The sequence below is a fragment of the Corythoichthys intestinalis genome, chromosome 15, assembly GCF_030265065.1.
Source record: "Corythoichthys intestinalis isolate RoL2023-P3 chromosome 15, ASM3026506v1, whole genome shotgun sequence".
Classification (NCBI taxonomy): Eukaryota; Metazoa; Chordata; class Actinopteri; order Syngnathiformes; family Syngnathidae; genus Corythoichthys; species Corythoichthys intestinalis.
The window spans coordinates 48,960,814-49,104,992 of record NC_080409.1 but is presented as its reverse complement, the minus strand read 5'-3'; the positions used below and the strand labels follow the sequence as shown (position 1 = coordinate 49,104,992).

Sequence of the window (144,179 nt, the reverse complement as noted above, 5' to 3'; positions counted from 1 at the left end):
CTCGATTTTACCTAAAATGCCCCTTAGTAGTTTAGAACTCTGCCAAAGTTAAAGTGTCGTGTCACAGCAATATTTGTGGCACATTGTGTCACAAAAGCTTTATAAATTTCACATATCGTGACAAAGCTGAGCTATTGGGCTGTCAAACGATTAAAATTTTTAATCAAGTTAATCACAGCTTAAAAATTAATTAATCGTAATTAATCGCAATTCAAACCATCTCTAAAATATGCCGTATTTTTCTGTAAATTATTGTTGGAATGGAAAGATAAAGACACAAGACGGATATATACATTCAACATACTGTACATTAGGACAGTATTTGTTTATTATAACAATAAATCCACAAGATGGCATTAACATTATTAACATTCTTTCTGTTAAAGGGATCCACGGATAGAAAGACTTGTAGTTCTTAAAAGATAAATATGAGTACAAGTTATAGTAATTTTATATCAAAACTAGGGCTGTCAAACGATTAAAATTTTTAATCGAGTTAATTACAGCTTGAAAATTAATTAATCGCAATTCAAACCATCTATAAAATATGCCATATTTTTCTGTAAATTTTTGTTGTATCGGAAAGATAAGGCACAAGATAGATATATACGCGTACATTAAACATACGGTACATACGTACTGTTTTTGTTTATCATAACAATAAATCAACAAGATGGCATTAACATTATTAACATTCTGTTAAAGCGATCCATGGATAGAAAGACTTGTAGTTCTTAAAAGATAAATGTTAGTACAAGTTATACAAATTTTATATTAAAACCCCTCTTAATGTTTTCGTTTTAATAAAATTTGTAAAATTTTCAATCAAAAAAATATACTAATAGCTCGCCATTGTTGCCGAGCGGGACGTCGCATGGGCTCCCTGCCGTTCATCCACAGTGTCTTTAACTACGTAAGGTAGTGATTGAAATACACCACAAGGTGTCAGTGGCGAGTTTAAAATTAATTAGAGATCTAGCCAACGAGTGCTTTTGTACGATTAAAATACTTTTTATTTGACTTTTACCAAGTTAGGTTTTCAGCAAAAACTATATTAATTCAAGTAAAATTATATTATAATTATTGACAATTATATATTTGGGGATTTTTTAATTTACTGTCATGGTGTGGGGGGCAAGGTGGACCCAAAAGCAGGGAATTAAGACAGGGTGTCGGGGAACTCAAAAATGCTTCAATAACCAAAAGTTCAAAAACAAAGTACAAAAAAAGGCAAGGGGATCAAACAAAAACAGGTCATCAAAACTCACTTGGCAAAAGAACAGTTACGCTGGCGACGTAACCCAAATTTAAGAACCCCTAAACACCCCCTAAATCTCAAAATAACTATCCAAAAACATGTATTATACGTCATTGTAGTGTCCTCGCCAAGACGTTGGACCTAAATCGTAGTTAGACAGCGAGCTAAACTGTAATCTTTCCCTGCTCTCGCTCACTCGGTTGCGCGATTTCTTCGTGGGAGCAAATGCGCACTTCTTTCTTTCACATAAAAGATTTTTACATTAATTGATTGAATAAAAAAACTTCACTTCGATAACAGTGTAACGGTATAAAAACATTACAACAACTACAACAACTTTCAAATGCTGTGAGGAAAAAAAGCCTTTTTGTTTTTCCTGTTGTACTGAACCGAACCGTGACCCCCGTCCCGAGGTAGGTACTGAACTGTGACTTGTGTGTATCGTCACTCCCCTAATAAATATAGATAATAAATAATAATAAATATGGAATAAATATAGATCATAGATCATGCCACCCCCCCGGTCCCCAGGGGGTGCCGCATACAAGCAGTCAGGAGTGTCTCAAGAGTGATTTGGTCGACGATTCAAGGTAATTATTATATTAAATAGCACCATGCATGCACTTTGAAACATTGTGAAAAAAACCCGGAAATATCGAATATTGACTTGAATAATTTACGTAAATGAACAATAACTGTCCGTTTTTTTATTTGAACAAAGAATCTAGACTGTTGTACGTTTATATCTATAGAAATTCAGTAATTTAAGCATTTATTTACAAGAATTGTCAACTTAAAAAGCTCTGTTTCGTGACGGCCGCTATATTGGATTACACAGTACCTTAACTTTTGCTCAAGATATTTACGTAAAATCAACGATAACTGCCCATTTTTGCTTTTAACCAAGAGTCCAGACTGTTTTACGTTCATGCCCATAGAAATTGATTGATTGATTTAAAATTGATTTATTAAGCATTTATTTACAAGAATTTACACCTTAAAAAGCTTTGTTTCATGACGGCCGCCATATTGGATTACACAATACCGTAACTTTTGTTTGAGATATTTACGTAAAATGAACGATAACTTCCCGTTTTTTGCTTTTAACCAAGAGTCTAGGCTGTTTCACGTTCGTATCTATAGAAATTAATCGATTTTAGCGTTTATTTACAAGAATTTTCAAGTAAAATATATTATAATTATTGACAATTATATATTTGGGGCTTTTTTAATTTACTGTCATGGTGTGGGGGGCAAGGTGGACCCAAAAGCAGGGAATTAAGACAGGGTGTCGGGGAACTCAAAAATGCTTCAATAACCAAAAGTTAAAAAAACAAAGTACAAAAAAAGGCAAGGGGATCAAACAAAAACAGGTCATCAAAACTCACTTGGCAAAAGAACAGGAAAACAAGGGCTTGGACACTGACATCGACAATGACTCAACAAGAACAGACAGCACATGGGATCTTAGATATAGACATGGGGTAACGAGACAATGAGGCACAGGTGCGTGACACAAGAGGGAGCGGATTGGTCAACACACAAGGAGCAGGTCACAACAGGTGAAATCAATGGGTAATCACATGGACAAGACACACTCGGGCACAGAACCAAACTCAAACCATGACCAATGTACGTTTGATGTTATGTTAATGTGTGATTGAGATTAATCGTGATTCATCAAAATTCACGTGGGATTAAACCAATTAAAGTTTAAGTGATTGACAGCCTTAAAGGCAAAGTTCAGAATTTTTTGACATTAGATTTAATCTTAATTAGTTGGTGGAGTTGATTTCAACAAATTCCATGCAGTTTGTTAGTTATGTGTTAGTTTCAAGGCCCTGGAGTGGCTAAGCTAGCACGCGTCAATGGTGCCTGCTTAGCATGCCAATAGAAAACAACATATGCACAATTGAGATCCATTGATGACCAGTGCAATCAAAGTGTTGGCTACGTTTTCAGGATAAAGTTATTAAAACTTACCATTGCATGTCAAATATTATAGTATGAACAGCAACATTTGTAATCCAGCAGCTCTGCAGGGAACAGTTGCCACAGCAAATGTTTAACAAGCTAAATTAGGCACTTTGAAGTTTCGGCTTCCAAGCATCTCTGGCAAAGTTCAGAATTTTTTGACATTAGATTTAATCTTAATTAGTCGGTGGAGTTGATTTCAACAAATTCCGTGCCGTTTGTTAGTTAAGTGTTAGTTTCAGGGCACTGGAGTGGCTAAGCTAGCACGCGTCAATGGTGCCTGCTTAGCATGCCAATAGAAAACAACATATGCACAATTGAGAATGGCTGATAACCAGTGTCAAAGTGTTGGCTACGTTTTCAGGATAAAGTTATTAAAACTTACAATTGCATGTTAAATATTGTAGTATGAACAGCAACATTTGTAATCCAGCAGCATTGCAGGGAACAGTTGACACAGCAAATGTTTAACAAGCTAAATTAGGCACTTTGAAGTTTCGGCTTCCAAGCATCTCTGGCAAAGTTCAGAATTTTTTTATGTTAGATTTAATCTTAATTAGTCGGTGGAGCTGATTTCAACAAATTCCATGCAGTTTGTTAGTTATGTGTTAGTTTCAGGGAACTGGAGTGGCTAAGCTAGCACGCGTCAATGTTGCCTGCTTAGCATGCCCAAAGAAAACAACATATGCACAATTGAGAATCGTTGATGACCAGTGTGATCAACGTGTTGGCAATGTTTTCAGGATAAAGTTATTCAAACTTATCATTGCATGTCAAATATTGTAGTATGAACAGCAACATTTGTAATCCAGCAGCTCTGCAGGGAACAGTTGCCACAGCAAATGTTTAACAAGCTAAATTCGGCACTTTGAAGTTTCGGCTTCCAAGCATCTCTGGCAAAGTTCCGAATTTTTTGACATTAGTTTTAATCTTAATTAGTCGTTGGAGTTGATTTCAACAAATTCCGTGCAGTTTGTTAGTTAAGTGTTAGTTTCAGGGCCCTGGAGTGGCTAAGCTAGCACGCGTCAATGGTGCCTGCTTAGCATGCCAATAGAAAACAACATATGCACAATTGAGAATCGTTGATGACCAGTGCAATCAAAGTGTTGGCTACGTTTTCAGGGTAAAGTTATTAAAATTTATCATTGCATGTCAAATATTGTAGTATGAACAGCAACATTTGTAATCCAGCAGCACTGCAGGGAACAGTTGCCACAGCAAATGTTTAACAAGCTAAATTCGGCACTTTGAAGTTTTTGCTTCCAAGCATCTCTGGCAAGATCCAACTGTCAATCATCATTAACTTTAACAAGCAACTCCAGTGCACTTCCTGACCAAGAAAAGAAGCAGGAGGGAGAGGGAGACTCCGTGATCGGATCAGGACAGCTAATCTGTATTGATTTATTAAAAAAAAAAAAAAAAATTGGAAAAAAAAATCCACGATGGACTGAGGGCGCAAAGTTTAAGGCGCGAAGTAGTGAGGGATCACTGTAGACACATCTACCAATTCATTTAACATATTTTCATTTGTTTTGCTAAATCAATTGTTAATTACATAGTAGTAACTAATAAATAACAACCCTGACCTTGCCCATCTGTTTGTTTTGAGCATGAGCGAGTGACCCTTAAACACAGAGGATTGCTCTTTGTCACCATCTGTAATAAACAGACATGTTCGTGAATGTGCGTGTTTTGCTAGCCGCAGTATTAATGAATTTTCCGCTGGTGACTTAATAGCATGTTAGGTGCTAATCCATGCTAAAGATAAACAGGTCAATGGCAACACCAGAAACTGGGGTGCCAACTTGAACTCAGGCATACTCGGTCTGGTGAATTTACTTGGTTGAATTGAGAGGGAATAACTTCAGCCAGCGGCCACCTGCTCCAGGGACTCTTAATGCACACGCCGCATTACTCGTAGCATTGCCACATCTCCATCTGCGCGCCGGAGGAAAATGCGAGGCTCTCGGTGAAATGAGATTTCGAGCACATCTGAAACGACTTTGCTGCTTTTGCCTTCGTGACTTTTCTTTGACGGGCAGGCTAGTCATCCCCAAGAACAAAAGCTCAGATGGAGAGGATCACACGTGGTAATTATGAGTCCACAGCAGACTTGAAAGGCTTTCCGTGAAATGACCTTTCCGAGTAGGACGAGAATGCAAAATGAGTGCGAATGGCTCTGCTTGGTCTCTTAGGTTGTTAAATGTAAATGACATAACATCCCTGTGGCCGCCTGCCTGCACAGAAATGGGCTGACCCCTTAAAACTTATTGTTAATGAACTAACTCACATTCTCCTATCCCTGTGCACCAAGGCAGACAACGGACTTTATAAAAAGTACTGTGTACTGTCTCATTAGGAACTGACATTTCACTTCTACCTTTGATCTTTCAGCCTTTAAAATGAACACACAGCTCTTGTTTAATCCCTGATGATTGGGGAAAAATAACATAATTATTTTTTAACTTTGACATTTTTCCTCTTCTGTCATATATTGCTCTGGTTTTCATGGAGAGAACTGCATTCATTAGGTCCTAATGAGGGTTGCAGGTGAATTTCAGGTTTCGATCAAAACGGCGGCCCGTTAAGATAAGAAAATACAGATAGCCCCCGGGTTACAAACGATTTCCGTTCCTACACTGGCGACGTAACCCAAATTTAAGTACCCCTAAATACCCCCTAAATCTCCAAATAACTATCCAAAAACACATATTATACGTCATTGTAGTGTCCTCGCCAAGACGTTGGAGCTAAATCGTAGTTAGACAGCGAGCTAAACTGTAATATTTCCCTGCCCTGGCTCAATTGGTTGCGCGACTTCTTCGTGGGAGAAAATGCGCTCTTCTTTGTGTGCGCAAAGACATTCTTTGTGTGTAAATGCGCTCTTACTCTATACTTACTTTAGAAAAGAAATTAGTTACAGTTACAAATTCCTTCTCCTAAAAAGTAATTGAGTTAGTAACTCAGTTACCTGACTGTAAGAGTAATTAGTTAGCAAAGTAACTGGTGTTACCTTTCATGTTCTACACGTTATCACATTATAGATTCTATTACAGCTTTCGCAAAAGATGTTTATATTAACTGTTTGAATAAAAAAAAAACTTTACTTAGATAACAGTGTAACGGTATACAAACTAGTGCTGCAACGATTAATCGATTAACTCGAGTATTCGATTAGAAAAAAAAATATTCAAATTAAATTTTCCTGCCTCAAGTATTCATTTAATAAAGTGGCATTGTAATGGTTTGATTTTTGAAAGTTTTTGCCTTTAGTTTCATTGATTTGGTTGGATACACTGTCCTCTAGTCTGCCTCATTTCACATGGCTGAATCCAGCTGCTCCCTGTTAAGACCAATATAAGCTAAGTTTTTGTTTGAGCTAATGTATTTTTTTTTTAATGCATTCTTAATTTAAAGGTATATTTAGCCATTTTTGTGGGAATATGTGTTTTAACTATTTGTTAAGAGCATTGTAAAAAACAAAAATTAAAAAAAAAAAAAAACCTTGGCATTTTATAGCATTTAAACTAGCGGACTTTTGCTATGTAAGTTAGACAATTGTTCTTTTGTTGTACATATATCCTCATTCATTTATTTCTTTATACAATTTGAGGCTCAGGTCAGCTATTTTAATTTTTTATGTTCCTTATCCGATTACTCGATTATTCGAACTAACTAGTTCATCGATTAATCGACTACTAAAATAATCGATAGCTGCAGACCTAATACAAACATTAACTTTGAAATGCTTTGAGGAAAAAAAGACTTGTGGTTTTTCCTGTTGTACTGAACCGAACCGTGACCCCCGTCTTGAGGTTCGTACTGAACCGTGACTTGTGTGTATCATCGCACCCCTAATATATAGAGATAGACATTTCAATATGCAGATGAGGCTCTCAATCTCCTACCTCTCCCATCTTCGCTCTTGTTGTTTTGATTAAAGGTTCATGGATATGTCATTCAAGAAAAGTTTTGGCCAGGTGACTATTTTTGGTACCGTAATTTTCGAACTGTAAGGTGCACTTGAATATAAGCCGCCACCCACCAAATTTGACACGAAAACGGCATTTGTTGATAGATAAGCCGCAGCTGTGCTCACTGTATTATAAGATATTTACCCCAAAAGATATTAACCGGTAACACTATATTTTTCAGCAGCATCATAAGATGTCAGAAGACCAAATGGACCACCATGAAGCTTCGAACCAATTGTCTACAAAGCTACATTGCTTCAAAAAGCTTCATTTGGCCATCACTGCACCCTTGGAGAGGACAGTCATCCTCTGGTGACACCTGCTGTTAACACTGTTGTTATCCATTATGCCTCCTAGCACGCATTGCAGCACTACAGATGAAAATCACAATCCAAATTCATGTTCTATGCTAATTATTTCTTCAGTTACTAATACAATTGTTTCATTAATTGCTAGTTAGGGTATTTGGTAACGCTTTATTTGACAGTGGCACCATTAGACTGTCTTAAGACCATCTTAATCGTGACATGACACTTCCATTACCATTAATGAATGCTTTGCATAAAATGAACGATACTGCCCGTTTTTTTGCTTCGACCCAAGAGTGTAGACTGTTTAACGTTCATATCTATAGAAATTCCGTGATTTAAGCATTTATTTACAAGAATTTTCAACTTAAAAAGCTCTTTGTTTTGTGACGGCTGCCGTGTTGGCCTCTACACAATAGAGGATTTCAACCTAAATAAGTTGTGATTGTATATAGAAAAATGCAAATTTTTGAAAATATTTGAATTTGAAGTTTTTGAAAATAGGTCCCTTATTGATCGGCCCTGAGCCCCGTGTCCCGTCAACTGACAGTGAAGTCTATGCTGAGGCTTATTGGACCTTATAGTTTTCAAATGTGTATGTGTGTCATTGCGCCATGTAGCTGTGGAGTTTTGCATTATAATACACGGCCGCTTTTATTTCCAATACAAAACTCCAACACACACTGTAGGTGTAATAGAATATCTTGCTCGTGACGCACACGTTGGGCTTCTATGATAAGATGGCGTTTTATATCTTATTCTGCTTTTCATTAAACTCTGGTGTGCTATTTATTTTATATTAGGTGTGTTTAGAGTAGTTCAGTCCTACAGTAAATATGAGAAATTATACTATTCCCTGATTAAATATATTACGTGTGTTCGAGTAATACAAACAGTTAGACGGTGTCTACGAGAAACTGTACCATTTTTTTCCTTTCCCCCTCATGAGCTCCAATAAGGTGATTCACTTTACTGTGTCAAGGGCACGGAGTGAAGTCTGCCTAAACTATAGTTAGATGAATGTGTTAGACTAATGCAAACAATTGTATGGTGTGTGCGAGAACGGTACCTATTCCCTTCACTACAATGTGTGAGCGAGTATAGTAGTGTGTGAGAGAGACTATACTAGTGTGAATGAAAAACTATACGAGTGTGTGAGAAACTATACTAGTGAGTGTGAAAATATGTTACTATGTGTGAGACTATACTATTACATGTGAGAGTAGTGTGTGTGAGACTATATTGTGTGTGTGAGAGACTATACTAGTGTGAGTGACAGAGTATAGTAGTGTGTGTGAGAGACTATACTAGTGTGAATGAAAGACTACGAGTGTGTGAGAAACTATACTAGTGAGTGTGAAAATATATTACTGTGTGTGAGACTGTACTATTACATATGAGAGTAGTGGGTGTGAGACTATTGTGTGTGTGAGAGACTATACTAGTGTGAGTGAGCGACTATACTTGTGTGAAAGAATATGCAAGTGTGTGAGAAACTACACTAGTGTGTGTGAGAGACTATACCAGTATGAGTGTGAAAATATATTACTATGTGTGAGAGACTATACTATTACATGTGAGATTAGTGTGTGTGAGACACTATACTAGTGTGTGAGAGACTATACTAGTGCGAGTGAGAAACTATACTGCTATGTGTGAGAGAGTATACTAGTGCGAGTGAGAAACTATACTGCTATGTGTGAGAGACTATACTAGTGCGAGTGAGAAACTATATTACCAAATGTGAGACTTTACTATTACATGTGAGAGAGTAGTGTGTGTGAGAGACTATACTAATGTGCATGAGAGACTACTAGTGTGAGTGACAGAGTATAGTAGTGTGTGTGAGCGACTATACTAGTATGAGTGTCAGAGTATAGTAGTGTGTGTGAGAGACTACTAGTGTGAGTGAAAGATTATACAAGTGTGTGAGAAACTACACTAGTTTGTGTGAGAGACTATACTAGCGCGAGTGAGAAACTATACTGCTATGTGTGAGAGACTATACTAGTGCGAGTGAGAAACTATACTGCTATGTGTGAGAGACTTTACTATTACATGTTAGAGAGTAGTGTGTGAGAGACTATACTAGTGTGTGTGAGAGTATACTAGTGTCAGTGACAGTATAGTAGTGTATTTGACAGACTATACAAGTGTGAGTGAAAGACTACGAGTGTGTGAGAAACTATACTAGAGTGTGTGAGGAACTATACTTGTGTGAGTGAGAAACTATACTACTATGTGTGAGAGACTATACTATTATATTTGAGAGAGTAATGTGTGTGAGAGACGATACTAGTGTGTGTGAGAGTATACTACAGTGAGTGACAGAGTATAGTAGTGTATGTGAGAGACTATACTACTAAGTGTGAGAGAGAATAGTAGTGTAGGTGTAACGGTATAGCTGTGCATTTGTGAGAGTATAATATTACATGCGAAAGCAAGTATGATTTACTTCAAACGGACTCCCATACCATTGTGCATGGCTTGTATGGCGAAAAAGTGTGCGCATGACGAATTTAGACTAAAACGGCTGTTTTTGGATGGGAAAAACTAAATAAGACCCTCAGCACCCCCTTATGTGAGTGACTTGCAGGGCCCCTGATTGGAAGTTCTGACTTTGCAAGATGCGTGACGTCGAAGTTGCCCGATGGAGCGCTTGTATTGTGGAATCTTGAAAATAGGATGTACAAAAATCTCAATTCTACTGAATATACTTTCTGTGACATGTTTGTTTATTAGCATGGTCGAGGACAAGCGTTGCGGAAAAGACACCAATTATTTTCTGTTTTGTGTCATGCTGCAAATCTATTCAAATTCTGTTACGACTAACCTCGTACTCAGGAACTGGTTCGTCCTCCACATCATACGAGACCGTCTGTATCTTCACATCCTTCTCCCCTTGCGTGCTACCGTGCTGGTTCTCTGCACGGTCACCTCCTTGCGCCGCGTCCTTATTTTCGGTGAAGGTGGTCTCAAAGCTCTCACTTTTTGAGTCTTTGCTATTCAGGCTGACGTCATCTTTGCACGAGATAAAGTCGGGCTTGTAGAAGGCTTCCACCGCCAAATGCAACGAAGTGGCGTCCAGGAACTGTTGAGACTTGTGCTCGTCACGGCTCCCGCTGTAGACACAGTCCCCCAGGCTGTCTTGGTGCTGCTGTTGACTTGGGTAGTCATAGTGGTAAGCATGGACAATGTGCTTACTGCTTTTGTCCAGAAGAGGATTCTGGAGCTCACTGAGGCTCTCCATGTTGGTTCTGCTTACACTGTTACTGTCCAGGAGGAATTCAGTGTTCTGGAAGCTGAAACGTATAACAAACATATATTACGTATTACAATGAAGCATTGACAAAGATGAATTTCCATTCAAACAATGTTGCTTTTGTCCACGATGACGATAACAAAAATATTTAGTCAACGAACAATTGTTTTTTATGATGATGACGAGTACGATAACGAGCTAAAAAACGTGTCTTGGGAGATTAAAACATCATAAGACGGATGCCAGTTTATGTCTGACGAGACCAGAATAGGACCAATATGCGCCAGTTTCTGTCACACGTTCACAATGTGAAACATATTTAAAGCAATGCTATGTAACTTTTCAGTTTTGATCGATTTTAGCGACGCCGGACGCCAACGAGGACAAAAGTGTTTTGCCTTAAGGAAGACTGCGTTTCCCATATATATATATATATATATATATATATATATATATATATATATATATATATGAAATGTTTATTTTCCCACTGGAATAAAAAAAACACTGCAAACTCACTCTTTAACTCCTTCACTGCCATTGACAATGATAGAAATCTATTCCATTTGAACTGAGAGGTCAAAATGAATAGGACATTAGTTTGTGGCAGCCAGCGAGTTAAGAATGTGAAAATGTTACGTTTTGGCAAAATATTTTGTGGACTGATGAAACCAATTTGAATGGTTTGGGAGTAACACACGTCATGTGTAGAGGAAAAATGAAACATCTCACGAACATCAACACCTCATCCCCACTGTGAAGCACAGTGGAGAGAGCATCATGATTTGGAGCTGTTTTGCTGCCTCAGGGCCTGGACAACTCGCAATCATTAATGGAAGAGTGAATTCAAAAGTTGATCAGGATGTTTTGCAGGAAAACCTGAGGCCGTCTGTCAGACAGTTGAAGCTAAAAAGAGGATGGATGCTGCAATAAAACAATGATCCAAAACAGAAGTAAATCAACTTCAGATTGGCTTCAGAAGGACAAAATACACGTTCGAGAGTGGCCAAGTTGAAGTCCAGACTTGAACCCCATTGAGATGATGTGGCATGACCTCAAGACAGCGATTCATGTTCGACATCCCGGGAATCTGACTGAACTGCTGCAGTTTTGTGAAGAAGAATGGGTCAGGATTAGTCCTAATCGATGTGCCGTGACTGATCTGCAGCTACAAGAAGCGTCAGGTTGAAGTTATTGCTGCCAAAGAGGGCCACAAAATATTACATGTGATGGTTCACTTACTTATTTTTTCCCCCTTCTGTCATTGTTTGCATACTATCCTCATTAAAATATGAAAAGCTATAAATGTTTGGGTGGTTTTAGTTAAAGCAGACACTGTTTTTTCATCTATGTGATTTTGACAAAGATCAGATCGCATTTGATGGTGATTTTGAGCAGAAATGTGAGAAAGTCCAAAAGTTCAGATACTTTTTTGTGCATGTAAGAGTTAAAAAAAGAAAGAAAAATGCTGTCAGTGTTCAAAAACCCTGGATCGAGTTAATACGATGTTATGTGAACTAGAGATGTCCCGATCGATCGGGATGCCGATCGATCAGGTCCGATCACGTCATTTTCAAAGTATCGGAATCGTCAAAAAAATATCGGCCATGCCTTTTTTTAATATATGTATATTTTTTAATTAAATCGTTTTCTAATTGTATTTAACGTTACAGACATAATATGTTACACTCATCCAGAGTCTTTTGTTTAGGCTTAAGGTAGGGTTATCAAATTTATCCCGATGACGGCGGTAATTAATTTTTTAAAAAATGTATCACGTTAAAATATTTAACGCAATTAATGCATGCGTTGCACGACCCACTCACGCACGCGCTCAATCTGTAATAGCGCCGTTTTACCTATATAGCGAGATAAAAGGCAGTGTAAAATGAGTAGAGTGAATTTTGGCAGCCTTTGGAGCCTTTTTTTTATCGGCTAGAGCCTTACAATCCCTCTCCCTATGATTAGAAATATCATGGGAAGCAATGTGGGGAAGCAAGGTAGCAATTGATCTTTTTCTTAACGCCTTATTTCCCAACGCAGAGAAGATATGTCACTTGGTAGCACTACGCACAGTCATGGTTCCACTTCCCATCATGCATTTGGGCATGGCTACAGTATCATTTACTGAAAGCTCAACAAATACACTAGATGGCAATATTTAGTCACAATATACAAAATCACAAGTCTTTCTATCCGTGGATCCCTTTCACAGAAAGAATGTTAATAATGTAAATGCCATCTTGAGGATTTATTGTCATAATAAACAAATACAGTACTTATGTACTGTATGTTGAATGTATATATTCGTCCGAGTTTTATTCATTTTTTTCTTAATGCATTGCCAAAATGTATATGATCGGGAAAAATTATCGGGAATGATTGGAATTGAATCGGGAGCAAAAAAAAAAAATAAAAAAGCAATCGGATCGGGAATTATCGGGATCGGCTGATCCTCGAACTAACACAATCGGGATCGGATCGGGGGCAAAAAAACATGATCGGAACAACCCTAATGTAAACATTCAACATAATGAGCTGCATTTCAGCTTAAAAAAACAAAAAACAATTTTGACAGTTCAGACAATTTTGTTGCTGAAACATTTTAGACATTTTATTTTAAAAAACATTTCAATAAAATGGCATTTGTGGAAAAAAACGATAGAAGTTTTTTATGTTATATAAGGACTGTCCATTTTCCATTTAATTGATTTTGATTCCATAGTTGATTTATGTATTGATGCAGATGAGTGTAACGCATGTGATGGTATACGTTGATCAGGGGCCTGTGTTGAAGGGGCCCACATTCAAGCAGGCTTGTTGTCAAACTCAAGACAAAAAAAATGTGAGTGCAGTATTTTGTTTGTAATTCAATTGATTCAGTTATTATATAAAACATCTTTGAGTCTATCTTTTAATTGGCTTTTGTTTTGGAGAAGGTTCCTCCCTCAGCCATCGTACCTGTGGGCCCCCCTAAGAGTCAATAAACACCCCTGCCTACACAGCACTGGTTTAGCTGTAAAGTAAGGTCATAAATCCCTTAAGTAGCAGCATCACACTTTGGAATTGAGTTGCAAATTGCTTGCATTGTTGTTATGGCCGTGAGCCAATAAAATGAGCATAATGGGGATTCTTTCCTGTGGAATGGGAAAATACACCAATGGTAGAGCTTCATTTATGGTGAAAAAGCAGTAGCGACATTGAATGGGATGCATATTGAATGCCTTTCACACTTTTTGCATGTCTTTATGTGATGGCACGCTCGCTTCCCAATCCTGCATGTGGCCCGACGACGAGACACAAATGTTCCGCCTGGACAAGCGTGAATGATGTGGAAAAAGATGTGTGTGTGAATGTGAGCACACACATGAGACAGACTTGCTTATCTCGTACATAACACACACACTTCCATTACACACCACATTAGACAACAAAACCACATCCACATGGAGAAATAATTTATCAAAACAAGTGAGGATGTGCACTTCTCAGGTGTGGGTGCATGATCCTCATTTTTGCATGCTTTCTCTCCTCTTCTCACTTGTTTATTTACCTCCTATATTGAAAAATAATAGAACTCGATGACATCGCGCCTGTTAAATGGCAACAAACACAAAGTGTGAAAGTGTCTCACCTCGGCTTAAATGTCCTTCCGTGGCTTGGCTCAGCATCCTTCCTCCGCTTGTGACTTCACATCACCATTTCGGGGGAAGCCGCAGCTTTCACTCGCGAAAGCAAGTTTGTCCGACGCTGGCTGAGCGACGCGCCCGCACACGTCTCCATTTTACGCATGCACGCCGAGCGAGCGAGGGGCTCAGAGGACCCCCGTCAGGGGATTTAAGGGGAAGTGACTCGAGGAGACTGCCGGTTGGCGAAGATGTCGCCTGTCGACTGGAGATGATCGCGGATTTGGCCACCGATCCTCCCCTGCTGTTGCATCATGAGTTGGTTGCGGTTTTACGCATCGGTGCGTGCATATAGTGCTCAGTGGAAAAGGATGGGTGGGGGGTTTGGAGGCGGTTATTTATGGAGTACCTCAGTGAAAAATGACTGATACAAAGAGAAGTTTTTGATTCTAATCTTTTACTGAAGTAAAAACGTAGAGATTCTAAAATGTACTTAAAGCAACTATAGGTAACTTTTCAACCTTTATAAAATATTTTCAGAACATTTGCATACCTGTCAACCCGAGGCCGTTGGCAATCTTACAAATAGTGATGTATGCATTTACAAATTGGTGACTAATATTACACCGTTTTATAAAACAAAAATAAAACTCAAATTTTAAAATAATATGAATTTATCGGTAATATTGTCCCATATAACCTGATCCAGTCAAAGAACAATCAATATCTTCAGCTACACCATGATTACTAAAATTAACAGTGACTTTTGTTATAATTGTATGTAGCACTTTTGGCAATTTCTATCATGTCTTGATGGCTGCACTTCAGCTCGCAATTCAGTTTGACTTGAAGGCAGTTCTTCAGTGTGTCCAATTATAAATTAAAAAGGTCAATTGATAAAATTAACTTACCGGTGCAATCTTTTAGTCAGTGAACATTTCTTTTGCTAATTCTGAGAAGTGATCACCAATAGTTGCAGGCAAATTGCGTTCGGCAACAAATTGGCAAAATGTAATCTCCGCTTTCGTCATTTTTCATTCTGCAGACTTCATCTTTTTGACCAGTGTTGTTAATCTTATTTTTAAAAAGTAATTAATTACAGTTACAAATGACTTCTCCCAAAAAGTAATTGAGTTAGTAACTCAGTTACCTGATTGTAAAAATAATTAGTTACCTGGTAAAGTAACTGGTGTTGATGTTTTCTTTAAAACAAAACAAAAACAACAACAACAACAACATCAACAAAAATAAAACATGGTAACCTTTGCTATGTTTGGAAGTCATTTAATCTTGTGAATCAACTGCTGAAGTCGTTAAAATTGCTTTTTGCATTATTTCCCTTCTGTCTACTTTCGAGGTGTGAAAGTTTTAAAACTGTTTTATCATTGAAAGATAGATTCAAGTCAAAATGTTGCCGACTTAGGAGTATTTTAGATCAAATGTTACTTGGAAGGTTCACTACAACAGAGCCTTTCTGAGAAGTCTACTGCTTTAAGAAGGCGGTTGTTTACTAACGCCGCCGAGTCTGTCATTTCACATCTAGTTCTAAATGTATATAATACCTAGTGTAGGATCAAGTGGGTCTAGCTTGAAGGCTGTCGGCTACAGTCAGGAAATATTGGCGCCACCTAGCCTAGCATCGCGTTTGCAACAGCGTCACAACACTCTTCCCTCCTTTTTCTCCGCTCTTCTTTCTCCGTTTCTATGACTTTTCTCACGTCATTCAACCAACTTAGTAACGCATAGTAAAGCAAATTGTCTCGTTGTCGAAACGGTGACAAAATCCGAACGGCGAAAAACGTAATGCACGAAAAACGTACAGATTTTGAACGTACGGCGTACACATTTAAAAATCAGTGCACACTTGTAAAAAGTACACCGAAACCGTAAAACTTGACAGGTACAGTGGGGCAAATAAGTATTTAGTCAACCACTAATTGTGCAAGTTCTCCCACTTGAAAATATTGGAGAGGCCTGTAATTGTCAACATGGGTAAACCTCAACCATGAGAGATAGAATGTGGAAAAAAACCCAGAAAATCACATTGTTTGATTTTTAAAGAATTTATTTGCAAATCATGGATGAAAATATTTGGTCTATATTCGGCCACTCCAGGACCTTGAAATACTTCTTACGAAGCCACTCCTTTGTTGCCTTGGCTGTGTCTTTGGGATCATTGTCATGCTGAAAGACCCAGCCACGTCTCATCTTCAATGCCCTTGCTGATGGAAGCCCCATTCATTTTTTCCTTTACACAGATCAGTCGTCCTGGTCCCTTTGCAGAAAAACAGCCCCAAAGCATCATGTTTCCACCCCCATGCTTCACAGTGGGTATGGTGTTCTTCGGATGTAATTCAGTATTCTTTCTCCTACAAACACAAGAACCTGTGTTTTTACCAAAAAGTTCTATTTTGGTTTCATCTGACCATAACACATTCTCCCAGTCCTCTTCTGGATCATCCAAATGCTCTCTAGCGAACTGCAGACGGGCCTGGACGTGTACTGGCTTTAGCAGGGGGACACGTCTGGCAGTGCAGGATTTGAGTCCCTGGCGGCGCATTGTGTTTGTTGCTGTGGTCCCAGCTCGTGTGGTTCTGGGATTTTTGCTCACCGTTCTTGTTATCATTTTGACGCCACGGGGTGAGATCTTGCATGGTGCCCCAGATTGAGGGAGATTATCAGTGGTCTTGTATGTCTTCCATTTTCTAATAATTGCTCCCACAGTTGATTTCTTTACACCAAACGTTTTTCCTATCGCAGATTCAGTCTTCCCAGCCTGGTGCAGGTCTACAATTTTGTCTCTGGTGTCCTTCGACAGCTCTTTGGTCTTGGCCATAGTGGAGTTTGGCGTGTGACTGACTGAGGTTGTGGAGAGGTGTCTTTTATACCGATAATGAGTTAAAACAGGTGCCATTAATACAGGTAACGAGTGGGGCCTCGTTAGACCTCGTTAGAAGAAGTTAGATCTCTTTGACAGCCAGAAATCTTGCTTATTTGTAGGTGACCAAATTCTTATTTTTCATTTTAATTTGAAAAAAAAAAAAAGAATTAAAAATCAAACAATGGGATTTTCTGTTATTTTCTTTTTCCACATTCTGTTTCTCATGGTTGAGGTTTACCCATGTTGACAATTACAGGCCTCTCTAATCTTTTCAAGTAGGAGAACTTGCACAATTGGTGGTTGACTAAATACTTATTTGCCCCACTGTATATCATTTTCTATGTAAATAAATTGAGAAACAACTTGTAAATTGAAATACAACTGTACATGGACTCTGACTTTTAACGCCTCTTTCACTTCTTACAATGCTCAAAAGGAACATCTCTGTGATCAGGCTCTAAATATAACACACGATGAAACACTAATAAATTCATTGCTTCATTCATATTTGATGACTATTTAAGACCAAGCCCATACATTTATCATGAGCCTGTCAATGTGCTTGTGCCTTTACATCATTCTCTTCAAAGCTCCTTATGCGTTCCCATCACCATTTATCACCATGAACACAGTTTACATAACATTTTTAAACATTTCGCCAGCGAGGAGATGTGTGGCAAAAAAGATGAATCCGTCAGCCTTATTTATTTGGCTTCCACCAATGAATAATTATGACAAAATCAGAGTATTTAAAGGCCCACAATCTGTGGATTAAACACAGTCAGGGAGAGTGATGTGATGCCAAAAACGAAGAGTGACGGTCTGTTAGACATTTTACGCGCATCTTAAGCAGAAGAGCACACTTGTGCGTTGCATAGACTCATAAAAATGTCTGGAGTTAATAATGTGCACAGGCAAGGAGCTGTCACTTTCAGTGGGAGATGCATTAAAGCCCTGATGGACACTTTACGGCGGGAACACGCGGCTGCATTTTACACGCGGCGCATAGTCGCCGGAGTCACCTTGTGTTCGCATGCGCCATGCAACAAGCTATAACAGCAATGCCGTCTCCATGATGGATACCCCTCCCTCAGGGGAGACGGATATTAGAAGGGGGGATTGGAGAGGAGGTGGAGGGCTCGGGGTCAAAACCATTTAGCTTCTCTTCCTTCCTTCTTCATCTTCTCATCAACCTTCGAAAGCTGAAGGCCAAGATTTTTTTTTTTTTTGGTCCAGCATGGAAACTTTTGATTTTTTTTTTTTTTTGATGTATGTAAGAGCATAACAGTGGTGAATGTGCGAGTGTTTTAGTAGTAGGAGAGCATCCTACTATAAATACTGTTCTGCTAAACAATATATATATATATATATACTGTATATATATATATATATATATATATATATATATATATATGGTTAAGATGTGTTTTTTAGCTTCTACAATTAAAAAAAAATGTTTTTTTTAATCAAATAATATGGGACCTTAATGGAAAAAAAGAGAGAAAAAAACAAAACTTCAATACAAGTGCATTTATTCAGTGGGGAAAAAAATCCCACATAAAGAAATAATTATTTGACATCAAATAATGTGTGTCGCAATTATTAACACCCCTGGTGTTAATACTTTGTACAACCCCCTTTTGACAACAAAACAAGGTCTGGGGACTGAGATGGCCATGGGAGGAGCTTGATTTTGTGTCTGGTGAACCATTTCTGTGTAGATTTGGCTATATGTTTAGGGCCATTGTCTTGCTGAAAGACCCAGTGACGACCCATCTTCAGCTTTCGGGCAGAGGGCAACAGATTTTGATTTAAAATGTCCTGGTATTTCAAAGCATTCATGATGCCATGCACTCGAACAAGGTTCCCAAAGCACACGGTCCCAGTTGAAGCCTGGGACCTGCTTTGGTCAGATGAGACCAAGATTGAGCTTTTTGGCAACAAACACTCTAAGTGGGTCTGGCGTGCCACGAAAGATGCGCATGCTGAAAAGCACCTCATACCCACTGTGAAGTATGGGGGTGGGTCAGTGATGCTGTGGGGCTGTTTCGCTTCCAAAGGCCATGGGAACCTTGTTAGGGTGCATGGCATCATGAATGCTTTGAAATACCAGGACATAACAGAACTTCCACACATAGCAAAGGTTACTATCTAGTTATCACAATATCCGCAATACCCCTGTGTCTAGTTAAATTTAGGGTAAAGAGTTGGGCTAGGGACAATTGTTCCAAAACCCTTTAAACTTCACACTGTGTGACCTGTTTTTTTTTTTAATGAGGGAAAAAAAAAAACATGAAAATTATCACCAGTTACTTGGCCAAGTAACTAATTACTCTTACATTCAGATAACTGAGTTACTAACGCAATTGCTTTTTGGGAGAAGTCATTTGTAACTGTAATTAAATTAATTACTTTTTAAAGTAAGATTAACAACACTGCTAAGGGAGGTGCCTGTTTTAGTTTTAGCTCGCTAGCGGCCTTGGTTTTGAAAATATTTGAATTATCCGATTTTGAAAATAGGCCCCCTACGTAGCGGCCCCGTTTCCCATCAACTGATCGTGAGTCTATGGTACCATATAGTGTGCTTTAGTAGTTTGAGCATGCGGTACATTTTAAAGTTGTAAGGATGAGTATTTCAGTAGTGATTGAAGAAAGTACATTTTCAGTAGTATGTGAGAGGTAATCCAGAATTATGTCTCTGAGGGCTCCGTATAGTTTGAAATCTCAGCATTTTAAGTTGTATACGTACACAAACATAACAGCCCACCTTCCTCTTGATACTGGTCAAACACTGTTGTGGGATTAAAAAACTCCAAACACACTCAAACAGTCCGCAATTCCAACGGGAAAAATAACCTAAAGTTCCCAACTTTGAGTTTTGTCTCAATTTAATTTTAATACGAGTGCAGTCGGACGACGACACATAGAAGTGCGCAGTGCATTTCATAAGCGCATGTGAACCCTCCTGTGTGTAGCTGGACTGTGAATATTTATGGTCCTCCATGTGCCCTTTTCTTCTGCTCCATTTCCCACTCTATATTTAGCTGTCATGTCACCACAGTGCATGAATTTGGCTTGTACATGATTGTTATATCGCCCACGTTCATCTGAATAATATTAATTTCCTCTTGATTGCACACTAACTAAAAAAAAGCGGCTAACAGGTATACATTATGACGCCTGTGTAGATCGACTATTGTATAAGCGTGGTTGCAAATCTTCCTAAAAGCCATTAGCTTCAATCACGTTGGCACAAGTGGGAATTAGTCAGCCTAATCCGATGGGTGCAGAAAGTATCAAAGCACTTAAATTGATCTGAGGGAGGTGAAGCAAAAAGTACATTGATGGAGGTTTTCCCATATGGCTGGTTTATAATACATTATTACCTACATGATGACCTTGACGGCTAACGTGGTGAACCTTTCCCCTTGTTTGCTTGTGGACATCTAAGATTTGGATGCTCTTTTTATAACCAATCATGGCACTCGCCTGTGGTTAGTTCATCTGTTTACCTGTGGATTAGTTCAAACAGGTGTTCGTATTGCCTCCAAGTCTTCTTTTAATACCGTAATTTTCGGACTATAAGCCGCTACTTTTTTCCCTTCATTTTGATACCTGTGGCTTATAGTCCAGTGCGGCTTATTTGTTGATTTTTTTTTAGGTAACACTTTATTTGACAGCGGTGTCATAAGACTGTCATAAGATCATCAAAATTATGAAATGACACTATCATGGACATTACTGAATGCTTACGTATGTCATTAAGTGTCATTTGGCAAATTATGTCACTAACTCAATTTTTGTCCATTTTGGATCTTTTGCATCCATTCAAAAGTGGGATCATTTGCCGGATAACACTTAATGACATCTGTTATAAGCATTCATGAATGCTCAGGACAGAGACATGTCATAATTATGATTGCGTAATGACAGTCTTATGGCACCACTGTCAAATAAAGTGTCAGTAAATACCATAACTAGCAATTGATGAAACAATTAGAACAGTAACTGAAGAAATATTTAGCACAGAACATGATTTTTGATTGTTATTTACATCTGTAGCACTGCAATGTATGCTAAGAGGCATGTTGGATGACAACAGTCAATAGCAGGTGGCAGCAGAGGTTGACTGTCTCCCCCAAGGGAGCAGTGATGGCCAAATGAAGCTTCTTGAAGCAATAAAGCTTTGCAGTAACTGGTTCAAAGTTTAATGATGGTTCATTTGGTCTTATGACAGTCGGTCGTATGATGCCACTGTCAAATAAGGTTGTATTGGTTAATATCTTTTGGTGTAAATATCCCATGATACAGTGAGGACAGCTGCGGTTTATAGTCCAGTGCGGCTTATCTATGAACAAATGCCATTTTTGTGCCAAATTTGGTGGGCTGCGGCTTATAGTCAGGTGCGCCCTAGAGTGCGAAAATTAGGGTAGTTAACAATAACATTAAGTAGTTAAAAAAATACCTAATCTTTTCAGTGAGTTTGATTAATATACAGTACAGTATTTTTCGGACTAGAAGTCGCAGTTTTTTTTTTCATAGTTTGGCCGGGGGTGCGATTTATACTCTGAAAAGATTTATGTGTGAAATTATGAATTACTTCATTGACTTTAGAGATTTGGAGTGACACTGATGGTTTGGTAAACATGTTAGCATGTTCTTTATGCGATATTTATTGTGGGGCAAATAAGTATTGAGTCAACAACCAATTGTGCAGGTTCTCCTACTTGAAAAGATTAGAGAGGTCTGTAATTGTCAACATGGGTAAACCTCAACCATGAGAGACAGAATGTGGAAAAAAAAACAGAAAATCACATGGTTTGATTTTTAAAGAATTTATTTCCAAATTAGAGTGGAAAATAAGTATTTGGTCACCTACAAACAAGCAAGATTTCTAGCTGTCAAAGAGGTCTAACTTCTTCTAACGAGGTCTAACTCCACTCCGCTCCACTCGTTACCTGTATTAATGGCACCAGTTTTAACTTATTATCGGTATAAAAGACACCTGTCCACAAATTCAGTCAGTCACACTCCATACTCCACTATGGCCAAGACCAAAGAGCTGTTGAAGGACACCAGAGACAAAATTGTAGACCTGCACCACCAGGCCGGGAAGACTGAATCTGCAATAGGTAAAAGACTTGGTGTAAAGAAATCAACTGTGGGAGCAATTATTAGTAAATGGAAGACATACAAGACCACTGATAATCTCCCTCCCTCCCCATGCAAGATCTCACCCCGTAGCGTCAAAATGATAACAAGAGCGGTGAGCAAAAATCCCAGAACCACACGGGGGGACTAGTGAATGACCTACAGAGAGCTGGGACCACAGTAACAAATCAGTAACACAATGCGCCGCCAGGGACTCAAATCCTGCACTGCCAGATGAGTCCCCCTGCTGAAGCCAGTACACATCCAGGCCCGTCTGCGGTTCGCTAGAGAGCATTTGGATGATCCGGAAGAGGACTGGGAGAATGTGTTATGGTCAGATGAAACCCAAATAGAACTTTTTGGTAGAAACACAGGTTCTCGTGTTTGGAGGAGAAAGAATACTCAATTGCATCCGAAGAACATCATACCCACTGTGAAGCATGGGGGTGGAAACATCATGTTTTGGGGCTGTTTTTTAGCAAAGGGACCAGGACAACTGATCTGTGTAAAGGAAAGAATGAATGGGGCCATGTATCGAGAGATTTTGAGTGAAAATCTCCTTCCATCAGCAAGGGCACTGAAGATGAGACGTGGCTGGGTCTTTCAGCATGACAATGATCCCAAACACACAGCCAGGGCAACAAAGGAGTGGCTTAGTAAGAAGCATTTCAAGGTCCTGGAGTGGCTTAGCCAGTCTCCAGATCTCAACCCCATAGAAAATCTGTGGAGGGAGTTGAAAGTCCATGCTGCCCAAGAACAGCCTCAAAACATCACTGCTGTAAAAGAGATCTGCATGGAGGAATGGGCCAAAATACCAGCAACCGTGTGTGAAAAGCTTGTGATGAGTTACAGAAAATGTTTGGCCTGAATAATTGCCAACAAAGGGTACATGACAAAGTATTGAGATGAAGTTCTGGTATTGACCAAATACTTATTTTCCACCATGAGTTGCAAATAAATTCTTTAAAAATCAAACAACGTGATTTTGTTTTTTTTCCTCCACATTCTGTCTCTCATGGTTGAGGTTTACCCATGTTGACAATTACAGGCCTCTCTAATATTTTCAAGTGGGAGAACTTACACAATTAGTGGTTGACTAAATACTTATTTGCCCCACTGTATCTGAATAGTTCATAATAGCCATGTTATGTTAATATACTGGCCACATTCGCAGTTCGTTATTTATGTGTTGTGTAACGTTAGCATACCGTACACCTATTCTATTTTTTTATTTCAAATTGCCTCTCAAGATGACATGTCTATTCTTGGTGTTGGAGTTCATAAATAAATTTAAATAAATAAATTTCCCCCCAAAATGCGACTTATATATGGCGGAAAACACAGACAAGGCTGAAAAAGCAGTTTCCTATCTTAAACTCGTCTTTGAAATAAACTGAGCCAGTGATTTCTGTAAGTCTTTAGCAGACACTCGAGAGTTCTTTTTTCCCTCTCGGAGTATTCTGCGCTGATCTCTTGGCATCATCTTTGGTGGACGGCCATACCTTGGGGGAGAAGCAACAGTGCCAAACTCTCTCAATATGTAAACAACTTCTCTAACTGTCGATTGGTGAACATCCAGATTTTTAGAGATGGTTTTGTATCCTTTACAACCAGCTTTATACAGATCAACAATTCTTGATTGCAGGTCTTCAGACAGTTCTTTTGACCGAGCCATGATGCACATCAGAGAATGCTTCTCATCTAGACATTTCTGACCAGGTGTGTGTTTTATAGTGGGCAGGGCAGCTTTAAATCACTCATCAGTGATTGGGCACACACGTGACTTAAATTGTTTGATAAAAAATGGTTTCAGTTGCTGTCTAAGTTTCCTTAGGCAGAGGGTTTACTTACTTATCTTTCCCCCTTCTGTCATTGTTTGCATGCTATCTTCATTCAAATATGAAAACCTATGAACACTGTTTTTTCATCTGTGTGGTTTTGACAAAGATCAGATCGCATTTGATGGTGATTTTATGCAGAAATGTGAGAAATTCCTAAAGGTTCAGATACTTTTTCATACCAGTGTATAGTCAGGTGCGACTTTTAGTCCGAAAAATACGGTAGTTTAAAATGCATTGTCAAAGTAATGTGTTCTGTTCTTATTTACGTGTTACACAAAGTTCATTGGATCCAACATTTTAACTTGCAGTTATAACTTCTGGATATCCATCTAACTGTAAAATGTTTAACTTTATAAATCACAGTGCAACAGATCAAACCCTGTGTCAGCTAAGTTATATGCTAATTCAATTTTGAAGTTTTTACAATGATTCATTAATTATTTGTGCTTCTGCCATTGCACTAGAGATTGGAATTTAAAAACCAGCGAGAGAGTACTTTAGTTTTTCTAGTCTGTGCCAATCCAGTGCAGAAAGTTCAGATTTATTAGACACTGGCAATATGCTGTATTTTTTAAAAATGTAAATTTTTCATTTGCAAATGATAAGTGTTGCGCACTCCATGGCCCCAGTCATTTGTGTATAAACAATTTTTAAGTTAATTTCTCTAAAGAAGAAGAGTAGTACAAATGAGAAGTATAGACCCATGAATTTTCTATAGTTATTATCCTCATTAGGGTGGTGGATATGCTGTGTCCCAGGACTGGTCCTGAGCTAATCACAGCATTCAGAAGTAGGTTATACATTGAATATATTTGTGTTTCAAGTAAAGTCAGGAACGCCACCAAAGCAAACACTTGACTCCAGAGAGCTGCAGCGTGTATACAAATGACATTGTCTATATCCACATCTGAGAACACCTTCTAATGAATCGCCAAATATAATCTATTTGGACAGCCGGGATGCTGCGCTATGAATAATAAAGCGGCCTCAAGATCATTAATATGATGGATTTCCTTTAATGTAGACACACTCTGCTGGAAGACCACACTTCAAGAAACCGCTGTGTACATTGTTGGCATGGCTGATTTGTAGATTGAAACTATGTTTAACACCGATTGACACGGTAACGAAAAGCAGAGTCTCAAACAGTGTTGTTATTGTAATCTGATTACTTTGTTTCAGTAACGAGTAATCTAACGCGTTCATTTTTACGAAACAGTAATCTGAATAAAGTTAGTTTCCTTAGTGTCTGTGCGTTAAAATTTTGTTATTGCCTCATAGTGTATGGAGAATGAATTAAATCGTAGTCATGTACGAAGAGCATTTTGAATTAGAGGTGCACGATAATTATCGGTCCGATAATTAGGTAGGGCTTACTGACACTGTTCTTCAGTGGTTCACATCGTATTTACATGATAGGGATTTCTTTGTGTCAATCGGAAACCATCAGTCAGAACGAACCAAATTCATGTGTGGAGTCCCTCAAGGGTCAATTCTTGGACCACTCTTATTTAACATCTATATGCTTCCCCTGGCTCAGATTATGGAACAGTAGGACATCTCCTATCACACCTATGCAGATGACACACAACTCTACATTTCTGTGTCCCCACATGATTATATTCCCCTAGTCTCCCTGAGTAAATGCATCCATCAAATTATTGAATGGATGTGCCAGAATTTTCTCCAGTTAAATGTGGGGAAGACAGAAGTGATCATTTTTGGGCCAAAAAAGGAAAGGTCAAAGATAAGCAGGCACCTTAGCTCAATGTCACTTACAGCTACAAATCAAGTCAGAAATCTTGGCGTAATTATTGACTCAAACCTAAAATTTGATAGCCATCTAAAGTCTGTCACTAAATCTTCTTATTACCACCTAAAAAATATAGCCAGAATTAAGGGGCTTCTGACTCAACAAAACATGGAAAAACTTATGCATACATTCATTTTCAGCAGATTGGACTACTGCAACGGTATATTTACAGGTCTTGATAAAAAATCAGTCAGGAAGCTGCAGCTAGTACAGAATGCTGCAGCCTGAGTCCTCACAAATACAAGGAAACTGGACCACATTATACCAGTTTTGAAATCGTTACACTGGCTTCCAGTGAGTAAAAGGATAGACTATAAAGTACTACTGCTCGTCTACAAAACACTTAATGGCCTTGGACCAAAATACATGCTTGATTTGTTAGATTCCTATGAAACATCTAGACCCCTAAGGTCGTCTGGAACGGGTCTCCTGTATGTTCCAAGAACAAGAACCAAGCCCATATGCTTAACGTCTCTCCAGATTGAGGATGTCGAAGACCTCTTTATCTTCGGCTCACTGATGGCGCTCGCCCTCCCGCTGCTTCTTGGTGCCCTCTGGGTACACCGATTCTCGATGAGAATGAAGCGTCAACTCAACGAGGCAATGGAGATTGCTCGTAACATCGGCGACGAATTGCCCCAGGTGAGGAAGGAACAAGCAGCGTTAAGTGATGCCACCGCTAAAATGGTCACGAAAATCATCACGGAGATCCGGGATCAAGAAAGGCTCGCTCGCGGGAACCGGGCAAGGGCGGATGATGACTAATCTTCCGGAGCGGATACAGCAAACGTGGGCCTCCATGACACCCCCGACCATCCCTCCCTACACCAACTTGAAAATCAACCTATCCAATGAACCTACTCAAATTGACAATATTGCGTAATGCCATGGCAATCAATGACTTTTGGGAAGATATATGTGTAAAAAAATGGGCTATGCAACTCTAACATGCTAGACTGTGCGTCCCGGGCTGCTGGGGGACGGGTATTGATAAGCATATGCTTTTCCCGTCTTCCCTTGTACTGTATGTCATCGTCTTTTCGGGCAAATTATTCCATATTCTGTGACTGTCAATGATTTTCTTGGCCAAACTATCCCACGTTCTGTAACTGTCTATGATACTGATGATGATGACAACGACAATAAATTTCATTCATTCATTCATTCAGTCATTCAAGCAGGGTGAGGCAGCATTTAGTTATTATGCTCCTCATCTCTGGAACAAGTTACCTGAAGGTCTAAAGTAACTGTTAGCTCCTTTAAATCAGGGCTAAAAACGCTTTTGTTTAACACTGCATATCCATAACTGTCTATATATGTCAATCTATTTGCTTTCAATTCTTCTTGTGCTTATCTCCATTGCTGATTTCAATTATTAGCAGTAGTAGTAGTATTTGTTTTCTTTCTTTCTTTTTTTTTTTTTATTCTATATGTGATTAAATGCGATTTTTATGTATAATTTTATTTCCTATTTCGATTGTCTTTGTTTTTACATTCTATTGATTTTAATGTGATTTTTATTATCTTCATGTGACGTAAAGCACTTTGAATTGCCTTGTGTTGAATTGTGCTACATACATAAATTTGTCTTGCCTTAAAGAGTTTGTCATGCCCTGGGAAAATGTTAATATTCCATCATTTATCCATAAACGCATGCCTTTTGTATTCATATCATGCCATTTCGTGTAATTACACACAAGAAAATGAGAGAAATTTGGCTCGATTGTCAAGCTAAAACGAGCGGCGCCCGAGATCTGGCAGATTGTGTGTGTGACGTCATTTCAAGAGAAGAGAGTGCCACCGGCCACTAGGGGGGCAGCGCCTGTCTGCATCAATTTAATTCCTTCTAGTGAGGGGAGAATTAGCGGTGTTTTGAGCTGTTTATGCTGTTGCATTGTGTTCGTCCTGCACATATTCCAGGTTCCCTCATGAAGAAACACCCCTCGTTGTCAATAAAAGAGAATTCAGAATTGACAGTAAGGGGTGTTTCTTCAACAAGAAAAAAGGCATAGTGCTTTAATACTGAATGGCGGTGATGATGGCAAACAATTTCGTTTCTAGTTTCAGCGACGAATCCGACGTAGAAGGATGTAACGAATGTTCATCTAATGGTGACGAGGAGAGTTACGAAGCTTTAATTGGTGTTTTAGGTTACCAGTTTGAGCCCAAACGAACGCCAATGCAGCGTAATGAAACGGTCATTGAGGGGAGCAATGACACTGATGAAACATCGGCAGCAGATCGTGTGGGAAACAACGAACAATATTTTTTGCATTTCTTTTTGTGAAGCTGATACACCGTGACCGCAAAATAAAGTAATGTATAGAATAATTATCATTTATTGCGCTATCATAGTTTTTCGCTCTGCCAACAGACACAAATAGGAATGGGATCAGAGGATTTGTTCTATATATTTTACGAGCGATAATTTATACATGTGTCCAGTCCTGTATCCAATGCGTGATATTTTTTTTTATTATAAAAGAGTACTCTGGCCATTTTGAGCTTGGCTGCTCCCCTCCTTTGCCAGTCATCGTCCTCTTTCTTGATATCTCGGGACATTTAGGTGGCTGGTGTATGGTGGGCACCGCATCTGCTTTGAGCAGCAATCTTGCAGCAAAACCCGATTTCACTTGTCCATAGTTCGAGAAGCTTTCAGGTGGAAAATAACAGAAAACCGTGCCGGAGGCTGGGTCTAGAAAATTAGCCCTCTTTGCACGGACGAACTTTATCCATTGTCTGCGTCGTCCAGTTTTTTTTTTCCGCGTTCGGGAACTCATGGATACTATATTCCGATAAATAGCTATTTGTACACCACATAGCACAGCAGTTCTGAACCATTTTAGTGATGTTTTGGTCAAACAAACCCGAACGCTACTCTCTCGTCGATAAAAAACAATGGCACCTGGCTCCGCCTTGACTGTCAATCACTTGTCGTGACGTCCCTGCCCCATTCGGCTGTTTCCGGAACACTTTCGGAAATGTTCGTCATTTTCGATCTATTTTCGATAATTGCTCATTAATGTGATTAATTTTTTTGTTAACTTTATCAGTATTTGTTATCTTGGCACATAACGGTTCTATTGATGTCTCACACCCCCTTTGCCGTTACATACCCTTTAACTAGGAAAGTCAATTTCATACAATGACGCTTTCGGCCACCAGGGCCCCCCCCTCAAAATCAGCTTTCAGGAAGGAAAAAAAAAACACGCTGGTACTGAAAAAACATACAAACTGACTGATTGATGTCAGAACTGTGAAACGGACATGTTCACAAGTTTTCCACTGTTTTTCCTGGGATACATTTAAAAGATTTAAAAAATGTATTTCCTGTATTAGTAAACTGAGCAATGAGCACACACACACAGAACACACAAAAGTTGTGATTTTCCATCTTTGTCTCATTACATCCTGTCTTGCCCCTCCTACAGTGTTTGTGGACACAGCAGGCGGTGGCCTTTTGGTAGAAAATCCACCCCAAAACTAGTTCACTCTGCCTGACCAGAGTCCTGACAGTGCATAAAAATAAAAGAGCGTTCCCCAAAGAGCTTTAAAGACACCGGGATGATACTGTGTTCTGCTTCCTCTGCAGCTCTGCTGGATTGCAGCCGCTTGATTGATGGCTGTGTATTCACTGAGGAAATAGGCAATCGCTATCAGCATGCAACACATGATTATGCTGTCATGCAGTGGACATCATCATCTGCTCAGTGAAGATATATGCCGTAGTGTAAAACAACATATACTACTTTACTTTAAGTAGCTTTTGTCTGATGTGTTTTTATGATTCCAATCAATATTTTTCTTGATGTTGCTTCTGATTCTTTCCACCGAGGTACGCTTTCGGGTAGGTTTATTACATTTGCAGTGTACAGAGACGCCGCGGTGCAATTCTGAGACCATCAAAAAGAGGCCTCGGGATTCCAATGGGGGGCTTTAAAGGGAGGGAGGTCAGGGAAGGCTTCACTTGCTGGACTTTTTGAGCACTCTCAAAGAGCCCATTAGGATACCGTGACAATCGTTTCCATAGCGAAGGACCAAGTGGGACATCATTACGCAGCGCCGCACGTCTGCTGTGTTGCCACACCATCACTTTTGTGACTGCGCCGCCGAATACTATATGTATCGATCTGAACAGCTTTTAGAAGGAACTATAGTGCCTGTGTGTACTCTGAATTCATCATTTTTCAGGGCCAACAATCTAATCATGTCAGGGGACCAAAAATCAGGCCACCAAAAATAGGAAAGCTATGAACCTCAGCCAGGGGTGGACTTGAACCAAAAAATGGCCCTGGCATTTCTGTCCATGATGGCTCACCTTGTGTGTGGGTGTGTGTACCAGAGGTCTGAGAGCTTGAGGGTCCTGCGCAGTATCTTTGCTGTTCTTAGGACTTCGCTCTTCAGGACGGAAATGTCTGATGTTTTTCCAGGTGTCTACTGGAGCCACTTCTCCAGTGTGGGGGACACGGCCCCCAGTACTCCTATCACCATATATACAGTATATACAACCCCTAGCAAAAAATATGGAATCACCAGTCTCGGACGAGCACTCACTCAGATGAAAGCTTGAAAAAAATAATGAATTAGTTCTAAAGTGCAACTCTTTAGCATTCAGAAACACTAAAAGAAATGAATAAAAAACATTGTGGTGGTCAGTAAATGTTACTTTTATAGAGCAGGTGCTCCATTCTACATTCTCATTCTGAGGAAAAAAATATGGAATCGTGAGAAACAAACAAAGAAATAACAATCAAAACACATCTCTAGTATTTAGTAGCACCACCTCTGGCTTTTATGACGGCTTGCAGTCTCTGAGGCGTGGACCTGATAAGTATACTTCATCAATTTGGTGGCAACTCTCTTTGATGGCAGTTGCCGGATCATCCTTGCAGGTCGGAGCCTTGCTGTGGACCTTTTTTTTTTTTTTTTCCAATTTCCACCACAGGTTTTCAATAGGGTTGAGATCTGGGCTATTTGCAGGCCATGACATTGACTGGATGAGTCTTTTTCCAAGGAATGCTTTAACAGTTTTAGCTCTGTGGCATGATGCATTGTCATCTTGGAAAATGACAAACATATTTTCAATTGAAGGGATAAGAAAGCTGTCTAAAATTTCAATGTAAACTTGTGCATTTATTGAAGATTTAACCACAGCCATCTCCCAAGTGCTTTTGCCTGACATGCAGCCCCATATCATCAAGGACTGAGGGAATTTTGGTGTTTTCTTCAGGCGGTCATCTTTGTAAATCTCACTGGAACAGCACCAAACAAAAGTTCCAGCATCATCACTTGTCCAATGCAGATTCTTGACTCTTGACAAGGTAACATTTACTCACCACCACAATGTTTTTATTCATTTCTTCTAGTGTTTCTGAATGCTAAAGAGTTGCACTTTTGAACTAATTATTTTTTTCAAGCTTTTTATCTTAGTTTGTTCTACATGATAAAATGCCTGAGTGAGTGCTTGCCCGAGACTGGTGATTCCATACTTTTTGCTAGGGGTTGTATATACTGTATATACGGTGATAGGAGCACTGGGGGCCGTGTCCCCCACACTGGAGAATGGTGGTGATTCCATAGTATTTGCTAGGAGTTTTATACACAGTTAGGAAAATAAGTATTTGAACACACTGCTATTTTGCAAGATCTCCCACTTAGAAATCATGGAGGAGTCTGAAATTTTCATTTTAGGTGCATGTCCACTGTGAGCGAGATAATCTAAAAATAAAAATCCAGAAATCAGAATGCATGATTTTGTAACAATTTATTCATGTGATACAGCTGTAAATACATTTTTGAACACCTGTCAATCAGCTAGAATTCTGACCCCGAAAGATCTGTTGGTACACCTATTAAAGGTCAACCTCCACTCCATGTATTATCCTGAATCAGATGCACTTGTTTGAGGTCGATGGCAGCATAAAGACACCTGTCCACCTCATACAATCAGTAAGACTCAAACTTGTAACATGGTGAAGATCCAAGCTGTCCAAAGACACCAGAGACAAAGTTATTCACCTCCACAAGGCTGTAAAGGGCTGCGGAGCAATTACCAAGCAGTTTGGTGAAAAAAGGTCTACTGTTGGAGCAATCATTAGAAAATGGAATAAGCTAAACATGACTGTCAATCTCAATCGGAGTGGAGACCCATGTAAGGTATCACCTCGTGGGGTCTCGGTGATCCTAAGAAAGGTGAGGAACCAACCCAGAACTACACGACAAGAGTTGGTCAATGACCTCAAAAGAGCTGGGACCACCGTGTCCAAGGTTACTGTTGCTAATACACTGGATGTCAAGGTTCGAAATCATGCATGGCACGGAAGGTTCCCCTGCTTAAACCAGTGCAAGTCAAGGCCCATCCTAAGTTTGCGTATGACCATTTGGATGATACAGAGGAGTCATGGGAGCAAGTTTTTGGTCAGATGAGAGTAAAACAGAACTTTTTGGTCATAATTCCACTCACCATGGAAATTGTAATGAAAGTAAAAGTTTATCATTTATTGGAAATAATAAGCCATGGAAATCGCCTCAAGAACACCATCCCTACTGTGAAGAATGGAGGTGGTAGCATCATGCTTTGGGGGTGTTTTTCTGCGCATGGGACAGGTATTGCCTCTCCGTCATCTGTTTTGCCTTGCTTTTTGATCACTGTCGACGAATAAATTGTCAACCTGTTTTCGGTGAGCCTTCTTCAAACTTTTGGAACTTGGAGTCAGTGCAAAGGGTTAACACCGGAGTGAACGGACGGGGTTTGGCTTTCCGTCCAACTTACTGGGGCGATGCCAGCGGGACGCCTACTGGTTCGGCTGTCACTGTACCGGCGGCTTGGCTGGGAAGCCGAATTCCTTCAGTGTCCATGGGCAGTGGGCGGGGCTCGGCTGGCTTCTTTCTCTGCATGATGTTCTGTCTGAGGCTAAATTCTTATTTTGACTGACATCGAAATGAGTGAATCAGTGATTTTGTCGTATTAACATAAATTTTCAATGGTCATTCCGTAGTTCTGCATTGAACCAGAGACTTTAATACTCATCCTTGCGACACATGCTTTGTTATAAATGACTCGAAATGACGCGAAAAATTGAGCTTCCACCTCTGTTTAAAAAAAAAAATAATAATAATAATAATAATTGTAGCTGCTTGTGTTTGATGACTTTATTTCTGGCACCCTAGTTTCTTTCCCTAGCGAGCACCGGTTACCGCTGAGCCCTGTCTACCGTCACAAAGCACTCACAAGCGGACACACTTTGAGCTACCCCTCATTGAAAGACCAAAATCCGCCATTGGTATAGGAAGGATATTGTCAAAAGAAACAAAAAAAAGTATGTTTTGTAGTAAAATATTAAACAAATACATAAATTGCCAAGGTATCGGACCAGTAGTCGGCATCGGCAGATCCTCAAAATCAGTTGACTTGGACTTGAACTCTGGTGCAAAAATATGTGATAGGGGTAACTCTAGTGGCTTCAGGGCCAAAAATTGGATCTCCGAAAAGCCTGGTTTCATCATAGCATCGGCCTGTATACCCGTTGGCCCATTTTCTGTCTGTGCGTGGACTAGTTCCAGAGTCATATCTGAAAAGACTTTATTTTTATTGCTTACTACAGTTAACTCACTTACAGAGTCACAACACATTTTGTGCGGACCGCAGATAAGGTCGGCAAAAAGGAAATCTGCAGACGTCGGTGTTTTTATGTCAGTGTGTGTGTATTGACCCAAGTATACCGAATTGTTACACAATGATGTATAATGAAATGAGAACTTTGTGTGTAATAGAAGCACATGATGATCGGTGTAGACAATTAGTGAGAACATAGCTCAAAAAACATCAGTCGCTCCGCCATGGATTATATTTATTTCACATGTCTGCACAGCTCTGTCCCTTGTCAAATTTAATAATACATGTCATACAGTGCATAATTAATCTGAAGTAGCAGTATTTGGAGCATTTATTTTCCCTCCCTCGAGCTCAACATGTCAGCTGTTTGTTGTCATCGCCGAGAGGGAATCAGGAGCAGGATGTCATGACAACATCAAGGCGCCAGTGAGTGCATTTTGTGTTTAGATCAGTTACAATTATAGTGATAGATCAGCATTCATCTGGATTTGAGCTGAATTGCTCATTTTTTGGAGGCTGAAAATTATATTGCAGTCATATAATGCATGGAGATTTTATCATTAAATGAAAAAGATGTGCGCTCTCAAACTCCATTGTGGCCAAAAATATACTCAAAAAGGGTAAAAGTTCAAAGTTACGCAAGTATGAAGTGTCTGCATGAGCAACTCCCTCCTACAATATCCGACAATATCTTTGCGCGTGTTTCTGCGTGCGCGGATGAGGATGATATGAGATGATAGTTTCTTAAAATAGGTTGACAAATTGACACCTATGGTAGCCATGGTTACCAAGTAGGTAAAGGAGGTCGAGTCTGCAAAGGAAACACATGGCTTCGACTGGCTTAGTTCTTTCGAGACTGTTTCTGTTTTTAGCTGAGGTGGCCAAAATGTCGACCGCGATCGAATGGTACAGTAGGTCTCAAAGATAGTGCCGGTCGTGAGTGCATTCTGAAAGACGACGTGTCATTGCTTCCTTTCTATTGGATTTGTCTTTTGATTGAAATACGAGTAAATCAGTCAAGCTATTGATAAAAAGTGGGACAAATAAGTATTTAGTCAACCACCAATTGTGCAAGTTCTCCTACTTGAAAAGATTAGAGAGGCCTGTAATTGTCAACATGGGTAAACTTCAACCATTAGAGACAGAATGTGAAAAAAAAAACAGAAAATCACATCGTTTGATTTTTAAAGAATTTATTTCCAAATTAGAGTGGAAAATAAGTATTTGGTCACCTACAAACAAGCAAGATTTCTGGCTGTCAAAGAGGTCTAACTTCTTCTAACGAGGTCTAACGAGGCTCCACTCGTTACCAGTGTTGTTAATCTTACTTTCAAATAAGTAATTATAGTTACAAATTACTTCTCCCAAAAAATAATTGCGTTAGTAACCTGAATGTAAGAGTAATTAGTTACTTGTCAAAGTAACTGGTGATAATTTTCATGTTTTTGTTTTATTTTTTCCTGAAAAAAAAAAAAAAAAAAATCTTAGGTCACACTATGTGAAGCGTACAAGGTTTTTGGGACAATTGGCCCTAGCCCAATTCTTTACCCTAATATACCCTTTACCCTGAATCAACGGTTAAAAGTAGTTAAAATTGCTCGCATTATTGCATTAGTTCCCTTCCGTCTACTTTTGACATGTGAAGTTTTAAAACTGTTTCATCATTTAAAGATAGATTCAAGTCAAGATTTTGCCGATTTAGGAGTATTTTAGATAAAAAGTTACTTAGGTTCGCTAGGAAGGTTCTCTACAACAGATCCTTCCTAAGACGTCTACTGCTTTATGATGGCGGCTGTTTACTAACGCATGTAGTTCCTATACTGTACATGTTGCTAACGCCCCCGTGTCTGTCATTTCGCATCTAGTTCTATATATATATGTGATATTTACCATGTCTACCATATCTACTATATCATGTGGGCGTAGTTTGTAGACTATCGGCTACAGTCAGGTATTATTGGAGCCACCTAGCATCGCGTTTGCTCGGCGTCACAACTTTTTTGCCTCCTCCCCACTCTTGTTTTGCTCTGTCGTCTCGGTGAGTCGGTCTCCCTCAGACTTTTATCGCGTCATTCAACCAATATAGCAACGCATAGTAACGCACGGCGTTCCATCCTCAGTAACGGCAACGGCGTTGCCAAGATGAGAAAAGTAATCAATTACGATTACTCACTACTGAAAAAAATAACGCCGTTAGTAACGCCGTTATATTCTAATGCCGTTATTAACAACACTGCTGTATTAATGGCACCTGTTTTAACTCATTATCGGTATAAAAGACACCTGCCCAAACCCTCAGTCAGTTACACTCCAAACTCTACCATGGCCAAGACCAAAGAGCTGTCGAAGGACACCAGAGACAAAATTGTAGACCTGCACCAGGCTGGGAAGACTAAATCTGCAATAGGTAAAACGCTTGGTGTAAAGAAAATTAACTGTGGGAGCAATTATTAGAAAAGATTATCTCCCTCGATCTGGGGCTCCATGTAAGATCTCACCTTGTGGCTTCAAAACGATAACAAGAACGGTGAGCAAAAATCCCAGAACCACACGGGGGGACCTAGTGAATGACCTACAGCGAACTGGGACCACAGTAACAAAGGCTACTATCAGTAACACAATGCGCCGCCAGGGACTCAAATCCTGCACTGCCAGACGTGTCCCCCTTCTGAAGAAAGTACACGTCCAGGCCCGCCTCTGGTTCGCTAGAGAGCATCTGTATGATCCAGAAGAGGACTGGGAGAATGCGTTATGGTCAGATGAAACCAAAATAGAACTTTTTGGTAGAAACACAGGTTCTGGTGTTTGGAGGAGAAAGAATACTGAATTGCATCCGAAGAACACCATACCCACTGTGAAGCATGGGGGTGTAAACATCATGCTTTGGGGCCGTTTTTCTGCAGAGGGACCAGGACGAATGATCTGTGTAAAATAAAGAATGAATGGGGCCATGTATCGAGAGATTTTGAGTGAAAATCTCCTTCCATCAGCAAGGGCATTGAAGATGAGACGTGGCTGGGTCTTTCAGCATGACAATGATCCTAAACACAGCCAGGGCAACAAAGGAGTGGCTTCGTAAGAAGCATCTCAAGTTCCTGGAGTGGTCTAGCCAGTCTCCAGATCTCAACCCCCTAGAAAATCTGTGGAGGGAGTTGAAAGTCCGTGTTGCCCAACGACAGCCCCAAAACATCACTGCTCTAGAAGAGATCTGCATGGAGGAATGGGCCAAAATACCAGCAACAGTGTGTGAAAAGCTTGTGAAGAGTTACAGAAAACGTTTGGCCTCCGTTATTGGCAACAAAGGGTACATAACAAAGTATTGAGATGAACTTTTGGTATTGACCAAATACTTATTTTCCACCATGATTTGAAAATAAATTCTTAAAAAATTAAACAATGTGATTTTCTGTTTTTTTCCCCACATTCTGTCTCTCATGGTTGAGGTTTACCCATGTTGACAATTTCAGGCCTCTAATATTTTCAAGTGGAAGAACTTGCACAATTAGTGGTTGACTAAATACTTATTTGCCCCACTGTACCACCCATCGTAACTGGTGTCTTGCCTTTGACTGACATACATGAGTGCACGTCTGATTTCCTTATGTGTCACAACCATTGTTGTTTTCGTGAACGATGACGAAAACATCTCGTCGATGAAATTTTTTATGATTTATGATGAAGAGCTAAAAATGTGTCTTGGGAGACTAAAACATTGAGATGGATGCCAGTTGTCTGACGAGACGAGACGAGAACAAGATAGAAATTCAATATAGTTTCAGTCAAAATTTCAGAATGTGTGATATTTCCATATTGTATGTGTAGTCAGCACACATCTTAGCAGTGTTTGGTGGTCTCACTTATGTGAAGTTCTGTGCCAGGTGGTAAGCGTATTCCCATTCCTGGCTCCTTTTGTGAAACGTATCAGGTGCTGCCTGGTAAGTTTTGTTTTCTTGACTACGCTGTGTTGCTTTAGCCTTTAAAGGTCATCACACACTTAACTTGTAGCATTAGCATAACGTTCGCGTTAGCATTAGCGTTTAGCACAGTGACTCTGTATCGTCTTAAACTCTTGGAAACTTGGAAACTCTTTCCATACAGTTCTGACAAGGATCAGGGAACAAATGGACCCAATATTGCAGATCTTAGAGCAGGTTTATTGACAATGATCTTGAGAGGAAGAAGTCTTGGTCTTGGTGAGGCACGGAGGGCTGTTCGAGCAAGGGGGGACGAGCAAGCTGAAGGCCCAGGCAGAGGTGTCCCAAATCCAGCCCTGTAGCTGGTCGCAGAAACAAGGCAGAAGCACAGATGAGGAGCAGGCTAGAGGCAAAAAATCCAAAAGGTCAAAGAAGTATCAAAATTCAGTAAGACAGGGTAACTAGAATTGCTCGTATGTTGCAGTGAGGGCTAACAAACTCACAATGAAGCAGAGGGCTGTGGGTGTTTATGTAGGGAGGCTGTGCTAATGACCAGGTGTGCAGGACAGGTGTGTGGAATTAGTGCTGATGACTGGGGGGGGGGGTGGAAATGCCTACAGGCCTGCTGTGGGGCTCTAACAAGTTTGGTGCGTCCAGATGAGTTTATTTAATTGCAAATAATGTGCTGTTTTCCTGCTGAGTGTGTATTATCATCATTAAGTTGTTGATGTCCTAAACTCTACAATTATGTTGTCTGTCAATGTTCATTTGAAATTGTTGGAAACCTTTTATTTATTCATTCAGGGACTAAAACTTTTGAAGTTTATAGACAAAACATTTTCAAAGAATTCTTGACTAAAACTAGATGAAGACGAACACATTTTGAAATAACTTAAATATGGCTAAGACTAATAAGTATTTTCGTCCGAAAATTAAAAGGGCTGCCAAAAACAACACCGGTCACAACACATGCAGCACATCCAACCAAGTCTGCCAGTACAAATTTGAGAAGTATGAAGTAAATATGAAGTTACACAAAATGACAAAGAACTTCCATGTGATCCATTAAAACTGTTCAGACCAGTGTTGTTTTTAGCAGCCATTATTAATTTTTGTCTTAGTCTTTTGGACGAAAATACTTATTAGTCTTAGTCATATTTTGGTCATTTCAAAATGTTTTCATCTTCAAGTTTTAGTCGACGATATTTAGATTTTTTTTCTTTTTGAGCATTTAATGTTTTGCGGAATCAATTTTAGGAGATGTAAAACAAAGGCTAGCTAAGATTGCACTTTCCAAAGAGCATTGAATGCGAATGCAAAATAAAATTACGGAGTGTTTCTTCAAACTATGCAGTTACATTTTCATTTAAAAATAAATTACTATACCTGAGCCTGACCTCAAATGGCATAAAAAAAGAAATGAGGATTTAAGTACAACATGAGAACGATTGCCTAACTTGCTCAGCAAATGTCCGCTAGCTTAAATGCTATCAAATGCTAACATTTTTTTTACAATGCTCTTAACAAATCCTTCAAACACATATTCCCACAAAAAAAACAGCTAAATATACCGATAAACTAAATTACGAATGCATTAAAATAATTACCTCAAACAAAAACTTACCTCATGTTGGTCTTAACAGGGAGCAACTGGAGTCAGCCATGTTAAATGAGTGTCATATTCACAGTTGCCACTAGAGGGCAGTGTGTCCACTCAAATCAATAAAACTAAATGCACACACTTTCAAAACCAACCACTGCAACACCACTGTAATTTAAACTAGGGCTGTTAAACGATTAAAATTTTTAATCGAGTTAATCACAGCTTAAAAATAAATTAATCGTAATTAATCGCAATTCAAACCATCTATAAAATACGCCATATTTTTCTGTAAATTATTATTATTGGAATGGAAAGATAAGACACAAGACGGATATATACATTCAACATACTGTACATAAGTCAAGTTATAGAAATTTTATATTAAAACCCCTCTTAATGTTTTCGTTTTAATAAAATTTGTAAAATTTTCAATCAAAAAATAAACTAGTAGCTCGCTATTGTTGATGTCAACCCATAAAATCAGTCACACCAACGCGCCAGCGGAGGGAGACAAAAAACACAAGTAACAAGTGGACATGACACTGCTTTCATTTTAATCTGTTTGAGCGGGGCATGTGCGTTTATTGCGTCAAATATTTTAACGTGATTTAAAAAAAAAAAAAATTAACGCCCGTTAACGCGATAATTTTGACAGCCCTAATTTAAATGAATACTCAAACCAGCAAAATATGATTTCGATGCTTTTTTTCTGATCGAATTACTTGAGTTACTGGATTAATCGTTGCATCGCTAACTAAGACAAAGATGAAAATTAAAAGGGCTGCCAAAAACAACACTGCAGAGTACTAAAAAAAAGTTGGGACCACTTAAAAAAGTATTACATTAAAGAGCATACGACAGGAGAAAAAAAGTCTTAAATAGCATTATTATGTGAATTAGAATCATATTTTGAGACGATTCTACTATATACAACAATTTAGCAAAGTGCAGATGACGAGAAATTCGTCTTTTAATCTGCCGGTTAGCCACGCCTACCATTATAGGGCTCAAGCGTCCCCAACAGGTGGATGATGTCAGCAGAATCATGATTTCATCTGATTTAGTATGCAGCCCACTGAGTGGGAATTATTCACAACGACGAAAACGCGACGAAGAGAGCCGCAAAATGTCATTGTTTCAGTCTCTCTACTCCAATATTTTTACAGGATATTCTTTTTATCCAAGTATTTTTCCCTAATAGCTAAATAAATGGCTTGAGAAGGACCAGTCAGCCCGTCGAGGGGGGACTATTCGCAACGAGGAAAACGCGACGCAGAGAGCTGCAAAATATCATTGTTTCTGTCTCTTTACTTCAATATTTTTACAGGATATTCTTTTTATCCAAGTATTTTCCCCGATTGCTAAATAAATGGCATGGTCATGACAAATAACAGTCTTGTGCTAAATGGAATATGAAATAATAAAAATGCAGTTATTCAGGACGACATGGCAAAATTACTCCATAATGGTCAAAACTGTCGACGTCACCTTTACTGTCGCACTTCCCGAACGATATTTTATGACACCTAAATCGGACATATGTCATTTCCCTTCCCCGGATTCGGAGAACGTAAACAAACCAAGAGGCGTGACAGCTAGCCGACATACTAACCTGAACCGAGTAATTTTTCAAAGTCTTCGAAGCGGAAAATCACACATAACTAGCCCGGATTATTTGACATGACGACTGGGTTGTCGATTGTCTTTGCGGACCGGCAAACCGCCCGGCGGAGAGCAATTTACAGCTCGTTCCCCGGAGGAGGGCGGCTGCAGTTGTTGTGCAGCTGATGTGCAGCTAATGTGCACAAGGAGAGCTTTTTACATGCCTATTAATGATCAAACTTAAGTAGTCCTTTATTTAAAGAAAGTTTGTAGTGTTTACTTTGTTATTCGCTGTATTAATATTTGACATAATACAAAACAAGATGTTTACTCACTTCCTCGTAAGTCCAATGGTCCCACAGTAGTAGGGCTTGGCCAATATCCACGGTGAATGGGAACCTTTTGAAACTCCAAATTCAAAAAAACTAAATAAATATAGCGATGGCTTCCACACACATCCAAGCGGTCCATATCATTCAGGAGCATAAAATGCCGCGTGTATTATGAAATGAACATGCTTTTTCGTGTCACTTGCACTTTAAAGTAAGTAATATCTTTTAAAGATAATATTAATGATCAATGTCAATTTCATTTATTAAGTACATCAACACATTTCCTCTATTCTGTGATCATCTGTAGTCATTTCTATTGGCAAGTTCACAACAGCAACTAAAAGGTTACAATGTTATCCAATCAGAATTGTCATTCTCCAACAAAACCTAGTTAGCTGGCTCGTTTATAACATTCCAATATTGCTCTGGTCTTACTCTCACTGCTCGACTAGCGCTGGTCAATACTGTTGCCATGACGATGTATTTTTTGACAGTGAAGGCCCAGTTGTAGTGCTCAGGGTTTGCCCCTGCAAAATACAGTATAATTTAGGCATATTAATAAACCAGTGCGTTGTATCAGTGTTCAATACAAAGAGATCTGTACAGTAATACACTGTATATAGCATACAGTGGTTAGATCATTTTGTATTGGAAGGCAAAAAAAGTGTAGGCACCCCTGCTCTACGATGGATGTCGCATGTATTTAGCACACTTGAAACTAGTTCCAGTTGAGTTGATTAAGTAATGGTTCTGTGTGGAGGAACCTGGCATAATTTACTTGTGGGAGTGTGTTTGTGCATGTGAGTGTGTTAGACAGGAAATCACAATCGCACAGCCGTGTAGGCAAGCAACACATTTGTGTTTCACACAACAACTCCAGACAGTCTGATGATAAGACTAATAAGTACTGCATCTATTTACACTCGGTTAGCTCTAACGACTGAAGCAGTGGAAGGCGGTGAAGCAGCACATTTTAAAAGGGAATAATCATAGTATAAAGACATTGACGAAAACACAATCTGTTGGTTTTGATTACATATTTCCGACCTCAACAGTAAACATATTATTCATTCCATACTGTTAGTGTTTATAGTACATTTTTCTTGGTTATTACAGCATACACACTGCAAAGCAAGCCATTTTCGGGTTACTTGTATCTATTTCAGACCACTGGCGTTGTTAGGCCGATTTTAGGGTGGCGTTCTTAAGCCCCCCTAAATAATTTGGTGTTGTTTTATTAAAAAAAAAAAAATGCTGACATATTCACTATGAAGTTGCTGGAATATTACTTTAAATCACTAATCACGTAACCTGTCATTATTATCTTAAATATGATCATAAATCTATCAGTTTTCCTTCACTTCATAGAGTAAAATAGAGAGCCCCGTTAGCTAATCCATTCCACTTTTTCATATAGAAAGCGTCCACATCAATGAAAATCCAGCACGCATTTTCCCTGTGACGTTGCTCGCAGTTGTGTATATGTAGTATGTGTACCTCTGACGCACACAGAGCAGAGTGTAAATAGATGGATGAAGGATGGACATAAGAAGGTTTTTCAAGAAAGTGAGTATCACTGCTGGTGCCTGGTAGTAACAGTAGTTGGTAGCTTGTAGTTAGCTCCAGCCCCCAGCTAACAGCAGAAAGTCCCATGTGATTAATAAACCAATGCTCCGTGTTTGACAAAAAAAAAACAAAAAAAACTAGCTTGCACACTATAGATGATCACTGCGCACTTCTTACCTTTGTTGATTTGCGATCAAACGTTACATCCCAGCTCTAAAAGAACTCTGCTACTTAGCTGCTGCTAGCTAGTTAGCCTGATATGCATTGTGAATGTCCTGGTTGTTTATAGAGTTAAGTTTGCACTCTTTTTACCACTATATTTGCAGTGACTTCCTTCTGGAGCATCAGTTGTGTTTCTTACGTTACGCATCAATTATATCAATTAAACTCATTGTTGTCTAATGTATCTTTAAAGTGATCCTCTAACTTAAATACATGTAGGCTCTAATAAACGACAATTGTTCTCTTGTACTAAAATATGTTGTTGGAAACACATAAAATGTTAAATCAATGGCAATATTTTATAATATTTAGTCCATATTTTGACCGCTAGTTGGCGCCATGGTTTGCGGGCTCGCAGTGATGACGTAATTGGTATCTTTCCAAATGTGTAGCGTGTTAAACAATTGCTTATTGCTGCCTAAACTCGCCAAGTAAAATGCCACGATGTGCTGCTTTTGGATGCAATTTCCAGTCAAATGGAAACAAGGGGAGTGAAGTGAGTGGTCAAGGTGGAATTATTATTTTTAGTGAACAAATGTGCATAAGTGGAAGCTACTCCCCTTTTTGGTCCCTGTATGCACGTACCCTACCCACCACGCGTTACAACTGGCGCCCGAACATTTTTCCTGGATCCTCAGTCAAGTAAGGGATCCGTCTATTTTCTGGATCAGACGGTCCCACCGCATCTGCAATATTGGTTTTGGATCTGTCCGTTGTTTTTGATTCGACGGCTTTTCGGATCAGTCTATTTTGTGGAATAGATGGCTGCGACATTGCCATGGGATCGGTCTTATTCCTGGATCTTCGAGTGAGTAAAAAACGCGGATTTGGATTACTATTGCCATCTTTTATGTTGACTATTCTTCGTGGGAGTTTTCCCAAATCATACTAAATAATTAAAGCACTATGGCACGCTACAGCGACGACAGTGACTCTGACGTGGACCTCACAACAATGTTGGAGTTTGTCAGGGAACGCGTGTTTGCTTACTGCTGAGCTCCCGAGTGAAGAGTGGTCAAGGTGGAAATATTATTTTTTGTGAATAAATGTGCATAGTGGAAGCTTCTCCACTTTTTGGTACTTTTATACACGTATCCTAGCTACCACGTGTTACAATGTACAAGACATGGATTACACAAGGTGTGCTCTTTGGCCTGTGCTGTATGTAAAGCACACGGCAGCTCTGGATGCTAACAATCTACATAATTATATTGGGATAAGTTTGAAAACGCAATATGCTTACTTTGAATATCTACTAATAAAACCGGAGTTCCCAAAATACACTCTCGCTCCCAACCGGAGTTCCCAATCGCACTCTGTCGCCATTGAGACAGCGAGTGCATCACCAGTTTTGCCCAACTTTTGTCTGATCAGGTATTTGCCGCAAGCATTTTTCCCTGAAGCTCGTCTTGTGAACGACCGACAGTGCTGTCCTGCTCTTCGCTTTTCAGATCTGGTTCAAATAGGAAGGGTAGAATTGACAACATGTTGGGAAAGCTAACGAGTGACACGCTGGAATTTCGGCAACGGGACCAGTGACGTCACGCACTGCGACGTAACAAGAATGGCGACCTATCACTTGAAATAATTTTCCAAACTTTATAAAAACAAAAACATTAAGAGGGGTTTCAATATCAAATTATTATAACTCATACTAACATTTATCTTTTAAGAATTGTCTTAAAAATAGAGGATCCCTTTAAATAGCGTTATTATGTGAATTAGAATCATATTTCGTGACAATTTGACTATATTGAACAATTGACTGGACGCTGAGTATTATTCAAACCCAGATTGTTGATTGTGTTATTCTACAGTTTGTGGCCACTGGACAGAATTTAAGTAATGTAATGTATGCAACTGTACCATGTCTGATTGTGCGTCTTTAGCTGTATTGGGGGACGGGAAAATGATAAGCATATGCTTCTCCCGTCTGCCCATGTCTCTTTCTTCGGTTCTTTCTTCCTTCGGGCAAATCATATCACATTTTGTAATTGTCAAAGATTGTCAGTGATACCGATGATTATGACAATATTTCATTCATTCATACTAGAACAGTATATCACTGTGTTGATCGGAGATCAGGAAGTCGAGAGCCTTATAAACGACTCTCCTAAGACCACCTGAAGGGCGAAAAGCATTATCATCTGGTCACCTGGCAGGTCAAGTGCTCACAGATGGTGTGCATTTGTGCGCAAAGTCTTCATTTCCTTCCAACTGAGACAGATGCACTGCAGGATTCATCAATGTGATCAACGCTGGTTTAATATGAAAAGGATTCTTAGGTAAAACTGACAAGAAATGATTTGCAACTTGAGTTTTTGCTGTATTGATTATAAAATAAATATACTGTGTTCTTTAGACCATAAGTCGCACTTGAAGCCCCTTTCAGACATGCGGTGAAGTTTGGTAATGTTCCGGTGTTTATTGAAGTCGGGCTCATGTATGAAAGCAATTACCCGTGTTGGTTGACCCAGATAATACCCGGAAATTTAGTGCCTCGCGACCTAGTCAATTGCCCGCAACTTTTCCAGGTAGAAATATACAGTGGAGCAAATAAGTATTTAGTCAACCACTAATTGTTCAAATTCTCCCACTTGAAAATATTAGAGAGGCCTGTAAGAGTCAACATGGGTAAACCTCAACCATGAGAGACAGAATGTGGAAAAAAAAAATCCCAGAAAATCACATTGTTTGATTTTTAAAGAATTTATTTGCAAATCATGGTGGAAAATAAGTATTTGGTCAAGACCAAAAGTTCATCTCAATACTTTGTTATGTACCCTTTGTTGGCAATAACGGAGGCCAAACGTTTTCTGTAACTCTTCACAAGCTATTCACACACTGTTGCTGGTATTTTGGCCCATTCCTCCATGCAGATCTCCTCTAGAGCAGTGATGTTTTGGGGCTGTCGTTGGGCAACACAGACTTTCAAATCCCTCCACAGATTTTCTACGGGGTTGAGATCTGGAGACTGGCCAGGCCACTCCACGACCTTGAAATGCTTCTTACGAAGCCACTCCTTTGTTGCCCTGGCTCTATGTTTGGCATCATTGTCATGCTGAAAGACCCAGCCACGTCTCATCTTCAATGCCCTTGCCAATGGAAGGAGATTTTCACTCAAAACCTCTCGATACATGGCCCCATTCCTTCTTTCCTTTACACAGATCAGTCGTCCTGGTCCCTTTGCAGAAAAACAGCCCCGAAGCATGATATTTCCACCCCATGCTTCACAGTGGGTAAGAGTTCTTCGGATGCAATTCGGTATTGTTTCTCTTCCAAACACGAGAACCTGCATCTCTACCAAAAAGTTCTATTTTGGTTTTATCTGACCATAACACGTTCTCGCAGTCCTCTTCTGGATCATCCAAATGCTCTCTAGCGAACCGCAAACAGGTCTACAATTTTGTCTCTGGTGTCCTTCGACAGCTCTTTGGTCTTGGCCATAGTGGAGTTTGGAGTGTGACTGACTGAGGTTCTGGACAGGTGTCTTTTACACCGATATTGAGTTAAAACAGGTGCCATTAATACAGGTAACGAGTGGAGCCTAGTTAGACCTCATTAGAAGAAGTTAGACCTCTTTGACAGCCAAAAATCTTGCTTGTTTATGGGTGACCAAATACTTATTTTTCACTCTAATTTGGAAAAAAATTGTCTAAAAAACAAACAATGTGATTTTCTGTTTTTTTTCTCCACATTCTGTCTCTCATGGTTGAGGTTTACCCATGTTGACAATTACAGGCCTCTCTAATCTTTTCAAGTAGGAGAACTTGCACAATTGGTGGTTGACTAAATACTTATTTGCTCCACTGTACAGTACACTGCTGCCTAAAAGTATTGGTACCCCGGCAATTTTGTCAAATATTGCTCTTTCTCCCAGAAAATGATTGCAATTACAAATGCTTCTGTAGTAATATCTTCATTTCTTTTGCTTGCAATGAAAAAACACAAAAGAGAATGGAATAAAAATTAAATCATTACCATTTTACACAAAACTCCCAAAATGGGCAGGACAAAAGTATTGGCACCCTTAGAAAAATCATTTGATGCTTCTCTAATTTGTGTAATTAACAGCACCTGTTACTTACCTGTAGCACATAACAGATGGTGGCAATCACACTTGCAGCCAGTTAAAATGGATTAAAGTTGACTCAACCTCTGTCCTGTGCCCTTGTGTGTATCACATTGAGCATAGAGAAAAGAAAGAAGACCAAAGAACAGTCTGAGGACTTGAGAAGCAAAATTGTGAGGACGCATGGGTAATCTGAAGGCTACAAGTCCTTCTCCAAACACCTGAATGTGTGTGTACCTGAGTCTACTATGCGCAGTGACATCAATAAGTGTAAAGCCCATGGCACTGTGGCTAACCTCCCTAGATGTGGCCAGAGAAGAAAAATTGACCAGAGATTTCAACGAAAGCTTGTGGTGGATAAAGAACCTCGACTAACATCCAAACAAGTTCAAGCTGTCCTGCAGTCCGAGGGGACAACAGTGTCAACCCGTACTGTCCGTCGGCGTCTGAATGAAAAGGGACTCTATGGTAGCATACCCAGGAAGACACCACTTCTGCTGGAGTTTACTAAAACTTACCTGAGAAAACCAAAAACGTTTTGGAAGAATGTTCTCTGGTCAGATGAGTCAAAAGCAGAGCTTTTTGGGAAAAGGCATAGAGTTTACAGGGCAAAGAACACGGTCCCCACAGTCAAACATGGTGGAGGTTCCCTGATGTTTTGGGGTTGCTTTGCTACCTCTGGCACTGGACTGCTTGACCGTGTGCATAGCATTATGAAATCTTAAGACTACCAACAAATTATGAAGCATAATGTTGGGCCCAGTGTGAGAAAGCTGGGTCTCCCTCAGAGGTCATTGGTCTTCTGAAAGGACAATGACCCAAAACACACTGCTAAAAGCACTAGAAAACGGTTTGAGAGAAAGCTCTGGAGACTTGTAAAGGTGCCAGCAATGAGTCCAGACTTGAATCCCATAGAACACCTGTTGAGAGATCTGAAAACGGCTGTTTGGAGAAGGCACCCTTCAAATCTCAGAGACCTGGAGCAGTTGGTCATGGAAGAATGGTCTAAAATTGCAGCAGAGCATTGTAAGAAAGTCATTGATGGATACCAGAAGCAGTTGTTAGCAGTAATTTAATCTAAAGGTTGTGCTACCAAGTATTAGGCTGAGGGTGCCAGTACTGTTGTCAGGCCCGTTTTCGGAGTTTTGTGTTTTTTTCATTGCAAGCAAAATAAATGAAGCTATTACTACCAAAGCATTTGTAATTGCAATCATTTTCTGGGAGAAATTGAGCATTATCTGACAGAATTGCAGGGGTGCCAATAATTTTGGCCAGCAGTGTATCGGGGCGCTGCAGACGTTCCGCGCCGCCAACTTCTCTCTCTTCTTCAGAAATTACAGAGCAAGTTACAAGTAGACACACATATATCATACAACATAGCAGGGATATGATACGCACAGGTCACGTGCAGGGATTTTTTTGTATGGAAAAAAAAGAACTACCAGTCATGGCTGGAGGAAGGGGGGAGGTCAGTGATAGTAAGAAAAAGGTGGTGGCGGACTGGAGGGGGGGAGGTTGTGTGTGAGTGTGTGTATGCACAAGTGTATCAGTTTGTACGTGTCTGTAGACAAAATAAGAGTTGCAGGGCCCTGCGACCGGCCTTGGGAAGAGATCAAGGGCAAGAGATAGGGCCATCTGCACGGCTCTTCCAGGAGAAGGGAGGGATGTGGTAAGGGTGTTCAGGAAAGGAAAATTATAATCGAATTAAGCCGAATAAGTAATTTATATGTCCAAATATGGTTGGTCTTCAGTCAAATTCGCGCTCCTCATGGCGTAGGCGAGACCTCAGGTCCCTTAAGTCATTGCCAATAGTCGCGATCTGCCTCGACAGTTCCATCACCTGGCGCAAGGTAGCATCCACTTTTCTCCATCCTTCCTCGGACCAATCCGTGTGTCCACATAGCAAGTTCTCAATCCGAGCCTCGACACGGTCTTCCAATGCCTTGAATCGCACCGTTTAATCCGTGGTCTATTTGTTGATTTCCTTGAAAGCTGCCGTCTTGGAAACCATCCGGGAGCAGGGCACCTCCTAAGCCAAGCAGAAAGAACCCCACGACCGTCACGCCAAACAGCCAAATATCCTCGATATCTTCCACAGATAGGACAGTAAGACACGCTGGCTTCCAGTGATCCCATGAATCTCTCACATATCCAGAGGCGAAGGTACCATCTGTTAAGAGGTATAATTATGCCAAAAGCAGTTTTCTTCGCTTTTCAGTGGTTTTAGGCGGTTTGCCCCCCGCCTCCCCCCAAAAATAAATGAATAAAATTATTTTTAAAAATTCTGGCTCCTTGGCGACCTTTATGTGAGGCAAGCTAAGCGCTTTCACCCCCGGTCACACCACCCTGTAATGATGCGGTATGTTATGCCTAAAAGAAAACATGAAGAAAAAAAAAATGTCTCACTGGAGTATAAATCGCATTTCTGAAGGGAATTTTATTTTCAGGAGCGACATATACAGTGGGGCAAATAAGTATTTAGTCAACCACTAATTGTGCAAGTTCTCCTACTTGAAAATATTAGAGAGGCCTGTAATTGTCAACATGGGTAAACCTCAACCATGAGAGACAGAATATGGAAAAAAACCAACAGAAAATCACTTTATTAGATTTTTAAAGAATTTATTTGCAAATCATGGTGGAAAATATGTATTTGGTCAATACCAAAAGTTCATCTCAATACTTTGTTATGTACCCTTTGTTGGCAATAACGGAGGCCAAACGTTTTCTGTAACTCTTCAAAAGCTTTTCACACACTGTTGCTGGTATTTTGGCCCATTCTTCTATGCAGATCTCCTCTAGAGCAGTGATGTTTTGGGGCTGTCGTTGGGCAACTAGGACTTTCAACTCCCTCCACAGATTTTCTATGGGGTTGAGATCTGGAGACTGGCTAGGCCACTCCAGGACCTTGAAAGGCTTCTTACGAAGCCACTCCTTTGTTGCTCTGGCTTTGTGTTTGGGATCATTGTCATGCTGAAAGACCCAGCCACGTCTCATCTTCAATGCCCTTGCTGATGGAAGGAAATTTTCACTCAAAATCTCTCGATACATGGCACCATTTATTCTTTCCTTTACACAGATCAGTCGTCCTGGTCCCTTTGCAGAAAAACAGCCCCAAAGCATGATGTTTCCACCCCCATGCTTCACAGTGGGTATGGTGTTCTTCGGATGCAATTCAGTATTCTTTGTCCTCCAAACACGAGAACCTGTGTTTCTACCAAAAAAGTTCTATTTTGGTTTCATCTGACCATAACACATCCTCCCAGTCCTCTTATGAATCATCCAAATGCTCTCTAGCGAACCGCAGAAGGGCCTGGACGTATACTTTCTTCAGCAGGGGGAAACGTCTGGCAGTGCAGGATTTGAGTCCCTGGCGGCGCATTGTGTTACTGATAGTAGCCTTTGTTACTGTGGTCCCAGCTCTCTGTAGGTCATTCACTAGGTCCCCCCGTGTGGTTCTGGGATTTTTGCTCACCGTTCTTGTTATCATTTTGATGCCACGGGTGAGATCTTGCATGGCGCCCCAGATCGAGGGAGATTATCAGTGGTCTTGTATGTCTTCCATTTTTCTAGTAATTGCTCCCACAGTTGATTTCTTTACACCAAGCATTTTACTGATTGCAGATTCAGTCTTCCCAGCCTGGTGCAGGTCTACAATTTTGTCTCTGGTGTCCTTCGACAGGTCTTTGTTCTTGGCCATAGTGGAGTTTGGAGTTTGACTGACTGAGATTGTGGACAGATGTCTTTTATACCGATAATGAGTTAAAACAGGTGCCATTAATACAGGTAACGAGTGGAGCCTCGTTAGACCTCGTTAGAAGAAGTTAGACCTTTTTGACAGCTAGAAATCTTGCTTGTTTATAGGTGACCAAATACTTATTTTCCACTCTAATTTGGAAATAAATTCTTTAAAAATCAAACAATGCCATTTTCTGTTTTTTTTTCACATTCTGTCTCTCATGGTTGAGGTTTACCCATGTTGACAATTACAGGCCTCTCTAATCTTTTCAAGTAGGAGAACTTGCACAATTGGTGGTTGACTAAATACTTATTTGCCCCACTGTAGTCCGGAAAATACGGTCGTTGCTGGATAGGAAAACTTTACAGCTTCTCCTGACCACTTTTTCCTGTCAGCACCCTGACCCTGAAATGAAATCGACTGCACAGAATGACTTAAAGTTTGGCCTTTTCACACGATGCTAGCGGTTGTCGAATTCCGTTCTTATGAGGGCCGCGTGTGTCACTGCATCCTCGGGCGCTTCAAGTTGAGTGCTATTCAAAGCCAAAAGTGTCTCAGGTCACAAGGGAATGTGGCAGAGGGGGGCCAGTCAGCAGCAGAGCCTTTAAAAAGCTGTCATGTCCTCCATTTAAGTTCATTATTTGAAAGTGTCGGTGTGAGGAAAAGCAGGCGCTGACACTCACACTCCGTTATTGTCTCAAGGCTGGGAAGCAGAAGCCCCTCCACATGAAAAATGACCTAAAGCAAACTTCAAGGGGTACATTTCATCAAAAAGGACAATTATTAAACGTGCAATGAGTGCAGTTTGTCCATAAACACTTCTTACATTCCTCCTATGTGTTATTTATAATGTAGTCAGAAATGCTCTTTGCACATGTTAAAGTGTCTATTTAAATTTTAATGCCACTTTATTTGCCTTTTGATGAGGAAATGTGGGCCAACAGATCATTAAAATACTTGTAAATTCAACATTTAAAAAAGTGTTAAGCATACAAATCCTCTAGTTTATTACTAGTGACTTAGGGAAAAACAAGCAGAAGAGTGCTCCAACACACTACAGACTTAAGGCTGTGCTCACGTGCCCTCTACTGGCTAACTTCTAACCTACAGGCAACACAGGCACCAATAAGTCTGCAATGTATTACTCAGCTATTAAAGTTAGATTTCACAACAAGTACTGAAGTGCCATCATGACAGGACTTCAGTCCATTTATGTCGTTAGGCCTATTTTAGGGGTCTTCAGCCCCCCTATTGAAAAAAAATGTTAACATATTCTCAATGAAGTTGCCAGAATATTAGTTTAAATCAATAATCATATAACCTATCATTATTACCGTAATATTCGCACTATAAGGCGCACCTGACTATAAGCCGCTACCCACCAAATTTGACACGAAAACGACATTTTTTCATATACTGTAGAAGCCGCACTGGACAATAAGCCGCAGCTATCCTCACTGTAGTATGGAATATTTACACCAAAAGATATTAACCGGAAACACCTTATTTGACAGTGGCATCATACGACTGTCATAAGACTAAATGAACCACCATCAATTGCTTCAAGAAGCTTCATTTGGCCATCATTGCTCCCTTGGGTGAGACAGTCAACCTCTGCTGCCACCTGCTATCAACACTATTGTTGTCCAACATTTTCTGGTTCTTTGAATATTGACTCACATCTCTGTATGTCTGTATGTATATATACATACTGTAATATTCGGAGTATATGCCGCTACTTATGCGGCTTATAGTCCAGTGCGGCTTATTTGTTGATTTATTTGGGTTGATAGGTAACACTTTATTTGACAGTCATGTCATGAGACTGTTATAAGACTGCATTATGTCACTAGCTCAATTTATGTCCAGCTCGGGTCTTTTACATCCATTCAAAAGAGAGAAAATTTGCTGAATGACACGAAATGTCATCTGTTATAAGCATTCTTTAATGCTCTTAACAGTGTCATGTCATGATTATGATTGTTTTATGACAGTCTTATGGTGCCACTGACAAATAAAGTTACCAAATACCATAACTAGCAATCAATGAAACAACTGAACACTAACTGCAGAAATAATTAGCACAGAACATGAATTTTGATTGTTTTTTATATCTTTAGCGCCGCAATGCATGCTAGGAGGCATGCTGGATGACAACAGTGTTGACAGCAGGTGGCAGCAGAGGTTGACGGTCTCCCCCAAGGGAGCAGTGCTGGCCAAATGAAGCTTCTTGAAGCAATGACGCTTTGGAGCTTACTGGTTCAAAGCATCATGGTGGTTCATTTGGTCTTATGACAGTCTTATGATGCCATGGTCAATTGAAGTGTTACCGGTTAGTATCATTTGTTGTAAATATCCCATAATACAGTGAGGACAACTGCGGCTTATCTATGAACAAATGCTGTTTTCATGTCAAATTTGGTGGGTAGGGGGCTTATAGTCAGATGCGCCGTATAGTCTGAAAATTACGGTCTATATATAATATATATACAGTGGGGCAAATAAGTATTTAGTCAACCACCAATTGTGCAAGTTCTCCTACTTGAAAAGATTAGAGAGGCCTGTAATTGTCAACATGGCTAAACCTCAACCATGAGAGACAGAATGTAGAAAAAATCAGAAAAATTTCCAAATTAGAGTGGAAAATAAGTATTTGTTCACCTACAAACAAGCAAGATTTCTGGCTGTCAAAGAGGTCTAACTTCTTCTAACGAGGTCTAACGAGGCTCCACTCGTTACCTGTATCAATGGCACCTGTTTTGACTCATTATCGGTATAAAGGACACCTGTCCACAATCTCAGTCAGTCACACTGCAAACTGCACTATGGCCAAGACCAAAGAGCTGTCGAAGGACACCAGAGACAAAATTGTAGACCTGCACCAGGCTGGGAAGACTGAATCTGCAATAGGTAAAACGCTTGGTGTAAAGAAATCAACTGTGGGAACAATTATTAGAAAATGGAAGACATACAAGACCACTGATAATCTCCCTCGATCTGGGGCTTCATGCAAGATCTCACCCCGTGGCGTCAAAATGATAACAAGAACGGTGAGCAAAAATCCCAGAACCACACGGGGGGACCTAGTGAATGACTTACAGAGAGCTGGGACCACAGTAACAAAGGCTACCAACAGTAACACAATGCGCCGCCAGGGACTCAAATCCCGCACGGCCAGACGTATCCCTCTGCTGAAGCCAGTACACGTCCAGGCCCGTCTGCGGTTCTCTAGAGAGCATTTGGATGATCCAGAAGAGATGTTGATGCCTTTTACCAAAAAGCTCTACTTTTGTCTCATCTGACCAGAGAACATTCTTCCAAAACATTTTTGGCTTTCTCAGGTAAGTTTTGGCGAACTCTAGCCTGGCTTTTTATGTCTCTTGGTCAGAAGTGGGGTCTTCCTGGGTATGCTACCGTAGAGTCCCTTTTCATTCAGACGCTGCAAATAGTTCGGGTTGACAGTGTTGTACCCTCGGACTGCAGGATAGCTTGAACTTGTTTGGATGTTAGTCGAGGTTCTTTATTCACCATTCGCACAAAATCTTTCGTTGAAATATCTCATCAAGTTTTCTTTTCCGTCCACATCTATGGAGGTAAGCCACAGTGCCATGGGCTTTACACTTATTGACGACACTGCGCACGGTAGACACAGGAACATTCAGGTCTTTGGAGATGGACTTGTCGCCTTGAGATTGCCCATGCTTCCTCACAATTTTGCTTCTCAAGTCCTCAGACAGTTCTTTGGGCTTCTTTCTTTTCTCCATGCTTAATGTGGTACACACAGGGCAGAGGTTGAGTCAACTTTAATCCATTTTAACTGGCTGCAAGTGTGATTTAGTTATTGCCACCATCCGTTATGTGCCACAGGTAAGTAAGCGGAGTTGTTCATTAGACAAATTAGAGAAGCATCACATGATTTTTCAAAGGGTGCCAATACTTTTTGCCGGCCCATTTTTGGAATTTTGTGTAAATGATATTGATTGGAAAAAAAAAAAAATCCATTCTCTTTTGTGTGTGTGGTTTTTTTTTTATTGTAAGCCAAATAAATGAAAATAGAGTAAATTTTAAAGCAAATACTTTTGTACTTGAGAAATTTTTTTTCTTCGAAACTCACTTTTAATTATTTTTTTTGCCACTGTATCTGTGCTTTTACTAAAGTAAAAACAAAAAAAAAAGTCAGTACTTCATTCACCACTGGTAGTATGCAATGAAGAGGTGATGAAATTTTAAGGCATAGGGACAAAGGTAAAGAACCCACTCTACCAAATATGGCTTTGAATTATATGGCGATGCTTTGAATTTGGCTGCTTCGGTCTGCTCTCTCAGACTGCTCCTCTCGTTTTGGATGTGAGTTGTGTGCCTTTCACAGCGTGGCAAATGATATCCACACTTCAATGTATTCCTTTTCCCTGCGGAGTCCTCCGTTAGGGCAGAAACTCCCATTGGACTTTGTCCCATCATCCTGACTGTGCCTGTACTTTCCCCGCTATCTCGCAATGTGTACAGTTTCAGTGCAAATTTGCATGCGGGAGCTCATTTTCTCTGGGCGTCCCCGCCTTTTATGAACATTCCTCCCTGCTGTCGAGCTTGCTTGTTGTAAGGCATACCGTACACCTCTTGGCAGGCATCAGTGACTTATAGACTTTGAAATTGGTTCCTTTGGAGTTTGGCACGTTGGTATCGTGCCGTGCCTTGGCAAGTACGCTGCACAATACTGAACAGGCTGCTCTATAATTTAGCTCAACTGCAATTGTAAATATGTTGCATATCATTTTGTGTCAGCTCCCGGTGCCCTCCGCCTGCTCGTACCCTCTGGGCTAAAATATTTGCATCAATCAACAAGTCAAATATTAAATCTGCATATAGCAATCATTACATAAGCATCCATGAAGCCATTTTTCAACTACCGTATTTTTCGGACTGTAAGTCGCACCTGAGTATAAGTTGCATTTTTGGGGGAAATTTACTTGATAAAATCCAACACATAGAACCGATATGTCATCTTGAAAGGCAATTTAATATAGAAATACAATAGAGAACAACATGCTGAATAAGTGTACAGTATGGTAATGTTACATGATGCATGTACGAAATGCGAATACACTGTCCTCACCAGGACGCTACAGCTTGGTCCTGGCTATGCAGCGAGCTAAACTCCCAAATGACGATGCTGGACGTCCGTATAATTTGCTGACTTAATTTTGGCTGTTGTTATGAAACCATCCTTTGAAGAGTGAAACTAAAAATAAGAAATAATTAGGGCTGTCAAAATGATCAAAATTGTCGTACGCACTTCGCTTTTTGTCCACCGGCGTCGCTATAATCGACCAAAACTGAAAAGTTACCAAGTGTTTCTTTATGTAAAGTAACAAAATACTTTTACTTCGTTACATTCCACATCTGATATTCAAATATGGTTCCTTTTCTAAAATGTACAGTACAATACACTGGTAAATTTCCTGATAATCCCAGTATCAAATATGTTTTCCTTCCTGACGGATAAGGTTGTTGAGAAAAAAAAATATATATATATATAGTGTATTACACCTCATAGATACAGACAGCAAAGTTCATATCTTAATACTAGGGATGTCAAAATTATCGCGTTAACGGGCGGTAATTAATTTTTTCAATTAATCACGTTAAAATATTTGACGCAATTAACGCACATGCCCCGCTCAAACAGATTAAAATGACAGCACAGTGCAATGCCATCTTGTTACTTGTGTTTTTTGGAGTTTTGTCGCCCTCTGCTGGCGCTTGGGTGCGACTGATTTTATGGGTTTAAGCACCCATGAGCAGTGTTGTTAATAACGGCGTTACAATATAACGGCGTTACTAACGGCGTTATTTTTTTCAGTAGTGGGTAATCTAATTAATTACTTTTCTCATCTTGGCAACGCCGTTACCGTTACTGAGGACGGAAAGGCATGCGTTACTATGCGTTACTATATTGGTAGAAAAGTCTGAGGGAGACGGACTCACCGAGACGACAGAGCAGAGCAGGAGCGGGGAGGAGGCAAGAAAGTTGTGAAGCCGAGCAAACGCGATGCTAGGTAGCTCCAATAATACATGTTGTAGCCGATAGCCGGACAAACTACGCCCGCATGTTATGGTAGATATGGTAGACATGGTAGATATCCCATGTACTGTATATAGATATAACTAGATGCAAAATGACAGCCGCCATCTTAAAGCAGTAGGCTTTTTAGGACGGCTCTGTTGTAGAGAACCTTCCTCGCGAACCTAAGTAACTTTTTATCCAAAATACTTCTAAATCGGCAAAATCTTGACTTGAATCTATCTTTAAATGATGAAACAGTTTTAAAACTTTCATATGTCGAAAGTAGAGAGAAGGGAACTAATGCAATAATGGGAGCAATTTTAACAACTTTTAACTGTTGATTCAGGGTAAAGGGTAAATTAGGGTAAAGAATTGGGCTCGGGCCAATTGTACCAAAAACCTCCACAAAAAACTTCACATAGTGTGGCCAATGTTTTTTTTTTTTTTTTTTTTTTTTTTTTTTTTGAGGGGAAAAAAAAAAAAGTAATTATCACCAATTACTTTGCCAAGTAACTGATTACTCTTACATTCAGGTAATTGAGTTAGTAACGCAATTACTTTTTGGGAGAAGTAATTTGTAACTATAATTAATTACTTTTTTTCAGTAAGATTAACAACACTGCCCATGAGCGTTGTGTAATTATTGACATCAACAATGGCGGGCTACTAGTTTATTTTTTGATTGAAATTTTTACGTATTTTATTCAAACGAAAACATTAAGAGAGGTTTTAATATAAAATTTCTATAACTTGTACTAACATTTATCTTTTAAGAACTACAAGTCTTTCTATCCATGGATCGCTTTAACAGAATGTTAATGATGTTAATGCCATCTTGTTGATTTATTGTTATAATAAACAAATACAGTACTTACAGTTGTGGTCAAAAGTTTACATACACTTGTGAAGAACATAATGTCATGGCTCTCTTGAGTTTCCGGTTATTTCTACAACTCTGATTTTTCTCCGATAGAGTGATTGGAACAGATACTTCTTTGTCACAAAAAACATTCATGAAGTTTGCTTCTTTTATTACTTTATTATGGGTTAACAGAAAAAGTGATCAAATCTGCTGGGTCAAAAATATAAATACAGCAACACAACTTAGCAATTTCTTGTGAGTGATTATTGACTTGAACAATCATTGACTTGAACAAGTCAGGAAAGTCACTTGGAGCCATTTCAAAGCAGCTGCAGGTCCTAAAAGCAACAGTGCAAACAATTGTTTGTAAGTATAAAGTGCATGGCACTGTTTTGTCACTGCCACGATCAAGAAGAAAACGCAAGCTCTCACCTGTTGCTGAGAGAAAATTGGTCAGGAGGGTGAAGATTTAACCGAGAATCACCAAAAAGCAGATCTGCCAAGAATTAGAAGCTGCTGGAAAACAGGTGTCAGTGTCCACAGTCAAGCGTGTTTTGCATCTCCATGGACTGAGAGGCTGCCGTGCAAGAAGGAAGCCCTTGCTTCGAAAGCGGCACCTTAAGGCTCAACTGAAGTTTGCTGCTGATCACATGGACAAAGATAAGACCTTCTGGAGGAAAGTTCTGTGGTCAGACGAAACAAAAATCGAGCTGTTTGGCCACAATGCCCAGCAATATGTTTGGAGGAGAAAAGGTGAGGCCTCAAGTACACCATGCCTACAGTCAAGCACGGTGGTGGTAGTATTATGCTGTGGGGCTGTTTTGCTACCAATGGAACTGGTGCTTTACAGAGAGTAAATGGGATCATGAAGAAGGAGGATTACCTTCAAATTCTTCAAGATAACCTAACGTCATCAGCCCGAAGATTGGGTCTTGGGCGCAGTTGGGTGCTCCAACAGGACAATGACCCCAAACACACATCAAAAGTGGTAATGGAATGGCTAAATCAGGCTAGAATTAAGGTTTTCGAATGGCCTTCCCAAAGTCCTGACTTAAACCCCATTGAGAACTTGTGGACAATGCTGAAGAAACAAGTCCATGTCAGAAAGCCATCAAATTGAACTGAACTGCACCAATTCTGTCAAGAGGAGTGGTCAAAGATTCAACCAGAAGCTTGCCAGAAGCTTGTGGATGGCTACCAAAAGCGCCTAATTGAAGTGAAAATGGCCAAGGGACATGTTACCAAATATTAGCGCTGCTGTATGTATATTTTTGACCCAGCAGATTTGATCACTTTTTTCTGTTCACCCATAATAAAGTCATAAAAGAACCAAACTTCATGAATGTTTTGTGTGACAAAGAAGTATCTGTTCCAATCACTCTATCAGAGAAAAGTCAGAGTTGTAGAAATAACTGGAAACTCAAGAGAGCCATGACATTATGTTCTTCACAAGTGTATGTAAACTTTTGACCACAACTGTATGTACGGTATGTTGACTGTATATATCCATCTAGTCTTATCTTTCCATTCCAACAATAATTTACAGAAAAATATGGCATATTTATAGATGGTTTGAATTCCAATTAATTACGATTAATTAATTTTTAAGCTGTAATTAAGTCGATTAAAAATTTTAATCGTTTGACAGCCCTAAAAATAATACAAATCAATTTCGTCCTCGATACCAAACAGGTTCGCCTCAACGTAAATAAATGATAACTAGCTGCTATTACAGCAATGATACAAACGGTTAGTATGCGTTCGCTAGCATTAGCAGATCGTTCAAACAACCACACAATTGGCTCTAAGTGTCCGATCGCGGGTTGAAAACACACAACAACGTGTGAGCGCTCTTCTTTGTGTAAACAAGTGCAAGTGCGCCCCCACTTGGGCGTGAAAGCAACACAAACTAAAAGCATGCATTTCAATATAAAAAAAGTCAATAATACAATTGAACACACATTGCCAAATGCATAACGTGAACGTGGCCATAGCTATTAAGAGTTATTCAGATAACTATAGCATATAGGCTACATGCTAACAAGTTTATCAAACCATCAGTGTCACTCCAAAACACCAAAATAACATGTGAAATGATATCATAATGTGTTAATAGTTTCACACATAAGTCGCTACTGAGTATAAGTAACACCTCCAGCCAAACTATGAAAAAAAAAAAAAAAAAAAACTGACTTATAGTCCGAAAAATACGGTACTTGTTTTCATTAAGCTGTAACCTGCACACTCCCCTTTTCTGAGAGCGATCATTGATGTTATCAGATGAATTCAAAGCAATTTTTAGTTTTTAACTTCCATAATTATTGCATATTCAACTTTCGTTCCTCTCGCTCTTCTCTGACACGGGCATCAAATCTCATTAGAAACATTTAAATGAGATATGAGGCAGCAGTGATGTCTCTCTCGGCGGACAACCTCTTCATACCAACAAGGTTAATTAAAACATTTCCACGTCTTCGCACAATTTTGCCCATTTTAAGTAAATCTCCTTTTGATTATCACTACAGGCTCCCTCTGCGCTGTACATGTGGCTCCTTGGGCCATCATTAGGAACCTAATGAACTCGGTTTCATAATCAAGAGAATTAGAGCGGCTTGGCAACACCCCACAGACACTGTTGTTCTTTTGTGTTCAAATGTGTGTTAAAGGCACTTTGTTGTCATGGTGCTTTGTGTGCCAGGGGAGCACAATGACATTTTTGGCTAATTAGCTTAGGAACACACTCATTCGATAAGAGTTTTCTTATGAATGTTTTACACTAACATGAGTCCATAAGCACAGCAGGGCTTCATCAGAAGAACACAGCGCTGGAAGCTGGTTGCTGAAGTTTTTCTTAATAAAAAACATTTTGCCATAATCTAATAATCATAATTTTTACTAATTTAGCAATGAAATTTTTGTTGAAGCTTATTCATTCACAAAACTATTTTGGAACACTTAAATTCTTTATTAAAGTACAAATAATCATGTAAATAATAATTAATCACAAATAAACGATGACGTTAAATGCTGATAGCATTTACTAGAGCAAAAGAATGGAAAGTAAAAAGATTCAGAACAATGACTTTGCCTTTCTAACATTATTCAAAACAATTCTTAAAAAAATTCTAGCAATATTATTATAGTATACTACTATGTATAATAGTAGTATAATAATCATAATATTCATTGCCAATCATATTTGTCATGAAGAGTGTCATTTGAAAGCTATTCTTAGTGTCGAATCTGTATTATGTACAGTGCCTTGCAAAAGTATTCGGCCCCCTTGAACCTTGCAACCATTCGCCACATTTCAGGCTTCAAACATAAAGATATAAAATTTTTTGTCAAGAATCAACAACAAGTGGGACACAATCGTGAAGTGGAACAACATTTATTGGATAATTTAAACTTTTTTAACAAATAAAAAACTGAAAAGTGGGGCGTGCAATATTATTCGGCCCCCTTGCGTTAATACTTTGTAGCGCCACCTTTTGCTCCAATTCCAGCTGCAAGTCGCTTGGGGTATGTTTCTATCAGTTTTGCACATCGAGAGACTGACATTCTTGCCCATTCTTCCTTGCAAAACAGCGCGAGCTCAGTGAGGTTGGATGGAGAATGTTTGTGAATAGCAGTCTTCAGCTCTTTCCACAGATTCTCGATTGGATTCAGGTCTGGACTTTGACTTGGCCATTCTAACACCTGGATACGTTTATTTTTGAACCATTCCAATGTAGATTTGGCTTTATGTTTTGGATCATTGTCCTGTTGGAAGATAAATCTCCGTCCCAGTCTCAGGTCTTGTGCAGATACCAACAGGTTTTCTTCCAGAATGTTCCTGTATTTGGCTGCATCCATCTTCCCGTCAATTTTAACCATCTTCCCTGTCCCTGCTGAAGAAAAGCAGGCACAAACCATGATGCTGCCACCACCATGTTTGACAGTGGGGATGGTGTGTTCAGGGTGATGAGCTGTGTTGCTTTTACGCCAAACATATCATTTTGCATTGTGGCCAAAAAGTTCAATTTTGGCTTCATCTGACCAGAGCACCTTCTTCCACATGTTTGGTGTGTCTCCCAGGTGGCTTGTGGCAAACTTTAAACGAGACTTTTTATGGATATCTTTGAGAAATGGCTTCCTTCTTGCCACTCTTCAATAAAGGCCAGATTTGTGCAGTGTACGACTGATTGTTGTCCTATGGACAGACTCTCCCACCTCAGCTGTAGATCTCTGCAGTTCATCCAGAGTGATCATGGGCCTCTTGGCTGCATCTCTGATCAGTTTTCTCCTTGTTTGAGAAGAAAGTTTGGAAGGACGGCCGGGTCTTGGTAGATTTGCAGTGGTCTGATGCTCCTTCCATTTCAATATGATGGCTTGCACAGTGCTCCTTGAGATGTTTAAAGCTTGGGAAATCGTTTTGTATCCAAATCCGGCTTTAAAATTCTCCACAACAGTATCTCGGACCTGCCTGGTGTGTTCCTTGGTTTTCATAATGCTCTCTGCACTTTAAACAGAACCCTGAGACTATCACAGAGCAGGTGCATTTATACGGAAACTTGATTACACACAGGTGGATTCTATTTATCATCATCGGTCATTTAGGACAACATTGGATCATTCAGAGATCCTCACTGAACTTCTGGAGTGAGTTTGCTGCACTGAAAGTAAAGGGGCCGAATAATATTGCACGCCCCACTTTTCAGTTTTTTATTTGTTAAAAAAGTTTAAATTATCCAATAAATGTTGTTTCACTTCACGATTGTGTCCCACTTGTTGTTGATTCTTGACAAAAAAATTAAATTTCATATCTTTATGTTTGAAGCCTGAAATGTGGCGAAAGGTTGCAAGATTCAAGGGGGCCAAAGACTTTTGCAAGGCACTGTAATTATACATGATGAATAGTTGGTGGTGTTGCTGACTCCGGTGGCCAAAGCCGCTGCTCGTTGGGGCAAGGGCAGCTGGTTGGGGGCCCCCTACTAGTTTGGGGCCTAAGGCGATCGTCTACTTCGCCTGAATAGTAGATCCGCCTATGCCTATAGGTGGCCTAACGAATTACTTCGATGTGACTCTCATAGAACGCTTTATTGGACACAGATTTCATGAGTTACAGGCGTTGAGTAAAACTAATTCATTGCTGCTACTACTAGGAAGTAAAACTACTCATTCTTTCAAGTGCTGATTAATAACTGCCGACCCTCCAAGTTTAATAACTTCAAATGGATTGGACATCTTTTGCAGTCCTTGATAGTTTATGAGTTAATTCTTATGATTGACTCTTGTCTTGAGTCACATTTTTCCAGACAGTTCGCAACACTGATGTCTAAGTGATAAATCTTTAGTCCGTCTCTTTAATTAGGCAGACTATTGTCTGTTTTATAATGCAGTGTTTCGTTCAGCCCATAATGTCCTTCAGGCTCCACCATAATGGCTTGTCTAGGTAGTAGGATGTATATTGATTCTCAACTGATTGATTGGTCTACTGGATCACTAAATTCTCTAGTATAGGGTATAACATTTTGTAAAAGATGTTTTCAAAGACCTTGACACTGCTATCCAATCATGATGTTGCCAAGTAGTCAACATTAGTGAGCATGTAGCCTGTTGGACTTAGAATGGCGGTTCCTCCTTTTCTATTCAAATGGAACTAAATGTGCTGTCAGTGACGATATACTTGGGCGGCTCTGCTATAAACCTCAAAGGCATTGCAAGAAATGCACACACAATGACTTTCAATGAGATCTTCTGTAGCTTCTGTAGCAATTTGACTATTACTCAATGCTAAAGACAAAAGGATCTATCATTTGGTGATCTAATATTATGGGGGGGTAAAACACATTCAAGTAATTATACACCAAAACCAAGTTTTATTTGAAAGCATACAAAAACCAATGTAATGAATTTTGTGGTACTGTATTCTCATGAGGCTTTACTGCCCCCCACTGTTGAAATTGCGTAACACAAGCATTTTTATTTTAACATTGAATGCCCAGCATTTATTTTAAACAAAAAAGCTCACAATGGTTACATGAAATATGAGCAATTAAGCCACTTCAGTATACACGTGGCACTATCAATAAACAATAACACCATTATTCTCATTTACAACACTGACCAGATAACAAAAGTAGCAATATGCCGTGCACAGATAAGCACAAAATATACCCAACGGTAAGTATGAATGTACCAAAACGCGTCATTTCATGCTTCATATGAACTGTGTAGTGTTTCTCACGATAAACATGAAAAAGATGCACTAAAAGCAGTTAAATAGAGATCATCCTACTGCAATTATTACTCAAAAAAACTTTACACTATTATACATATTCCACCGCCATTATTGTTCCCTAAATCTGATTGAACATAAATACTTCATTATTCAACTCGTCAATTGTGATCTTTTACTGCATTTACATTTTGTCATTTTAGAATATACAGTGGGGCAAATAAGTATTTAGTCAACCACTAATTGTGCAAGTTCACCCACTTCAAAATATTAGAGAGGCCTGTAATAGTCAACATGGTTAAACCTCAACCATGAGAGACAGAATGTGGAAAAAAACCAAACTGAAAATCACATTGCTTGATTTTTAAATAATTTATTTGCAAATCATGGTGGAAAATAAGTATTTGGTCAATACCAAAAGTTCATCTCAATACTTTGTTATGTACCCTTTGTTGGCAATAACGCAGGCCAAACGTTTTCTGTTACTCTTCACACAGTGTTGCTGGTATTTTGGCCCATTCCTCCATGCAGATTTCCTCTAGAGCAGTGATGTTTTGGGTCTGTCGTTGGGCAACACGGACTTTCAACTCCCTCCACAGATTTTCTAAGGGGTTGAGATCTGGAGACTGGCTAGGCCACTCCAGAACCTTGAAATGCTTCTTACGAAGCCACTCTTTTGTTGCCCTGGCTGTGTGTTTGGGATCATTGTCATGCTGAGAGACCCAGCCACGTCTCATCTTCAATGCCCTTGTTGATGGAAGGAGATTTTCACTCAAAATCTCTCGATACATGGCCCCATTCATTCTTTCCTTTACACAGATCTGTCGTCCAGGTCCCTTTGCAGAAAAACAGCCCCAAAGCATGATGTTTTCACCCCCATGCTTCACAGTGGGTATGGTGCAATTCAGTATTCTTTCTCCTCCAAATAGGAGAACCGGTTTTTCTACCAAAAAGTTCTATTTTGTTTTCATCTGACCATAACACATTCTCCCAGTCCTCTTCTGGATCATCCAAATGCTCTCTAGCGAACCGCAGACGGGCCTGGACGTGTACTTTCTTCAGCAGGGGGACACGTCTGGCAGTGCAGGATTTGAGTCCCTGGCGCACACTGATAGAAGCCTTTGTTACTGTGGTCCCAGCTCTCTATAGGTCATTCACTAGATCCCCCGTGTAGTTCTGGGATTTTTGCTCACCGTTCTTTTTATCATTTTGACGCCATAAGGTGAGGAGGGAGTTGAAAGTCCGTGTTGCCCAACGACAGCCCCAAACATCACTGCTCTAGAGGAGATCTGCATGGAGGAATGGGCCAAAATACCAGCAACAGTGTGTGAAAAGCTTGTGAAGAGTTACAGAAAACTCTTGGCCTCCGTTATTGCCAACAAAGGGTACATAACAAAGTATTGAGATGAACTATTGGTATTGACCAAATACTTATTTTCCACCATGATTTGCAAATAAATTCTTTAAAAATCAAACAATGTGATTTTCAGTTTTTTTTTTCACATTCTGTCTTTCATGGTTGAGGTTTACACATGTTGACAATTACAGGCCTCTCTAATAGTTTCAAGTGGGAAAACTTGCAAAATTAGTGGTTGACTAAATATTTATTTGCCCACTGTATGCAACTCAGTGCTAATTGCATCTGGCCAAAGTTATTTCCTTCTGTATGTTTTAACCAGTGGCGGAACAAATGTGAACATGGCACATGTGCGATAAGTATAAAACCTGACCCCCGAGGTGAACGTCTGGTGAGTGGAGGTCCTAGGGGTGTATTAGTCGCGGGTCCCTCCAATCTTTTGCGGGCCCTTCAAGACGATCGTCTGACGTGTGGGTGCTAATAGAAAATTTTCCTGCATCCGACAAACAGTCGAGCATGGCGGGGTGGAGGCACAAAATATTAAATGTGATGGTTCACTTACTTATTTTTCCCCTTTCTGTCATTGTTTGTTTACTATCCTTATGAAATATGAACACCTTTAAATATTTAGTTAAAGCAGACGCTGTTTTTTCATCTGTGTGATTTTGACAAAGATCAGATCACATTTGATGTTGATTTTATGCAGAAATGTGAGAAATTCCAAAAGGTTCAGATACTTTTTCATACAACTGAAGTTTTTTTTTTTTTTTTTTTTTTTTTAAGTACGGTCTTCTATTCTGCAATGATAATATAACCATGCATCTGTATGTGTCAATTTTTTGTCAACTGACTGTTTTGTGAAACGCTCCGTTTCCCAACTTCTTGAGGTAGACCAGAACATACTTTTATGACTCCTGACACAGGCTTGCTCGATGCCTTGGTCCCTTTTGGAAAAAAAGACTATTACAGCCCTCGTCATTTTTTGTGAAAATGGTTAGCCTAATAAGAATACAGTGGTACCTCTACATACAAAATTAATTTGTTCCAGGACCTTGTTTGTAAGTCAAAATGGTTGTATGTCAAGCAGGATTTTCCCATAAGAATACATTATAATTCCATTGATTCATTCCACAGCCCAAAAACCTACACTAAATCCTTAATAAATACTGCTGGTACTATTACAAATGGCAATTACACGTAGCAAAACAAATAAATTATAAATACAAATCCGAATAATGATATAATAATAACAATTCCTGTAATAATGTAACGAGTTCTAATGTGGCGGATGTGCTCTGCATGCTGTACCTGAACGCACCGCGTGGCTGGCGTGAAAGAGTGAGAGAGGTGCGGTAGAGATTTTACTTTCTCTTTTAATGTTCTGTTGTTGTTGGCATCAACTGCAGCGGACAGTAAGCGTGTTGTGTTGCACAAGTTCTGAAATTGATGATTAAAAACCTGACGAAGATGGTGATTTCTTCCAATTTTTTTCATTGTAAAAACGTGCCGTGACTCAGAAAATGTTGAAAAACACTGCCCTAGAGGCCTGGGCCCGGGTGCCACCAGACCCATAGCACCCCCCTAAGCTCCGCCCCTGGTTTTAACTTCACAATGGAACTTCCATGATATCACGGCCCAAAATGTGGAGCTCAACCAAATGGTTTCACATGCCCTATAACTATTGTTGTGTGTGACGGTCTGCAACATACAGTGGGGCAAATAAGTATTTGGTCAACCACAAATTGTGCAAGTTCTCCCACTTGAAAATATTAGAGAGGCCTGTAATTGTCAACATGGGTAAACCTCAACCATGAGAGACAGAATGTGGAAAAAAAACAACATAAAATCACATTGTTTGATTTTTAAAGAATTTATTTGCAAATCATGGTGGAAAATAAGTAATTGGTTAATACCATAAGTTCATCTCAATACTTTGTTGGAACTTTGTTGGAGGCCAAACGTTTTCTGTAACTCTTCACAAGCTTTTCACACACTGTTGCTAGTATTTTGGCCCATTCCTCCATGTAGATCTCCTCTAGAGCAGTGATGTTTTGGGGCTGTTGTTGGGAAACACGGACTTTCAACTCCCTGCACAGATTTTCTATGGGGTTGAGATCAGGAGACTGGCTAGGCCACTCCAGGAGCTTGAAATGCTTCTTACGAAGCCACTCCTTCGTTGCCCTGGCTGTGTGTTTGGGATCATTGTCATGGTGAAAGACCCAGCCACGTCTCATCTTCAATGCCCTTGCTGATGGAAGAAGATTTTCACTCAAAATCTCTTGATACATGGCCCCATTCATTCTTTCCTTTACACAGTCGTCCTGGTCCCTTTGCAGAAAAACAGCCCCAAAGCATGATGTTTCGACCCCCATGCTTCACAGTGGGTATGGTGCAATTCAGTATTCTTTGTCCTCCAAACAGGAGAACCTGTGTTTCTACCAAAAAGTTCTATTTTGGTTTCATCTGACCATAACACATTCTCCCAGTCCTCTTCTGGATCACCCAAATGCTCTCTAGGGAACCGCAGACGGGCCTGGACGTGTACTGGCTTCAGCAGGGGGACACGTCTGGCAGTGCAGGATTTGAGTCCCTGGTGGTGCATCGTGTTACTGATAGTAGCTTTTGTTACTGTGTCCCAGCTCTCCGTAGGTCATTCACTAGGTCCCCCCGTGTGGTTCTGGGAATATTGCTCACTGTTCTTGTTATCATTTTGACGCCACGGGGTGAGATCTTGCATGGAGCCCCAGATCGAGGGAGATTATCAGTGGTCTTGTATGTCTTCCATTTTCTAATAATTGCTCCCACAGTTGATTTCTTTATACAAAGCGTTTTACCTATTGCAGATTCAGTCTTCCCAGCCTGGTGCAGGTCTACAATTTTGTCTCTGGTGTCCTTCGACAGCTCTTTGGTCTTGGCCATAGTGGAGTTTAGAGTGTGACTGACTGAAGTTGTGGACAGGTGTCTTTTATACCGATAATGAGTTAAAACAGGTGCCATTAATACAGGTAACGAGTGGAGCCTCGTTAGAAGAAGTTAGACCTCTTTGACAGCCAGAAATCTTGCTTGTTTGTAGGTGACCAAATACTTATTTTCCACCATGATTTGCAAATAAATTCTTTAAAAATCAGATAATGCGATTTTCTGTTTTTTTCCCACATTCTGTCTCTCGTGGTTGAGGTTTACCCATGTTGACAATTACAGGCCTCTCTAATCTTATCAAGTAGGAGAACTTGCATAATTGGTGGTTGACTAAATACTTATTTGCCCCACTGTAACAGCAAATCTCATAAGGCTTTTGGGTGGGTCACAGACAGGTTACTACCTGAAACAACATTAGAAACAACCTAATGTTCCACTTTATCTTTATAACACATTCACTGTCATTGATGGCTGTTGAAGTCAAACATCCATGTTAACTGGTAAAGTTGGCACTTCGAGAAAATTTTGGAGTAATTGTGCGCATGTGTCGATAATTATCAAGCACATTTTATCTAAAAACTAAATTTGGTTTTCACATTGTCGGTTCTCAAAACAGCTTAACGTGCCGTGTTAATCATACTCCATGTTTGGCATACGATCCAAAAAAGTCTATCTTGTCACGCCTATAGTGTATCGATTTCAACTGTACTCTTGGTTGGGGAGAATCAATGTTCTTTAAGTACTTGATGCGTCTAGGATGATTCGTCCTCCTCCACAGGATGGAGTGCTTGCCTCTTCAGCTGCGTCTTTAACATCTCGACCTCCTGCTCGGCCTCCTTCAACTTCCTGTTTAATGTTTCGTTGGCTTTTTGGAGCCTCTCGTTCTCCTTTTTGAACAGAAAAGAAAACAAAAAACAATACATTAAATCAGTGTTGTTTTCATCATAGATAACAATAACGAAAATACTTTGCCAATGAACACTTTTTCCATGACGATGACAAGACGATAACGAGCTGAAAACATGTTTTGGGTGACCCAAACATGACGTTGCCAGTTTTCATCTGACGAGACCGAGACGAAAATGTGCAATAGTTGCCGTTACATGTTCACAAATATGTAACATTTTATGTGTAGTTAGCCTCTTACCATTGTAGCAGCGTCTGGTTGTGTGACTCGTGACCAGGGGCGTAGCAAGGGTCCCCGGGGGCCCCAGGCAACAAGCAACATGGGGCCCTTCTGAGTCACGTGAGACACATACATACTCGCGCAGTATAATGAACACAAAGGTGGGGGGGGGGGGTACGAGTGCGCGCAGCGTGCACACGTGGACATTTTGGCCATAAAAGTGGCGAAAACTAAGCACTTAACACTGACTCATATGGATGTACAGTAATTACATTTGTTCATGGACGCACACATTTTAACAGGTGGCCGTCCTCTGCTCGAAATGCGCACCTTACGCCAATTCTTTTCATTTATTTATTTTTTTCCCTTCAGGCATGACAAATATAATACAGCATTTATATGTGTTTACAATTAATTCAACCCAAAAAGAAAAGGGCTGGCGGGAGAAGCCGAAGCTTATTGAAACCTGTCCCCAGTATACCATATATATATATATATATATATATATATATATATATATATATATATATATATATATATATATATATATATATATATATGTATGTGTATATATATATATATGTGTATATATATATATATATATATGTATATTATATAAGTTTTTTTTATTCTCGCTCCCAGAATACGCAGCATTTGTGACGTAGGACAATAACAGGACTGGTTGCTATGGGGACGTACGCATACCCAAGGGACCTCGCTAAAAGGAGTATTAAAATTGCTAATAAAATCGTTTAGGATTATTTTAGATGCATATATGTTACATTTTTCTTATAGAGTATTCGATGAGGAATACGATAGACCCATTAATACTTTTTGGGAAAAATCACCATTTCTTTAAGTAGTCACGTGAATAATGAGGTGGCCTGTGAAAATCAACGTAAAACATCTCGGCAAGGACTTTCCAGAGAGTACTTGGTAAGTCATTCTTTAAACAATCATATGGTATTAATAGCTAATTGGGCTTTCTTAGACAAGTATTATCTACATGACATGGTTAGAGCTGACTGGGATTGATAACAGAATCGTTAGATAATCTGCCAAATGATTCCATGTTATAGAAACAATCCCTACACTTGTAAAGTAAAGCTGCATGTGCTAAATCTGTTGGCCCTCTGGGGGCCCCTGCTGGCTGTGGGCCCCAGGTAATTGCCTGATTTGCCTAATGGGACGCGACGCCTCTGCTCGTGACGTGCAGCGCTCCCCACCTTCCCGACTCCCCAGTTTGTAGTCTCCAGTCTCCATGCAGGCTTGCACACACGGTAAGATTTGTTTTCTTGACCAGAGGGAATTTGCAATGTTGTTTTTGCCTTTAAAGGTCTGTGCTGCTGATCATCATCATCATCATCACACACTAAATGTAACTCGTTGGCTTAGCATTCGCATTAACGTTAGGCTAATGCTAGCAGCGAGCGTCTCGGACAAAGTTATTTTAATACAGTTAGTGTCTTCCAGGTGGGTATACTGTATGGTAAATTTACACCAAAAGATATTAACAATGGCATCATATGACCGTCATAAGACATAATGAACCACCATGATGCTTTGAACCAATTGGCTCCAAAGTTTCATTGCTTCAAGAAGCTTCATTTGGCCATCACAGTTCCCTTGGGGGAGACCGTCTACCTCTTCTGCCACCTACTGTCAACAATGTTGTTGTCCAACATGCCTCCTAGCATGCATTGCAGCGCAACAGATTGAAAATACAGTTTGTAAATAACAAAACAAAATTCATCTTCTGTGCTAATTATTTCTTCAGTTACTGTTCTAGTTGTTTCATTAATTGCTAGTTATGGTATTTGGTAACACTTTATTTGACAGTGGCGCCATAAAACTCATTAGACAATCATAATTACATGACACTGTCATGAGCATTAATGAATGCTTATAACAGATGTCATTTAGTGTTAGCCGACAAATTATCTCACTTTTGAATTGATGTAAAAGATCCAAACAGGACATAAATGGTGTTAGTACAGTCTTATGACAACATTGTCAAATAAAGTGTTACCAAATACCATAACAAGCAATTAATGAAACAACTGGAACAGTAAATGAAGACATAATTAGCAGAGAAAATGAATTTTGATTCACATCTGTAGCACTGCAATGCATGCTAGGAGGCATGTGTTACCTATTAACCCAAATGAATCAACAAATAAGCCACACTGGACTATAAGCCGCAGGATTCAAAATGAAGGAAAAAAGGAGTGTTTTTTTTACGGTAATTTATTAAAAATAATGTACTTTTCTCCTGCTGAGTGTGTATATCGGGCGTTGGCGTTGTCGTGGTAGATGCTACAATATGTGCTCGTCTGTCAATGTTAATTAAAAATAGTTGTAAACCAGTGACGTGCGGTGAGGTTCATGGTTGGTGAGGCACTGACTCCTTTAGTGTCAGATTTCCAAATATATAAACCAAAAAGGGTAGCTTATTCAATTGGCTACTGGTTATTTCATATCTCATCAGCATTCTTCACAAAACACGCACACACGGTACATATTATCGATACGTAAAAGTAAGAAAATAACATGCATTTGCTCTACACACTCAATGTGTTGGCCGTCGCAATTCTATAATTCATGCAACATAAATGAGAGTAAAGAGTGGTGTACAAAACCACAGAATTCAATTCTGACCTTTAGTGAAATATTCAGTTGTTTTTAAAACTTTTAATTCTGATACTCTAATCAATTTATTACAGATTGCTAAACAAAAAGAGTGAAAAGAAAAACAAAGAATATTTTATTTAAGGCCAAAATTTAGTTTTTAAATATTCTATTGTATTTTTCTTAGTCTAAGCTCTTTTTTTATAAGATTGAAATTAAAACTGTTTGTGGTCTTGCGCCTGTCCTTCACCACAAAAACCGGCGTTACTTTGGAAGGGCATAGGTTTGGTCTCAACATTCGTAGAGACCATATAACAGCATAACCTGCCTATAGGTACACTTTTTGCTGGGGACGGGACATTAATAAGACATAACAGATTGGATGAAGGGGGCAAAGGGCCACATTTCTCATGTATATGAACTTAATTAAGCTCTGATGTTTGCTGAGGCTTCGTGGTAGTTTTTTAATGTCACAATATCTCATGTTAGTCCAGACATTGGCACAAGTTGAGAAGAAAAGGCAGGGAAAGCAGCAGAGGCGATTTTTCAAAGGACAGCCACATACCAAGTCTTTTCGGGTGTACCAGTCCGTTTGAAAAGCGCGAGTTATCTTCTGTCCCGCAGTTTGACGCAAACCTTTTAGCTCCGGTGTGGTGTTAATCGCGTCCACTTTTGACGGAAAGTCCAGTTTCACGTACGCCCCCTTTCAGTGCGGCAGAGTACTATCTGCCGCAACCTGTGCCTTTTCACTGTGGTTTTATTTCCCATCAGCAAAACTAAATATGTCGCTAACAAACATTAAACTTTAAGGGTTAAAGACATTAGCCAGACTCTGGAAAATCAGGTCAAATAAACGTATCTGGAAACATTATAATGGCGACATGCAGATGTACGGCAACCAGCACGCTCCAATTCCATGTATCAACCCAGTTTGTTATGGATTGCGCAATCAGAGGTGAGGCTTCACTCGTTGCTGCCGCACCTCTCGTTTCATTTCTTAATTTGAACAGGAAATTGGCAAATTCAGCGATTTTGACTATAAAAAATGTTTGAAATGAGTCACACATAAAGAGCAATGGACAAATATTAATATAAATTTGATGCTATAATTATTTTTTTGTCATGATGACAGGTGAGGTTCTGCCTCACCTGCCTCCCCTGACCGCATGTCACTGTTGTAAACCTTTATTTATTTATTTATTTATTTTGGGAGTACATTTTTTTTAAAATTTTGCAGACTAAAACATTTTTAGTAAACGTCGACTAAAACTAAACGAAATTAGTCTTGCGTTTTCGTCGACAAAAACCTGACACATATTGAGATGATATCACTAAGACTAACAAGTTCAAAAGACTAAGATGAAAACAAAAATCAAGGGCTGTCAAAAACAACACTGCATGAAATTAATGTGACGTGTTCTCAGTTCTTGTTGCATTAACAAAGGTGGGACGCTTACTGATTGCAGGCCTTCGGTGATGGATTTTCTCTCTTCTTCCGGCTCCCTGGGCTTCTGTACGACTGAAATTCGGTTTTCCCACTTGGCACAGTGTCGCTGTTTCCTCTGGCGCAGCGGGCTGAGGGCCGTCCCCGATGGAGTGGACCCTGACGGTACCAGTAAAGACGGGTGAGGGCAAGAGGCTTCTGGGGACAGTGGCGGACCGTCGGTCTGAGTGGCACTGTGGACCCGGTTTAGCCTCAAATGTGAGCTGACTGGAGAGTCTGGACTCCAGTCTTTGCTGTCATCAAGTGGGTACTGGAAAGGACACTCGTCAGAACCTGAAACGGGACACAAGGACGGAAACTCTGAGTACTAACTAATAGAACCTTTTAAATTAAGACAAATTGGAAACTAAAACCCAGCAGAGGGCTGTAACAGCACAATAAACCGAATATACAACAAACATGACAAGATTGGATTAAAAAACAACAACTGAAACAATCATTAATGACCTTCTCTCTCATGCATTACCACCCACCAGCACCCCCTACTGACAAATTTCCATCACTATGACAAGATTCAAGGTTATCCATCAAACTTCTAAGTAGGGTTGTTCCGATCATGTTTTTTTGCTCCCGATCCGATCCCAATCATTTTAGTTTGAGCATCTGCCGATCCCGATATTTCCCGGTCCTATTGCTTTCTTTTGCTCCCGATTCAATACCGATCATTCCCGATAATTTTTCCCGATCACATACAATTTTGCAATGCATTAAGAAAAAAACGAATAAAACTTGGACGAATATATACATTCAACATACAGTACATAAGTACTGTATTTGTTTATTATGACAATAAATCCTCAAGATTGCATTTACATTATTAACATTCTTTCTGTGAGAGGGATCCACGGATAGAAAGACTTGTGACTTTGTTTATTGTGACTAAATATTGGCATCTAGTGTATTTGTTGAGCTTTCAGTAAATGATACTGGAGCCATGCCTAAATGCATGATGGGAAGTGCAACCATGACTGTGCGTAGTGCTACCAATTGATACATCTTCTCTGCGTTAGGAAATAACATGAGGTGTTAAGAAAAAGATTAATTGCTACCTTGCTTCCCCACATTGCTTCCCATGATATTTCTAATCGTGGGAAGAGGGATTGTAAGGCTTTAGCCAATTAAAAAAAGGCTCCAAAGGCTGCCAAAATTCACTCTACTCATTTTACTCTGCCTTTTATCTCTCTATATAGGTAAAACAGCGCCATTACAGATGGAGCACGACAATGCGTGAGTGGGTCGTGCAGCACATGCATTAATTGCGTTAAATATTTTAACTTGATACATTTAAAAAAAAAAAAAAATTACCGCCGCATCGGGATAAATTTGATAACCCTACCTTAAGACAAAACTAAAGACTCTGGATGACTGCAACATATTATGTCTGTAAAGTTAAATACAATTAGAAAACGATTTAATTAAAAAAATATACAGTATATATATATGTATATATATATATATATATATCAAAAACAAGGCATGGCCGATATTTTTTGCCAATTCCGATACTTTGAAAATGACGTGATCGGACCCGATCGATTGGCATCACATCTCTACTTCTAAGTATTTTAAACAACACATACACACTGCAAAAACATCGCGGTATCTGGGGGAGGTTATGAATGCAAAAGAAAATGACGCAAATGATGTGGCTAAACACAGCATCAAATAAAAGTGTAACCTGCAGCTGAATAATGCAGATTTCGCATCACAGGTGGGCAGCAGTAAATGGAAAACAGCTAGAGGGAACCCACCACCCACCCACCCTTACCAGACATGAGTGATAAAATATCTCAACACTGTTTTTTTAAAAGAATGGAATTAATTAAATGAGAATACAGGTACCTGATTTACGTGATTTCGACTTTACGACGATTAAATCTCATCCACCATTTTGTCTCCAGTTGTTTTTTTTTTTTAAAAAACTAATGTTGACTTCTGTTTTGTGACGCATGCTTTTATTTTGGCGCAGGGAGCAGAGAGCATGTAGTACTTCTGCACGCGAGTAAGAGCGCATGTACACCAAAGAAGAACGTATTCTATTTGCGCACACGAAGAAGAGCACATGCGCACACACATGAGGAAGAGCGAATTAGCTCCCAAGAAGTCGTCCAGCCAAGTGAGAGAGAGTGGGGAAAGTTGACAGCTGCAAGCCTACGCGCACATTTGCTGCTTGTGAAGCATCCAAAGAGGCAACACTTGTATATACAGATATCCTTCGTTTTTCACGTTTTTTGGGGACCAGAACCTGCCGTGATTAGTAAAAAAATGCAAAGTAGCACCTACCCCACAAAAAAATAAATAAATAAATAAATCAGATTTAGCAAACACATATAAGACGTGTTTTCTCACTTTTTTCCCCAAAGTATAATTTATAAAACTTATACTGTATATATTTATTAGGGCTGTCAAACGATTAAAATTTTTAAGTTAATCACAGCTTAATAATTAATTAATCGTAATTAATCGCAATTCAAACCATCTCTGAAATATGCCATATTTTTCTGGAAATTATTGTTGGAATGGAAAGATAAGACCAGACGGATATATAGATTCAACATACTGTACATAAGTACTGTATTTGTTTATTATAACAATAAATCCACAAGATGGCATTAACATTAATAACATTCTTTCTGTGAAAGGGATTCACGGATAGAAAGACTTGTAATTCTTATAAGATAAATGTGAATTTGTATATTGTGACTAAATATTGCCATCTAGTGTATTTGTTGAGCTAAACGAAATGTTTGAACAGAGTTTGCCCAAATGCATGATGGGAAAATGGGCAACCATGACTGTCAGTGGTGGCTGCAAATGTATCTTATATACAGTGCCCTCCATAATTATTGGCACCCCTGAAAAAGATGTGTTTTTTAGCTTCTGATATTTTTTTAAATTCAAGTAATATGGGACCTTAATGGAAAAAAAGAGAAAAATCCAATCTTCAATACAAGTGCATTCATTCAGTGGGGAAAAAAATCCCACATAAAGAAAAAATTATTTGACATCAAATAATGTGTTTCACAATTATTAGCACCCCTGGTGTTAATACTTTGTAGAACCCCCTTTTGCCAACAAAACAAGGTCTGGGGACTGAGATGGCCATGGGAGGAGCTTGATTTTGTGTCTGGTGAACCATTTCTGTGTAGATTTGGCCATATGTTTAGGGTCATTGTCTCGTTGAAAGACCCAGTGACGACCCATTTTCAGCTTTCGGGCAGAGGGCAACAGATTTTGATTTAAAATGTCCTGGTATTTCAAAGCATTCATGATGCCATGCACCCTAACAAGGTTCCCAGGGCCTTTGGAAGCGAAACAGCCCCACAGCATCACTGACTCACCCTCATACTTCACAGTGGGTATGAGGTGCTTTTCAGCATGCGCATCTTTTGTGGCACGCCAGACCCACTTAGAGTTTTTGTTGCCAAAAAGCTCAATCTTGGTCTCATCTGACCAAAGCACACGGTCCCAGTTGAAGGCTTGGACCTTGTGTATTTTTGTGTGGTGGCCATCTCAGTCCCCAGACCTTGTTTTGTTGGCAAAAGGGGGTTGTAGAAAGTATTAAAGTGAAACACATTATTTGATGTCTAATAATGTTTTTCTTTATGTGGGATTTTTTCCCCACTGAATGAATGCACTTGTTTTGAAGGTTGGATTGTTCTCTTTTTTCCATTCAGGTCCCATATTATTTGAATTAAAAAAAAAATATTAGAAGCTAAAAAACACATCTTTTCAGGGGTGCCAATAATTATGGAGGGCACTGTACCTTGTTGCATGGCATTGGCTGCCACTGACGGCCATTTAAGTAGGAGGGGTACATTTACTGTCACCCTCCCAGTTCAAATGGATTGGACATCTAGTGATAAACTCACAGCAGAAGGATGAAGATAGCTTGTTTTTCTGTTTATTAGTTGTTTTGTGGAGTATCCTAGAATGATTTCCTGACCAATGTATCGATAATCGTTGTAGCGCCATATCGTGAGATCGTTATCGTGAGCTTTATATCGCAAATCGTATCGTATCGTGAGGTACCAAGAGGTTCCCACTCCTGTTTAAACATTACAAAAAACAAAATTGTTTTTGGACAGTTATTTGAGCTTTAGGGGTACTTTACGGGTTAATTCCGATTTACGAGGAAAATACGTGGCCCGCGTAGGAACGGCACTTGTTCATAACCCGGGGACTACCTGTAGTTTGTTTCACTCAATGGGGACCGGGTGGTTCCTGTGACGAATGCGAAGCCTAGTGGTCGAAACCGGAACAATTATTTTCGCTGTAGATAACTCTTTAGCACATCCGCCTCACAGTTCCGATATTAAGAATTCCATCCCCGGCTACCGCAGTCTTGTGTGGAGTTTGCATGTTCTTCCAGTGTCTAAGTGTGTTTTCTCTGGGTACTCCAGTTTCCTCCCACATTCCAAAAACATGTATTGTAGGCTGATTGGAGACTCCATACTCCCCATGGGTGTGATTACGAGTGTGAAGTGCCCTTGTGCCCCTGTATGTGAGTATCCTTCCTCCACCCCAAAGTCAACTGAGCTCCAGTACTCCTGCTGCTTTCGTGAGGATAAGCGATACGGTAGATTGATGAAGGACATGAGATGAAGTGTGATAATGAGATTCTTGGTCCCATCAGTTGCAACTAGATGGTGTGTTTAATAACGAGTCCCCATAGACAAGCTAAATCTATTCGAATATACATAGACTAATAACAGGCTGGGATGAGTGTGGTAGCCTAACCCACCGTCTGAGGTTCCCGCGGTAACAGGCGTAGAGCTGAGCGTGGGACTGTCGGTGTTGTTATTGTTGATGTTCACTTTGGGGTTTTTCTTGCACTCAAAAGCCACCTGGTCCTTACACAATTTGTGGCAGTTCATCCCGCAGTCTGTGGGAAAGCAGAGCAAAGTCAGAACAGGAACTCCACAAGCCACTGCTCTTTGAATCTCTGTGGCAAACGTGACTCTTTGCATGTTTACTTGGAAGAGAAAATAACATAATATTACTGTAATACTACATACGATATTAATAATAATTACAATAACATGAACTGAAATTAGTCAATAGCAGACATCCAATCAATTTGAAGTGGGAGGGCTGACATGTATCATGGCAGCGAAAGAGTTGACAAATATACATAAAGCATTGGAGGTATACATACGTAAGCACATAAGAAAACAGTACAAATGCAGAAGATTAAAATGAGAAATACAGCTACAAATTAGAAAACCCTATAATTAAACCCCCCCAAAAAAATCATAAAATGATTTTAAAAAAATACTGTCATAAGGAAAAACATAGATAAAATCAATGTATAATGAATATAATAACATTAAAAAGGAAGAAAGTAACTTTTTATACCCCCCCCCCCCAATTTTTTTTTCTTATTTAAAAAAAAAAAAAAAGGTTTTATTTTCCATTTTCATTTTGGAAAATGTATATATATATATATACACACACATATACATACTGTGTGTGTATATATATATATATATTAAATATATATGTGTGTGTATATATAAATATATATATATTAAATATATATATGTTTGTGTGTGTGTATATACACACATATATATACATATATATATACATATATATATATACATATATATACATATATACATATATATATATATGTGTATATATATATACACATATATACATATATATATATATACATATATATATGTATATTCGTGTACTTATGTGTTCCCCCAATGCTTTTTTTCATGCATTTTCTAAATTTAAAGTCAGGCATCATGAGGTTAATTCCTGTTTTCATTACTTGAAAAATGGCAAAAAATGTATTCAACACAGGTATTATTATTAGTATTAATATTTGAATAGCTACCTTTACATCTGTAACCTTGCTTGATGACACCCCACAGCTAGGAAGAAAATATTGTGAAAATTACAACACCAAAGAGAACATTTATCTTGTTTCTGCAACATGTCGGCCTATCTGCTGACTTACAAATCCGGAGCAGTTGTCGCAGAAGGTGGGCTTCATGTAAGTGGTCTCCTGAAAGTTATGAACAAACCCCAGGCCAAGTTTGGAGCAGATGACGCTTGCCCGCATGAAATAAGCTGTGATTTCATCTCTACTGACGAGCCCCTCTCTGCAAAAACATAAAAAAAAGGAATATTACTATTAAATCAACCTACACGGTTTATACGGCTATTTTTTTCCGAGCTGTCTGTGGTCTGTGAGCATAACGTGCAAAAATAGACTTAAAAGCGGTGAGGTTATGGTTAGTTTTGCAGCAACTTGACGCTTCCTGTTGCCGCGCTCATCACTACGAATACCACTTTACTCCACGCTGCAGGTGCAAATGAGCACGCGACCCCCCCCAGACACTTACTTGTCTTTGTCCATGACACAGAAGGAAAAGGGGAAACTGGCGGCGATTTTCTCAAAGTCCTCTTGAGAAATAAAGCCATTCTCATCGTGGTCGTAGTTCTTGAACACAGACTGTGGAGGGGAGGAGGTAAACACAATTACACGACAATAAAGTAACAGTAAGCTGTCAATGTACATAATGCTGAGGCTCATGTGAAAGACAGAAAAGACTTACGTCCACCATTCTTTGCACATGCTTGCTAATTGTGCGAGGATCGGGCTTAGGAGCCACTCCTGATACCCAGTCTACAACCACTGGAGGTCTACATGGAGTGGCTGGCTGATGGAAAATAAAATTCATAGTTAAAAAAAGCGTGAATCATCTTAACTCATGATCGTAAATTAACAAGTTAACTGAATCGTCATTTCAACAACAAGCAACAAATGTATGTACAGTAAATTTCTTTCACTTGTGTTGGTCAAAACAAGTGTTAATTTTCAAATGTCTTTGAAAAAAGAAAGAAAGAGTAATGCAGGTAGTCCCCGGGTTACGAACGACTTCCATTCCTACGCTGGTGACGTGACACGAATTTCCGCGTAAGTCAGAATTAACCCTATAAAAAAAAAACAACAACAACAACTATCCATATAGTCCAAAAGTATTGTATTTTGTTTAATGGTGGAGGATACACTGCCCTCTGGTGGCAGCGTTGGGTCTGGCTGGACTGTGGCCTTTTATGCCTGACAAGCAGACTGAAAACATAGCCAACACCATTGATTGCAAGGGTCATCAGTAGGGTTGTTCCGATCATGTTTTTTTGCTCCCGATCCGATCCCGATCGTTTTAGTTTGAGTGTCTGCCGATCCCGATATTTCCCGATCCGACTGTTTTTTTTGCTCCCGATTCAATTCCAATCATTCCCGATAATTTTTCCCGATCATATACATTTTGGCAATGCATTAAGAAAAAAAATGAATAAAACTCGGAAGAATATATACATTCAACATACAGTACATAAGTACTTTATTTGTTTATTATGAGAATAAATCCTCAAGATGGCATTTACATTATTAACATTCTTTCTGTGAGAGGGATCCACGGATAGAAAGACTTGTGACTTAATATTGACATCTAGTGTATTTGTTGAGCTTTCAGTAAATGATATTGTGGTCATCCCAAATGCATGATGGGAAGTGGACTGTGCGTCGTGCTACCAATGGAAATATCTTCTCGGCTTTGGGAATTACATTTGAAGTGCTTAAAAAACATTAATATATAAATATACATACATAAAAGTTTTTTTAATTTTTAAAAAATTATAATTAGGGTTTTTTTTCAATAATTTTTTTTTTTTAAATCCAAATGAGCTGTCCTGATCCGATCATGTAGTCTTACTCTCCCTCCTGCTGCTTTTCTTGGTCAGGCAGTGCACTGGAGTTGCTTATTAAAGTTAACGATGATTGACAGATGTTAAGGTCTGATCTTGTCAGTGATGCCAGGAAGCCAAAAATTCAAAGCGCCGCATGAGTCAATCATCGTTTAACTTGTTAAACAGTTGCTATGGCAACTTATTGAGTGTAAGCGAGCAGTTTGAGTGGACTCACGCAATGAAGCATAGAATAAAGACAAGCATTTTCATACTTTATCCTTGTTCAAAAAAAATAATTCGGAGGGACAGTAACATGTTTGAAACTTATCTTAATTATTACATTTGAAGTGCCTAAAAAACATTAATATATTAATATACATACATAAAAGTTCTTATGTTTTTTTTTAAATTATACTTTGGGTTAAAATGGAAAAACATGTCTTGTATGATGTATCTCTTCCCTAAATCTGAATAAAAAATTGAACACACACACACACAAAAAAAAAAAAAAAAAATCAGTCCATAGCTGATTTTTTTTCAATAAAAAAATGTTAAAAATCCAAATGAGCTGTCCTTATCCGATCACGTAGTCTCACTCTCCCTCCTGCTGCTTTTCTTGGTCAGGCAGTGCACTGGAGTTGCTTATTAAAGCTAACGATGATTGACAGATGTTAGGGTTTGATCTTGTCAGTGATGCCGGGAAGCCAAAACTTCAAAGCGCCGCATGCGTCAATCATCGTTTAACTTGTTAAACAGTTGCTATGGCAACTTATTGAGTGTAAGTGAGCAGCTTGAGTGGATTTCAGTGGACTCACGCCATAAAACATTTAATAAAGACAAGCATTTTTTTTTTTTTTACTTTATTCTCGTTTGGTGGGACAGTAACATGTTTAAAACTTATCATAATTATTACATTTGAAGTGCTTAAAAACCATTTATTAATACACACATATACATATATATATATATATATATATATATATACAGTGGTACCTCTACATACGAAGTTAATCCGTTCCAGGACCTTGTTTGTAAGTCGAAATGGTCGTATGTCGAGCAGGATTTTCCCATAGGAATACATTATAATTCCATTAATTCGTTCCACAGCCCAAAAACCTTCACTAAATCCTTAAAAATACTGCTGGTACTATTACAAATGGCAATTACACATAGCAAAACAAATAAATTATAAATCAAAATCGGAATAATAATAATAATAATTCCTGTATTAATGTAACGAATCGGGTTCTAATGTTGCGGACGTTTTTTGCCTACCCTGAACGCACCGCGGGGCTGACGTGCCAGAGACAGACCGGTGAGCTTGAGTTTCACTTTCACTTTGAATGTTTTCTTGAGAACACCGTCAATTGCGGCAGACAGAAGGTGTTTTTGTTTTGAATAAGTTGTGAAATAAATGATAAAAACGTGGCGAAGTTGGCGATTTCTCTGGAGATGTTACCATAATAAGAATTGTCAGCTTAACTTATAAAGACTGGCGAACGATGGTCGGAGGAGGACCGTGGAGATGTATTGTTGAGCCATTTCACGGATGCCCACCCTACGCTCATATTTTTCTGTCATTTGCATCTTCATTTAGAAGGTAAGCGTCAACTTTTGCCTCGTTTCACCACCTGTACCAACCTTTTCTGAAACCAGTGTTGATTTGTCACACAAGAAAATCCGCCGTGCATTCGTCTGCGGTGCTGCCATTGTCGTCGTATTTCGAGCATGTCGTCGGATGTAGAAACAAATGGCGAGTCAAATTTTACGTCGGATGTCGAAAAGTTCGTGTGTCGAAGCGATCGTATGTAGAGGTACCACTGTATGTATGCATACAAGTGAGTGTTTTTTTTAAATTATACTTTGGGTAAAAAGGAAAAACATGTCTTATATGTATCTCTTTCCAATGTTAAATCTGAATAAATACATTGAACACACAAAAAAAATGTATTTTTTTGGGGGTGGGGGCGCTACTTCGCGTTTTTTTTTTTTTTGCTTATAGCGGCGTGTTCTGGTCCCCATTTACCGCTAAAAACGGGAGATCGCTGTACTTGTTAAAATAGTCTTTAAAATTGTCACCATGGATACATGCAGTCATTAATTGTGTGTGTTTAGTGATTCTATCACTCACAGGGGCTTTACAGTTCTTGGGCTCCCGGGCGTAAGAGAGTTCGTAGATTTCATCCTCAGTGTAGTAAAGGTCCAAGGACAGCTGCACAGCGAGTGCAAGTAAACAGAGAGGCAGGAAGAGTTTGGTCAGGTCACATGGTAGAAGAAAAGATTTTCAAGGGCATACTCATGTAAAGCACTGCAAGGATGACACACGCAAGTACAACGCAGCAATTTGAATTCACTCTCGATCGCACTCCATTTATCACCCACACACTCATGGATCCTAGACTCTCATCGCACCCACGCGCGTGCCGACAAACCGCATGCTGGAACACACTCATCTGCATCTGGGCTTGAATAACATTGAATACAATGAGGTGAATCACACAAATGAGAGAAAACGATACCGTTAGGAGATGGACCAAGTCCTTGTTGGCGTCCAGTTTGGGAGGGATCTGCTGGAGTTGCATCAGTTCGTTGATATGGCTGTACAGGGCCTGCAGCTTCTGCACGTTGACTTTATTGTCTTCCACGTAGTCCGGCATTGCCTCATTCACTGAGATGAGGTCTTTTAGGTGTACGCCCAGGATGGGGATTTTAAAACCTGTACACTTGTTGTACGCTTGTCTATAGTTATCAAAGTTTCGGCATGAGGAGAGCAGATCTGTCATTTCATTTAAAACCTGATGAGAAAAAAAATGCATTTTTAATCCCCTTGAATACTCACGAATTGCAGTAATTTCTGCACTATAAAACTTGACTATAAGCTGCCACCCACCAAATGTGACACGAAAACGACATTTGTTCATAGATAAGCCGCACTGGACTATATACTATAGCTGTCCTCACTGTATTATGGAATATCTACACCAAAGATATTAACCGGAAACACTTTATTTGACAGCGGCATCATACGACTGTCATAAGACCATATGAACCACATGAAGCTTTGAACCAATTGGCTGAAAAGCTTCATTGCTTCAAAAAGCTTCATTTGGGCATCAAGCATCAGCTTCTGCTGCTACCTGTTATCAACACTGTTCCTGTCCAACATGCCTCCTAGCATGCATTGGAGCGCTACAGATGTAAATAACAATAACAATCATGTTCTGTGCTAATTATTTCTTCAGTTACTGTTCCAGTTGTTTCATTAGTTGCTAGTTATGGTATTTGGTAACACTAAATTTGACACTGGCGCCATAAGACTGTCATTACACAATCAAAATTATGACATGACACTGTCATGACTCATGAGCATTAATGAATGCTTATTACAGATGTCATTTAGTTTTTTCTGGCAAATTATCAAACTTTTTAATGGATGTAAAACATCTGAGCTGGACATAAATGAGTTAGTGAGATAATTTGCCCGATGACACTTAATGTTTATGACAGATGTCATTCAATAATGCCCATGATAGTGTCATGTCATAATTATTATTAATTAATAATAATTATAATTATTGTCATAATTATAACACTGTCAGTCATTGTTTAGCTCAGGGGTGTCCAAACGTTTTGCGAAGGGGGCCAGATTTGGTGTGGCAAAAATGTGGGGGGCCGACCTTGGCTGACGTACTTTACGTAGAACAATAGATTTAAGCAAATTTTAGCAAGGCATTCTGTGTGTCACATTTGCTTTATTTATTTATTTTTTTAAATTAATAATTTCAACAATCTTGCATCTAGCCTTTGTGGCATTCTCTTTCGATTCTCGAGATCTTGCGAAATACTGCTGCTGTGAAATTAAACTAGCTTCAAGTTTCTTCAATTTCTCGCTGCGTATCGTCCCTGTAATCTTGTCGTACATGTCAGCGTGTCTTGTTTGGTAATATCGCCTCACATTAAACTCTTTAAAAACAGCGACTGTTTCTTTGCAAATGAGGCAGACACAGTTGTTGCGTATTTTAATGAAGAAATAGTCCAATTTCCACCCATCCTTGAAGAGTCAGCCGTCGCAGTCAACTTTGTTGTTGTTGTTGATTGTTGCCATTTTAGAAAATTGGAAGTCAAGGGTCACACGGGGTAATGTTGCTTGAAGGGCTGCTGCCTTTTAGCGGGTAAATGAGGATCAGCATTTAATGTGTAAGCTACATCATATGCTGGTAGCAGTACTGTTGACCAATTTATTAAGTCTGTGTGCGGGCCAGACGTTATTGATCTTATGACAGAGGCTGGGGGCTGGATGAAATTTGACCACGGGCCGCATTTGGCCCCTTGGCCGCACATTGGACATGTCTGGTTTAGCTTGTTAAACACTAGCTGTTTTGCAACTCATTGTGTACGTAAAAAAAAAAAAAGTCTTATACTGTATCTCTTTCCAATGCTAAATGTAATTAAATACATTGAACATTTTTTAAAAATGTAAATAGGCTCCACTTCTATTGATTTTCGATTATCGCTCGGGGGTGTGGGGGGCACCCCCATAAATGGCGAAAAACAACGAGGGATCACTGTACCATACTTTTCAGACTATAAACCGCTACTTTTTTTTCCCTCATTTTGAATTCTAGGACTTATAGTCCAGTGTGTCTTATTTGTTCATTTATTTGCGTTAATAGGTAACACTTTATTTGACAGTGGTGTCATAAGACTGTCATAAGTTATGACTTGACAATATCATTAAAAGTGTCTTTTACATCGATTCAAAAATTAGATAATTTGCCAGAAAACACTAAATGACATCTGTTATAAGGATTCATTAATGCTCATGACAGTGTCATGTCATAATTATGATTGTCTTATAACAGTGTTGTGGCACCACTGTCAAATAAAGTGTTACCAATAGGGGTGTAACGGTACACAAAAATCTCGGTTCGGTACGTACCTCGGTTTTGAGGTCACGGTTCGGTTCATTTTCAGTACAGTAAGAAAACGAAATGCAAAATATAAATGTGCTAGTTGTTTATTACACACTTTTGTGCTTTCAACAATAGGAACATTATCCTATACAAAGCTAGAATTCTGCTCAAAAATAGAAAATACAATATTCTGAAATGTAGAGATTTTGAAAAACAAAATAAAAATAAATAACATTGGCTCAGACTTTCTCTTAAAATATCTGATGTGCACATTTGAACATTTGCAACACTGATCAGTTTCAAGTTTCTCATATTAACTTTATGACCACAGCCTCGAAAAGTAAGGGTTAGGTAAGAGCTGTTAAACGATTAAAAGTTTTAATTGAGTTAATCACAGCTTAAAAATAATCGTAATTAATCGCAATTCAAACCATCTCTTAAATATGCAATATTTTTCTGTGAATTATTTTTGGAATGGAAAGATAAGTCACAAGACGGATATATACAATCAACATACTGTACATAAGTACTGTATTTGTTGATTATAACAATAAATCCACAAGATGGCATTAACATTCTTTCTGTTGAAGACATTTTCTTTTTCCCTGCAAAAACACACAACAGAGCCTTAGAACAGTAACAAAAACAGTATTATTTATAATGTGTGCAAAGTGTGTGTAGTGTACACATAAATGTGGCCCTCTTCCCTACTCATCCTCTAGCCAGTCGCTGAGGCAAACCAACTTATTTATATTTTCTACAGTTGTTCCATCTACATTCTTTTTTAATTTGAATTCCCCACCCAGAGGGCCAACCTGCTTTTCTTCCATGTTTTACATTTAACCGTTACCCACGCTGCTCACTGCACTTCTGAGTGTTGTGACGGCCCTGGCCGTTTAATTGTTATCTTTTTTGAGACTGTCAGTCAGCTGATCGTCGCGTCCGCCAGCTGGCTGCCTCCCCTCCCAAAGTGACGTACTCTGATTGACGCCGGACGGGCAGACGACGTCGCCGCTGCTGATGGGCCACCCGAGGAAGAGTGCCAACTTCAGAAACCAGCCGCTGTCTGTCAAGTATCCATTGTGCAGCCCATTGTTTACATTTGCGGCAATAACGACACTTGCTTTACGGCAGCTAAGCCGATACAAGGTAGTACTACTGTATTAGGCCGTTGTTTGAGCTCGCATCCCCGCATGTGTTGTATTGTGCCTGAGTCTTGTTAACCAAATAGAGGCAGCGTTAACAAAAGTCATCTGACCGCTCGTCATTTTACAGTCAACACTCAGAGTTCGCATTTGACAGCATACGTGGCGCGTACCTCCTCGCCAGCTGTTTGCTCGCCATTCATTCACCTGTGCATTTGATCGCTATTTTGTTACACTCCCGCTTTTTCGGTGAGGTATTTTGTGTTCATTCATTATTGAAACAACTAGAACAGTAACTGAAGAAAAAAATAGCACAGAACATGAATTTTGATTGTAATTTACATCTGTAGCACTGCAATGCATGCTAGGAGGCATATTGGACGACAACAGTGTTGACAGCAGGTGGCAGCAGAGGTTGACTATCACCCCAAAGGGAGCAGTGATAGCCAAATGAAGCTTCTTGAAGCAATTCACCGTGGATCATTTGGTGTTATGACAGTGTTATGATGGCGCTGTCAAATAAAATGTTACCAGTTAATATCTTTTGGTGTAAATATAATACAATGAGAATAGTTTCGGCTTGTAGACCAGTGCGGCATATCTATGAACAAATGTCATTTTCGGGTCAATTTCGGTGGGTGGCGGCTTATAGTCAGCTGCGCCTTAAAGTCCGAAAATTACAGTACATAAGTTTTCTCTTTCATTTGACAGTGTGCAAGCTTTTTTGTTGTTGTTGTTGAATGCATGTCTAACTTAAAATAGGAAAATAATTGCCCCCCCCCCCCCAAAAAAGCAACCCAATAACATTTTTCAGCTTTGCAGGACAAAAACATATTTTCACTATGTAGTGAATATAATAGGTTTAAAGGATAATCGATTTCTATTCTTTTTCATCCATATAGTACATATCCATATACAGTGCCTTGCAAAAGTATTCGGCCCCCTTGAACCTTGCAACCTTTCGCCACATTTCAGGCTTCAAACATAAAGATATAAAATTTTAATTTTTTGTCAAGAATCAACAATAAGTGGGACACAATCGTGAAGTGGAACAAAATTTATTGGATAATTTAAACTTTTTTAACAAATAAAAAACTGAAAAGTGGGGCGTGCAATATTATTCGGCCCCCTTGCGTTAATACTTTGTAGCGCCACCTTTTGCTCCAATTACAGCTGCAAGTCGCTTGGGGTATGTTTCTATCAGTTTTGCACATCGAGAGACTGACATTCTGGCCCATTCTTCCTTGCAAAACAGCTCGAGCTCAGTGAGGTTGGATGGAGAGTGTTTGTGAACAGCAGTCTTCAGCTCTTTCCACAGATTCTCGATTGGTTTCAGGTCTGGACTTTGACTTGGCCATTCTAACACCTGGATACGTTTATTTTTTTTAACCATTCCATTGTAGATTTGGCTTTATGTTTTGGATCATTGTCCTGTTGGAAGATAAATCTCCGTCCCAGTCTCAGGTCTTGTGCAGATACCAACAGGTTTTCTTCCAGAATGTTCCTGTATTTGGCTGCATCCATCTTCCCATCAATTTTAACCATCTTCCCTGTCCCTGCTGAAGAAAAGCAGGCCTTTTACGCCAAACATATCGTTTTGCATCGTGGCCAAAAAGTTCAATTTTGGTTTCATCTGACCAGAGCATCTTCTTCCACATGTTTGGTGTGTCTCCCAGGTGGCTTGTGGCAAACTTTAAACGAGACTTTTTATGGATATCTTTGAGAAATGGCTTTCTTCTTGCCACTCTTCCATAAAGGCCAGATTTGTGCAGTGTACGACTGATTGTTGTCCTATGGACAGACTCTCCCACCTCAGCTGTAGATCTCTGCAGTTCATCCAGAGTGATCATGGGCCTCTTGGCTGCATCTCTGATCAGTTTTCTCCTTGTTTGAGAAGAAAGTTTGGAAGGACGGCCGGGCCTTGGTAGATTTGCAGTGGTCTGATGCTCCTTCCATTTCAATATGATGGCTTGCACAGTGCTCCTTGAGATGTTTAAAGCTTGGGAAATCTTTTTGTATCCAAATCCGGCTTTAAACTTCTCCACAACAGTATCTCGGACCTGCCTGGTGTGTTCCTCGGTTTTCATAATGCTCTCTGAACTTTAAACAGAACCCTGAGACTATCACAGAGCAGGTGCATTTATACGGAGACTTGATTACACACAGGTGGATTCTATTTATCATCATCGGTCATTTAGGACAACATTGGATCATTCAGAGATCCTCACTGAACTTCTGGAGTGAGTTTGCTGCACTGAAAGTAAAGGGGCCGAATAATATTGCACGCCCCACTTTTCAGTTTTTTATTTGTTAAAAAAGTTGAAATTATCCAATAAATGTTGTTCCACTTCACGATTGTGTCCCACTTGTTGTTGATTCTTGACAAAAAAATTAAATTTCATATCTTTATGTTTGAAGCCTGAAATGTGGCGAAAGGTTGCAAGATTCAAGGGGGCCGAATACTTTTGCAAGGCACTGTACATATATACATATATTTTTTACAATTTTCACCACGTTCCAGAAGAATTGAATTCAGTTTTGTATAATTAACACAGGTGCTTAATTTGCCTATGTCCTTCGGTGATTATTCATTACCTTGATGACCTCATTGGGTACATGGGAGGTGGTGTCCTTCAGTCTGGATATGGAGCTGTGACAAAGCCCTCCCACCACTGCCATTAGCGAGTTGTAGTTGTGCATGAGGTGTAAACCCTGGTGGGCGCACACAAACACATACAAGGTCATACAACGAGGCAATGCGCAATCCAATGAGAGACCCAATAGAAAAAAAAATATAAAGCTCAGTTCAGACGGTCAGGGAGGTATTACTCCTAACAATACATTCATGATTGTGGTTTGCAATGATAGTTACAAGCTCCAGGTAGTTCTGCTTATATAATATACAAAACTGCAGTTACATAAACCACTTAAATTGTTGTCGCCTTTTCACACTTTTTTATCCTGAAGCGCTTTTCCATCTCTTCTCAGCTCTCTAATTCCTGCTGTCACTGGAGAATGATGGTGTGAAATTTCTCTCCACACCCCATGGGCTTTGTGCTCAGCAGCAGGCTGGTGATTTAATGGTACGAACCAGTGCTGGCTGGGCCCACCGAAAAAAGCACTGCTCTGGTTGTAAATTAAGCCTAACTATTCACTAAGTTCATTTATTTGACAAATAGGGTATAGCTGAAGGAAGGGGAAATTTAATGAATAAAATTAAATAAGAAGGAATGTGCGCAAAATAGGGGATACTAGCCCTTTAAAGGGCAAGTAACTATTTTTGGTAATGAAGGAATAGTATATTTTCTCGTATTTACTGTTTAACTGTTTGTATTCCTCTAACGTACCCAATATAAAATAAATGCCATTTATATGATAGTTGAAGGAAAACAAACAGAGTATTATTTGACATAGGGCATAAGAGATACATGACCCCTTCTGACCACGGAAGCCCAACGCGTGCGTCATGCAGCTGACTGAGCAAGATTGATGCTGACTACCAGGTGATAGGCAAGACATCTACAAGCCCACGTCTGCAACACCAAATCCGGCAATCAGCTCTTCAGGACAGTCCAGAACAAATGACGGGACGTCCTGTACTACCACAACACCCGATCGGCCTGAACGATATTGGAAAAAACTATTGTTGCGATTTTTGGGGGGTTTGCGATATATTGCGATATTATATTGCGATATTTAAAAAAAATTATACATATTTTTTTAAAAGAAATTTTCACTTGATGACTCGAATAGCTGTTTGGAAAGACTTTGGATGACTCACCATCACCACAGTGTACAGTGATCCCTCGTTTTTTGCGGTTAATGGGGACCAGAACCCGCCGCAATAAGTGAAAAACCGCGGAGTAGCGCACCCCCCCAATTTTTTTTTTTTTTTTTTTTGGTGTGTGTGTGTGTTTTGTGCTCAATGTATTTATTCAGATTTAGCACTGGAAAGAGACACATATAAGACATGTTTTTTCTCACTTTTTTCCCAAAATTGATTTAAAAAATGTATATAAAATGTTTTTTAAGCACTTCATATGTCAAAATTATGATCAGTTTTAAACAAAACTTTTCAACCAAATCGTTTTTTAACAAGAATAAAGTACTGTAGTAGATAAATGCTTGGTTTTATTAAATGCTTCTGTTTATCTACCTTAGCTGTGACAGTTGGAGTGACATGTAGAAATTTCAAACTCCTCATGATCACTTCTGGCATTTATATGTCTCCAACGTCTCCACACACACACATTCATTCCAGCGCGGCTTCCTTGAAGAAACTGTTTAACAAGTTAAACGATGATTGACAGATGCCCGTGTGAAGTCTGCTTCTTTGCCCAAATCAACGCCATCGTTAACTTTAATAAGCAACAAAGGGCTGGGAGAGGGAAGGTGTGAGCCTGTGCTCAGAGTAGAAAGCAAGGCGTATATGGATTAAAAACAAAAAACAAAAAAAAAATAGCGCACGTGCTTGCGATGGGACTATCGCGCATGTGCACATCACCATGGCGATGTTCAAACGATATATCGTTCAGGCTTAACACCGATAACAAAAAGATCTCCAGCCCAGGGGTCGCGTTAACCGAATATTTTCCGTCGTTGACCGATTTTTTATAACGGTGACGGAAAAAACTGAAGTCCATCTGTCATTTTGACAGGTTGCAGTTCACACCCCAGACCACAGGGTGGCGAGTGAGCATATTAATTAGCTATTGTCTCGCTTGATGCATGACGTCGTTGGCCTTACTCGGAAAAATGTCAAGTCAACTGAGTGTCCGAAGTTTCTTCAAAAAGCCCCAAAACGACGATGGTGTTGATAAAAGAGGTGAAAAAAGAGGGACTGCACAAGCGGGCACGCAATTCAAGTCCATGCGCACCAGGAGGAAGGTGTGACACTGCGTTCAGGCCACAGCAGGTGAACTGTTAATTTCATTGTTCCATATGTAGCCTACCTACTGGGGCCACAGTCAGCTGTTTTTGTCACTGCGGAGAAAAAGTTACATATTCATCAGCTTGATGTGTGATGGCACGGTGTGGATTCTCTGTTAAGCTTGTTTGGACAGAATATTAATTTAAAATGAATGAAAACTAAATACTATTGAATTTGTTGAAGCTTTATGCAATGTTAAGAGTCTTGTTAGCTCGAATTGCTGTGTCCAGCCGCTATACAGTAGCTCTGCTGCTCTCTGTGAACTGTCTATTCATATTCAAGCCGGAACGCGCGCAGCTCTTAAGTGTCTCTGTCACGTGACTGTGTCGTAGCCGGTAACGCGCTCGGCCAAATGGACACACAAGTACGGAAGGTGAATTATGCCAAACAAAGGGTCACCACAATGTCATTATTATCATTTTAAAAATTTAAGTGACGGGTAAAAATAGATTATGACTGGATTTTTATGACCTTGTCAGTCAAAATGACAGACAACGAAAAAGTCTAGCGCAATCTCTGCTCCAGCCTCTCAGACGGTGAGGCGCACCGAACCTCCCACCTCATTTGCCTCATTAACCATGACCCGGCAACGGTGACACACGAACTTGACCGCCCAAATCTGCAACAGAAGAAGACCCATGCACACCCCTTTTCCTGCCCACGGCCCGCCACACAAGAGCCTTCAAAAAGACTTTGTTTAACTACTCGTTGTCTTTTTTTCTCAGGAATCTTTTGTTGACTTGTGATATGGCGACCCTTGAACCAGTCTATCTGGGTCTGTTGCCGTTTTGCCTTTTTGTATGATTGCTGTCAACTCGGAATAAATTGTCAACTTATGTTTCGAAGCCTTTTTCCAGCTTTCAAAATGGAGTCAGTACAAGGGGTCAAGACTAAGGTGAACGTGCGGAGTTTGGCCTTTTGGCCGGATTGTTGGACTCTTGCCGGCCGGGGCGTTGGAGCTGCGCCAGCGCGGGTCCGGCAGTTCGGCTGGCGTGATTCCGGCAATCTGGCTAAAATGTCCGATTCCTTCAGTCATTAATAAAAAACTAATCAGAACGCTATTAACATTTGGTATGAAAGATGCGAAATTTGTATCTTGATTTGAAGTCTGAATTATATGCAGGGGTGACACTGGGCGGGAACGGTCAGGAACGCATGTCCGATATAAGATTCAGGGCCGTAACGCTGTTCCGGTATATGGTGCTTTGATTCCGAAAATATGACGGCAACTGTCAAAAGGCTATGTAAAAAAAAAAATAAAAATACAAAGCTGCCACACATGCATTTCATCTCCAAGAAGAGAACAATCTACCAACATCAGATTTACATACACAAGTGTCAACAACAAGCATAATAAAGTGCTTGTGTAGCGTAATCCGTTTCCACCTATATTTATTATTTATTTTATTCCACGGACGGCATGGAGGTTTCCCCAGCTGCTGCAGTTATCAGAGTCTGACGATGACGAGTCACGTCAAGGTGCGAATGCAAGCAAAACGCCTGGGCTCATTTATCCTTTTAATTGACTGACATACTGACATGTGGTCACCAGAGATAGTTAGCTCTGATTGGTTCAAAAGTGCATGTTTTCTAAAACAGCAAAAAACAAAAAAAGGGCAATGCAACAGAAAATGGATCAAATCTTTAAGAGCAAGGAAAGAGTTAAGGTGGCTTTTTTTTAAAATCATATTTAGTTTTATTTGTTTTAGTTTGCTCTGATGGGGAGGTTCAGAACATCTTAGCTGTCAATGTGCACTTTGGACTTATATTTGTTCATTTATGTTAGGCTACTTATTAATTTCCTTATGATTTAAAAAAGTCAATGTTTGCGCAATCTTCAAAATATATTCCATGTCACTCTGCATAATATGTCATTTGTACTTATTTTTCTGAATGTATGTTACTTATATCTTTTTTATTAAAAAACACAACAAAACTTGTTTACATTATCTTCAATTTTAATATACAGTGCCTTGCAAAAGTATTCGGCCCCCTTGAACCTTGATACCTTTCGCCACATTTCAGGCTTCAAACATAAAGATATAAAATTTTAATTTTTTGTCAAGAATCAACAACAAGTGTGACACAATCGTGAAGTGGAACAAAATTTATTGGATAATTCAAACTTTTTTAACAAATAAAAAACTGAAAAGTGGGGCGTGCAATATTATTCGGCCCCCTTGCGTTAATACTTTGTAGCGCCACCTTTTGCTCCAATTACAGCTGCAAGTCGCTTGGGGTATGTTTCTATCAGTTTTGCACATCGAGAGACTGACATTCTTGCCCATTCTTCCTTGTAAAACAGCTCGAGCTCAGTGAGGTTGGATGGAGAGTGTTTGTGAACAGCAGTCTTCAGCTCTTTCCACAGATTCTCGATTGGATTCAGGTCTGGACTTTGACTTGGCCATTCTAACACCTGGATACGTTTATTTTTGAACCATTCCATTGTAGATTTGGCTTTATTTTTTGGATCATTGTCCTGTTGGAAGATAAATCTCCGTCCCAGTCTCAGGTCTTGTGCAGATACCAACAGGTTTTCTTCCAGAATGTTCCTGTATTTGGCTGCATCCATCCTCCCGTCAATTTTAACCATCTTCCCTGTCCCTGCTGAAGAAAAGCAGGCCCAAACCATGATGCTGCCACCACCATGTTTGACAGTGGGGATGGTGTGTTCAGGGTGATGAGCTGTGTTGATTTTACGCCAAACATATCGTTTTGCATTGTGGCCAAAAAGTTCAATTTTGGTTTCATCTGACCAGAGCACCTTCTTCCACATGTTTGGTGTGTCTCCCAGGTGGCTTGTGGCAAACTTTAAATGGGACTTTTTATGGATATCTTTGAGAAATGGCTTTCTTCTTGCCACTCTTCCATAAAGGCCAGATTTGTGCAGTGTACGACTGATTGTTGTCCTATGGACAGACTCTCCCACCTCAGCTGTAGATCTCTGCAGTTCATCCAGAGTGATCATGGGCCTCTTGGCTGCATCTCTGATCAGTTTTCTCCTTGTCTGAGAAGAAAGTTTGGAAGGACGGCCGGGTCTTGGTAGATTTGCAGTGGTCTGATGCTCCTTCCATTTCAATATGATGGCTTGCACAGTGCTCCTTGAGATGTTTAAAGCTTGGGAAATCTTTTTGTATCCAAATCCGGCTTTAAACTTCTCCACAACAGTATCTCGGACCTGCCTGGTGTGTTCCTTGGTTTTCATAATGCTCTCTGCACTTTAAACAGAACCCTGAGACTATCACAGAGCAGGTGCATTTATACGGAGACTTGATTACACACATGGGATTCTATTTATCATCATCGGTCATTTAGGACAACATTGGATCATTCAGAGATCCTCACTGAACTTCTGGAGTGAGTTTGCTGCACTGAAAGTAAAGGGGCCGAATAATATTGCACGCCCCTCTTTTCAGTTTTTATTTGTTAAAAAAGTTGAAATTATCCAATAAATGTTGTTCCACTTCACGATTGTGTCCCACTTGTTGTTGATTCTTGACAAAAAAATTAAATTTCATATCTTTATGTTTGAAGCCTGAAATGTGGCGAAAGGTTGCAAGATTCAAGGGGGCCGAATAGTTTTGCAAGGCACCGTACATCCTATGTTCTTAAGTAGTTAAAATTGAGATTTGGCATTTAGTATGTGAGGAAATGCGGGAAAATAAAAATTAGGAGATGGAGGTTAGGGTTATAGCTGTTTTTGTTAACTTTTATTTTGCAAATACAATTTGGAATGAAAATCAGTTTTTGTATGTGATGTAGAAATAACTGGCCAAAACAGTTTTCTTTGCATTTTAGTAGTTTTGACCCCCCACCCCCCCAAAAAATAAAACATAAAATAAAATTTCTGGCTCCGTGGCGACCTTCATGCCAGGGAGTTCCAGCAAGAAATTCTAACCACTTTCACCCCTGATTATATGTATACAGTGGAACCACTACATATGAAGTTAATTCATTCCAGGAGCTTGTTTGTAAGTCTGGCAGCTGGCTGGCAGCGATCATTCACTGCCAGCCCTCCCAGTCCAAATGGATTGGATGTCTAGTGCTGTCAATAGTGTCCACTGAGTAAAATGAATGCTCTATGAAGGTTAGCGGTTATAAGGTGATTATAACTCTACCTGTGCCACGTGAATGAACTTGGTGAAAACCTCAGCTCTGAGCTGAGCCGTAGGTCTGCTCAACACCATCAGCTGAACCCACTGGGACACCCCGTTGCACAAGGCGATGGAACGCTCCATCACGGGGATGTCCTTCATGCAGCAGTTGCGGATGTAATTCTGGTAGTCTATAAACTGGCAGTGAGAGCAGAGAGTAATGAGGTGAACGCATTTCCTTTGGGAGGAAATATGCACCTTGCATGCATACCAAATACAAGAATCACCAGTGCACCAAAGGTTTTTAACTCTGTTATAAGCAAGCACTCACAGAAATCCTGCAAAATGATTTAAACTCCAGGAAAGTGAGATGCTCAGCCAGTTCGATCGGCTCCAGGTGGTCAAAAAGAAGCGAGACCTTCCTCTTTTTACTGCTGTTAGCTTTCATCTTCTGGCTGGCCTTCCACGACCAGTCCCGCTCGTTGCTACAACACATGATAGACCCAAGAGGGTGGGTAAATGAACATTCACTTATGATAGACACCGAACACTTCCGCAAGTTTTTATGATCAAGAAAGTATTTCATTTTTTTTACTGGCTGATTTGGGAGTCGTGTTCAGACCTCTCAGTTGACAGCTGGTCACACATTAACACTTACATCCATTTGGTCTCTAGTAGGCAGCAGAGATGCTCCTGTCCCTGCTCCCTGATCAGATCTCGGAGCTGGTCCAAGCTGTCTGACAAGCTGTGATGCAGCCTGAACATCATCCAGAATTCCTGAATCCAATGTCTGTAAGTCACAAAAAACGACGTGTCTTACGGAAGGAAAACATAGGAGTAGGAGTAATGACTTGTTGTGATCTTATGAAAGCACAAACCTGATGAGGTAGCATATTCTCTGGCACTCTCCTGGCTGTTCATTGTCCATGGCACTTTTAAATGTAAGGATCATGGTTAAGGTTGCTAGATGATTATTTATATGGCTTTTATTTACAATAATATTAAGTTACTGGCAATACGAGGTGACATTTGGCAATGTAGGAGGCAACTGTGAAACCTAATTGGTGTGCACCACTCAGTGAATCACTGTACAATACAGTGAACAACAAATTGTACAAGCACAAACAAAGCCACCAAAACAATGGTTGCCAAATGTTTTGAGAGATTTTCCATCATAATAGAAAGTAATTTAACAGAATGAAAGGTTCATTAAAGTAGACATTTTTCCAAGGCCAAGCGTGCATCGCTTGGGAAATGTTGTCAGGTTTGTAGGTTAGCGAACAAGGCAGGTGCAAACAAAATGTACAGTACTTTAACAAACAAGAACAAATCAACAAAGCAAAACTGATGAGGTTGAGAACACGACGAAGCATGGACGAAGACCCGACAAATAGAAAATTTTGCACAACTTATATACTAAGTGACAAAATACTGGGTTCTACACCTCACATTGCTGATATGTGTACACTCCACCCTGCCAAATCCTGGCTCACCGAACAGTCCATCCACATGGTGTCAACGGGTAAATATAATTACCTAACGATAGCACCTCTATGTTCATAGGTAACATACAGTCATGTGAAAAAATTAGGACACCCGTTAAATATTCAGTTCTGTATTTAGAAATGCTCACATATCAATGTGTGATCCTGTTTTTCTTTATCTCTGGAACAGAAAGTGATTTAATTGCAGGTAAACAACAAAAAGGCCTTCAGGAAGAAGACTGTAGATGCTTATGAGTCTGGTAAGGGGTTTCAAAAGATCTCAAAAGAATATAAAATCAGGCATTACAAGTGGAGGACATTCAAAATAACTGCCAACATGCCCAGGTCTGGCCATCCAAGCAAGTTCACACCGAGAAAGGGTTAATTCTGACTTAAGCAGAAATTCGGGTTCCATCGCAAGCGTTGGAACAGAACTCATTCATAACCCGAGGACTACCTGTATATCAAACTCCCATGTGATACATTAAAACTGTACAGACCAAAAAGACACTCAGACTCCTCCATGTCTAGATAGAGATAGATAGAAATTAGAGAGATGTATAGATATATAGATGTATAGATACATGTATATAAAGATGGATAGATTATAGAAAGATGATAGATGTAGATATATAGATAGATGGACAGACAGGTGTATAGATAGAAAAATGTATAGATAGATGGATATATGTATAATTAGATGAATAGATGATAGATTACAGAGCTGTTTAGATAGATGTATAGATAAATAAATAGATATATACTGTAGATAGATGTATAGATAGATAGATGATAGATGTACAGACAGATATATAGATAGATGGACAGATGCATAGATAGTTGTATAGCTAGATGTTCAGATAAATAAATGTATAGCTATATGTATAGATAGATGAATAGATGTATAGATAAATAGATGATAGATGTATAGATAAATGTATGTATATAAATATACAGGTAGATGTATAAATTGATGTATAGACCCTACCCAACGATGTCACAAAATCACGTGATCGCTGTATTGTTCCGCCCCCTTGTCCGTCATTTTGTGTCTGTATTATCAATGGTCTCAATTGATCGAGCAATTTATAATGCATTTCATGGAAGACCCATGGCTTTCGGATGCAGTAAACTCACTTGATGCGTTGCATAAAAGGCGTTATGTGGAAAAGCTTCAGTTTATCCATTCGCCAGATCCATATTTGATGCCTAAATCGATGTTTTTCGACCCGCTGTCTTTGCCGTATTTGCCTGACATATGCTAGCTACCCTGATATTTACAACTATCTTGTCCACACAAAATCAGCCTATTCTCACGAAAGTTTGAAAAACTTTAAGAACTTGGAGGCTTATAAATACTTCGTTGCTGGTTGAGTGAAACAGGTCCTCGTCCACGAAAATTCGGCAGGAATCGATCTTGTGCTTGGAAAGGTGAGTTACGAAATTTTCAATTCAAAATCTTTTGTTCTTCCTAACATCCACTGTCAAGTCTAATGTATTTCATGTCATTTGTCAATGGAGCTAGGGCTTTTAATGTTTATATGGTTTAGCGATAGCACTCTCACTACATACATACGTGTATGTTGTCGGCGATTAGCCTAGCAATGATCTTAATTGTGGTTGTCAGCCCAAAACCCTCTAAATATATATTAAATGCATCTTACCAGATATAAAATGACTACTACACAATCTGTGGTAATCGTTTGGAGCCCAGTTTTCTTGTCGAATTGCAGCAGCCCATCTCGCTCTCTTCTCTCCGGGTCTCTCGGAATCCGGTAGAACTTCAAGTCTCTCCGTCTATCTTCTCTGTTTTTGCAACCGACCGCCACACACGACTTCAGCATTTTGATTATTAATGTTAACGAGCAGAAAAACAGGCCAAAATAGGAGGAATTTACGAAGCGCTAATGCATTAACATGACGAGTATACGGACAACATGGCGCGGGGGCGTGGCTGTGACGTCACGTGAGTAGGGTCTATAGCTAGCTAGCTAGATAGATAGAAAGTGACTAGACAAAGAGAAACAACTGATAGACGTATAGATATATGTATAGATAGATGAATAGATAGGTAAATAGATGATAGATGTATAGATAGATAAATGTATGTATAAATAAATATACAGATAGATGTATAGATAAATATATGTATAGATGTATAGATAGATGTATAGATGTATAGATAGATATAGATAGATGATAGATGTATGGGTGGATTGATAGATGTATAGATAAATGTATAAATAGATGAATAGATGATAGATCACAGAGATGTTTAGATAGATGTATAGATAAATACATATATTCTGTAGATAGATGTATAGATAGATAGATGGTAGATGTACAGACAGATGTATAGATAGATGGATAGATGTATAGAAAGACAGAGATAGACGTATAGATACAGTAGATGTACAGACAGATATAGATGTACAGATAAATATATATATATATATATATATATAGAGAGAGAGAGAGAGAGAGAGAGAGAGAGATGAATAGATGTATAGATAAATAGATGATAGTTGTATAGATAGATAAATGTATGTATAGATATATACATAGATGTATAGATAGATATACAGATAGATGTATAGCTAGCTAGCTAGATAGATAGAAAGTGACTAGACAAAGAGAAATAACTGATAGACGTATAGATAGATGTATAATTAGATGTATAGACAGATATAGATGTACAGATAAATAAATGTATAGATATATGTATAGATAGATGAATAGATGTATAGATAGGTAAATAGATGATAGATGTATAAATAGATAAATGTATGTATAAATAAATATATAGATATTAGTATAGATAGATATACAGATAGATGTATAGATAGAAAGTGACTAGACAAAGAGAAACAACTGGGTGGACATGGCATGCATAGGGAAAGCTAACTGGTGGACACACAAGAAGCAGGGTGACTACAGGTCAAATCAATTGCAATCACAAAGACAAAACTGGAAAAAGACCTCCAGGCAACATAAACCAAAACTGGATTCTAACGTAATTCCATATACAGTAAGTATCAGATCATACAAACACAAGGGTGAGTTTGAAATTACCCCCCCAAAATTTTTGTGTAATTTCAATGGCAAGTCTAATAATATTATCCCGCAGGCCTTCATTTTGCACTTTGACCGTCAACCATAGTATAGATGGAGTGGCAGAATAAAAAGCAGTTCAAGACAAAGTGTGATGTGAGAGTCAGCCTTCATAAATAAACGGATTGACACGACAGCTCTTATCTGGCAGGAATCATCTTGAAGTGATGCACATAAAAAGGCTAATGGCGTCATGGGAGCAGAAGAAGCGCCCACGCAATCCCTGGGCTGGACTGCGATGATGAAGGCTGTTAATGGCCCCCGCGTCTCCACCCTGATCAGAACACACTTTCAATCCATTTGATGGATACTTCTGGGGCTCGGGTTCCGAATGAGAGGTAAAAATAGCCGTGGGACATTTTGTATTGTGTGTTGTGTTGTGACGTACTTTGTGCAAGCGGCCGTCTCTTTAAACTGTTGATGTGTTTATATATAGTTGAAGAGGCCGCGTGTGCGTCTACGTGTCTGAAAAAAATAAAAAACAGAGGTAATTAACACCTGAAACCCCGGGGCTGCTCGCTAAGCCGGCGCTCTCCTCCGAGAGGCTTTGTGACGACACTACTGTTTCCTGAATGGAAGCCGAGATTGAAAGCCCTTCACTCCACTCACAAGACACGACGCAAATAAAGATGCGCTTTGTTTACACAGCAAATGATAAAAAAAGACCAAACAAACATGGGCACATGAAAATATACAAGGAGATACAGTTTCGTTCAAGATTTTTCTGCACCTTTGTTCAATTGTCAATGAAAGGCAGAAAAATTAAATGATCTTTTACGAAATGGCTAAAGGTACAATTATTGTTATTTTTTTATCCATCCTGTTCAGAATCTTAAGCATGGAGAATTGGAATCTGAGTGTCTTGATAAGCTGAACAGCTTTAATGTGCCACATGGGAGTTTAGTGCACTTCCATTGTGCTTGTTTATATTGTGTTGTAATCAAAGACTTCACTATCAATTGAAGGGACACGGGGCTCCAGGCTGATCCGTAGGGTGCCTACTTTCAAAAACTTAAAGTTGAAATATTTTCAAAACCAAAGCCACTAGTGACCTAAAACCAAAATAGGCACCTCCCTTGGGGATAAATGAGTCTCCATGAGCAGCGACATCAAAAAATTCTAAGTCGTTCCCTAATAAAATCCCGATTAATTATATTTTATACAAGTATAACAAAACTTAAAATGGCTATAAAATTCTCAAATTTTACATTAGATGCACAAAAATCACCAAATGCAGAGATAATCACCTTTCTTTTCAGGATCAATAGGAATATTTAACATATCATGTCAATTTTTGCCCAAAATAGCAACTTAATTTTTTGTTGTTGTTTTCAACAACTCATAAATCACTTAGTTTTCAAATCAGAAACTTAATACTTAAAGAAAGCATGCAGAATCATCCTAATTTTACTCAACAAAAGCAAAATTTGCAATTTTCTGTATACAATCACAACTTATTTAGGTTGAATTCCGCTATTGTGCAGAGATACAAAACCTGTCACAAAAGAAAGAGCTTTTTAAGTTGAAAATTCTTGTAAATGAATGCTTAAACCGAGTAATTTCTATAGATATGAATGTAAAACAGTCTAGATTCTTGGTTAAAAGCAAAAAACGGGCAGTTATCGTTCATTTTATGTAAATATTTCAAGCCAAAGTTACACTATTGTGTAATCCAACATGGCGGCTGTCACTAAACAAAGAGTTTTTAAAGTTGAAAATTCTGTTAAATAAATGCTTAAGTGGTGGAATTTCGATAAATATGAACGTAAAACAGTCGAGATTCTTGGTTAAAAGCAAAAAACGGGCAGTTATCGTTCATTTTACGTAAATATTTTTAGCCAGAATCACGGTATTGTGTAATCTAACATGGCGGCTGTCACAAAACAAAGAGCTTTTAAAGTTGAAAATTCTTGTAAATAAATGCTTAAATGGTGGAATTTCTATAGGTATGAATGTAAACGGTCTAGATACTTGGTTAAAAGCAAAAAAAGGGCAGTTATCGTTCATGTCATGTAAATGTTTTAAACCAAAATCACGGTATTGTGTAATCTAACATGGCGGCTGTCACTAAACAAAGAGTTTTTAAAGTTGGAAATTCTGGTAAATAAATGCTTAAGTGGTGGAATTTCTATAAATATGAACGTAATACAGTCGAGATTCTTGGTTAAAAGGAAAACACGGGCAGTTATCGTTCATTTTACGTAAATATTTTAAGACAAAATCACGGTATTGTATAATCTATCATGGCGGCTGTCACTAAACAAAGAGTTTTTAAAGTTGAAAATTCTTGTAAATAAATGCTTAAGTGGCGGAATTTCTATAAATATGAACGTAAAACAGTCGAGATTCTTGTTTAAAAGCAAAAAACGGGCAGTTATCGTTCATTTTATGTAAATATTTTAAGCCAGAATTGTGTTATCTAAGATGGCGGCTGTCACAAAACAAAGAGCTTTTTAAGTGCAAAATTCTTGTAAATAAATGCTTAAACCGCGTAATTTCTATAGATATGAACGTAAAACAGTCTAGATTCTTGGTTAAAAGCAAAAAACAGGCAGTTATCGTTCATTTTCCGACATACTTTAAGACAAAATTACACCATTGTGTAATCCAACATGGCGGCCATCACAATCATAGAGCTTTTTAAATTCAAAGTTCTTGTAAAAAAGTGCTTAAATCGCGGAATTTCTATATATATGAACGTAAAAAAGTCTAGATTCTTGGTTAAAAGCATAAAACTGGCAATTATCGTTCATTTTACGTAAATATTTTTAGACAAAATTACACTACTGTGTAATCCAACATGGCGGCCATCACAAAACAAAGAGCTTTTTAAGTTCAAAATTCTTGTAAATAAATGCTTAAACGGCGGAATTTCTATACATATGAATGTAAAACAGTATAGATTCTTGGTTAAAAGCAAAAAACGGGCAGTTATCGTTCATTTTACGTAAATACTTTAAGCCAAAATTACACGATTGTGTAATCCAACATGGCGGCCGTCACAAAACGAAGAGTTTTTAAAGTTGAAAATTCTTGTAAATGAATGTTTAAATCACGGCATTTCTATAGATATTAACGTAAAACAGTCTAGATTCTTGGTTAAAAGCAAAAAACGGGCAGTTATCGTTCATTTTACGTAAATATTTTAAGCTAAATGGTAATCCAACATGGCTGCTGTCACAAAACAAAGAGCTTTTTAAGTTAAAAGTTCTTCTAAAAAAGTACTTAAATCACGGAATTTCTATAGATATGAACGTAAAACAGTCTAAATTCTTGGTTAAAAGCAAAAAACAGGCAGTTATCATTCATTTTCCGTACATACTTTACGACAAAATTACACTTTTGTGTAATCCAACATGGCGGCCGTCACAATCAAAGAGCTTTTTAAGTTCAAAGTTCTTGTAAATAAATGCTTAAACGGCGGAATTTCTATACATATGAATGTAAAACAGTATAGATTCTTGGTTAAAAGCAAAAAACGGGCAGTTATCGTTCATTTTACGTAAGTACTTTAAACCCAAATTACACGGTTGTGTAATCCAACATGGCGGCCGTCACAAAACGAAGAGTTTTTAAAGTTGAAAATTCTTGTAAATGAATGTTTAAATCACGGCATTTCTATAGATATTAACGTAAAACAGTCTAGATTCTTGGTTAAAAGCAAAAAACGGGCAGTTATCGTTCATTTTACGTAAATATTTTAAGCTAAATTGTAATCCAACATGGCTGCCGTCACAAAACAAAGTGCTTTTTAAGTTAAAAGTTCTTCTAAAAAAGTACTTAAATCACGGAATTTCTATAGATATGAACGTAAAACAGTCTAAATTCTTGGTTAAAAGCAAAAAACAGGCAGTTATCATTCATTTTCCGTACATACTTTACGACAAAATTACACTATTGTGTAATCCAACATGGCGGCCGTCACAATCAAAGAGCTTTTTAAGTTCAAAGTTCTTGTAAAAAGTGCTTAAATCGCGGAATTTCTATAGATATGAACGTAAAACAGTCGAGATTCTTGTTTAAAAGCAAAAAACGGGCAGTTATCGTTCATTTTATGTAAATATTTTAAGCCAGAATTGTGTTATCTAAGATGGCGGCTGTCACAAAACAAAGAGCTTTTTAAGTGCAAAATTCTTGTAAATAAATGCTTAAACCGCGTAATTTCTATAGATATGAACGTAAAACAGTCTAGATTCTTGGTTAAAAGCAAAAAACAGGCAGATATCGTTCATTTTCCGACATACTTTAAGACAAAATTACACCATTGTGTAATCCAACATGGCGGCCATCACAATCATAGAGCTTTTTAAATTCAAAATTCTTGTAAATAAATGATTCAATCGCGGAATTTCTATAGATATGAATGTAAAACCGTCTGGATTCTTGGGTAAAAGCAAAAAACGGGCAGTTATTATTCATTTTACGTAAATATTTTAAACCAAAATTACGGTGTTGTGTAATCCCACATGGCGGCCGTCACAAAACAAAGAGCTTTTTAAGTTGAAAGTTCTTGTAAATAAATGCTTAAATCACAGAATTTCTATAGATTAGATAAATTAATTAATTAAATTAATAATAATTAATTAAAATTTCGTCCATTAATCTCCCAGAAGTGGCAATAGCAACTAAATTCAGTGTATTTATTGGTTTAGAGACACGGACATGTCATGTCCTTCAGCAGCATGCTCAGGTCTGGAAGGGTTAATGTTATGAATCAATTTGAATTTATTTTATAAAATTTTATTTTTCAGTATTAAATAGTCAAAAAATGTACATTGAGTGTATTTTTACAATGTAGATGTGACTTTTTTTTTTTTTTTTTAATTCAGGAAAAATTGATGTGCTTTAAGTCTTTTCTGTTACAAACAAAACAATTCTAGTAAAGTTATACTTTACAGTAAGTTAATCGATACTGCTTTTTCTTTAATATTAAAAAGGACACAGTTATGCAGGGGTGTACTTAAAATAATAATAATAATAATTTTATAGACAAATGATACTATTGACAGCGCCGGCACAGTTGGGGGGGGGGGCGCAAAATGTTTACGTCTTCCTGTGGGGGGAGGGGGGGTTTACAGAAAATAATTGAGAAGCACTGCGACAGACAGAAAGATTGTGGTAAGTGATAGTATAATGATGATGAAATGCATGAAAAATGAGATGATAACAATAAAGTCAGTGGTGTCCCAAGACTTTTGCATAGAAATATAAGCAGCAGCAAATTCATACATGTTGCACACATCGTACGCATTATTGTGAGCCAAGCAGGAGATTGCCAGTCGCTCTTTACAACCAAAAACAGACAGCACACAACCTGAAATCAAGACAAATACATCAGCGATACTAACAATATACTTATGTCATCTTTATGAAGGATATAAATCTATAAGCTTATCCAACAGATCACTGGAGGAGATGAGGAGACGATGCATGGTCAAGGTTATGTTCAATAAATGGCTTCGCTCACACACGTAACCGTCTGAATCTGGAGAGAAGAGGGAAAAAAAAAAACCTTAGTGCGCAAATGAAGAGACATTGTTTGATACAAAATGTCAAGTTACACACTCAAATGAAAAAACATCATCAGTGACTCATGTTCGCTCTTTTTTCACAAAGCCAGAAACTCTGTGATTCATCACATCTGGATAAAAAGGTGCGGTAATGCACAAATTCAGGTGTTTGCAGGCAGTAGAGACACAGTATTTTATGTTAAATCATGCCGTCAACAAGTGTTGCAAGGACAGTGTGAAAAAGTTGTTCTGTTTAACAGGAATTGATAAATGGAGGAAAACAACTAAAATGATCAGATGTTAGCAGTATTTCAAAATTGAAAACATATTTTTGGACCTTCAGCACTTATTTATTTCAGCAGTCAAACAAGTCAGAAGGCAACAAGCTAGAAACTGAACAATAAGACATCGCAAGACAACAAGCAGTTCCCTGTAAGCCAAGGGCGTATGTTTGGTCTCAACATTGGTAGGGACAATATAGAGCAAGGGTGTCCAAACTTTTTGCAGAGGGGGCCAGATTTGGTGTGGTAAAAATGTGGGGGGCCGGCCTTAGCTGACGTCCTTTACGTAGAATAATATATTCAAGCAAATTTTAGCAAGCCATTCTGTGTGTCACATTTGCTTCATTACTTTTTTTTTTATTAATAATTTCCACAAAGTGTTGCAACTCGCCTTTGTGGTGTTCTTTTTCATCTCTTGGGTTCTTATGAAATACTGCTGCTGTAAAATTAAACTAGCTTTAGGTTTATTCAATTTCTCGCTACGTATCTTCCCTGTAATCTTGTCGTACATGTCAGCGTGTCTGTTTGGTAATATCACCTCACATTGAACTCATTAAAAACAGCGACTGTCTCTTCGCAAATGAGGCAGACACAGTTTTTGCGTATTTTAGTGAAGAAATAGTCCAATTTCCACCTATCCTTGAAGCGTCGGCCGTCGCAGTCAACTTTTTTGTTTTGTTTTTTTGTTGCTTGTAACCATTTTAGAAGATTGGGAGTAAAATGTCACGCGGGGGAATGTTGCTTAGAGTGCTGCTGCCTTTTAGTGGGTAAATGAGAAGCAGCATTTAGTGTGAAAGCTACTTCATATGCTGGTAGCAGTACTGCTGACCAATTTATTAGGTCTGTGTGCGGGCCAGACATTATTGATTTCATGACAGAGGCTGGGGGCCGGATGAAATTTGACCACGGGCCGCATTTGGCCCCTGGGCTGGACTTTGGACATGTCTGATATAGAGCATAACCTGCATGTACACTTTTTGCTGGGGAGAGGACATTTATAAGAGCAAACAGACTAGGTGAACGGGGGTCAGGCCCACATTTCTCACCAATATGAACCTAATTAATTGATAGGCTAAATGATCAATGCAAAATAAATCTGCAATGACTTATACTAACTTTCATGTGTATTGGTTCAGGTGATACATGATTGAAACCTTTGTTTTCAAAAACTACTAAAGAAACATTTCGAAAACTTCCAGAATAAATATCTGGATTTTATGAGCAAATTTACATTCCAATATTTGAACACAAATTAAGTGAACATACACAAGATATACAAACTTCTTAATCATCAATTCACTATAGCGGGGTAAGCCTGAGTTCACTACATTTCTTACACTTTAATTAACGTAAACAGTAGGAAACAAACAGGAAGATATTTCAAAGCAGCTTTCTCCTTGAGTTCGAGAAATTCACACAGATTAATGTTATGCTAACTCTGATGCAGGTCGGATTATTTATTTTCATTAACAAAATTTGTTGTGTATTCCCCACTTCCACAACATTGATGTCTTTTAACATTACTTACAGTGGCTGCTGCTGGCGGAAAAAAACTTCTAATATCCCTCGACTTCAAAGGGGGACTGAGGAGGCGGCGTGTTGTATTTCTGCCGGGCTGTGAATGCGTGTGTGGAGGGGGTGGGGCGGTGTCAAGTCATCAGCCAATCAAACGTGCGTTTGAGGGGAAAAAAATGGACCAGCATATTCAGCAAGTGGAAAGGGGTCAATGTAAGTCTGAACATAATGAAACTAAGTACTGTAATTCACTCAATAATTGTCAAAATTCTATCTTTACCACATATGGGAAGACAATTTAAATGACTTATATAACTGAAGTCATTATACAGTATAATGCAAATTAAATCAAAATACAGAAAAAAATCTCACTCAGTTTCACCACTTGTCTCTTTGCTCTCTCTTTGCTCATACTCCGACCACCATTCCATCTTTAAAGAACCGCATTTCTTTTTTACTTTGGCTTAATGAGTGTACTATCGCCGCCTGCTCCTTTTGCCATGATAAGGGATGAGCATTTGCGTCTCTTACCTCTGCTGCACTGTTGTTAGCTAGCTAACTTGCACGATGCACGTATGCACAACACTGTTAATGCTATGATTGGCTGCACAGCAAAAAGTGAAGTGAATTGTATCGTATTATTGGCTAGACACCTGTCGTTCCTTGAGTTACAGTGGGGCAAATATGTATTTAGTCAACCACCAATTGTGCGAGTTCTCCTACTTGAAAAGATTAGAGAGGCCTGTAATTGTCAACATGGGTAAACCTCTACCATGAGAGACAGAATGTGGAAAAAAAACAGAAAATCACATTGTTTGATTTTTAAAGAATTTATTTCCAAATTAGAGTGGAAAATAAGTATTTGGTCACCTAGAAACAAGCAAGATTTCTGGCTGTCAAAGAGGTCTAATGTCTTTGAATGAGGTCTAACAAGGTCTAACGAGGCTCCACTCGTTACCTGTATTAATGGCACCTGTTTTAACTCATTATCGGTATAAAAGACACCTGTCCACAAACTCAGTCAGTCACACTCCAATCTCCACTATGGCCAAGACCAAAGAGCTGTCAAAGGACACCAGAGACAAAATTGTACACCTGCATCACCAGGCTGGGAAGACTGAATCTGCAATAGGTAAAATGCTTGGTGTAAAGCAGGGGTGTCCAAACCTTTTGCAAAGGGGGCCAGATTTGGTGTGGTAAAAATGTTGGGGGCAGACCTTGGCTGACGTCCTTTACGTAGAACAATATACTTAAGCTTATTTTAGCAAGCATTCTGTATGTCACATTTGTTTTATTATTTTCTTTTAATTAATAATTTAAACAATCTCGCAACTAGGCTTTGTGGCATTCTCTTTCGACTCTTGGGATCTTGCGAAATACTGCTGCTGTGAAATTAAACTAGCTTTGGGTTGCTTCAATTTCTCGCTGCGGATCCTCCCAGCAATCTTGTCTGCATGTCAGCATGTCTTGTTTGGTAATATCGCCTCACATTGAACTCTTTAAAAACGGCGACCGTCTCTTTGCAAATGAGGCAGACACAGTTGTTGCGTATTTTAGTGAAGAAATAGTCAAATTTCCACCTAAACTTGAAGCGTCGGCCATCGCAGTCAACTTTTTTGTTGTTGATTGTTGCCATTTTAGACAACTGGAAGTCAAGGGTCACACAGGGTAATGTTCCTTAGAGTGCTGTGCCTTTTAGTGGGTAAATGAGGAGCAGCATTTAATGTGTAAGCTACTTCATACGCTGGTAGCACTACTGCTGACCAATTTATTAAGTCTGTGTGCGGGCCAGACGTTATTGATCTTATGACAGAGGCTGAGGGCCGGATGAAATTTGACCACGGGCCGCATTTGGCCCCCGGGCCGCACTTTGAACATGTCTGGTGTAAAGTAATCAACTGTGGGAGCAATTGTTAGAAAATGGAAGACATACAAGACCACTGATAATCTCCCTCGATCTGGGGCTCCATGCAAGATCTCACCCCGTGGCGTCAAAATGATAACAAGAACGGTGAGCAAAAATCCCTGAACCACCACTAGGGGGACCTAGTGAATGACCTACAGAGAGCGGGGACCACAGTAACAAAGGCTACTATTAGTAACACAATGCGCCGCCAGGGACTCAAATCCTGCACTGCCAGACGTGTCCCTCTGCTGAAGAAAGTACACATCCAGGCCCGTCTGCGGTTCGCTAGAGAGCATTTGGATGATCCAGAAGAGGACTGGGAGAATGTGTTATGGTCAGTTGAAACCAAAATAGAACTTTTTGGTAGAAACACAGGTTCTTGTGTTTGGAGGAGAAAGAATACTTAATTGCATCCGAAGAACACCATACCCACTGTGAAGCTTGGGGATGGAAACACCATGCTTTGGGGCTTTTTTTCTGCAAAGGGACCAGGACCACTGATATGTGTAAAGGAAAGAATGAACGGGGTCATGTATCGAGATATTTTGCGTGAAAATCTCCAGATCTCAACCCCATAGAAAATCTGTGGAGGGAGTTGAAAGTCTGTGTTGCCCAACGACAGCCCCAAAACATCACTGCTCTAGAGGAGATCTGCATGGAGGAATGGGCCAAAATACCAGCAACAGTATGTGAAAAGCTTATGAAGAGTTACAGAAAACGTTTGGCCTCCGTTATTGCCAACAAAGGGTAAATAACAAAGTATTGAGATGAACTCTTAATATTGACCAAATACTTATTTTCCACCATGATTTGCAAATAAATTCTTTAAAAATCAAACAATGTGATTTTCTGGGTTTTTCTTCCACATTCTGTCTCTCATGGTTGAGGTTTACCCATGTTGACAATTACAAGCCTCTCTAATATTTTCAAGTGGGAGAACTTGAAAAATAAGTGGTTGACTAAATACTTATTTGTCCCACTGTATGCACAACACTGTTAATGTTATGATTGGCTGCGCAGCCTAAGTGAAGTGAATTGTATCGTATTATTGGCTAGACACCTGTCGTTCCTTGAGTTATGTTGTAAAATGGTACAGAAAACTAAGTCGTTGGTCTAATTAACTAGATTATATCAGTTCTAAAATTAGATATTAATTAATATTGTCGCGCTTGCAAAGATTGGCAACAGGATTTTGCTTCAGTAAATTAGCACAGCAGTCAAGCTCACTTTTCACCACCAATAGGAGCGGCGCGTTGCCGTATCGAACGCGCCGACAGTTGAACTTGCCGTGTTGATATATCCAATGCACCAATAGGACTGTTGCGCTGACACATTACTGCGGCGCTGACAGTGATTCTATAATACGTTTCTGTTTAATTTTATTTTGTGGGCTGCAATGATTTTCTTGTGCGCTGAGTATGTGCAAGTAGTGCGCGATTGCGCACGTGCGCAGCTTGGAGGGAACATTGGTCACTGCTCTGTGACGTCAACAACAATGGTGACCTACCACAAATTGTATAAAAACCAAAATATCAAGAGGGACTTTAATATCAAATTATTTTAGCTCATAGTAACGTTATCCTTTAAGAACTACAAGTCTTTCTACCCGTGGATCCCTTTAAAAGCAATGTTAAAAAAAAAAAAAAAAAAAAGTTAGCATTTTATAGCATTTAAGCTAGCGGACTTTTGCTATTCAAGCTAGCCAATTGTTTTCTTATTGTGCTTAGATCATCATTTATTATTTTTTAATACAGTTTGAGGCTAAACTCAGGTTTTTTTTTTTTTTTTATTAAATTGCAATTCAGCAAAATTTGAAGAAACACTCGGGAATTTTATTTTGCATTTGCATTTCATGCTCTTTTGAAAGTGGAATCTTAGCAAGCCTTTGTTTTGCATCTCCTAAAATTTTATTCTGCAACGCATTCTATGTTCCTAATCCGATTGATTATTCGAACAGATTGATCGACTAATAAAATAATCAATAGCTGCAATCCTACATCAACGTATTATTTAGTACTGCAACGATTAATCGATTAACTTGAGTATTCGATTAAAAAAAAATAAGATTCAAATTAAATTTTGCTGCTTCGAGTATTCTTTTAATTAAAGATGCGTTGTAATGGTTTGTTTTGAAAGTGCATTTAGTATTATTGATTTGGGTGGATACACTGCCCTCTAGTCTGCCTCATTTCATGTGGCTGAATTGAGCTGCTCCCTGTTCAGACCAAAATAAGCTAAGTTTTTGTTTGGGCTAATTTTTTTGTTTAATGCATTCATAATTTAGTTTATAGGTATATTCAGCCATTTTTTGTGGGAATATGTGTCCGAACCATTTGGTAAGAGCATTGTAAAAAAAAAAAAAAAAAAATGTAAGCATTTTATAGCATTTAAGCTAGCAAACTTTTGCTATGTAAGTTGGCCAATTGTTGTACATAGATCCTCAATTATTTATTTTTTTATACCGTTCGAGGCTCAGCTCAGGTATTTACATTTTTTATCATTTTTATCCGATTACTCGATTATTCGAACTAACTAGTTCATTGATTAATCGACTACTAAAATAATCGATAGCTGCAGCCCTAGTATTTTATTTTTTTAAATAAGCTTTCTATTTCTGGTGTGTGATTGCTTGTGAGACAGTGTAGTGGTGATAAACAAAAAATTAAAACGTCAAATTTCGCTATTGTCCCATTATACACCTCATTTTTGTGAGTGTGTGTCTTATGTATTTATTGCAAAACCGGAATAACGCAACATAAGAGGCTTGTAATCTAGGGATTTGGGTAATGTCATTGGTGTGACGTCTATGCAAACAATTCCCATCCCTCTACCCAGCTGAAAAACCACTGTTGTACACACTCTAACAAATGATGTCATTGGGCGCATTGACCTTTGTAACCGTATGGACTTCTGAAATGATCAGAAATGTTCTGTTCCTCTTTTTTTTCCAATTTACACAGAATCACTTCCTCTATTGTCTTGAGATAGACACCGACTGTCTTGATGTGAGACAGAATGCGCACAAAACAGAGCAAAACCACATAAGACGAGGGCTGAGCTAAAATTTCAGAGCACATCTACCTTTTCCTGACCATTTATCTTCTGAGAAAAACCACTGCAGGCTGTGCTGAAGTGTTAACATGAACAAGAAAGACACTGGTAGACAATAAGACGAAATACATCACAATATGATGAACATTTGAAAAGCGCGTGCTTCATTCATGATTCGGTGTAGCACTTCCTCTCGAGAATTTAAGGCCATCGGGTGATTGAACGCACTTTTATCACCTTGGATAGACTCCGCACACCATGGCAACACATTTTCCAATCTGTGTTATCTGAAAGCAACCAGCCTCTCCAGCTGCACTCCAACCCTCATATCCTGCAGCTTGGGCAGTGTTAGTGCCACTCAGCCATTACCTGTTTAAGCCAGCGGTCACACTAGTCCACCACACAACATGGTGCATTCCGGATGGAAACCTCTGTTGCATTCAAGCATATTTGTTTAATATTTAACCTACTTATACACCCCTATAAGTCATAAATGCACAAAAGGAAGTAATGATAACTTGTGGGTAAAATGCCCAAAACACAATATACTGTATAGTGAAGTCTCCTGAAAGCTTTTATGTCGCTCAAGCGTTATTTTCTGAATGCTTTAGCCACTTCAATACTAACTGCAAGCAGCAAAGATAGACTCATAAAGGCATAAAAGCCCAACAGGAAGGAATAACTCCCCGTAAGGTAAACAATTGCCCCATCCTTGTTTTCACAACCACCCAACAAAAATGCTTGCCAGCACAGGGACTTCATTGATTTAATTGAAATGCCTAATTTACACATATTTTGTAACAGGGAAAATCTGCAAGTATTTGATGCTAATGGTTAGGGGTACACGATATCCATTTTTTGAAACCGATACCAATATCGATGATCCTCAAGGCCCATAGCGATATGATAACATATATATATATATATATATATATATATATATATATATATATATATATATATATATATATATATATATACTTACATGTGTTTAAAACCTCGGGTGAATATACATTTTAAAATTACACACATTATATATACATATATGTGTATATATATTAGGGGTGTCAAACGATTAAAATTTTTAATCGAGTTAATTACAGCTTAAAAATTAATTAATCGTAATTAATCGCAATTAATCACAATTCGAACCATCTATAAAATATGCCATATTTTTCTGTAAATTATTGTTGGAATGGAAAGACACAAGGCGGATATATACATACAACATACTGTACATAAGTACTGTATTTGTTTATTGTAACAATAAATCCACAAATGGCATTATTAACATTATTTCTGTTAAAGTGATCCACGGATAGAAAGACTTGTAGTTTTTAAAAGACAAATGTTATAGTTACAAGTTATAGTAATTTTATATTAAAACCCCTCTTCATGTTTTCGTTTTAATAAAATTTGTAAAAATTTCAATCAAAAGTAGAGTTAATATAATAATAATAAGAATAAAAATAACAATAAAAAGAATAGAGTGACCAAAGTCTGAGTAAGTTTTACGTGTATTTTGCATAGCTATTTTGATACGGAATGCCAGTTCATTTTGCATTGTTGTTTAACTGTGAGAATAGGGCCTCATTACTATAGACTGAAGTGCTTTTCTTTTTGTGAACATTATTTTTTTTGAGAGAGAAATATTAGGAATATTATTTTTGTTGTGCTTTTTGTTGTGCTTTCACTAAACGATACTTATGTTTGTTGTGAAGGAGAAGCTTATGCCAATAAACGGCGCGGTCCACAGCTGTGACAACACCTGTGTCCACTCGCCTTTATAAAATACATATCTCTGTACATATCTTACCCAAAATACAACAAGAGACACATAATTGCCACTAAAAGAAAGAAAACTTACCGAAATGTGTGGAGCACAAATAGCAATTTGCATTGCATTGTGCATACAGCATAAACATCTCACAACTACTACTTCTACCACGTTTAGAAGAAATAACATTAGTATGGAACGGCGCTGCCCCCAAGCGGTTAGGCATTCTCTTCACTCTTAATGTCAATATACGGCCTCATTGTAATCTGTTTAAGGCAATGTGCGAGCTGGTCATTCAGTGCATGCGTTAATTGCGTCAAATATTTTAACATGATTAATTTAAAAAAATTCATTAACGCCCGTTAACCCGATACTTTTGACAGCCCTAATATATATATGTAATTTTAAAATGTATATTCACCCGAGTTTTTGAACACACACACACACATATATATATATATATGTAATTTAAAAATGTATATTCACCCGGATTTTTGAACACATGTAAGTCAAAAATACTATTGGTGGATTCGGCAAAGATTTGGCTTTTACCTAACCAGAATTTTCATGATGACATGAAGATTATACAAAGACAAGAACAGTTTTGACTTCAAATAAAGTGCCCATATTTATTTTTTCAAATAAATATAATTTGAGTCAATCACAATCAGTCAATATCATTGACTATGTGTTCCCCTAAAAAATGAGCACTGAACTAAAACAAACATAAACCAAACATGTATTGTGCTTTGTCACCAGATAAAACATTTAGTGCAACAGGACAGGAGACTTTTGTGGTCTTGGCCCATGAAACAACTTTCTTAACCTGGCAATTATAGGACAGCAAGCCTAACAATAACCAAAAGGTCTCTCAATAATTTACTAACTTATAACTAACACTGTAAAATGCAAACATTTGCTAATTGATATAGTAAGGTTAATCACTCAGTGATGGAAAAATACGGCATCTAGAACAGTAAAAAAAAACTTTGCGTACTGGCAAAACAGGAGTGGAAACAAACGCACACATCCTAATCCACCGACACCGTGGCAAAAACATTATACAGTATATTATCGGACCGATGAATAATGTTATTGGATTTATTGGGATGACGTCATAATTCCTATTATTGGACCGATAATTATCGTGCACCTCTACTAAAGATGGGCTGCTGACACGCAAGGCTCCGGTGCATGAGCCATAACTCATAAAGTAGTTGTACCTAAGCACCGTTCCAAGGCGGGGTTTAGTCATGTCATTTATGACGTTCAGCACAATTGATTGATGTATGAAGCCGGTGAGTGCTTCAAATCACCTGATTGGTTCTTGGTCAAATGAGTCACTTGGTGGGATCGAATGTGCAGTGTGATTGGAGTCCATCGATAATAGGGGTGTAACGGTACACAAAAATCTCGGTGCGGTACGTACCTCGGTTTTGAGGTCACTGTTCGGTTCATTTTCGGTACAGTAAGAAAACAAAATGCAAAATATAAATGTGCTAGTTGTTTATTACACACCTTTGTGCATTCAACAATAGGAACATTAGCCTATACAAAGCTAGAATTCTGCTCAAAAAGAAGCGGGTATTTAAAGATAATCCAACAACAATTTGCCTTTCAGACCCCGCGTATTGGTCAGCTTTGTTTTTGAAAGAAGAAAAAAAGAAGTCCTGTGCTAAAGAGAAAAGCAATCCCAATGACAAAGATTTTAACATGTATTTACCAAATAAAATGCCTCGGTTTTCAAAAGCTTTATTGGTGGATTTTTTCAAGTTAAAGCGCTACACAGAAATGAATAAATTTAATTGTGTAAGCAGGATCTCTGTATAATTATTATTATTTAATTAAAGGTGTTTTAGCGCATTTCAATTTATTTAATTTAAATGGGCTATTATTTATTTTATTATGTTTTTATGTTAGGGCTGTCGAAATTATCGCATTAACGGGCGGTAATTCATTTTTTAAATTAATCACGTTAAAATATTTGACGCAATTAACGCACATGCCCCGTTCAAGCAGATTAAAATGACAGCACAGTTCAATGCCAACTTGTTACTTGTGTTTTTTGGAGTTTTGTCGCCCTCTGCTGGCGCTTGGGTGCGACTGATTTTATGGGCTTAAGCACCCATGAGCATTGTGTAATTATTGACAACAACAATGGCGGGCTACTAGTTTCTTTTTTGATTGAAAACTTTACAAATTTTATTAAAACAAAAACATTAAGAGGGCTTTTAATATAACATTTCTATAACTTGTTCTAACATTTATCTTGTAAGCACTACAAGTCTTTCTATCCATGGATCGCTTTAACAGAATGTTAATAATGTTAATGCTATCTTGTTGATTTATTGTTATAATAAACAAATACAGTACTTATCTACCGTATGTTGAATGTATATATCCATCTTGTGTCTTATCTTTCCATTCCAACAATAGTTTACAGAAAAATACGGCATATTTTATAGATGGTTTGAATTGTGATTAATTACGATTAATTAATTTTTAGGTTGTAATTAACTCGTTAAATTTTTTAAATCATTTGACAGCCCTAGTTTATATCTTACAAATGTGATGTAGTATTCATTTATATTGTATATTTTATGTTGTATAACTTTAGTTCCAATGTGAATATTAGTTCCTACTTGTTTTGTTGTGATAGGCGGGTTTTGAATTGAACACGGGGCCGTGTTGGTTATTATTATAGCAGAGAAGACAGCAGTAAATCGACAAAGACAAGTCAACTGTGCCCCGATCTACCACTCAAGAGATCTGATGGACTCAAAAAGTAGGTTATGATTGCATATTAGTTTGAAAATCGACCGGATCCACCGTATTTTTACACGAGTGACTTCCGGCCCGATCCTAGCTACCAGTGTTCTGCCAAAATCTTCTACATCGGCGAAACGTCGTACATTAGTCGAATTTGACACCCAAAGTTCTACCGTGCGCTCTAAACTTGTTTTGTTTAGATGCATACAGGCATAGCGTTCTAAAAAATGCCTACAGAAAATACTTAAATGTAGTTATATCAAATAAGGACGGTTTAAATACGCTACGTGACTATTGTGGTCAACTGCTTCACAGCTAACACAAAAAAACACAATGGTTAAAAGTATTAGAGGGTAATACATGCAAAAATCTTTGAGGCAGTGAAAAGGTTCTAAAAAATTAAATAAAACCAAAAATAGTGAGTACCGATGTGCACATGCGTGCGGATGCTTGCACAAGCGCACTGAGCATTTTGTAGGACGTTTCGCCGCGTAGCAAGGAATGGCCGAACACCAGTCGTAGTATTGACGCAGGAGGGCCGCGTCTCGTGTCAAATAATAAACTCTGCCGTTCTTTTCGCGTGCGTCGTGTTGAGCCGCTTCTGGGACGCGTCTAACACGCGGCTGCCCTGCGACTGGTGTGCATTGGCTGATTAACTTTAACGCCCGCGTTTCACTGCGTTCTCGTGGCGGTCACGTTGTCGCGCCATTGACGTTTCTGGGTTATACTGTCCTACCATGTTGGTCCTCATTATAGTAGAGAAGACGGAGTAAATATAATCTACACAAAGAAACTGTAACCCGATCGACTCACAGCCTCGAAAAATAACCTTTTCGGTACGCCTCCGTTCCGAACTGAGCACCACGTACCGAAACGGTTCAATAGAAATACATGTACCGTTACACCCTTAATCGATACATAGACTTAATTCGTCATTCTGTCATGCACAAGTCTGTACGGAACGAAAAGTTGTGACATTTGACACAGTGTTGAGAAAAAAATCAAATCAAATAAAAATATGAATCTAATAATAAAATGTACAGTTGTCCAATAATTACTTTTTAACCGATAACCGATATCCCGATATTGTCCAACTCCAAAAAACTGAAACCAATATATGCGGTTGTGGACTTAACATATTACAGGTAGTGTCCGGGTTATAAACGAGTACCATTCCTACTAGGCATGTGCTGGTTACCAGTTTCAAGGTTTACCTTGGTATGAAAACATCACGGTTTCAAAACCATTAAAATTTTTCGTCATACCGTAGTAGCTATTTTTTGTGTCCCAAAAATGGAGTGGCAGCACTCACCCCTCCCCCTCCGGTTGTTGCTCTGTCCTGTGTCTGTCAGTGACTCTACATCAGAGTCACCCCCCCACCCCCCTCAAAAAAAGACAAAGTAGCTAGTATGGGAGTACTTCTGCTAGTGAGAAGAAAGGAGAAGGAAGGGCAGCAGACATGCTTGCGGAGGGTGGTTGCCAGGAAGAGCAACACCTCCAACATGATTTCACATGTACATGACCGTCAACTGTCACTTTACACAAAATTTAAGGTGCGTAAACGCTGTCCCACCAGCTACGATAGATTTCACTCCAGTGTGCTTAGTGTGTCTAGCGTGGTAAAACAAGTACTATAACATAAGCTTGTTAACGAGGCAGTAGAGCAGGGCGGTAAACCGAAAATTTACAGTCACCGAAATTCTTCACGATGACCGACGTAATTTTGACCATGTCGGCAAATTCGGTAATTTAATAAAACAAGAAAATATAGTCTTTTTATCCCGCTTTGACGCTGTGTTGTTCGGCTTTGTTAATTCCCCTTTAAGAAAGCAGACAGTGTGCTTACGTATGGAGTCACGTGGTTTTCAGGAAGCCAATCAAACAGAAGCCCGGTAGGCTAACGTTAGCGGCTAACGCTACAAGTAAACAGGATGGAGTCGGGCTTAAGTTAGCTTCGCCAAACTTTCACCCGACATTAAGTAAACTCTTGGCGGGTTCCAGACGGGTTTTCACCCGCTGTCCTTCCTGGTTCTCACGATATTAGGAGAGGATGCTTTCAGTGCTTTCTTCTGGTAGCCAAGCCACAGGCTAACGCTAGCAGCTAACAACGGCTACAAATGAACGTGAAAGAGTCGAACAGCGGCTCTAACCTTGTCGAAACGGCTGAAATTGATGAGTGGACTGGGCACGGACTTCATGTAGCAATCATCATGTCGCGTTATTTGGCATCTCGGTGTGATTTCTCTGAAAGCTTTCATGATGGTAAAGCACTCAGCATAAAGTATAATCCAACAGTGAAGCCTATATATAATATGACAGTTTAATGGCCACAGCTATTTTTCTGTATGTGTTTGCTTTATTCTGCCATCATAAAAACTTAAATGTTTCATTGGCATCAGAGCAATACAGCTTTAATCTGGTTGGGTCTGTGTGGGGGGTGCATGTATTAAAAAATGTTTCGGGGGAAAAAAAAAAACTGAAACCTTGACGTAAACACTTGTGTTGAATAATTATGTCACAGCAGCCATTACCAATAAGTTGTCTGAAGTGTACTGTTAAAGCTGCAAGTCATTTGTGTTAGAATGACATGTTTGCACAGTCGTCATATTGATTTTTATAATGTTATACATTTTTCAAGTCAGACAAGCTGTTATAAATCTTCCCACTAGAATCCTTATTGTTTACAATATTTTTTTAAATACTTAATGTTTAGACTGCATGTGCAATTGTTAAATTGAAAGCTGGTTAAATAGATTTAACGAGAAACGGTTAATTTGTATTCCATGCATTGATTCAAATTTTCAAATTATATAACAGTCTGCTTGGGCGAATTTATCGTCATTTATCGTTATCGAGGTAAATCTGCTCAATTTATCGTGATACGTACTTAAGGCCATATCGCCCAGCCCTACGAGGCAGATAACGGGGTTAGTTAGCATGCCAAGACTGCTAACTAGTTTCCTCTCTACCATTAGCCTACTTTTGTAAAGTCTTCGGCCATTGTAAAAATCTGTTCATAATAACATTTTTATAATACAGCCTGTGGTGTTTTTTCTCTCTGGTGACTTTCTGTGTTGAGAGAGGGTTTGTTTGTGGGTGTGTGTGTATAATGTGTAAATAATGGGACGGGTCATACGCACGTGCTCTGTCTCTTACTCTCGCTCTACATTAATATTCAACTAGTTAATATTAATAGTAGAAGTAGTATGTGTTTTACATAAAATCAATTTGATGATATATTGTTTAAGTCCAGTTCTATATTACCAAAGGTTCTTGTTCTAATGTTGAGCAACTAGAGCTGTGGCTTTCGTCTTCAAGGTCTATTTATTTCAATTTTATTTAAAATATTTTTATTTATTTTTTGTTTAACATTACATTCATGTTGATGTTCCCAATTTGCAAATATGTTGTGAAAAATAAAAAACAGTTTTTTTTAGGGCTGTCAAAATTATCGCGTTAACGGAAGTAATTAATTTTTTTAATTAATCACGTTAAAATATTTGACGCAATTAACGCACATGCCCCGCTCAAACAGATTGGGTCCAAATGATTTTATGGGTTTCAGCAAAATGAGTGAGCATGGTGTAATTATTGACATCAACAATGGCGAGCTACTAGTTTATTTTTGATTGAAAATTTTACAAATGTTATTAAAACGAAAATAATAAGAGGGGTTTTAATATAAAATTTGTATAACTTGTACTAACATTTATCTTTTAAGAACTACAAGTCTTTCTATCCATAGATCGCTTTAAGAGATTGTTAATAATGTTAATGCCATCTTGTTGATTAATTGTTATAATAAACAAATACAGTACTTATGTACAGTATGTTGAATGTATATATCCGTCTTGTGTCTTATCTTTCCATTCCAACAACAATTTACAGAAAAATACGGCATATTTCATAGATGGTTTCAATTGCGATTAATTACAATTAATTTTTAAGCTGTAATTAACTCGATTAAAAAGTTTAATCGTTTGACAGCCCTAGTTTTTTTTTTTTTTTATAACCCATGCATCTCAAAATAACATATTTTAGAGCTATAATTACCGTGATACCGTGAAGCCGCGGTATTTTTGCTTAAGGTTATCATACCGTCAAAATCTCATACCGGCATATGCCTAGTTCCTATGCTGGCGACGTAACCCGAATTTCCGCGCAAGTCCGAATTAACCCTTTAAGTACCCCTAAATGCTCCCCAGATCTCAAAATAACTATCCAAAAACATGTATTATACCTCATTGTACCCTCCTCGCCAAGACTTTGGAGCTAAGTCTTAGCTAGACAGGGAGCTAAACTCCAAAACGCCAATGACAGACGTCCGTGTGGTTTGCAGCCTTTACTCAGCTGCTCATGACATCAACACTTACAGAATGGAACTACAATAAAAAATGAAATTAAAAATCTGTTTCATCTTCAACAACAGCAATTCAAATTTGCATTTATAACTAGCTGCTAATCCACAGAAACGATTAGCATGCATCAGCTTCTGTAATATAATATCTGGGATTTGGAATACTGTTAAATTTAGTGGCATACATTAAAAAAAAAAATGAGAGTAAAGGAGTAGGTTTGTTTTGTGATTTTGTGAAAGGTTGTTTATTCTAAATTTACTGACTGAGTTGCAAATTTAGATGGATGGACGGATAGACAGAATAAAATATAATAGAGCAATGAACTGGTTTTCATGAAAAGGTATGAAGCACCAACAAAGCCTCGCTCGGCCATCACGAATCCTGTATTTCGTCATGTGAATGTGGTCTGCCCAAGGCCATCAGGAATTCATACAGTGGGGCAAATAAGTATTTAGTCAACCACTAATTGTGCAAGTTCTCCCACTTGAAAATATTAGAGAGGCCTGTAATTGTCAACATGGGTAAACCTCAACCATGAGAGACAGAATTTGGGGAAAAAAAAAAACTGAAAATCACATTGTTTGATTTTTAAAGAATTTATTTGCAAATCATGGTGGAAAATAAGTATTTGGTCAATACCAAAAGTTAATCTTGATACTTTGTTATGTACCCTTTGTTGGCAATAACAGAGGCCAAACGTTTTCTGTAACTCTTCACAAGCTTTTCACACACTGTTGCTGGTATTTTGCCCCATTCCTCCATGCAGATCTCCTCTAGAGCAGTGATGTTTTGTGGCTGTCGTTGGGCAACACGGACTTTCAACTCCCTCCTCACCCCGTGGCGTCAAAATGATAACAAGAACGGTGAGCAAAAATCCCAGAACCACACGGGGGACCTACTGAATGACCTACAGAGAGCTGGGACCACAGTGACAAAGGCTACTATCACTAACACAATGCACCGCCAGGGACTCAAATCCTGCACTGCCAGACATGTCCCCGTGCTGAAGAATGTACACGGCCAGGCCCATTTGCGGTTCGCTAGAGAGCATTTGGACGATCCAGAAGAGGACTGGAAGAATGTGTTATGGTCAGATGAAACCAAAATAGAATTTTTTGGTAGAAACACAGGTTCTCGTGTTTGGAGGAAAAAGAATACTGAATTGCACCGTACCCACTGTGAAGCATGGGGGTGGAAACATCATGCTTCGGGGCTGTTTTCTGCATAGGGACCGGGACGACTGATCTGTGTAAAGGAAAGAATGAATGGGCCATGTATTGAGAGATTTTGAGTGAAAATCTCCTTCAATCAGCAAGGGCATTGAAGATGAGATGTGGCTGGGTCTTTCAGCATGACAATGATCCCTAACACACAACCAGGGCAACAAAGGAGTGGCTTCGTAAGAAGCATTTCAATGTACTGGAGTGGCCTAGCCAGTCTCTAGATCTCAACCCCATAGAAAATCTGTGGAGGGAGTTGAAAGTCCGTTTTGCCCAATGACAGCCCCAAAACATCACTGTTCTAGAGGAGATCAGCATGGAGGAATGGGCCAAAATACCAGCAACAGTGTGTGAAAAGCTTGTGAAGAGTTACAGAAAATGTTTGGCCTCCGTTATTGCCAACAAACGGTACATAGCAAAGTATTGAGATGAACTTTTGGTATTGACCAAATACCGTAATTTCTGGACTAAAAGGCGCACCTGACTATAAGCCGCCAGCCACCAAATTTGACATGAAAACGGCATTTGTTCATAGATAAGCCGCACTGGACTATAAGCCGCACTTGTCCTCATTGTATTATGGGATATTTACACCAAAAGATATTAACTGGTAACACTTCATTTGACAAAGGCATTATAAGACTGTCATGATACCAAATGAACCACCATGAAGCTTTGAACCAATTGGCTGCAAAGCCTTATTGTTTCAAAAATCTTCATTTGGCCATCACTGCTCCCTTGGGGGAGACAGTCAACCTCTGCTGCCACCTGTTGTCAACACTGTTCTCATCCAGCATTCCTCCTAGCATGCATTGCGGCACTACAGATGTAAATAACAATCAAAATTCATGTTCTCTGCTACTTATTTCTTCAGTTACTGTTCCAGTTGTTTCATTAATTGCTAGCTATTATATTTGATAACATTTTCTTGGATAGTGCTGCCATAATACTGTCATAATTATTACATGACACTGTCATAAGCATTATTGAATGCTTATAATCGATGTCGGTTAGTGTCATCCAGCAAATTATCTCACTTTTGAATGGACGTAAAAGATCTAAGCTGGACATAAATGGAGTTAGTGACATAATATGCCACATTACACATATTGACATCTGTCATAAGCATTCAGTAATGCCCATGATAGTGTCATGTCATAATTATGACGTTCTTATGACAGTCTTATGATGCCGCTGTCAAATAAAGTTTTACCTATTAACCCAAATAAATCATCAAATAAGCCGCACTGGACTATAAGCCGCAGGATTCAAAATGAGGGAAAAAAGTAGCGGCTTATAGTCCGAAAATTAGGGTACTTATTTTCCACCATGATTTGCAAATAAATTCTTTAAAAATCAAACAATGTGATTCTCTGTTTTTTTTTTTCTCTACATTCTGTCTCTCATGGTTGAGGTTTACCCATGTTGACAATTACAGGTCTCTCTAATATTTTCAAGTGGGAGAACTTGCACAATTAGTGGTTGACTAAATACCTATTTGCCCCACTGTATATTTTCAAAGTGTACATTTCCAGGGAAAACGGGACATTGTAATAGTAGGTCGGCCAAAACTGTTTCTGCTGGCTTGATTTAAATTGTACCCCTTGTTATAATAGTGAGAAAATCCTTCCTTGCTATAGGACAATCGCCAATACATACTTGTAAAATTATTTTGTAGCCAGGCATGGCAAATATGTGTTGTTTAATGCGGAAAAAATGCTCAATACGTCCCTTTTAAAGGTTAATCTGGTTGAGGTACAGCAAACCACTGTGGTCCCGAGGTTGACGGGCAATGATGTCAGCGAGTATTGATCGACAGCTCACAGTGGTATGTTCTTCAAAGGCCTAGCACCCTGTGAGCGACGCGATGTGGAGAATTGACCTTTTGCCTCAGCTGGGCCTGAAGGTACCATCGGGTTGTTCTTCAAATAGCACTTAAATCGCAGATGGAACTCGCCGACCTTAGGGGTCCCTTTGTGATGTGGGCACATGGGGCACCATATTAACGGTATCAAACAACCTTTTGTACTAATTAAGATGGGGAAAATATCAATGTCATAGTGTATCATGATATAGAGTCCTGCTTCAAGAAAAGCTTTAGTTTTTCAGATGTGACGCGATATTTTTGTTCCTATCAATGATTGGTCAACACGGAAATTATGAAATGTTTTATTCCATTACCTTTTTTAATAAATTGCTTTGATGCCATTTTGTTTAGTTGAAGAGGTTTTACAGGTGAGTCGATTTTTTTCTTTGCATCATTTTTCTATATTGCTAATCCAATACAAAGGTCTTAGGGATTGGTTACCAGTCGATCACAAACATAGACCTATACACACTTACATTCACACTCACTAAGCAGGAACTGATCTCACGCTGCCTGCAAAGTGAGTCAGGCGAGTGAACTACTACACTACTACACTACTTTTTTTTGCCGTACTTGAATACAGTGTAATTGCACATCCACTCAGTGGGTGGCGGTGGAGCTCTCATTTTCAGACTGCATAGTATTTTTGAACCAAACAAGAGCACACAGCAAAGACCACTAGAGATATGAAGAGCCAAGTTGATGAAATATAACAAAGCGTATGTAACGTTTGCCTTTAACTTTTAATAGAGTGGGAGATGTGGAAAGACCACTCTGTTTACAGAGTCTAAAAATGTTTTCAGCGTACAGCAGGAAGCCAAATCAATTAAGACATCACTTAATCCTTTGCACTCCACGCTGTACAGTTGGAGATGCCGGCGTCCCCTTGATTTCTGTGGGCCATAACGTCTGTTTTACTCATTATAAAGATGTCATTTTTGGCTAGTATATAGAGGAACTCTATATACATACAGTATATACATATACATATATAAGGGGCTCTTTCATTCAACACCAGATGGCAGCACGGTCGCATGGTAACTGAATGAGTTTTCTTTAGCCGAGTTGAACATCTAGCATCCGTCATCCATCCATCAATTACAGTGCAATGAAAAAGTATCTGAACCTTTTGGAATTTCTAACATTTCTGAAATAAATCACCATCAAATGTGATCGGATCTTTGTCAAAACCACACAGATGAGAAAACAGTGTCTGCTTTCACTTAAACCACCCAAACATTTATTGATTTTCATATTTTAATGAGGATAGCATACAAACAATGACAGAAGAGGGCCAAATAAGTGAACCCTCTGCTTAAGGAGACTTAAAGAGCGATTAAAACCATTTTTTACCAAACAATTTAAGTCAGGTGTGTGCCCAATCACTGATGAGTGGTATAAAGCTGTCTTGCCCACTACAAAACACACATCTGGTAAGAAATGTCTTGATTAGAAGCATTGTCTGATGTGCATCATGTCTAATAAGCATCCACTAATGCTCATGATAGTGTCATGCCATAATTATGACAGTCTTATGGCATTGTTATGACACCGCTGTCAAATAAAATGTTGCCCATTAACCTAAATACATTCGAATGGCCGTATACTTTCTTTAATACCTTTAAATTCTCTTTAAAACCCCACACACATTCTCAAATTTAATGTAGCAACAAAAACTTGAACCTACTTCTCGCTCGCCACTGACGATTGCTGTTTATGGGATAGCCTTTTATGTGCAGTCCATTGTAACGCCTCCCCTATTGCTCCATTTGCGTAACCAGGGTAACAGCACTTTCAATGCTTCTCTTTCCAGAGATATAATCACTAAAACTCAGAAAGCTCTCCTGACAACTTAATGAAGCCAATTATGTCGACTTGCTTGATCCGACCTACTCGATCAACCTGCTGTGCATTCGAAAATAGCCCCTGCCCACCCGCCATCCTTCCAGGATAAGACAAAAACAGTTCGTCAACATATGCAACAAACATCACACTCACTAGACTGAGTCTATGACTGAAAGCTAAATCAAAGCAGAAAATAATCAACAAAACGTGTCAAAAAAGTCAGATAAAACTTACCAAAGGCCTGCAAACAAGCATGGATGAGCTCCTCCCAGCTGGCCTTGTTAAGATGGCCCAGTGACATCGTGGGTTTCCCCATGGGGATCTGGACCTGACCAGGTTTGTGGAACCTTTGAGGACGTCCTGGAGGGGAAACTCTAGACCTGGAGCCACATCCTGGAGTCCCTCTCCTTAAAGAAGCGGACCGACATAATATTGTTAATGGCATCGTGTTTTTCAATTAGGAACTATTAACAACGACTCATCCAAAAATCTATCTTTTCTTGTATTTTAAGGAGCTCAAAGTTATGTTAAAAGACGATGATATTGGGGATAGAACTGTTATTTTGATGGTTTGCAAGAAACAACTGTAGTGGGAAAAAGTAATCAAGTACAAATACCGTAATATTCGGGCTATAAGGCGCCACACACCAAATTTGACATGAAAACAGTATTTATTCATCGATGAGCCGCACTGGACTATAAGCCACAGCTGTCTTCACTCTATTATGGGATATTCACATCAAAAGATATTAACCGGTAACACTTTATTTGACAGCAGCATCATAAGACTGGCATAAGACCAAATGAACCACCGTGAAGCTTTGAACCAATTGGCTGCAAAGCTTCATAGCTTCAAGAAGCTTCATTTGGTCATCACTGCTCCCTTGAAGGAGACAGTCAACCTCTGCTGCCACCTGCTGTCAACACTGTTGTCGTCCAACATGCCTCCTAGCATGCATTGCAGCGCTACAGATGTAAATAACAAAAAAAAAAAAAAATCATGTTCTGTGCTAGTTATTTCTTCAGTTACTGTTCGAGTTGTTTCGTTAATTGCTAATTATGGTATTTGGTGACACTTTATTTGACAGTGGTGCCATAAGACTGTCATAAGACAATCATAATGAATGCTTATGATAGATGTCATTTTGTGTCCGCCGGCAAATTATCTCACTTTTAAATGGATGTAAAAGATCTGAGCTGGACATAAATGGAGTTGGTGACATAATTTGCTGGATGACACTTAATGACATCTGTCATAAGCATTCAGTAACGCCCATGATAGTGTCATAATTAAATAAGTGCTACCTATTACCCCAAATAAATCAACAAATAAGCTGCACTGGACTATTGGGATTCAAAATGAAGGAAAAAAGTAGCGGCTTATCATCCAAAAATTACGGTATTCCGTAAGTAGAACCATGTAGTTTTTGGTCAATCATGCAGGAAGCATTTTTAAATTTTGACAGCAATGCCATGATTTTTGTGATTGCTGAAAATGTATCAGTCGATATTCTGAAATAAAGCTGTATAATAGACGGCACCAGTCAACACTTCTCATTGTCACTGGTTCGTTTTCTTGTAACTTGAGAAAGTGAAAAGATGTAAAAATGGCGCCTTGTGCGAGTGCATGAAGGAAGAAGAGATGGTTTACATGTATTCTTTCCAGGTAAATAATTCATAGATTTAAGTAAACAGCATGTGATACAGAAAATCTTTAAAAATAGCAGAAAGTTTTCAAGTCTTGGATTCCGTTTCCCTAAAATAAAATGTGAGTACCGTACTTGTCACAAATACCCAACAAACAGTAAAGTTCAAAAGATAGCTTCTGTTTAAAGGCACTCCCTTGAGATAATATGCATTGTTCTCATTTCCTTCCTTTAACAGTGGGAAATACCACTAATTACGGACATCCACTTTAGCACGGTGGCTGACAAAGAAAGGAATTCTTTTCTTTAAAAGAAGAAAGCAAGCTTTCTCAACTTTTTTGCAAACTTCAGATCAGTTTTACTCAATATTTTCCAAATAAAAACATGAATGCAGTATGCATTAAGTAGAGAGTTTTAATTAAAAAACTACACACATTTAAAAACTTGCTTAAACAAAATAAGTTGAAAAACCGCAAGGTGAAAGAGTAAGAAATTCTGTGACACTTACGCATCGTCTTTCCCCTTATCATCCGTGGCAATACTTTCACTTTTGTTGTTGTCTTTTGATTGACAGCCCATGGCAAGGTACTGGGCTACAAGAGGCTGTACTAAGCTGTCCATCTGCGTCCTCCTCGATGGGAGCATCTGATCACTGTGCTCGCCTCACCGGTCCTCTTAGCGGCATGCTGCGTGCACACACACACAAACACTACACACACACGCACAGTCGTCAATGGACGTGACACAAGCAACAGGCAACATTCAGACACAGCTTGTTTGTGGGCGGGAGGCAGGCTGCACTGTGGTCGGCATGTCATTAACTGCACTGCAGAGTGGGCAGAGGAACTCCTCTGAGAGCGTCACGCTCTGTTGCAAAAAGTCACTTTGACAGGTGTTTAGGCTACTGAAAAATTACAGATTTGTACTCTATAATGTAATTTGATCCTTTTCACTGGAAAATCTACCATGGTGACACCGTGGAAAATATCTTAAATTTAAAAATCCCTAAACTAACACAGTGATCCCTCGTTTTTTGCACTTAATCGGGACCAGAACCTGCAGTGATAAGTGAAAAACCGCGAAGTAGTGCCCCCCCCCCCAAAAAAGTTCACGTTAAAATATTTGACGCAATTAACGCACATGCCCCGCTCAAACGATTAAAATGACAGAACAGTGTCATGTCCACTTGTTACTTGTGCTTTTTTGTCTCCCTCTGCTGGCGCTTTGGTGCGACTGATTTTTTAAGCACCATGAACATTGTGTAATTATTAGGGCTGTCAAACGATTAAAATTTTTAATCGCGTTAATTACAGCTTAAAAATTAATTAATCGTAATTAATCGCAATTCAAACCATCTATAAAATATGCCATATATTTCTGTAAATTATTGTTGGAATTGAAAGCTATGACACAAGATGGATATATACATTCATCATACCGCACATAAGGACTGTATTTGTTTATTATAACAATAAATCAACAAGAAAGCATTAACATTATTAACATTCTCTTAAAGCGATCCATGGATAGAAAGGCTTGTAGTTCTTAAAAGATAAATGTTAGTACAAATTATAGAAATTTTATATTAAAAGCCCTCTTAATGTTTTCGTTGTAATAAAAAATTTTTTGTTAAATTTTCAATCAAAAAATAAACTAGTAGCCCGCCATTGTTGATGTCAATAATTACTTACACAATGCTGATGGGTGCTGAAGCCTATAAAATCAGTGGCACCCAAGCGCCAGCAGAGGGCGGCAAAACTACATAAAACACAATTAACAAGTAGGCATTTCACTGTACTGTCATTTAAATCTGTCTGAGCGGGGCATGTGCGTTAATTGCGTCAAATATTTTAATGTGATTAATTTAAAAAATTAAATACCGCCCGTTAACGCGATAATTTTGACAGCCCTAGTAATTATTGACATCAACAATGGCGAGCTACTAGTTTATTTTTTGATTGAAAATTTTACAAATTTTATTAAAATGAGAATTTTAAGAGGGGTTTTCATACAAAATTTGACAGTTTCAATTTCTTCTTCTTCTTCAATTTCAATAACTTGTACTAACATTTATCTTTTAAGAACTACAAGTCTTTCTATCAATGGGTCGCTTTAACAGAATGTTAATAATGTTAATTTCATCTTGTTGATTTATTGTTATAATAAACAAATACAGTACTTATGTACAGTATGTTGAATGTATATATCCGTCTTGTCTTATCTTTCCATTCCAACAATAATTTACAGAAAAATATGGCATATTTTATAGATGGTTTGAATTGCGATTAATTACAATTAATTAATTTTCAAGCTGTGATTAACTCGATTAAAAATTTTAATCGTTTAACAGCACTAATATTTACCCTTTTAATCTTTTTTTTTTTATGAGTATTTTTTTTGTTTGGATCGATTATTTATCATCTCAAATAACGGGGAAAATGCGACAGTAACAAGTATCGTTTGACAGCCCTAATTATTTGTTTTTTGTGTGTGTGTTAGCTGAGGTAGGCTCCAGCACCCCGCGACCCAGACAAGAGTAAGTGGTGTTGAAGATGGATGGATGGATTTAAGATGTTCTTCTAATTAAAACGTTCACACATGTCTTTCGAAATTTCTGCAATATGTTCCAACAGTGTTGCTATCAGGTCACTCCCTGTTGATTTTGAGGCATTCCAGTCACTTCCTGTAGATATTGGTTCACTTCCTGTTGATTTGGTGGCATTTCAAGGTCACTTTCTGTTCATATTGGGTCATTTCCTGTTGATTTGGGGGCTTTTTCGGGATCATTTCCTACTAACGTTGGGTCCCTTGGGTTGGACATCAGTGGAAGTTTTTGTGCTATTGAAATTAATGGCAAATATGGCCACTGCAAATCAATGGGAAATTTTGGTCATTAGAAATGAATGGGTATTTTTTGGGCCAATTTTGGAAAAACCATGCATTTTTCGCAAAAACTGTATAAAACTTTGTCCCCCAAAGTGTCGTAATTTTTCTTTAATGTATAAATGATGTGATTTTGACAAAAATTGTAGGACAAATAGTGTTTTGAAATTTGATTGGAACACCCCCCCCCCCCCCCCCCCCCCAAAAAAAAAAAAAAAAACACGTTTTTGGGCGAACGGTCATTTTTGGGCTTTCAAACAAAAGAGAGCCTGCGTTGCATGAGAATTATGGTCGTTTTGGTGTATGAACGGTGTTGGTGAGCCAAACGGTTTTGGCTGGGCAGCGAACCGAAGAAACGCCATTGAATTAAAAAAAAAAAAAAAAAGATTGCTACATATGGTAGTTTTTGCATTACAGTACATGCAAAGCTACCATCAAATATCTAGGCTGAAGTTATACTATTTTTATGTTGTGAAAGAGTAGGTCCATGGTTAAATCTAAGTAGGTGTGCATACAAAAGCCATAAAGCAGCAATGATTGATAGGTCGAATTAAGATTTTGCAGAACTATAGGGAAAAAATACAGATAACACTGAACCTTTTTCGCATCTAGACTAGTTATGCAAATGATGTAGATAAGTAAATAAATATTAAGCTCATGATAGTACAGTATGTCCTCTGATGATTGAGTGTCACTTGCAGTGAGCGACATGCAATAAGCCTGCCCCCAAGTGGCTAAACAGTTACGCCATTAATGTACTGTAGTCTGTAATGGGTGCTCCTATAAATTTGTGTGACATTGTGGGAAACTTTAAATGAACATTAATAATTTCACTTTTGTTTACAAACTCAAAAACGTCAAGTTTCCATCAAATATCCCCTTTTAGTGACAGACACAAACTAGTTGGGCGTAATATACTCACTTGAAGGACGTTTGGTACCACTTGGGAATTTACAATTACAATGGGAAAGCATATTGCACTGACTATGTCAGTGTGAAACGTAACATATCCCAACACGAATTCCCGTTAAAGACCATGTTTAATGTGAGAGGAAATAACATTTATACAGGAAGAGTAAAGTACAGAATACACACAATATCTTTTATTCCCCGATTTCCCACTCGCTTATTGTTCTTGAACGTTACACCAATTTGTAGCAGCTAGCTTAATTGTTTCGGTGCAAAATACAAATTGGGTATCCAAGTTCGATAGTTTAAAATTGACACTCAACACTCTAGTGATTCACACAAACAAGATGTTGGAGGACGAAACACAATTCGTTCGTTTATTCCAAGGCAAACGTGTGAAACTTACCCTCAGGACTTCGTCATTCATCGGCGTTGTCCAGCATATTAATTGCACTGAGAAAACAGTGGTCCTCACCAACGGTTCGTCAAAATGGCTACCTATTACTTGAGTTATATTGTTGTTGTTGTCGTCGTAATTTATTAAGAGAAAGTTTCCGAAGTTAATTTGTTGTTACGTAATATCAGACGAAATTAATTAATTTATTTGGTGTGTTGCAGTCGTGTGTGGCGATAACGGATGTGAAATTCTCGGACGGAGACTGTTCTACGGCCATGAGATTCTCAATGGTAAGCAGAAACAATATGAATACTTTGAGGGGGAAAAATCCACAAACTAACGTTCTTTCAATTCAAAGTGGAGTTTGAAGGAAGCGTCGAATATGGGTAAGTTGTTATGAAATGGTTACTTGGAGGGCGATTATTTTATTTTATTTTATTTATTTATTTATTTATTTATTTATTTATTTTTTATGTTTAAAACTCTCCAATGTTGAACAGAACACTTACTGAATACCTGGATAACCAAATGAAGGTGAAACAATTCCAGCCATACAGAAATACTATTTACCATGGTGAGTAATGCTTCAACATTCTAAAATGTAAACAGCGACTGTTATTTATAATGTTTATTTTGATAGTTGATGAGGAAGATGAATACATCCATTTTGAAGTTATTGATGGATTTGATGAGAAATTTGGACCTGCTGTAAGTAATCTTAAAGTGTTTCAAATGACTTCAAACGTGCTAGAACTGTATTGGGATAAGATTACATTGTTCATTGGTTATGGGTGTCTAATGCATTTAAACAGGGTTTATGGGGGTCATTAAAAAGCATTAAAAGGATTCAGGCCTGGAAAATCAGTAAAAAGCATTAAACTAAATTTTGACGCATTTAAAATTATGTTAACTTGAAGGTTAAAAAAAACTAGGGCTGCAGCTATCGAATATTATAGTAATCGAGTAATCAACTGAAAATCCTATCGATTAATCGAGTAATCGAAATTAAACATTTTTTAGGTAAAGTGCAATTATAAATATACATGAGAAAAAAAGACATTTAATCTAATATTGAACCATTTCCAGTCAATCAATGTCTTTATTTTCGATGTACATTGTTGAAAACAGCCAACAATTGCCTCTCAGATGTGACTAGAATAAAACAAAAGACCAATTCACTGCTTTCACGCCAAAAACTTTTAGATCTTATAAAAAATAAATATATTTCTTACCTAGCTATCGATTATTTTAGTAGTCGATTAATCGATGAACTAGTTAGTTTGAATAATCGAGTAATTGGATAAGGAACATGAAAAATTGAAATACCTGAGCTAAACCACAAACAGTATAATTTTTTTTTTATGAGGATCTATGTACAACAAAAGAACAGTTGGCTAACCTACATAGCAAAAGTCCGCTAGCTTAAATGCTATAAAATTCTAACTTTTTTATTTTTTTATTTTTTTACAATGCTCTTAATCAAAATCGCTTTATTTATTTCTCGCAATAGTAGTGCATTGGTTTCCAGTTAAAGAAAAACACAAAATGGGATGAAAAATGGGACTGACATTCAACACACATGCAATAGAAAAATAAATAAATAAAATAAAATAAAAAAACAACAACAAAATAATCCATAAAATTAATCCCCGTCACTGCCAGCGAGCTTCATGACCATTGCACATTGAGTTTTGGTAATGGTTTTGGATAATAAGTGTCAATACAATAAATTAAAGAGATACCAAATTGTGGAATGCTAAGGGGCTTAAGAGGACTGACACATGTTTAAAAAGGCACGTAGGATTCTCCCATTAGAACAGGGGTGGGCAAACTATTCCACAAAGGGCCGCAGTGGGTGCGGGTTTTTGTTGCAACCCATTAAGAGGACACCTTTTCACCAGTCTGCTATTTTACACGTGCAATCAGTCGACTGCAGTCAGGTGCTTCTCATTTCTGCTGAAACCTCATTGGTTAAACTATCTGTGCTAGGTCAGTTGGAACAAAGACCAGGACCCACTGCGGCCCTCGAGGACCGGTTTGCCCACCCCTGCATTAGAATAATGGAGAGAGTATCTGATCCTTTCAATTTTCAAACATGTCATTAAGGTCACAATGCTCTTAACAAATGGTTCAGACACATATTCCCACAAAAAAACGACTAAATATGCCAATAAATTAAATTATGAATGCATAAAGAACATTAGCTCAAACAAAAACTCAGCTTATGTTGGTCTTAACAGGGAGCAGTTGGATTCGGCCATGTGCAATGAGGCAGACCAGAGGGCAGTATATCCACCCTAATCAATAAAACTTAATACAAACACTTTCAAAATAAACCCTTACGACGCCACTTTAATTAAACGAATACTCGATGCATTAACATTTAGTTCTAATATTTTTTTCTAATCGAATACTCAAGTTAATCGATTAATCGTTGCAGCACTAGTTCCTACGTGCTATACAACTTCTAGATTGAGGTTTATGACTGCATTCCTTAGGTGATGACAATTAAGCAACAGCAAGTGGTTTCTGTTGGAGCTGATGGCGTGGAGATATTCAAGCATGGCCGACTGTGTTGGCTTCAGGTGAGAAGTATTTCTGTTGCTCCTTGTGACTTAATGTTACATTATTTCTCAAGAAAATTCCAAACATTTCTCACTTATGTTTCAGATCGCCACCAAAAAACAGGTGTATCTCTTTGACATCCTGTTACTTGGTGCGAAGGCCTTTAAAAATGGTCTGTCCATGATTCTTGAGAATAAGCGCATACTGAAAGTAAGCATTATAGAGTTGTGCAGGTTTTTTTTTTTTTTGTAAGCCTTTTTGATTGTGTTATGTGGCACAGGTCATTCATGACTGCCGACTTATTGCTGGATGTCTGATGACACAATTTGGAGTAAAGTTGACTAATGTCTTTGATACTCAGGTACATGCAAGCAGAGTAGTAGAATATGTGTGTTCTTATTGTAGTGGTCTTTGAATTAACTTGTTGTTGTTTTTTTTTTATTGCCCAAGGTGGCAGATGTCTTGTGCTTCCACTCTGAGACAGGAGGTTACCTCCCGCACAGAGTAAGCACTCTTCAAGAGGTGGTGAGTCTCTACCTGAAGGTGCCCTGCTCGCATCTTACAACTCTCAAGACCAAGTCCCAGCTCACCAAGGTATACAACCCCTATCAAAAAGTATGGAATCCCCAGTCCCTGACGAGCAGTGTTGGGCACTTAAGTAATTAGTTACATTACTCACTACTTCTTCCAAAAAGTAACTGAGTTAGAAACTGAATTACTCTATAGTAAAAGTTAATAGTTACCAGGGAAAGTAATTATTTTCGTTACTTTAAAAAGAACTTGTTGTATGTCAAAGAATTTCAAATTTTGTGAGCAGTATTCGAGTACGTGGAATAGAGAAGAACAGACAGGTAGTTAACTTGTTAGGTGCTTCAGCAGATTTGAATTGCTTACCACAGATGTCGACAAAAGCTTTGCCCCAGGACATAAATTACACATCACATGCAGGTTCTTTCCTTTAATTTCGACAAACTTGAAATAGTGTCTGTATCTCCACCTCTTAAAGGACAATTTTTCTTCTGAATGCTCTGCCATCCCGACCCTGTGCATCTGTTTTGCGTATGTGTGTTTGCCGCACGCGCTGTTCCGGTTTGCTTGTGAAATCACCGGCTCTGATTGGCTTACCACGGCACATGACTCTAACCCTCAGCCAATCACAATCACTTCCATCGCATCTCTCGAGGGGCTGCATTTAGGTAGGCTCGTTTCCCGACAATTCACGTCACCTTCAAAGCGCCTGCCGTCCTCAAGATGGAAGCAGAATTATTGCTGGCTGACAGTGGGAGATGCGAACGAGGCTAGCATCAGGTGTAGCAAACACAGAAACGTTACCAAACTTTGGAAAGCATTGTCTAATTGAATGAGCAGGGACAAACAGCTTGGAGTCAGAAGTACATGCGCTATTCTCGAACCTGAACGCACCTCAAGTCTTGGATGACAAATTAACAGAGCAGAGAGTCGACTCAACACGGCTGGTAGTTTCTTCAATTTATTCAGAGTAAGTAACGCACAGCTTTTGACTGTCAGTAACGGTAACGGTGTTGTAACGGCGGAAAAAGTAATTAGTTAGATGACCTCCTTACTGAAAAAATTGTATTATGGGATATTTACACCAAAAGATATTAACTGGTAACACTTCATTTGACAATGGCATCTTAAGACTGTCATGAGACCAAATGAACCACCATTAAGCATTGAACCAATTGGGTGCAAAGCCTTATTGTTTCTAAAAGCTTCATTTGGCCATCACTGCTCCCTTGGTGGAGACCGTCAACCTCTGCTGCCACCTGCTTTCAACATTGTTGTCATCCAACATTCCTCCTAGCATGCATTGCGGTGCTACAGATGTAAATAGCAATCAAAATTCATGTTCTTTGCTAATTATTTCTTCAGTGACTGTTCCAGTTGTTTCATTAATTGCTAGTTATGGTATTTGGTAACATTTTCTTGGATAGTGGTGCCATAATACTGTCATATGACAGTCATAATTATTACATGACAAGGTCATAAGCATTAATGAATGCTTATAATAGAGGTCGGTTAGTGTCATCCAGCAAATGATCTCACTTTTGAATGGCCGCAAAAGATCTGAGCTGGACATAAATGGAGTTAGTGAAATAATATGCCACATGACACATATTGACATCTATCATAAGCATTCAGTAATGCCCATGATAGTGTCATGTTATAATTATGATGTTCTTATGATAGTCTTATGATGCCGCTGTGAAATAAAGTGTTACCTATTAACCCAAATAAATCAACAAATAAGCCGCATTGGACTATAAGCCGCAGGATTCGAAATGAGGGAAAAAAGTAGCGGCTTATAGTCTGAAAATTAGGGTACTTCAAAAGTGCACCTCTTTAGCATTTAGAAACACTAAAAGAAATGAATAAAAAACATTGTGGTGGTCAGTAAATGTTAACTTTTATAGAGCAAGTGCAGGGAATTATATATGGAATCCATTCTGGGGAAAAATATGGAATTATGAGAAACAAACAAAGAAATAATCAAAACACATCTTGCAGTCTCAGAGGCATGAACTTGATGAGTATTCTTCATCAATTTGGTCCCAACTCTCTTCGATTGCAGTTGCCAGATCATCCTTGCAGGTTGAAGCCTTGCTGGGGACCTTTTTTTTTCCCTTCAATTTCCACCACAGGTTTTCAATAGAGTTGAGATCTGGGCTATTTGCAGGCCATGAGATTGACTGGATGAGTCTTTTTCCAAGGAATGCTTTCACAGTTTTAGCCCTGGGGCATGATGCATTGTCATCTTGGAAAATGACAAACATATTTTAAATTGAAGGGATAAGAAAGCTGTCTAAAATTTCAATGTAAACAAAAGTTCCATCATCATCACCTTGTCCAGTGCAGATTCTTGACTCTTGACAAGGTGATGATGCTGGAACTTTTGTTTGGTGCTGTTCCAGTGAGATTTACAAAGATGACTGCCTCAAGAAAACATCAAAATTCCCTCAATCCTTGATAATATAGGGCTGCATGTCAGGCAAAGGTACTGGGGAGGTGGCTGTGGTTAGATCTTCAATAAATGCACAAGTTTACATATTTACACATTTAGTTTGTTCTACATGAAAATGTCTGAGTGAGTGCTTGTCAGAGACTGGTGATTCCATACTTTTTGCTAGGGGTTGTATTCTGATGGCAAAAGAGAAAATTTAGACTCAGTAATTAATTAATTTATTTTTTTTCCCTCCACTCAATTAAGGAGGACAGTGAATTGTGGTACACGCGTCCATGTCCCTTACCCATCTTGAAGGTGATGGTGCTGTCAGTGATCCACTTGCAGCCTCTCAGAATGGTGCTGCTGGATTCTCTCCTGACTGACTACATGGCCATAGTTGACACCTTTCTGTTGAACAGTCTGTACCCGCTTGATGATTTGCAGAGTATCACTCTGGTAAGTGATTTTTCCAGGGTGGTATAACATTGAACTATATTGTGGATTTACACACAGTACAATATAGTTCCAAATTTGGTCAAGTTTGTAATTTAATCACAAATAGTAGTAGTCTTTTCTGGCTCAATTTAGTCTGCTGTTTTTATAAATTATGAACCAATCACAAGTGCGAAAGAGTTTGTAATCAGTTTGGAATTATCTGCGATCATATAGAGTAGTTTCATAGTGACCACACCCTTTTAAAGCATACTTTTTATTTTATTTTATTTTTTTAACATCGCAATTTTATCTAAATGCAGAAAGAAATTTGCAAGTATAACTGGTGTACACTACAATAATAAGTGCTGTCAAGACCTCTAGATGGCAGTAATGTCTAAGGAAGACGCACTCCAATATAATTCTTAAAGTAATTAGCAAGTGAAATAATACTGCTACACTAAAAAAAAAAGCAAAAAAACACGTCACCCTAAAAATGAAACAGCAATACACACTGAAATAAATTCACAGTTCAATTTTTACAAATCTGTCACATAATTTTATAAAACAAAAAAACATACTGGAGGTCCTATGCTGAATCCCCCCAAAATATACCAGGGTGAATATTAGAAAAAGTTTTTGATTCCCCCCCTTCCTGGATCATTTTAGGTCCTTGATTTTCTTTCTTTTTTTTTTTTTTTTTTTTAATGATTGTTATGTATTCAAATTCAACTCATTTATGTAATGTCTCAGATTTATGTCCCATATTCATGAGACATTTTTTATTTTGACTTTAAAAGGAATCAAGGTTCAAATAAGTACAGAAAATGGATATAGTTTTTAACCTTAAGTGTGACAGATGAAACCAAATGCATAAAAATAATCACAACATTTTTTAAAATTTTGTTGATAAAAACTCCAAAAACATGTAGAATGCAGGCATTTAAATTGGTTCATTATGGACTCTGCGAAACTCCCAGTATAGTGACTTCATCAGTCGGCAACATTTGCGAACATACTTTTCCAAGTTTAAGTTTACCCCCCAACCCCCCAAAAAATTTTTGCTGCAAAATTTTGACCTTTTTGGACTTTTCCACCCATCTCTCTTCAAGTCGTGCTTGGCCCACAGCGGTGGCCGGCATGCTCCTCACGCCTGTTCGGTGTGCGGCTTTTGCTCTCCTAGAATGGTGGGTAAGGGTGGGTGTTCGTGTGCTCATTCGTCCGATTCCCGATGGTTGGGAGTAGGGCTGCAGCTATCGAATATTTTAGTAATCGAGTAATCGACTGAAAATTCTATCGATTAATCGAGTAATCGGATAAAACAAATATATTTTTAGGTGAAGAGCAATTATAAATATACATGAGAAAACAAGACATTTCATCTAATTTCGAACCATTTTCAGTCAATCAATGTCTTTATTTTCGATGTATATTGTTGAAAACAGCCAACAATTGCATCTCAGATGTAACTAGAATAAAAAAAAAAAGACTAATTCACTGCTTTCACTCAAAAAACTTTAGATCTTATTACAAAAAAATATATATACTGTATATCTTACCTAAAAATGCCGTTACGCTTGATAACACACATCACTTAAAAGTTTGGATTTTTTCCCATGTCTTTCAATTGAATTTCTCTTTGTGTCAAGCCATTTTTAAGTTCTAGTTAAGTTTTAAGTTAGTCTAAACTGTAAGTCCTGATAGGATTTTGAGTTTTTGCAGTGTTCAAAATAAATGTATGATACAGGCTGTATTGGAGCACATTAGGGACCAGTGCTACTTGGTGTTTTATCCAGCAATGACTACTGAGCTAAAATTGATAGTTAGCATTATTGAATTTTATTTTACACCCTCATCACTCCACATTGCAATGTTATGTTAAAGCCTGTATGTAAGACACGTTAGCCACGTATCGACAGTGGTCATACTCATAATTAATAGAAACCTAGCCTTCTGCAGGGCTAACGTTACGTGAGCTAGAGACAGTAACGTTAATCTTATTTATTAGCGCTTAGCGCTCTTTATTAGCGCTTAGCGCTCTACTGCTTTAAGATGGCGGCTGTTTACTAAAGCTGCCCAGACGCGGCCGAGTCTGTCATTTAGCATCTAGTTCAACATACATGTGATCTCTATGAGACGCATGAGACGCTACCTGTACCAACGTAGCATCGTGCGGGCTAGTATTTAGCAACGTCGGCGTCGTTTGTGGCGGCTGTCGGCTGCAGTAAGTTTTTTTTTTTCCCCCCTTCTTCCTCTCCGCACGTGACAGCGCGTTGTCCCGCATTAAAAGTAGTCCGAGCAAAACGTGATGCTTAGAGCTGTCAAAATAAACGATTACTCGAGGTGAATAAAATTACTCGGATCAGTTTTTAAACTCGAGTTACTCGAGTTGCTCGAGTACTCGTTTCAGCTCTAGTTGGGAGTGACTCAGATGGGCTGAGGGCCCTAGGTCCAAGGGTGCGGCTGGTGTTCCATCGGCAATGGTCGTGAGCGGCGCACCGTGCTTTGGCATCCCTTCCCTAAGCAGTGTCCCCTTGGTAAGAATAGTCCTATGGAGATGGATTTTTTACTTACTTTAAGTAGCATGTATATTCAATCATTGTTTTGTATCAGTATTCCCTGTTTTTTCTCTCTCTACCTCTACCAAATCCCCTTTCTGTTTAGATGTTTTTTCTCTTAATGAACATTACATCGACAACCACAACAACAATACACCAAACTCTCATGTGGCACATTAAAACTGTTCCATTCTCCAAGACCAAAGCAGCAGCACAGGACCAAAATAAAAGTTTAAACTAGTGCTGCAAAGATTAATTGATTTACTCGAGTATTTAGATGAGAAAAAAAGGTTTGAATTAAATTTTGCCACTTCGAGTATTCGTTTAATGAAAGTGGCGTTGTAATGCTTGCTTTTGAAATTGTTCGCATTTAGTTTTATTTATTTGGGTGGATACAAGGCCCTCTAGTGGCAACAGTGAATACGACATAATTCATTTCACATGGCTGAATTCAGCTTCTCCCTGTTAAGAGCAACATGAGGTAAGTTTTTGTTTGAGCTAATATGTTTTTTTAATGCATTCAAAATGTAGTTTATAGGTATATTTAGCAGTTTTTGTGGACATGTGTTTAAACCTGTTTTATTCATTTGGGTGGATACACTGCCCTCTAGTGTCAACAATGAATGACATAACTCATTTCACATGGCTGAAAAGAATAGAACTTTATTGTCATTAGCCACGTTTACATGCTGACTTTTATTCATACCGATTCAAATCATTCCGAATGGAAATTTCACATCAGCTGTTTACATGTCACTTCATCTATTCCGATCCAGCGTTTACATGTGACTGCCTTTATTCCGAAAGGACGTTTGACAACTGCCGTCTGACATGCGCAGATTAATCAAAACAAAGCGTCACGTTGCAAAACATGGAGATCGATCGTCAGATCAGCTGCTGTTTTAACTTTTGGAGTGGAAACAAAACTTCAGAATGATACGCCGTTCATTTAAAAAGTTGTGTGGGTGCGCTGTGCGTGTGCTTGGAAGCCATGTTGCAAGTGACGTTACTTACGTCACCAAGTGACGTCACCACGTCAGTATGGAGCATGCGCAGAAAGAACGCAACCAGACACCATTCCGCTTCCCTGTTTACATGATATAATTTTACTTCTAATCGGTTTGGGAAAAGGAATATTCCACCCCTGTGAATCGGAATGAAATTCCATTCGGTTTGGGCCTGTCCATTCCAAATGAGGTGTTTATATGGAACACATTTATTCGGTTTGAACAAATATTCCGATTGTAATTGGAATATTTGGCTCCATGTAAACGTGGCAATTGTCAGCAAGAACATTGTCAACAACGAAATTTGACGTGGCACTCCAGTATAAAAATGTGTCTTAAAATTTTTTAAAAAAATGAATAGCTGCTCCCTGTTAAGACCAACGTAAATCAAGTTTTTGTTTGAGCAAATGTTTTTTTTTTCATTCATACTTTAGTTTATAGGTATATTTAGCCTTTTTTTTTATTTTTTATTTTTTGCGGGAATATGTGTTTGAACCATTTGTTAAGATCGTTGTTAAAAAAAAAAAAAAAAGTTTATAGCATTTTGTTGTACTTAGATCCTCATTTATTTATTTTTTTACACCGTTTGCGGCCCAGCTCAGGTATTTTAATTTACTTAAATGTCCCTTATCCGATTACTCGATTATTCGAACGAACTAGTTCACTGAATCATCAACTACTAAAATAATCGACAGCTGGAGCCTCAGTTTGAACATCCAGTAGCTCAACATGTTTCGTTGGTGCTGCTCTACTACTATTGCCCTGAAAAGTAGGATAAGGACATGAAAAAGACATGAAAATAAAACCTAAATAACTATGCACACCTGTCATACTGAAAAGGTGTATCCGTTGTTTTTGTTTCTCTCTATAGGAAAATATGTTTGATTTACCTGCTGAGCTCATGCAGCTAGAGAAAATGCGCTGCGAGCGACGGGAGCATGCCATCAAACTTTACCCCGTCACAGATAAAGGCTTACTGGTTCGCTCTAGTCCACAAAGGGAGCCTGAGCCCCAGCCTCAGACCTCATCTTCAGCGGAGGAACTCCAATGCACAGAGCCAACTGTGGAACCACTGCCGACAGAAGTTGAGAACTCGTCGCTCCCAACTCTGAATGTGGTCCCTTTAGAAGGAGTTGTGAACACCTTCTCAGAGCCTGTCAGGGAAATGCCTTTGAGCAATGCAGGCAGAGGGTTCACATCACTTCTAATGGGAGTGATGGGTCGAGGGAGGGATTTTGGGAAAGGACAACCAGTAACTAGCACCCACCCACTCCCTGATTCAGATGCTAACAGCACAAATCCCTAAATGGATCTCACTAGTCTTTGAGCCAGTTCGTTCCAACCAAACTAAGCACCAGTCCGGCTGTCACAAATGTTTGTTTGTCCAGCGTTTGACCACTAGATGTCACTAAAGTAAAAATTGTGCTTTGTTTGAGCATCTGCAAGATCTGCAAGTTGTAGTTTTTTTGTGACTGTTATAGCTTGGTGCAAGATTTGAATTATGTTATTAAAAACAATCAGAAGTGACTGAAGAGTGATTCTTACTCCACTAATATACACATGCAGTGTTGAAATATGTAGTGCGCTGGAATGCAAGTGTGAATAATTTCCTGGCTTTCTGCCTCTTTTTTAAAATTAGTGGTGAAAAGCAAATAGACATTGATGGATATAGTGTTAATTTAAACAAATACAAAGGCAATGTTTTTGTGCATCACTTGAATCCCGCCTTCCCCAAAACATCAAGCCTTTACCAGGTGGCCAACATCTGCTATGTTCTCCAAGGGTATAAAATGGCGATCTTACTCATGTAATTTGCTCTATGAGGTACCATGCTGATCTTGGCAAAATGGGAAAATCGCTGCAGTTTTGCAAGGACGGGTGGTAGATGAAATCCAAAT

At 38.8% G+C, this 144,179-nt stretch overlaps 3 protein-coding genes across 4 annotated transcripts in view; 1 reads left to right on the top strand and 2 right to left on the bottom strand.

Moving 5' to 3' along the window:
• Positions 1-14,719, bottom strand: part of LOC130930608 (synapse differentiation-inducing gene protein 1-like) — a 21,978-nt gene extending 7,259 nt beyond the window's left edge. Inside the window, exons 1-2 of the mRNA XM_057858571.1 lie at positions 14,411-14,719; positions 10,348-10,816 (exon numbers count right to left, since the gene is read on the bottom strand). Coding sequence (XP_057714554.1) covers positions 10,348-10,764 — 417 coding nt within the window. The 5' untranslated portion in view covers positions 10,765-10,816; positions 14,411-14,719. The remainder of the gene's footprint in view (positions 1-10,347; positions 10,817-14,410) is intronic.
• A 53,755-nt stretch (positions 14,720-68,474) lies between these two features.
• On the bottom strand, positions 68,475-133,028 carry LOC130931457 (RAS guanyl-releasing protein 1-like). The gene is made up of 18 exons (XM_057860272.1): positions 132,764-133,028; positions 129,074-129,274; positions 127,154-127,326; positions 106,200-106,305; positions 97,104-97,166; positions 96,884-97,015; positions 96,557-96,710; positions 96,250-96,423; positions 89,797-89,913; positions 83,663-83,938; positions 83,275-83,355; positions 80,009-80,113; positions 79,796-79,905; positions 79,408-79,552; positions 79,285-79,321; positions 78,178-78,318; positions 73,387-73,706; positions 68,475-69,062 (listed from the first exon to the last, which is right to left on the bottom strand). Exons 2-18 carry the CDS (start codon positions 129,208-129,210, stop codon positions 68,928-68,930), a joined length of 2,406 nt encoding a protein of 801 aa, XP_057716255.1. The 5' UTR covers positions 129,211-129,274; positions 132,764-133,028; the 3' UTR covers positions 68,475-68,927.
• exd1 (exonuclease 3'-5' domain containing 1) lies at positions 132,601-143,799 on the top strand. 2 transcript variants are annotated; one of them, XM_057860274.1, is made up of 11 exons: positions 132,601-132,837; positions 132,976-133,044; positions 133,113-133,140; positions 133,255-133,328; positions 133,395-133,462; positions 135,253-135,339; positions 135,425-135,529; positions 135,600-135,680; positions 135,770-135,844; positions 138,549-138,740; positions 143,153-143,799. In XM_057860274.1, the coding sequence occupies exons 1-11, from the start codon at positions 132,705-132,707 to the stop codon at positions 143,585-143,587; spliced, it is 1,347 nt and encodes a 448-aa protein (XP_057716257.1). In that variant the 5' UTR covers positions 132,601-132,704; the 3' UTR covers positions 143,588-143,799. The 2 variants fall into 2 exon arrangements, with proteins under 2 accessions (XP_057716257.1, XP_057716256.1); XM_057860273.1 differs by having other exon boundaries at positions 135,770-135,913.
• Positions 143,800-144,179: the final 380 nt, after the last annotated feature.

Coding starts and splice junctions, on each gene's coding strand:
- exd1 (XM_057860273.1), top strand. CDS start 132,705: ATGTTGGAGGACGAAACACAATTCGTTCGTTTATTCCAAGGCAAACGT. Junction 132,838..132,975: donor AACAGTGGTCCTCACCAACG/GTTCGTCAAAAT, acceptor GGTGTGTTGCAG/TCGTGTGTGGCGATAACGGA. Junction 133,141..133,254: donor GAAGGAAGCGTCGAATATGG/GTAAGTTGTTAT, acceptor AATGTTGAACAG/AACACTTACTGAATACCTGG.
- LOC130931457 (XM_057860272.1), bottom strand. CDS start 129,210: ATGCTCCCATCGAGGAGGACGCAGATGGACAGCTTAGTACAGCCTCTT. Junction 97,016..97,103: donor AGAATATGCTACCTCATCAG/GTTTGTGCTTTC, acceptor TGTGACTTACAG/ACATTGGATTCAGGAATTCT. Junction 83,356..83,662: donor ACTTGGTCCATCTCCTAACG/GTATCGTTTTCT, acceptor CTCGCTGTGCAG/CTGTCCTTGGACCTTTACTA.